A 126,824-nucleotide genomic window follows, 5' to 3' on the forward strand; every position below is an offset into this window, starting at 1 on the left:
TAAAATAACTGAATACTGAAACATTTTCCTGTATTTTTCCAGTTTTTTTCCTCAGTTTTATCCATGTGACAGAGATCTCTCTGATTAGTTTTTTATTCTGTCTTTTTACTGTGTTTTGATGCATTTTTATATAGATAAGATGAATAAAAATAGGAAGACTTTTCATAAAACCATAAAAGGGCTAGGTGACTAACAGCTGTTAAGCTGTATTAGAATTCAAGCTTTTAGTGCCCATTTAATCTGAAGAAGAGACTGTATATGGAGGCTATAAACAAAACAGGGCTTTTAACCGTGCTGTTTTCTCAAACTGTCTATGGAATGATATCCCTAAGGCTGCATGACAGGGTGGTACAGACTAGTGTGGTGTCTCTGACGTCTCTATTTCGGTTACTAGAGCCTCCGCTGTAAACAAGCTTGAAGCCAGGTTGCTGGGCTTTCTAAAGGTGCTTAGTTTCAGAGGCAAACAAGGATGTTGAAATGATGCCAGATTTTAAAGGCAAACAAGAATGTTTTCCTTGGAGCAGTTGGGCGAATAAAAAGTCAATATTTTTTAGGCTGTCAGGTATTCTAATGGAGTTTCCAACCATGGAGTTGGAGAGCAAACCAAACAAAATTTTATAAAAGGAAGTGGAAGACCACAAATAAAAGGGCTTTGAAACATCCAAATCAGGAATAATTGCTTAGGCCCTGCAGCAAGTAAAGCAGGTTTTCAAACATCTGTTGACAGTGATTACTAAAAGTTGTTGATATCATGACAGTTGAGTGTCCTGTGCAAAATAATTTTCTATTGTTTGTCTAGTTCCCAGTGGAGAAGTGTCTGTCTTCTGCAGAGTCAAATTTACTGATGTGTTGGCTTTAAATATGCCATGTATGGAGTCAGTAGCAAAGCGACATCTCAGTAAAGGTGAATCTCCGTTATTACAGTGGAATCCTGAATTCATGAACCAGCCCGTCAAGACTGCAGAACCCAGGTCGGTGTTAGATCAGTAACAAATGGATTTCTGGAGGCACTGACACTTTTATGAAGTGATGTGATGATCAAAGTCTTCCACCAAACTACTGTCTTCTGAAATGGTTTTTCTGTGTGTTTTGTTTTCCTTACTACATCTTAAATGGAATACCGAAACTGCTATGGCTGCGCGTGTCAGCTGTTAATATGAAACTGAGCTGAAGCATATGTTTCAGAACATGAACTAACTCCATATGCACACATACAACGCAGATAAAATTGTGAGCATCCCTCTGCAACTTCTTGTCCTTCATAAGGTAGCACTTCACAGCAGCACCGTTCCAGTGATCTTCTTGGGTGTTCAAAGGTCACCATCCAAAGGCTGGAGCAGAACAGGGCCGTACTGAACAGTCTTGTTCCTCCTTCTCGCCAAATCATTCCCATTTTGAAAAATTGTGGTGAACTGCAGATGCTCGTACCTCTAAAAAGTGCTGTTCCTGTTCCTATTATGCAGGTCTGTGAGTGTTAATGGCTGTAGGAATAACTGGGTAGAGGAACCTGAGTGTCTCATTCTTGTAGAGAGCACAGAGGCAAAATAGAAAAGTACTTTACACGGAGACTTCCTAAAAGATCTGAATGCGGGATAAAGGTCTTCCTCATGTTGTTTAGTGCAAGATCGGCAGTGAATAGAGCATTACTGTTAATGAACTGTGAAGAGATGAGGCGCTGCTAACTCTATAAGTAAAGGCTAAGGCTGGAAACGATGCAAGAAAGTTTGTTTGCAGTTGATTGCGTCCAGGTATTTAGTGCAGTCAGGCATGAAAACAGTGGTATGATTTTATCGCAACTCCCCTGTAATATGTCTGTAAACCATCAACAGTCTTTCTCCCAGAGCCCACGGTGTAGTTTTGATAATGTTGCAAAGTTTTGGAAATGTTTGAGCTTTACAAAGAAAAAAAAGTTATTTTTGTAAAACCAGCATCCTGAATGGCCAGGAACATTCATGATTTTTGCATTGAGTGCTCTTAAGTGCAAACGAAGGACCTGAGTCTATGGGATGCTAAGATCCCTCAGTTTCTACTGACGGAATAAATGTATACCAGCATTCAGTTCCAGGTTCAGCTGTTTCCAAGAACTCCGAGTGTTTTAACTATTCAATTTTGCTTCTCTTACGGCTAGAAAAAGATACTTTAGAGAGAGCAACTGAAGGACCTCAATTTGCTTAGATTATGAAGAAAAGATTTACAGGCTCTTTGCTTAAAGCATGCAAGTGTCTTCATGGAGAACAAATAAAACTGAAGGACTCTTTAATTAATTAAAGCACTAAAATCATAGCAATAACCAACCTCCTGAGAAATTCCAATAGAAACAGGTTGCTATTTCTAAACAGGGCTATTAACTACTGAAGCTTCTTGTGGCACTGATGGACGAGTTGAAGTTTCCAATACTATAGAATGGCTGGAAGACATGCAAATTGCTAGCTTTAATAAAGGAGTACCAAAGTAAAAGTCTTATTGTATTGGGAATCTGAATTAAATAGTGTAATGTGGCTTTTTGCCTTTAATTATTAATTTCTGAGAAGATACGAGGTATGCTATTTAGGTTTCTGACATTCTTGTTACTCTTCCTTCTTTCCATCCTTCCCTTCCGCTCTGGAGGTGAGGGATAACTGACTCTAGTAATGCAGGAATTTCTTTACAAGCCGGTCTTCTGCTTGACATTTTAAAATAGGTCAAAGCTGGAGGTGCTAATTTCTGTTAGGGCTACAGGGTGAACAGATGCAATTTCAGTAGTAGCTTCAATGGTCTGATTTTAACATACTATTCTAAGCATTTCAGGGCCCTTGCTATATTTGCTGTCCTTCACATAAAATCAAGTTGGTCTAAGCAAACACCTTAATTACCAGTAAATGTCTGTGTGTGTGTCTGGGCTACTGAACTGAGCTCTGTGTTATCTCTGTAGAGTAAACCAGGCAATTATCTAGGTTCCTAGTTTGAGTTTTGGTGCCCATTTGTAGCCTTCTAAATGTAGGTGTATTCCAACCTTGCTGTCTAAAAATACACCTATTTTAGGGAGCTCAGGTGACTGAGTTTTGCAGTAATAAAGACCATCTCCAGAACATACTTAGTCTCCTTCTGACATAATACTTTTCACCTCTTTTTATCACGTATTCTGAGATGCCCATCGCTGTCCATTGAACTGTAGAAAGAATCAGTGATTAGCATAATCTAAGTGCTGAACAATAGACAGCTAAACTTAGTGTAAACAAAGTTTCTAAAAATGAGACCTGAGAGATCTTGCTGGTTGACTGTAACTTGTTTTATGTGTACTGACTGGAGTTATGGTCATGTTAATTCTGCTATTTTTTGCTTTAAAAAGAATAAGGTTAGGGTAAAAACAGAAATTCAGTCATGAAGTAAAAAATAAAGCTTGAAAACAAGTTCTGTTGCTCACATTTTTTGTCTTTATATGAATTTTGCTGCTTATGGTTTATGTGGTTATTTGTATTTCTGCAAAGCAAGTAACCAGTGTTACTGGATGGCTCACATGGGTGCGGGTGGTACATGCAATGGTTAATGACACAACTTGAATTACAGAACTAACGGTAGAAAGTATTGCTATTATTAACTACCGCATTAATTCAACACCTCCTAGATTTGGAAGTAGAGGAATTTAGGGAATGGATGAAGTTGGTGGTCTCTTTTTTTGTAATCTTCCGTTCTTGTGGCTGTGGGGCTGGGACTGTTACTCAGAGGGCTTCATTTTCCAATAGAGAATGGAGCGCAAAGTGGTGCCGAGACTTTTTTCTGCTCTCCTGCCTCATACAACCACTTTCCTCTCACTTCTCTGCAGAAGAGAAGTCCCATTTCACTGGATGAATGTGCACACAGCTGCTCTGCCCCGTTCCTTTGCTGGAGCAGAGCATTTTTGGCTGGGGAATAAGGAGGGAGCAGCACAGGACGCAGGGGGACAGGCCAGGACACTGGTGTCCTACGTCACAATGTGGATGTCTCAGTTTTCATCTGTTTATCACATAACTTTTGAATTGTGGCACGAAAATTATTTCTGTCTTCCCTGAAGATGAAATGTAAGGGTTGTAAACCAGCGGTGGGTTCACATAATGTGATTTGAAACGCACCCAGTTTTCACCTGGATAAATTCTTAAGTGCAGTCAGGTTTACTCTGGGGCTTTTATCAATCTTGTCACAAGAGGAAGTCTGGATCTTGGAGCTGAATGGTACTTTTCTTGGCTCTTGGAGGAGGGCAGAGGAAAGGAGAACTTGGGTAACTCACATTTCTGACTAATGAAATCCACATCAATCCACGTTTGTTTACTGTTAAACAATACTCGTATGTTACACTCTTATTCCTTATTTTACCTGTGGTATTTTATACCCTCCAGCAGGTGCTGCTGTATCCTGCTAATGTCTTCTTCATGGAGGAAAAAAAAACCCAACAGTCATTTGATTTAATATTATGCAACTGGACTTTGCTCTTTGTTTTGCATCATGAATGTGTCTGGGTGCTCTTCTCTTCCTCAAGTTATTTGCCAGCAGAGGGACTAAGGAGGGAATTTTTATGATCCCAGCATATTTAATCCTGCAAGTGCTCTTTGTAAGAAGGGGTTGAAGATCAGTGGGAGTGGGCCATGCTGAGTGCAAGCTGAACAGGTGCAGGTAGAAATACATTTGTATTCCTACAAAATGTGAAGAATCACAGAATCACAGAATGGTAGAGGTTGGAAGGCACCTCTGGAGATCATCTAGTCCAACCCCCTGCCACAGCAGGGTCACCCAGAGCAGGTGGCACAGGAACGTGTCCAGGCGGGTTTGGAATGTCTCCAGAGACGGAGACTCCACCACCTCTCTGGGCAGCCTGTGCCAGGGCTCTGCCGCCCTCACAGCAAAGAAGTTCCTCCTCATGTTTAGGTGGAACTTCCTATGCTCAAGTTTGTGCCCGTTTCCTCTTGTCCTGTCCCCAGGGACCACTGAAAAGAGCCTGGCCCCATCCTCCTGACACCCACCCTTTAAGTACTGATAAGCGTTGATAAGGTCCCCCCTCAGTCTTCTTTCTTCCAGACTAAGAAGACCCAACTCCCTCAGCCTTTCTTCATAAGAGAGATGTTCTAGTCCTCTAATGATGCAAGATTAAGAAATGCAAGTGTTTTCTTTAAAGTAAAAAATATTAAATAAAAAAGTAAAGTTATAAACATTTCTAGTTGGCTCCCTGGTTTTCCCAAACTAAAGTTTCTTGAACTTTAGTAATTTAAGCTTGTGATTTTAAATCAGCCTTATTGTTAGCCTAATAGCTGATCTTGAATGCTGGAAGTTTGCAATAGAGGTTACACAGCACGCACTTCAGAATCGCTTATTTAGGATTTCCATGTGAAGAATTGTGGCTGAGTTACACACAGAAAATGTAAAGAGGAGATGTGCTTCCTTCTGTTTGCTGAGGGACCACTTGTACCAGGCAGGATTTTTTTGTGGGTAATAATAGCTGAAATTAGGCCTCGATATGGGTTACACATCCTTAAAGTCCTTGAGTTGCATCAGGCCAGAAATGCGCTCACGAGCTAAGAGATGTCATTGATCTCTGGTACTTACCTGTGTCTTTGTACTGTATTGCAGGCTGTACTGTATTGTAGGGAATTGAAATTCTGCTGTGGTGGTTTTCCCCACTGTTACAGTGATTAAACCTGGTTGTGACTATAATTTTGGCACTTCTGTGGTTATCTGGGAGACTTAGAAGGTGAATCCAAGTTTCATAAGCTGAATTATTGGTTTGCTTTTGATATTTTAACTTTATTAGTAGTCTAAAATGTTCAGTACAAGAATAATGACAGTAAACTACAATCATAAATCTCAGGCAGGCAGCACCTGCTACTCTACCATGTGAAACATCATGTGAATCCTTCTCTCTAACCTTTCTTCTGTGTTTCTTTTAGAAACCCAACCTGTCTGTGGCGGTTAACTCTTGGGAAGCTACAAGGATGGGTCGGGAGGAAAACTCTTCCTTTTTTCCTTTTGCCTCAAACCCAAACGCTTAGATATAATTAGATTGCAAGAATTCTGATAATCTACATAATCCAGATGCAGTAAACATATAGATAAAAAGTCTTTAGTCAGTAAGGTCTGAAGTTCTCATAACTTTGATAAATTAAGATTTTGATCTTTAATGAGTTTCAGCTTCGCTGATTTCTGGAATGTCTCTCAGTGCTAAAGAGGGCAGTTCATTTTATGCTAAAGCTGGAAGTATTAATCTGTTTTAGATTCTGTGTAATTTTGTGTGACTCTCCATTCTTTAGAGAAAAGGAACTGTGTAGACAAGGTGGCTAATGAGGTTGCTGAAGTCAAGGGGCATTAACCCAAATTTGGAAATGGGTCTATGTCTTATGACATGGAGATATGTAACCTAAATGTAATTATAAGTAATTGATATATTAAGTGTATGTAATAATAGTTAACGCTTATTCAGTGATTTCTTTTTTTAGACTCCAAGGCAGCTCACAAGACTTTTTACAGTTTTGGCCCCCGTTTATAGATGAGAGGATGAAGTTGCTAAATGTGAAGCGACTTCCTCCTAAAGAGTGTTTCCCTGTCAACATCTCACTTTAGTTGTAGTCTTTTAAGGTACCAGAAGGCAGGCAAAACTCACCAGCCAGCAGTGGCAAAACTGGGAAGTGTTCAAGTCTGATGCCTTTTTCTTGTGGATGTGTCACTTCATAACATTTTTTTTGGTAGTTTTTTATAAATGATCATCATTTGTTGATGATGTTGTAAGTAACCACAGAAACATTGCTGATTGCTTGTACTGTTGAGGCAGTTTTGCCTTGCTTTCCCTTGAAGCTAGGCTTTCGTGTGTTGAAAATATGAGTAAATGGGTGAAGTCTGCATTTCTACCTCTTTACACAAAATGTACATTAGACTTCCAGTAAAACTATTTTTTGCCTCCTAGGAAAGAATGCATATTTTTTACCACAGCTTTCTAGTACTGATAGGTGCTTCAGCTGTTTTTCGCTATGCTTGGCCAGGATATATCTGGAAGAACAAAACGTGATTACAGCTCCTAAGATATGGTTACCAGCAGTCAGATCGACAAAGGGGTTAAAAGTGAGACAGCCCTATCTTTTACTTCAGTGGAAGTGTAGTTAGTGATTTAAAGCTCTCCGTAAATGATTGTTGGAGATCTGCCACGGGTAGCAGAGCATTCAGAAAGCATACCACAGACTCTGCTTCCTCCTACAGAGCGTTTGCCTGTCAACATCTCACTTTAATTGTAGTCTTTTAAGGTACCAGAAGGCAGGCAAAACTCACCAGCCAGCAGTCATGGAAGATCAGGTCTTTACCAATGTTTATCAAAATGTTAATGACACCACTGAATATAAGATTACAGACTTTGAGGAAGACAAAGGGGATAATCTTTCTGATCCTGTCCATGAAGATCCAGCATCTCCTTCTTCCATCACTGCTACCCCAGAGAGCGTGGATAGTAGTCAAGAGAGCTCAGAAGATAGCCGTAGGAATTCTGTGGCCTCTCAGCATGGGGCTGATGGGGAGGATGGTTCCCCTTTATCTCACTGTGGTGCTGAAGAAGACCACCCATACCAGGAGATGGATCCGATAAGCCCAGCTCTGGAAGATAAACACGTAGAGGGCATGGTGTTTGAGAGCAACATGTATTTTCCTCCGGATATCCAATTGCATCGGAGCCAGAGCATTTCTTCCAACTCTTCAGCTTCCCTCAAGTTCCCCCCTAACAATAACTTCGGAGAAACTGACAACTTTCAGGAAGATTATGAGATTTTCATGTTTGTAAAGGTAAGAGCTTGGGTGCTTCTAAGAATACGGTGGTTTTAAAGCCCAAATCAATGTATGTGTCCTCCAAATCAGTAAAATTCAGCTACCTGCTGCTTTGTTCCCAACTCTGCTGCCCGGGTGCTGCAGGACGCCAATCCATTCACATACCTGTTACATCTTAAGGCGCAGAAAGAGAAGAGTTGTGTTGTGCGGAGATGCCTGGGATTTCTTCACTTCAAGTGGAAGTATGAGTATGGTGGAAGTATTCTGATTTTGCTGCAATTCATATATTCTGCGAATCTCCCTGCTGTTACAGCTAGACTACTTGAACTGGTTTAGTTAAGCTAGTTCAGCTATCCCTGCATTTCACTATCTATCGAGTAGCTAACAGCTCAAAAGTGATAGTTATTAATGCTATGAAGAAAACTAAATATATATTTTCAATAATGGCAATAAATTTTCCATAAATGCTCATCCCTGAAAGAGGTATTTCTTTTATTTCTTTCAATTTTTACATTAATATAGTTCTGTGACAGTTTCTGTGACAGTATTTTTCATTGATTTCAAGTTAGGTATAAATTATGGAGGGGACTTTCACATTTTCACTAACCTTATGAAATACTACTTAAATTTCTGAACCATAAACACCTGTGTTCTTAAATAAACACTATAGTTCCCTTCATGAAAGCTCCTGTATTCAACCTTTCTCAATATTTATTAGGCTGTAGCACAGACCTGACAGTTCCTCCTTTTTGACTACCTAAGAAATAAATTTTCAAGTTCTTGTTTCCCTTGAATAGGACCATACACCATGAGTGTAATACTCTGTAATTTCCACAGAAGTCTTGTGAAGTTTTTCACTTTTCAACATAAATAAGGTTATCAGAATCTGTTCCTCAGTTCCACAGGGGCTTTGAAAGCAGAAAGAGAGATTTTGTTACCACACATAGTGAGAAGTGTTTTCATGGATGTCTGTATTTGGTTAATTTAGTTTATTTGAGCAAGAACACACTATAACCTTTGCGTTGGTGTGAGACGCTGATTATCTTGTATGAGCTAGGGGAGGTCAAATGGCTTGACGGAGTCTCCTAGTACTTCATTTGGTTTCTGTTGTAAATCTTGGAAAATGGAATTAGTTAAAAAATTATCCTACATTTATTTGTAGGATAAAGGAGAACACTTCCGTAAAGGGTCAACATAATCCTGAGATTCTTTTGAATTCATTAAGAGAATTATGATTTAAATATTTTTCCCTTGTTTCATGTCTTCCTGTAGATGAAAAGTTGATGTTATTCCCCCTTCATGTCTCCTTTCTCTATGTGACAATCCTTTGGTATTTTTTGCGTAAATGTAGATCGTTTATAAATTAGTGATAAATTAAAAACAAACAAACAAACCAGAAATGGCTATCAGGTTACTTAGTCTCATTCTGCATAAGACAAACCATAAAACTTCAGCTGTTTCTCTTGAATTTCAGTATAACTGCAGCCACTCTTGTAAAAAGGCAGGTATTGTTCAGGGAAGGGAGTATCTGCCAATTGCGGGGTCATGAATCGTTCCGGGTCCATGCGTACTCAGGGGTTTTTGCCATGGATTTCTGTAGAAGTGGGTTATGAGAGCCATGTGTGAGGGCACTTGGCCTTTTTGTTGTTTTCATAGGACTTAACACTGTATGACTCTTTGAAGCGGCGTCTCTCCTGTTTCTGTGACCGGATCATGGCCATTGCTAACAATATGTTAATTATATGGGCAAAGTAAGATCTATGGTGGTGTTTCCAGTTCATATCTTTGCTTGTAGTCCTGCATACATGTTTTAAAAATTGCAGCAATTGAGTATATTTTGTTTGTTAGCAACCTCATGGTGTCAGCAATGCGAGTGTTGTATTTTTGCTTTAAAATCATCTCTCTATATCCCTTATTAGTTCACTTTCCTCCTGTTTCAAAATAATGCTGTCCTCTCTTTCTATGCATGAAAAGAGAAAATGCATGCAGATGCTCCCATTCAAGGAGAGATGAGGGGGTTAATTTGAATTTCTGAAAAGTGGGAAGAGGGGCATTTTGAAAAGAACTGTCATAGAGAAGGACTGAGGAAGTCCTTTTCCTTGTTTTTGTTGTGCAGAGTAGCCAGTATCCCATAAAGGGGCTTATCAGCTAGAGAGAAGCACAAATTTTGGACTCTATTCACTTGCCGAAACGTAAGTGCCTACTGCCTTTGAGATGTCCTTGAGCCCCAGGACATCCTACCTGGCTGGAAGATGAGAGGTGAGGCTTTCGGGTGATCCATGCTGGGATCCTTCTCCAGCAGGAGCTGGAGGCCTGATGGGCAGAGCACTGGATCCTTCTGTGTGGGTGGCTGAACTGAACTCCTGTGACCGCGTTTTATTGCTTGAGAAATTGATGACATTTCATTTTTGTTTTGTTTTGTTTTTTTTTCCTTTTCTTTCTGGTATTGAGGTAATAAAGCACTAACTCCATGAAGTGCAGAGCCAGCTTTCCTATCTTTAATTATATAGATAGCAAAAGTCAGACTATAAAATCGAAGGTCATAGAGTAATATATAACAAGAATTGTGAAATACCTGAGGGCTATCACTTCTTGCGCATAGGAACCAAATCTCTCAGCTGTGTCAGTGGCTATTATTTATAGACGATTCCCCTCTCGTATGGTCTCTAGTCCACCTGAGGCCAGTGTTGCTCTGAAATTGGCTTAATCTTCTGTATTTGCTCTTTTCTGCCGGCATTAACAGTGACAGACCTTTGCTGTGGGACGACAGTGGTAACGACAATTCTGCCACTATTTATTCCTACCTTTGTTTGTAGCACTAATGAATCTCTGTCAGTGGCTGGAAACGTGAGTGTCAGACAGAGGTCGCTGCTGACTGAAAACCAGAGAAAGTGGGAAGACTAAATGGTATCTAACTTACGGTCTTAGCCAGAGTGCACAGCCTAGAACAGAAATTTAACTTCATCAGAATACTCTAAGTGCTGTCGCGTTGTGACCATAGTTTCAGTCAGACTGGATAATCTTTTCTGTAGTCCATTCTGTGTTACCGGACACCAAAAAAATGTTTAAATCACGTTAACCCATCTTTCACTGATTATCAGTACGTGGTAACTAAGTCATTGTCAGCGGACTATTTGAGAACATGCTGTAAGGTAAAAAATTTTGGCTTTCATCAAGGATTTCCCTGTACCTTTAGTAGCAGAATACAGCATGTACCAACATGGAGATGTCTGTGTGAATTTAGCAAGTCCAGGCTTGTCACAGCCACCTTAATGCCCTCTCAGTCACCTTGTAATTTCTTCAAACAAAAGCCTTTGAAATTTGAACAGAAATATGACTGGCGCACAGGCTGTGTTCCTGCGTGCATGGGACAGCTTGATGTAATTGTAGCTTGTTGCTCAGAGGCCCAACCTTTTCACTTGCCTACTGTATTTCCCTGTTCAGCAGCGTGTTTGTTCTGAAGGTTGAGTTTCTTTGAAAATTTAAACTTTTTGTTTTCTGAAGCTTGAGTTGTGATTTAAAGAATAATCCCTCTATTTTCTTTTCAGAAGAAAATTATTGCCCTTCTGTTTTATTGATGACCTGAGACAGGCTACAGATTATACCCTCTCTATACTCAGTTGTGCCATAGGAACACAGTTCCCAAAAGAAGGAAGGTAATTCTTTACCCCGAGCAATAAACACCTTGTGTTGTGCAAACAATACAAATTTAACACACTGGTTTAGCATGGTGAACACACATGTTGGATCGCTGCACTGGGGTAACAGAGTTATGGATGCTGGAAAGCACCTCTGGAGATCATCCAGTCCAACCCCCTTACCCAGAGCGGGATCACCTATAACAGGTTGCTCAGGGCCATGTCTGGTCAGGTTTTGAATATTTCCAAAGATGAAGAATCCAGAGCTTCTCTGTTCAACAATTCCAGTGTCCTACACTCATGCTAAAAATGTGTTTTCGTATGTTTAAATCAGAATTCATATATCTCAATTTGTGCCTGTTGTCTCCTGTCCTTTCACTGGATACCAATGCTTATATTTAAGAATGCTGTTTTAAGAAAGATACTGCTTTTAACTTATCTGCACATGAGAACTTAAACTTTTAGCTGTTTCCATTGGGATTATTGCATCCTTTAGTAAAATTTCTTTAAATCAGTAGCTGGGAAATAAAGGACATTTCTGTTTTTCCTGCAAGATGCTTCCCACTCTCTTGTTTCCAAGTCAGGAAGGTCTGAGGGCTCTAACTTGGTGGCACAACCCTGTGACTCACGAAGTTGAGCTGAACTCCCATGAATGACAGACCATGTTCCTAACAGGGACAGTGAGATTAATTGCTTGTATCACTGCAAAAATCATGCTCCTTCCCATTGAGTTAGTTTTTCTGTTGCTGTATGGAGCATATTGGTATCTGTTGAGAAAGTTTTGTTTAAAAATGTGTATTAATGGTTTAGAACACGACGTTACAGGACGTGGCCAATTTTTAGCATGTAGTATTTGAAAAGAGCAGAACCACATGGATGCCCAGTCTTAAATTAGTGGTTATGCCGGTGCATTGCTGAGCAAAACTGAGCATTTTGTAGAAGCAGATGAAACGTGAAAGAGCACCCAGCACAGCTAAACATTTGTAGCTTTCAGTAGGAACTCCTGCAGGGGCTTCAAATAAAGAGATGGATGTCGACGTTAATGAGATCTTATCAGCTTTTCAAATTTTCAGCCACTTATTTCTTACTGCACTCATAGTCTACAGAGTAGAACAACTGTACTTGCAATTTTGGTGGTAGATGCTTGCAAGCGTAATTGGGTGTCCAGAGAGCTTTTAGCAATGCAAGCCAGGTAGTCTTTTAATGGACTCCAATCCAGCACGTAAGACTGGTGTTAAACCCTATCTTTTCCACCGAGGTTTGCAGGTAATAAAAGGAGTTCTGGCTGAAGCCAGGTGGCAGGTGTAACTCTCTATATGTACATAAAATTACAGTAATTTGGCTTTTTATGACATTTTAGCTTTTAAAAATATTTTTTAGAATAAATCTAATGGAAGTTAGCAAATATTATTTTGGTTTTATGAATAAGATTAGAAAAAGGTTAAATGATTCATAATCCACCTTTAAATAGTGTTAACTGAGCAACTTGAGCAGGGAAAAGATCCAAGAACTATTTTCAGAGTTCTCCGGTCATGGCAGATTTACAGACCAAGATGCAACACGCTGAAGTTAACATATGCCCGTCAAGAAATGACTAATGGTCATCATAAAGTATCCTAACGTGATACTTTTTTGATAATTTAAATGTAATTAATGGATGTTTTTCACTGCAAATAGCCTTACTTAAGTTAGTTTACAAGTACGATGATGTATAGAAAGACAAGTCTGGAATATCACGTGATAAGATGTGTCCTCCTGCTCTCAGTCATATCTAGACTATCCCTAACAGGTGCTTCTTTGAAAACATTCAGCGATGTTTTCATCAAGAAGATTTTCCGATTCAGCACTGCTACCAATTTGTCTCTGTCAGTGCTTAATTACTTTCCCGAGACAAATATTTTTCTTTATTAAAACGCCATTGCTCTGAATTGTGCTATTTTTCTTTATAATAAATAGGTCCTTTATGTATTAGAAGACAGATACCAAATTTCCTTCAGTCTTTGATTCCCTAGACTTGAAGAACTTCAGTTCCTGCAGCCTGTCTTCAAGCTTGAGTCATCATTTCTAAACTTTGAGTGGTTTGGTGTGTTGTGGGTTTGGTTTGGTTTGGTTTGGTTTGGTTTTTTTTTTTTTTTTTTTTAGGGTTTTTTTTTGACCTTTTCCAGTTTTTCTCTCGTTAATTTCTAGATTTCTTAAGCTCCAGTTTCCATGTACAGGTAGTGTATTTAGCAGAATACTAAGTAGCCGAATATTAAGAATTACTACAGCAAGTGCCTCTTTAATTCATCATCTGTCCAACTCTCTCGTTGGGATGCTTTATCCGCTGTATTTTTGTTTAGGATTGCAAACTTCATCTTCTAGCCCTGGTATTTTCCCGATAGATGTTCCGGTAAGGGTCTGAACCATTTATTACCCGCCTGTTTGCAAGCAGCTGTACTGCAGTTCTGTCGCACGGTTCGCGCCTGCCGTTTGACTTCAGGTGCATTAGGTTTCTCCGAGCAATGTGGTCAGACTCTGATCACCCCTTACTGAAAACAGTATGGTTTGGAAGTCAGAAAATCGCTCTGATATAAATCCGATGTGGAGCATACTAAAACCAATGCTTTTGCTCTACTAACTCAGAAAACAGAGATACGCCTGTAATATCCCCGCACCATAGTATGCAGATGCAACATGGCTTTATGGCCACCTCCTACACCCTGTTATACATAGAAGACTGGTGATCTCTTAAGTCTCAACATATAAACCCAGGAGCTATACAGCCCTTATTTCTGAGGAGGAAAACTGTGTTGTGGGTCTCTTCATAGCTTGATTTATGCTTATCTGAATTACTCTGTGTGCTTGTGTGAAAAGATTAGCGAATGGCAGTTCTCTTACAGATAACATCCAGTTCCTCGACTATCAGTCATGAACAGAACATGTGCTTTAGCAGCAGGGCATAAACAGTTTGCTTAATCTTTTGGATACAAAGGGTAAAAGGTCTTGCTTCTGACCTCTGCTGAGTCTGTGCCTTGCTTGTGCACCTTTTCTGCCTCCGGAAAGGTCTATGAATCAATTTGCAGCTGACACTCCCGTGCCACCTTCAGCTTCGGGCTCCAGCAGCGACTGTGGCTGGGTATAGCACAGTAGCGTAGCAACAGCTTCAAAATACGGACCCGTATTGTCTAGGAAATTGTTACTGCACAGTGATTGCGGCAATAGCAAATACAATGTAAATATGTAGGTCATACTGAGGGAAAATTAAGATGGAATTTATTTACTCGTTTCTTTTCCGTGCGATTTTCTTTTTGTGACTCCCTCTTTGATGTTCCGGAAAGAAGACTGTTATCCTAGCCTGGTTTGTTGTTTTCTTTTGAAACGTATCAGTTCCTTTTGTTACATTTTAAGAGAGGAAGATGTTTGGATTTGTGGATTGATTACTCTTTTGCTGTCCCTGACAACGTATCTATGTAGCAGTACTGTCAGCTGTTAAATGGTTTCTGTCCAATATAGAGGGGTTTGTATTATTTTTAATTGTTTATTGCAGAAGTACCTAACGAGCAGCTCTGCTGAGACTGATATTTTACATCTGTCTCACAAAATACAAACACAAAGTAATAGATAGTCCCTGCAAAGGAACTGGTAATGATATATGTAAATTATTTTGGAATCTGCAAGAGGAAAGCTGCTTTTCCGCTCTGCTCTTTATTTTCTTAGATGTCAAGGGTTGGATTTGGCTCACCTGACTGTGTCTGTACGTTATTAACTACATCTCTGCAGGCTATCATCTAGGCTACTTTTGCAGCAAAAAAGGCTATCAGAAATAGTGCAGTGGGATGCTAATTCACATGGCCAAGTGAGCCTCAGCTGCAGGGTGAGGTCAGTTCTTCTGTAGACTCCATTCGTTGAATCAAGGAGGGACCTGCTTCAGTTTTCCAACCATAGGCACCCAGTGCTGGTTTAGATGCCCTAAGTCTCCCCTCCTGGCCTCCAGCTGCCTCTGCAGAAGGCCACGGGTCTCCCATAGGTCCTTTCTCATATATGTTTAAAGATTTCCTCAGCTATCCTAGGGCCTCTCCAGTGCTTCAGGATATCTAGGTTTACGCAACTGAATCAAGCCATAAACTTTCACTGCATACAATGGCACGGTCACCTGAAGTTAAATAAACTGAATGCCACCAGTGACAGTTTAAATACAAAGCCTGGATTACTAGATTAGACTAGGAGCTAATTCTGATAATGGGTATCTGGAAGCAAACTCCAGACTGATGTGTTTTCTTCCCCAAACTATTTAATTTTCCTTTTTCTTTCAGTGTCCACACTCAGCAACAGTTGAAGTGCAACAGTGAGCAAACATTGCGATGTTGATCCGTTCCGTTGAGTGGACAGTCTAATTTAATCAGATAAAATCATCCAATAAATCTTAGTATCTTTCCAAGACTGAGAACCAGCACTTTCTTTAACTTCAGTCACCCTTTATCCTTTTCTAAACCGCCATGTGTGGTTCTTTCAACTATGTTAATTTTGTAGTTACTTTTTATTTCAGACATCGTAGTATCTAAAAAGCCAACTGAATTTGCTAGGTTTGGATTCCTAGGTACCAGTTCAAACACAGATGAAGTTTTTAATTGTGGCCAACCGTAACCTAGCCAACAACAAGCGTGGCCGGCAGGTCGAGGAAGATGATTCTGCCCCTCTACTCTGCTGTGGTGAGACCCCACCTGGAGTCCTGCGTTCAGCTCTGGAGCCCTCAGCACAAGAAGGTTGTGGACCTGTTGGAACGAGCCCAGAGGAGGCCATGAAGATGCTCAGAGGGCTGGAGCCCCTCTGCTGTGAGGACAGGCTGAGAGACCTGGGGGGGTTCAGCCTGGAGAAGAGAAGGCTCTGCGGAGACCTTATAGCCACCTTTCAGTAACCTAAAGGGGGCCTACAGGAAAGCTGGAGAGGGACTTTTTACAAGGGCATGTGGTGATAGGTGATAGCTTCAAACTAGAAGAGGGGAGATTTAGATTAGATATCACGAAGAAATTTTTCACTTGGAGGGTGGTGAGCCCCTGTCCCAGGTTGCCCAGAGAAGCTGTGGCTGCCCCATCCCTGGAGGGGTTCAAGGACAGGTTGGATGGGGCTTGGAGCAGCCTGGTCTAGTGGGAGGTGTCCCCGCCCAGGGCAGGGGGGTTGGAACTGGGTGATCTTTAAGGTCCCTTCCAACTCTAACCATTCAGTGATTCTATAAAAGAAAATCTGCTTTGTTTCTTTGGGTCATAAGACCCTGTATTGGAGGGAAAATTTCTACTGTTCTGCAACTGCGTTTATTGGTCTATTAGAAATATTTTCAGCGTTCTCTCATACGCTTTGTGATTGTGGCTGAAAAGGAACACCTGAATATTTTTCCATATCAGTAGCAATTTTTAAATACTCACAACTGCTTCATGGCGAATGTTATGAACCTGTATGAAACCTCCTTCTGTGGGAAAAAAAAACAAGATGGCATAGCAATCTAAAATGAGTCATTGGTTTGTTATCTGCAAGTATGATTTTTATATTTAGACCTCTAGTTGATCCTTTTCATATCAATTAGTGATACAATTATTGTTGACTTTTTACTGTTGGTACATCGGTGATAATGTTGTAAGACATCAGCGGCTTTCATGAAGTGATAATGATACAGCTAGGAACAGATGAGAAGTGAATTGGTTAGCGCACAGGTCTGGTTGCAGTACAGGCAAGCAGTGTTTGAAACCAGGATTTGGACTTGCAAGTTAATTGATTGCAAGTTAAGTTGCAGCCTCCCTGTAGTTACCTCAAAGTAGTCTACAAGTGTTAAAATAAAACTCGAGAACACATCTTCTGAGAGAAAAATGGTATTTTCCTGCTTATATGTTCCTAAAAAATGAGGCACAGAAAGGTAGAAATCTTTCCACACTCACCAAGATGATTTTTTTTTTTTTTTTTGGTTCCTGGTAATGTGAAAAAAAATTCATGAGACTGGAGGTGACCTTTTGGGACATGTCACAGATGGCCACATCATATAATACGTAATTCCTGAACTGGTCAAGGTCAGTCTAAAAACTAAGTGGCCATTATTATTCATTTTGGAAATCTGCTTCAGAGCGTCACTGCTCTGATGGTTCGACGCCTTACTCTAATTTCCAAATGACATTTATTCATGTGCAGCTAATAAATCCTTGTTCTTGGGCCAGCACGTTCCATTAGCATTCATTCTTTTCATTTAGCGCTTTTTAAAATCAGTTTAGGCTTAGACATCCTCAGATGGTTTTGGGGTAAACCAGGCGATCCTTTTTGTTTCCATTTCTGCCAGTCGTCACAGTAATTCCCTTTGGCACATACCTTCTTTCCGCAAAGGTGCCTTTTTTTTTTTTTTCTTCACTGCTGTATCCTGTCTCAGGTTGGTTCTACTTTTTAGCTAGACTAAACAAGCAGCAAAAAAGATTCTTTTAATAACCTCCCGGTTGAAGATACCTAGGATTGTCTAAGTAAACACATCATTCTATTTGAGGTGAAATGTCCTGATGTAAACACGTTTGACACAGTCAGAAAAAGCTTCCTTAATTTCTTGGTGCCTTTCACAGTTTCTCGCTTATCCTGACACTTGTTTTCCTTTCAGCAGCAATAACGTTTTATCTAACACCCTTGTAAGGTTCCCTAGTCTAGTCCCTAGTAAGGTTCCTGCTGTCCCATTGATGTTGAGTGCTCACGGGCACCGGTCCTGAATCTCAAATTCAACAGCTTCAAAGGGCTTCTCTCTGGATCTCAATTGACATTTAGATGGGGTTGTTCACTTGTCTACTTTACTGCCCTTTGGGAAATTTTAGCATCTGAACCTCAACACTGTATCCCTGCAGCTTAAGGACTGGTTGAGAAGTGAATGGAAGGACTGGAACCTTTGCATCTGAATATATAGGTATTTCGTCTCTCTTCTGACCTCTGCTCACATGTATTTGTACCATTGTTGGATTTATTTTAAAATGTATTTGATTAAAAATCTGGCCAGCAGAAGTGTTTTATACTTGCCCCACATTTATACTTGCTCCATAAATATGCGCATCTTTGTCTGTAACACTGATACTTTGGTGGCCCCTCATTGCAAGAGGGTCTCTCTTAGCCAAAAATGGCATGTGGCTGGTCAGTGGGGTGGCTAAATAACATTCGTAAGTCCTCATTAAACAGGAATAAACAGGAGAAATAATTTAAACTCTTAATTTTTTTTTTTTCTTAATGTCATTAGAAATTCTTACTAATTTGAACAGAAATTTCCACATAAGTACTAGGCAAAATGATTCAGGAATCCTGAATTTCATAGAGTAGACCTGTTGACCCGAGTTTTTTTTTTACTGTCATACTATGATTCAGGCATGGAACGTAACCTTTCTTGTACGTATCATGGGCTTTTTCACAGGCCATCAAGAATGGTTACCCGTTAAGAATGAAGGCCCATTAAGAATGAAGACTTCACTCATATCGCAGTTGTTTAAAAGAAAAAAGTTATCCAAGAGCTCAGTGCTGCAGCGTCCCGAATGCTCTGATGCTTAACCGTAAAAAGTGTAAAACGCATCCCTAGTGTTTTAGCATATACAAACGTTAATTCATATTTTTCTCAATCATTTGAAATTAATAAAATTATGTTTCTACCTAAATACTTCAGTGGTTTGGGAAAAGGAAGAACAGAAAGTGGGACTTTTTTTAAAAAGCTGATGAACTTTTAGAGAAGAATCGTAGTGTTTAAGTAAGAGGAAGTTCAGCGGAAAACTCTAAAATGCCATCCTTTTGCTTTATGAAGGTAGAGAGCTTAACTAATTTAAATTATCATATAGAGAAATCAGGAATAAATTTAGATGTAAGGTACGAAATTATAAGAAACTAATTGCTATATTTTAATTTCATTATCTAATGTTTTGGTCTCTGTCGTTTTGGGGACTAAAGAAAATTAAACTTGTCAGTTCAGATGAATATGATAAAGGGCTATGGGGCAACTATTTTTAATCGAGCGATTTAATGTGGATGACGGTCAATATGCTGCCTGCTCAGTGGGCCTCGGTGAGATTTCAGGGATATTTCTAAGCAGTAGCATGCTTAGGCTGAAAATGTAAGCTGTGCTGAAATTAATAAGAGTATTGCACTGATTCAGTGCAGACAGGATATTACTCAAGGTACTTTGATGCATACTCTGTACATGCAGTTTGAATCACAGAATCACAGAATGGTAGAGGTTGGAAGGCACCTCTGGAGATCATCTAGTCCAACCCCCTGCCACAGCAGGGTCACCCAGAGCAGGTGGCACAGGAACGCGTCCAGGCGGGTTTGGAATGTCTCCAGAGACGGAGACTCCACGGCCTCTCTGGGCAGCCTGTGCCAGGGCTCTGCCGCCCTCAAAGGAAAGAAGTTCCTCCTCATGTTTAGGTGGAACTCCCTATGCTCAAGTTTGTGCCCGTTACCTCTCTTGTCCTGTCACTGGGCACCACTGAAAAGAGCCTGGCCCCATCCTCCTGACACCCACCCTTTAAGTACTGATTAGCATTTATAAGATCCCCCCTCAGTCGTCTTTTTTTCAGACTGAAGAGACCCAAGTCCCTCAGCCTTTCTTCATAAGAGAGGTGTTCCAGTCCCCTCGTCATCTTTGTAGCCCTTTGCTGCACCGTCTCCAGCAGTTCCCTGTCCTTCTTGAACTGGGGAGCCCAGAACTGGACACAGCACTCCAGGTGAGGCCTCACCAAGGCAGAGTAGAAGGGGAGGATGACCTCGCTCCACCTGCTGGCCACGCAATATTGGATTTAGGGATCCATCTGTGTAAAATTTATGAAATCTGTTTAAATGTTTGTCTGCCAGAACATTTCTTGAACATTGGTCTGAGCTGCTTGCTTTTCTCTTTTGTTTCCGTGGTGGAACAGAAGCTGAATATGGAGGAGTAATTCTTACTTTGGCTATGAATGGCGGTTCACCGACCTCAGAGACATTCTAGTTTAATTAAATCCCCCAGGACCCAAGATAGACTATCTTAAGGAATTTGCCAAGTCTAAATTTCTTGGAAGTCAGTCATTAAGTTGTAAATGAACTAATGGGGAAATCTGATCACCTGATAAATCTGAGCAGGTACCATCTGAGAAAATGCAGTTTTCTCAGCTGGGGAAGTGATTCAGCCACTGCAACGTGTAACAGGTCTGATGCCGTGAAAAGCAACTGCTGGAGGTTGGGCAGGATACCCCAGGGCATCTGATGTGGTCCTGGAGGTCTATGTCTGAGCAGCCTAACCCCACCTCAAAGCCTAAAGTTACTACAAGGTTATATTTCTGTAAAAAGATACTAAACCAAATGTACTGGACAAAGTTCCAGTACAAAGCATTTGTTATACACCACGTGGCCTATTTTTGAAGAGGCACCAGTCGTTCTTCCCTTTCTGTGGTGAGCACGTGGATATGGAAATAATCAGCAATAAGTAGTTTCTAGTCACATAGTGCATAGTTGCAAGGTGACATAAAAAGGAACACCTTTGTAAAACCCACACAGATTGGTTTTTTTTTTTTAATAGTTATATATATACACATCATACAGCAGGATTGCATAGTTTATTAATCTTTACGAGGCACCTTAAATTTACATATTTTCACCAAATGCAGGCAGGGTGCTTATCTGTTGCATCAGTAACTTCATCGTGGTCTTAACTATTCATGCACTTTGCTGTGCTAGTGCCTTGCCGTGTGTTAATGAGCCCATATAACGAACAGAAGTTCAGAGCAACAAATTCACAGTCATTTGGCTCCTCCCTGTGAGATTGCGGGGAATGAAGTTTGGACCGGAGCGGAGTTTCTTGCAGGCAGCGGGCGCGGATTGGCCCTGCGCACCGCAGCTGATAACAGCTAAAAATAGCAGGGGTATAAAAGCCCAGCGAGAAGCACAGCTGCCCTGGCATTCCCTCCTCCAGCGCCAGCGAGGGAGGAGACGGTCTTCTCCGAGTCCCTGCAAATATGTGGCCAAAGAACATTCTGCTGCTTAATTCCACTTAACAATTAACTTGTCAAATAAAGACACACGCTGGACTGTGTGACTCAAGGGGAAGTAACCAAGCTGTACTTTAAAAGAGAAAAATAAAAGACACAAACTGAAGGCCAGATTTTGGAAGCAGGTTTTCCGAGCAGAGCGTGACAGGTGGACTGGTGGAATGTCTTTGGAAGCACGCCTGCGAGAATACCTGTATTTTTGTGCACAAAAATGTTCTACTTGTGTGTATACTCACCCCATCACCTGCAGAGGGAGGACGCTCTGCGACGATGGAATTCAGAACGCTTGGAAAAACAAATGTGTTTTTATTTGACAATGGTTTGACTAAGCTGGCGCTGAGTAGTTCGGGAGTCTATTCTTAGCCCTGCTGTTGGTTCTGGGCAAACCGTATCACTTCCTTGCGTTCCTGTTCCTTTTCAAGCTCTGCCTCTCCTCTGTTTTAAACTGCAGACTTTTGGGGGAACAGTGACCTCAGTGGCTGAGTGCATTGGAAGATACGCCTTTGGATGTCTGAAGCACTGTGGATGAATAAAGAAGGCAGACACCTGTGTTGAAGAGCTCCTCTCTTAAAGTCTGGCAAAAGTTAAATTGAATTGAAAATAGGGTGTGATCAGGGAAAGCATTAGGAAGTCTTGAAAATAGGTGGCAGTATCAGCCCTATCAGTAGTAAACTATTCCCTCGTTTATTAATTCCAGTTGTTCTGAGTCCTCCTCTTTGGTTTTATGAAGCTTTGCACTACAAAATTTGTACAGCTGGATTTCCTTTCAGTTTAGCTATATTTTTTTTTCTTGTTTATAATAATGTACTGCAAGGCTTATAATATCCTGCAAGACTGCCAGATGACCTCGCTAACTTGCCTCCAGTTTTGATTCCCTATACTTAATTTTCTGAAAAGGTCACTTACAACAGCTTAGCCATTTTCCCTTTCCTAAGAACATTCAATTACCTTTCAATTTATTTTTTAATTCACACATCTCTCATGGCAAATGAGACGATTGCAGAGGATGTTGGTTTGGTAGTTCTGTAGACCAGAGTTGTCTTTTTCTGGTCAAAAGACCCAGCGTCAGCAGTGGTGGTAGAAACTCCCACGCGGTGGCTTCCACCTAGTCGAGACGCAGAGCTGAGGGGAGTCAATCCTTACAGTGCACCTCACTTCACCCTTCAGAACTCTTCGCCTTTCCTCTCTGAAAGTCCACTTTCTGTGTTAACAGAGATAACCTGAGAGGCTGTTATTGACGCCATAGTCCGCAGGGAGATTTAGGCTTTCTCTCAACATCATGAGATACCTTTACATGTATTTATGACTTAGTTTGGCATCAACTCTCACTTGCTGCTTGGCTAGGAATGGGTAGAAATTGCTAATAATGAGTATCTCTGTATCTCATTAGCACTTTTCTAACTGTTGTAGGTCTCCCCGGAAAACCTAGTCCATTTTCCAGAGTTGTATCACAGTTGTCACCAAGGTCAGAGCAGCAAGATTGCAAAGACGATTCTGGGCTTTGACATTTCGGTGATCTATGAGGTTGCTTCCAGGTGTTGCAGCTGGTGACTAAGGGCCCACACCTTCCTCATAAAAGTGATGCCTGCTGCATGCTCTGTGAAAATTTTGTTTTCGGGATAAGATGTGAAATTTTTGGAAAATCGTCCATTTAAGAGGAAAAAAAGATCTTACATCTTTCTAGTTGGACTAGTCAGTACTCCCAATTCAGACAGACTTAAACAAGACCCCATCACCATTCAGACTGTGCTCAGAGCTGAATTTCACGCTAAGATTTACTTTCAGTCTTAAGCTAAGCTCTTCTTTAAGAATTGCCACCACCGACTTTCACTTAAGGATGTGGTATGTGGTCCCCGAAGTCCTGAAAATCTGTGCACCCGCAAAAATCTATTAACTTGAAAGTGTAGTTGCAGCAGAGGAGTTCACATCAGTGCTTAACTAACCACATTGCTCTGGTTCATCCTGGTTGTCTGCATTAACTCTACAGTGAACAGGGTCCTCAAGCAAAGAAAAACTAAAATGAGGTATCACCAGGTCAACGTCAGGTGCTTCAAGATGTTGAACTCTTACGTTGGAGAAAGAAGGGAAAAAACCCCACCAAACAAGCCACCATTCATTTAATAAAAGCTTGAGGTGATGCACTAAGGAAAGCGAGCTCTTTCACTGGCAAACTTTGCGGAAACTTTATCACAGAAGTACCAAAAGGTGAAATGAAAAATGAATGAGGGCAATTTTCTAAGGAGACTTGAAGAGTTCTATAGTTCACTGTAAGGCTCGAGGTCAGCCAGCTGCGTCAACCCAGGCGTACGGCGCTGCCATTGAGGAGGCGGACCATGATGTGTGCGGAGGTTAAACTTTGCTGCCATAAAGAGAGATGTAAAGACATCGATCCCTGCTATTTCACACTGAACAAGTGTGGGTTTATCAGGGAGCCAGAAGCCAGAGACCCTCTTCTTAAGCCAAAGAGTACGATGTACGCCGCAGAGGATCCTGTAACCCGCTGTGCGGATCCATGCACGGAACCTGCTGTGCAGGTACTTTATGGCTTCATCTGGCCCAGCTAAATGTCACTGATGCCAGCATTGAAACCCAAGGGAACTAGTCTGAGTCACGAGTAATTTCAAACTGAGATGTTGAGGGCTTCATCTTCTAGAAATAATGTGCATCAGAATATAGAAGGTAATTTCTGCTTTCAGCCAAATTGTTTGCTAAACGACAGAGCGAAACACAAATGTATCCAATGAAATCAGCAGCAGCCGTGCATTCTTTGGGCCTTATTTACTGGGGGGAACTGAAACCTTGCCTGACATCTGCATGAGTTGTACATGCCATTTTGAACACTTTCTGTAAATAATAATTCATACATTGGGACTGGAGCAGTGTGTTGTCTGCTGGTCTTTCGCTTGTGGGATTTCGCCCTAGTTTGCATGCACATGCTTCAAATCATAATTAATTTAGACTTCATCTATGACAAGAAGCATACCAAGAAATGAACAGAAATAATCTAAACAGGGACTTGCGCTAAGAACACTTGTAAATTACGACAGGGATATGCGTTGTTCTGCTGCAACCTTGTAAGTAAAATCATGTAATTTTCGTTCTGTGACAGCAGTGAGTCAACAACGAGGGGTACCTCACGCTTACCTGGTGGTGGCGTTCTGCATAACACGTAACAGTAGGGAGGATTTATTTTGGAAAGCAAGGGCCGAGGAGATCCACATTCCTCCTTTCATCAGCTGCATTACCCACACGGCCCCCAGTTCGGGACAATCTGTAATGCTCTCCATTGTATCCCCTACAATACCACTTTCCAGAGCAGTCTCAGTCCTCTTTAGAAGTATCTATTGTTTTTAATCGAAATGACAGTTTTGGAATGATAGTAAAATATAGGAATAAACCTCTGCCCTCTAGAAGCCTGTCTACTGAATGCAGCATTAGGAGATGATTTTGTGCCTTTTGAGTGCCGCTTCCCTGTGAATGGTTAGCTGTGACTGTCTCCACGCGAGCGCCGAGGTAATTATCCATAATGAAATCCCTCTTCACACTGAACAGCAGCAGGTTTTTCTCCTGAAGTTGTTAATGCTTATTAGTGTTACAGCAAAGTTTGATATTGCGTCCATGTGAAAACATAATTAAATCTAAAAATAATGTCATGCTTTTTGGACAAGAACTTATTTTGCAAAACTCCTGTCTGGGCTGATTCTAGTGATCTACCATTCTGTTAAACAGCTGAGTTTCATCCGGAGACCTTCAGAGCCAAAATAATGCATTTTCATAATAAGGCAAAGGAGAGCTGCTGTAGCTCCTGGCTGCGTAATGGCTTACAGTGTCTGGGGGATGGATGTAGAGCAATGTGTCTAAAATTTTCCAGTTAAGGGGAGCGCAAAGTTTTCTGACCAAGGTTTTGCCAATCCTATCCCCTTTTTTGGGACGTTCAGGCTGTACACCTTGGTGTCTTCTGTTCCATGCTCTTGTGTGGGACAATTTATAAGGAACAAAATCACAGTTCCTCCATCAAACCAACAGGTTTTGAGGCACTGGACGTCTCTGGAGTCGAGGGAGAAGATCTGCTCACCCAACCTTGGCATGAGCCTCATGAGACGAGCTTTGGACATCCTTGGGTGTCTGGTACATCTGGGGAGGGAAACGTGCAGTCTGACCCCAAATATTTGAGACAAATCCCTTTTGATTTTTCTGAAGATCAAACAAGAACTTGATACTGACATGTTGTAATTCAAAAGGAAATGAAAATTATTGGATTGGTGGTGGAGTCTCCAACTCTGGAGACATTCCAAACCAGCCTGGACGCGTTCCTGTGCCACCTGCTCTGGGTGACCCTGCTGTGGCAGGGGGTGGGACTAGATGATCTCCAGAGGTCCCTATGATTCTATGATTGATCCCTTGCATCTGTGGCCTTGTTAAATAAATAGCATGTTGAAGCTACTGGCATGCAATGAATGCAGTTCGCAAATTACCAGTAATTCAGAACTGTCCCTAGAAGATGTATTTTCATAACCGATTCAACCATGCTAATTTAGTACCTGGTTACTACTTAGTTGGGTTCTTTTTAGGCAACTAAGCAGTTAAATAATTCCCATGTGAAGTTAGAGCCCTAAATACCATTTACTGCAGCTGCAGCAGGATTTTATTTCTTCTTTTCTTCCATAACGGAAGCTTGTTCACAACATGAAAAACGTTACCTGTGTCGTATCAGACCCGTAATGCCCCCTCTCACAGAATGAGCTGGGTGGCAGCACCAAGTGAGCGCCGGGGGACGGATGCACTCCGTGCCCTCATCCTTCTTGGTGACGTGGCGGTCTGCTGGAGAACTCCACGATAGAATTACATTCTGGATGCTTGGCCTCTGCTTCACCCCCTCGGGACAAATCTTTGCTGGAAGCGAAGCTTGGTTGAGGCTTGTGAAAGCTGATAGTGCGTCAGAGTTCACCTACAATAGAGGTCTTCTGTGGAGATGCGGCGGTTCCTTTTCTGAAGCTGTCCTCTTCTTTTATTAATGGGATGACGTGCTCATGTTCATTTATATATCTCATAAACCTCGAACTATAATGACTTGGCTTATGAAGAGTTCATAATTCAGTGTCTAATGTCCTTGTACGTAACTCAAAGCCTCTGCTACCTCTGACTTGTGAGAAAATGATAGGCCAAAGTAGGCGACTCATTCTTTGCCGTAAAATGAGAGTGTACTAATTATTTATCAGTATCTTACCCTTAATTTGGCTGAAGAAAGAGCTGATTTCATAACACGAAACAGAGCTGTGTAGACAATAATAACCATTGTAGGCAAAAAGGTTCCACCCAGATGTAAGTGATAAGTCAGTTTTATATGACAGCAAAGCAGTAAATGCATGAATAGATTCCTGAAGTAGTGCACACACACACACACACATATATATATATATATTTTTCCTGTTATTCACTGCCTCCTACAATGTTTATCTTAAATCCAGCTTTCAGAATATATTTTAAACCCCACAGCATTTAAATGAACAAGGACTCTATTTCACTTGGTCTCTTCTAAGGGTTCCATAGGTAGATTGTGGAAAATGGGAGTTTTTTTGAGGCGGGCTGGGTTATTCTCTCTGTGGATACCTACAAGCACAGCTGGAATACCAGATGTGTGGTATCCACACTACAGCTTCTGCAGCCTCTGAGCACCCTATAGCAAGTCCCGGGGCAGGAAAGAGTGCAAGGTGGTACCTCATGGGTGAAAGCGGATGGGGAAGGGACCTCCCAGGGGCACTGCTGCCCAGAAGCATCCTGAACAAGATGGGATCTGGCCCCTTCCTACCGTAGTTTATATCTGGGTCAGGATGGAAATGGCTTCAGGGCATCGTAGCTCCCTTCCTCTGTGTTGCACAGCTTCCCTTCTGCTTTGCTGAGCCTCGGCACGATAATCTTCGTCTTGCAAGCTAATTATAATACACCACCAAACACAGACAGTAATCGGGAAGGAAGGATTTAAATGTTTTGACGCGTTGAGTCTCTACCGAAATGGCTACATCTAGAGTTTAACTTTCAGAAGCGCAAGGCTCCCACTCCTGAAGTGGGAGATGACACGTGCATAAAAATCAGGCGCTAAAGCCGCAGATTTCTATTACTTGATAATTACGGCAGGATTTGTCTGACCATTAAAATGTCTTTATCTGAGCTTGTTACCCTGGGCTCCCTTTATTACCAGTGGAAAAAAGTAGGCACTTCTAGGGCACATTTTTTCTTTCTAAAATAGACATCTAAATAGGTCACGTGCATCACACCTTGTAAGTACCAATTATCTCGAATGCTGATTTTATTTCAACATTTTGGTTTTGCGTTAGCGGTGGTACCTCCTTACTGTGCTCATCGCTGGCAGAATTTTCTCCTTCCAGAGCTGGTACCTACGCTCCTGCCATAGAAACGACGCAAAGCGCTTGCCTGTATCAAAACAGCGTTTTCAACGAGGCTGGAGCAACAGGTAACTTCAGTCCAGACGACCCAACTTCCCGTTGTTTCCAGGAGCCCTCAGTAAAGGGAAATTACATCGTTGCGTGGTGTTCTCAAGCAAAACAATTTTTCAGCGAAACCAAAAGCTTACAGTCATGTAGTTGATAATGTATTATTTAGGGATGCATTTTAGAGATACGGTGACTACACTTCGGTTTTGGCCGACTTTTATAACTGTAATATATAATTACGATGCAATGATTCTTTTTCTGCATGTAAGCACGCTTAGCCCATGTCCTTGGAAGTTTGCCTGTAGGCCTAAGAATAACTACACTATAAATGTTTGGTAATTAATGTACCTAGTCCAAAAATTACATGTAAAAATTTGAAATCAAAGGAGTAATAACACTTAATTCTCTTATAGTTAACTTTCCAGTTATTTGAATGAGTGCTAATTAGATCTAAAAACCATAAGCACACTTTTACACTAATTATAATGTTGATTATGTTGTAATTACAGTTGCAACAGCATAATGAGATTTACTCGTTAACCATTTCAGTGCTTCGTGGAGTGCACGGCAACCAACTGATGAGGGAAATTCCTGTAGAGCGTACCCAAAGAGCCACGGAGGTGTTGGCTGCCGCTGCCCTGGACCCGTGTCAAATGCCTACGGGTCACGGGAGGGAATTAAAGATCATCACGAAAGCACACAGCTAAGAGCGCTTTCAGGAAAGGCGAGTGTTTGATCATGTCAAAACTCTACCAGAAAGGCCTCTCCCTGTCAGAAGGGGAAGGTAAAACTGCTCGTGCCTGGCGGGGCGAGCTGCGGCGGTCCCGAAACAGGAGGAGACGGCGGGGGGGCAGAGGTGAAGGAAGGGACTTTCCAAGGGCAGGAGGGCACGAAGGTAGCCAGTCCCTCCAGGCAATGATGGCGATGAGGAGGAAGTCCCACCAGACTCCTTTGCCTTTGTCCTCTCCGGCGTCAGCACGCCCTTCCTCCATGCCTTTTAGCTGTGTCAGGCCTTTCTGTCCTGTGCCACCTCTTGCTTAGGGTTGCCTTGTGGTGACCTCTGAGTCACGCAAGGAATGCAGGGCGAAGGAGGGGAGTATAGATGACGACAGTACATCAATAGCAGGCTGAGGCCCTTGGAAGTTTTCTTCCATGCTCCACCCCAGCGTATCGTCTCTTTCTCTGGTCTGCCCTCCACAACCAGCACCCCGAGGGACACGCTGAGAAATTGTGACGGGACCCAAATATTTTATTTTCCCAGGGCCCCGAAGCTCTTGGTTCTCCTGCGTAACCCCGTTCCCCTTCCTCTGCCCCTGAACGCCATCAGGAGTGGTGGCACCATGGGTGCTTTTCTCACCTGAGAGTTTCGGTTTTGGCTTCTGTACCTCCTTGTACCACACGGAGGGGTTTTCGCTGAGTAAGAACTCTGCTTTTCGGCACGCTCCTTGCGCCGATGCAACAGCCGATGCACAGGGTGAAGAAATGAGGCTCTTTTTTCCTTACCATTCTTAGCAAGAACAGTTATTAGGGTTTTGAACAGCTAGAAGCAGGACAAACACCCTTCGGAAAAGAGGGAAAAAACATCACTGTTGCTTAAAGCAATGAAACCGGCCCGACGTGGACCTTCCCTCTTCCCCTGTCAGTGATGCTCCCAGCCGTAGAATAAGGGAGGGAACAACAGGAACGCTGAAAACGGGGAAGAGCAGAATTATTTGCTCAGAGGCTGATCCTGCCGTAGGTACCAGGAGCTTGTCTCCTCCCCTGTGAGTTAACCCCACCCTCTTTTTTTATGCTCTGGGCTATTTTGGGCAGGCAGCGAGAACTGCGGCTCTGACAGATGAGGATACTGTACCAGAGCACGGCAGCACTTGTTGCTCTGAAGAACCACCCAGCCGTAACCGGGACTGCTGCTCCGCTGCCTGCCTTTATTTTTAAAAGATCATTATTTCTTTATTAAGCTGCAAACTTGTTTTCTCCGCTGGTTTCAAGCTTTATCATTACAAATGATGTTTTAAAAGCCCTGTGAGAGCTCTTCGGAAGGGAAACTTACCTGCTGTGCAGCTGAAACCACCTTTTGCCATTTAATAGCGGGAGATCGGCCGGTAGCCTTGGGGGTGAAAAATGACAGACTCCGTTCCTCCTAACGGGGAAGGAAGGGACCCTGAAATCGAGCTCTTTGTGAAGGTAAGTGGAGACTGGTGCGACTCTCGGATCAGATCAGCTTCTATTGAATAATCAAACTTTAATTTTCTGGCGCTGAGCGGAAGCGGGGCTTTGACAGCCTTTTATCTCTTGCACACACGTTCACGCTGCTTTCTTCTTCGTGACATTAGAATTAGGTAATGTTGCAGAGGGAGAGTCAGAGTTCCTGTATTTTATTGTTATTTCTCTCCTCGTGAGTTTGTCCTGTTATTCTTAGCCTGCTGCCTGCAACGTGCTGGGTCCTAACTTTAGACTGCCAGGTTTTTCACTAAGAATCCTGACTTCCTTCTCCATTTTTGGGAAGAGAGCATGAAGAGCTGAGGGGTACCATGATTTGGTACCTCAGCAGAGGCTGGCAGGTCTGAAACAGTAACGGATTATAAAACAAAAAGGATTGAGATAAGCTGACAGTCTTCTGATTATTTCCTGCAATACTTTTTTTTTTTTTTTTCCTAAAAAAATGAAAACTAAATCAGTTTTTACTCTCAGTTTCCTCAGTCCGAAGCCCATTCTGATTTTATACAAGGGTAACTGAGAACAGAAACTGAAAATATAGAAAGCTAAGTACACCTGCTGTATGGTAGGATTTCAGAATGTTTCAAATTGGGTATGTCTGTTGGTCTTGGGCTGTGATAATCTTGCCATTAAAACCAGCGGCGCAGTTCAAACCCCTTACACGTATAACCTTATTAATAGCAAACTTCGTGCAAACTCTGTCCCAGTGAGGAGCTCAGATTTTTTGATGTTCAGAGTGTGTTGCAAAGCCTCTATGTACATCGGGGCTGGAATCCACTACGGCCATATAAAATGCAGGTGTTTGGTCTGTCTGAGCCTAAACCATCCCCGTAAATCAACAGGATTATTATTAACATGCGGGAGTTACATCGGGGCCTTTGCAAACACAGCACTGAATGATTGGGGAAGCAAATTCCAGCCCCTCCCTTCTGTCAAGTTGAGGGTATATAATTGCTTAGTACTCCCTGGTGGATATTTTGGGCTGTAAGCTGAAATGTCAGCCACATCCACGATGTGTACACATGGCCTCTTCACGCATCTTCCGAAACCAGTCAGTTCAGCTGCAGCCTTTGTGACGGAGCCAGCACCGAGGTCCTTCTCCGTCGCAACCTGATTTTACAAGAATTCCTGGTTCGTAACTGCTCAGTAGAGCTTAATGCATTAAAAGGAACCCGTGTGGGTCCATACATCCCGATACCTTTCCTCTACAAGTTGTTTCTACCAAAGTGAGTTTAATGGAGATGTTCGTGGGCTAAAAAACAGCTTAGTGGGATTTTTTGGTGCTCTGTCATCACAAACGCATTCTGGAATGCAAACCTTTAACTACTGATATGTTGTAGTGCCCACATTATTTTAATGAGGCTGATATGGATGTTTGTGATACATGGTTCTTTGACTGCATCAGCTGCTAAAGTGAAGGTCACTGCCCAGATTCAGGGTGTGAAGTTCTGGATCCGTAAGTTACTGGAAAAAATTTGCACTGCATTCAATTGAGCCATGCCATCACCTGAAGATTTATAACTCCAGAAAGAACATTTTTAGTAATGTGACTTCCTGCATAATGCACGTTACAGAATTGTGTAGAGACTCTCACATAAAACTCATAATTTGCAGAGCCGGAGCGAAAGAATTAATCGGTATCTTCCTGGAGACTTCCCATTTAGGTTGAAAAATTACAATTCTTGATGTTTTGGCAAGGTGCCATTAATATAACTTAAAGTCTAAAAAGTCGTCCAGTAAAGCGTGTAACCAGAGTGTTAAATTACACAGCTCAGAAGTTGGAAAATAAATACGAGAAGAACATGAAAAAAGATAGGAGTTAAAAGTTGAAAAATAGGAGCATATAAGAGAAATACGACCAGGTGAAAACTTTGCTGGAGCATGACATTTAGAAGAATAGCGTATGAGTAAGGAGAGATGAAGAGAAAGGGTGATCTAGGAGAGAGTCTGCGAAGGACAAGGCACTTGTTTTGTTGTGAGACTGGAAAGGAGGACTGAAAGGTGGCACCTTCTGGTTGAGTATGAGATGCTGGGCCAAGTGGCACATCTCAATATACTGGTCTACGCTTGAGGAAGGTTCTAATAACAGGTGATGGTGGGGTCAATGAGCGCGTCATCGTTTGATTTTGGTGGCGCTAGTATTTCACCAGAGGGAAAAAGTTCTGCTCTGCATCCTCGAATGAACACACGGCCAGAAAACGCAGAGATCAGTGAGAAAAATGTAGGGCAGTAGAGGGGGCCTGGCGAAAACTGTATCTTCCACAGGCACAAATAAACCAGCAAGGGCTGTTTTTCACCAGCCATAGAGTCTCTAATAAAAGCAGTTTCTGTCTCAGGTTAAAAAAAGAAAGGTGTTACACAATTGCTCTATTTCCTTTTTCTATTTAACAACCAGGAGAGCAGGAGCCTTGGAAAGACAAGTCGAGAGATGATTGTAAACAAAAGGGCTGTGCTGTAACCCAAAGCAGGTCAGATATCTCCTGTGCTGTGCGGACGGGCTGGGCACCACCACCAGGACACAGCTCGCTCGGCTGCGATGGCACGGGCAGGTTAAGCGGTTATTGCACCTCCTCGTTACCATCCCCATCAATCTTACTCTTTTTCTAACGGTGCTGTAAACTGCATCTGTGAGGTATTGTTTTTTTTTTTTTTGGTGAGCGAGCGTTTGTTCTTGCAAGGTGCTTGATTGAGAGTAAACACACACACACACACAGACACCCCCCACCCCTGAAATCTGAGGCAGGACACGAGCGGACTGATGGTGAGAACGGGCAGGGATGAAGAGCGGGGAGGTCCGCCGGGGAGGTGGTGCCACCTTAATCACATCTGCAGTTTGTGTAAGCAGGCCTTTTGTGAACGCTGAGACTCTCCGGCAGCAATTCCCTCTCCAAACTTGTTTGACAAGGAATTGGAAGAGGCTGCCGGAGAAAAAGGCTTGACACGCGGTAGCGTGAGACGCTGGCGACAGCTTCGGGGGAGCGAGCATCGGGAGGTAGCGCTTGCTCTGTGTTTAACCCAGCGTGTTGTAACTCAGGTTCGTGTCAATTCTTTGCGTCCTGGGGAAGCGAAGTGCTTCCGTATAAACGACACCCTGATGGAAGGTATATTTAGCTTTTTCTGGCAGTTTTGCACCTGTATCCTTGAACATAATGACTAAACCGAAATGGTGCTCGTTTTATGTCCAGACTATTAAAATCCGTATGGGAGGATCACAGAACTTTTATGGGTTCTTTCTGTTTGCAGTGGAAACAGGTGTTTGGATGTACATTCCTTGCATCTCGACGTTAGAGTGGCGCATAATAGCTAAAAAGTTAATTTGAGGGAGATATATTGTACACATGGAAAACAAAGCATGAGACAAACAAAAACTGAGAGCGCAACTGTGTATGTGCATTGCTCAGGATAAGTGCGGTCTAGAAAGCAAGCAAACCACACAAATGCTCCAATGTATATTTGATTTAAAAAATCGTCCTCCTTTAGAAATACTCTGTAACAAGATATATAATAATCCATGTTTGTGACAATCAAAAGACAGTAGTAGGTAGCAGTAGTGGAGTGGCAGTAGGAGAATTGGTGGTAGGGGAATGAGTAGCGAGCTGGCAGACTGCTGTTCCTTCAAGGAGTCATTGTGCTATTGAGTGATTAATATTCTGGACTTGTTCATCAGCTCAGGTGTGCAAGAGCTTTTGCCTAAAAAGTGTAAGGCTTTTACTTCACCAGGCGTTCAACCACAGTCGCACCAAACACCCATCTAGAGGAAAAGTGAAGGTGCTTGCAAATGCAAGAAACAAGAGGGACTTCTGAAAGGCCTCGATCTTCCGCACTCACTGACCCTACCTGGCTCGTGTTCCCGTCTGCCGGCCGAAGGCATCAAGGCATAAGATGCACCGCACGCTCTCAGCCCCTTCCGTCCATTAGGAGCTGAGTGTCGTGCACGACCAGGGACAGTGAGGGTGCGTTTGCAATCTCTCAGGGATATGGTACCAGCCAAGGTGAGGTTCAAGGACTGACAGCACCGAGGTAGTTGCAGGACCCCTTGCGGTCAAGTCTCGTTAGAGGATTATCACAAAGAAAAGAGGTTAGTCCTGGTATGCTTGGTCTCCTGGGGCAGCAAGCAAATCTGGAAGGAACCTGTGAGCCCTTTGTCAATGGTTTTATTTCAGAGAGTTTTAGGTGTCTGTTAGGAGTATGTTTAAAAGCTATGGCAAGATTTGGCACCAAACTTACTGTCCCAGAATGAATTGGTCAGTCAGAGAGCCCGGCTGTCCAGGACAAGGCAGCCATCCTGCTGATTCGGTGTACTCCATCAAAAACCCAGGAGTCGCCGCTCTCGGGAGGGTGTAGTTGCCCTTATCCTCACCTTTGGACAGAATTATCCTGGCAATTATCCCAGGGAGGTGCAGGATTTTTATGCCCTCTGGGATTTCTTTTTGTGCATTTTCTGGATTATTTTTTTTAAAAAAGTTATTTCTGCCGAAGGGTGATTTCAAACTAACCCTGGTTTGGATTTGGTGAACTGCTGCAATTCTAGCCTTAAAGGAAGATATAAATAGAAATGTTACTCTAGGTACAAACAATCATTCCCCACTATTAAAGCTTTTGTGGGAGAGTCGCTCTGATAAGAAAACTGATTTCACTTTCAGAACTTCAGGGTTATCAAAACCAATAATGGCTTTACAAACCGGGAGAGAGAACTCGACAGGAACCTTTTAACCCATTATAACAATACAGTCTCTGTAATTTATGTGTTTCGTAGACTGCCCTCGAGAATTACTATGATGATGAGTAGAAATCACCATCAGATCTGGAAGGTACAAAGTCCATTTCTGTTTCTTGAGTCATAATAATTTTACTGGGTATCATGAACTCAGCTTTTGGTTTCTGTATAAAGTCACTCCTCTGTTGAGCGAAACTTTCTAGGCAAAGAAGAAATAATAAAGAGAGAAAAGCACAAGGAAGAATAATGGTACTGAAATATCTGGTTCAACCCGTCTGGTGGTCCAAGACTCACAATGACATTTTTTTGGATCCTCGCTCATGAGGTTGGCCAAGCCATTCACATTTCAAGAGACACTTAGACACCCTACAAAGCAGACACGTACAGTGCGTGCAGTCCCTGATACTTTTCAGCTGTCACCCTGGGCCTTGTCTTTATTATGGATCTTGCATTTTTCCATCCATGCGTAGCTGTTGAGCAGATGATGGGCACCACGGTTCACGTCTCTTCCAAACTTATTTTGGTGAGGCAGTGCACGATCAGCAGCCTAAGTAAGTCTCCTCTTCTAGTGTACTGGCTTTGTGCATCGGTATGAAAGTTACCAAACTTACAAGGTTTACTGGTAGTCAGAACACCAGCATATATTTACTGGGAGGAAAATAGTTTTACAAGGTTTGTTTAAACAACTATAAACCCATTTCATAAGCTCCGTGCAGGGGGACTCAGGTGTTTCATTGTCATTCTGGCTCAGTTCCTGTCTTGCTCAGTTCTTTTCAAATCAGGAGGGACTCCGTTGAACCCTATACAGTTTATATGTATATAAACTGGGCAGAAGAACGGAGTCAGGCCTCATAAATTTGAATCACACTGTTTAAATAAGAAAATTAATAGTAACCCACTACAGACCCAGTAAAATCAAGGAGATGCTACCTGGACTGACAGTTGCTTCTCTGGACTTATAAAGTATTTTCAATAAAATAATAAAAAAAATAGTTGAGGGGAAAACATCCATCTTGGCAAGATCTAATTTGCTTTAATCTTATCTTGTTAAAAGAAAAGAATTCAATAAATTAACAAATAACTGCCCAGCAAATGTTTTAAATTTACCAGTTGCTTGTTGTAACTTGCGACGAAGCGAGACAGTGCTTCAGAAGACGCGTTAGCCTGAGTTATACAACCCGGAGTCTCCATGTCTCCAGGTCCGTTTTCTCTCTGAGCATTTGCAGATTTTGTTTTGCGTCAAGACAAGCGCCTCATTGGTGAGACTGTTAGAGATGGGCAGCGAATAGTTTAAGGCGGCCAAATGTATAAAAAGACTTGGCAGGGATATAATTACTAGCCCTGCCACCTTGCACCTAATCTGGAATGCTTTTAGGATTGATTGGGAAACTGGATCGCAAATTAGGGAGGGATTTTTCATCTGCGTCTCCTCCTACCTAAGTTCATGATCTAATCATGAGTTTGTGGCTAAAGGTGAGTGACACCCCTGTCTGCCGTGGTTTGGTTTTTTCCCCTCATATCAATGGCTGTGATTACTTCCATGTTATTGAACTCGATGGCGTCAATATATATATGTTAATTGTGATCATCAGATTAAAAGGAAACATATTCAAATGCTTTGTTGAATGTGCATAATTTTATTTCTTTAAATGCTTTTTGGATCCGAAAGACTTCAGAAACATTCAGGATGGGCCATTCCCATGGCCATAAAGGCCCGTCGGGCTTGTCCTGCTGAGTTCAGTGGCCGCAGAGTTAGACTGGCTTAAGTGTATTTGAGATCTTGTTTAAACTCCACCTGCTAATTCCTTCCTTTATTCCAGCTTTTCTAAGCCACGCAGTCAAATCAGGTAAATACAGTGTTTTAATTCTACCATGAAGGACTGGCGATATTCATAATTATTATTGCTTGTACTTAGAAATAGCCGCCGCCGTGCTGTGGGTGCCCTGTGTTTAGCTGCAGATAGCTCTTTTTCCGTCTCTGGCAGCACACGTCTCGTCAGGCTCCAGGTCGTTGTGTCATGGTTCAGCGATGACAGCGAAGCTCCAGTAAGTGTCCCTGGGAAATTTTTATCGGCAATATATGGCTCTGCTGCGGCTATTCCAGAACAGCAAATGTCACGGAGATCGTTTGACACAGCATCCCAAAAATATACAGGGATCCTTTCCAAGAGAGCCAGTAGGAAGTACGTCTGCCTCTGCTCCAAAGTTAAATGTTGGTATCAGTTCACCGGGCTACGTCAGATATATTTTGATGGAAGGCTGTGTAAAGATTGTTTAGGATAACATATTGATCATTACAGCAACAATATTCCTTAGTTCTTGTGTGACACATAATTCTTCAAAATTTGGCAGATACCAGCAAAATAATCCTGGCAATGCTACGAAGGGGTAACGTAAACACTAGAATTCCCATTTTGCAGCTAAGAGCTCTGGTAGTAGATTTTTTCAAAGTACTATTTTTTTAACGTTAAAGGGCTGTGAGTTTGTGTGTTAGTTTTATACGTGAATAAAAGAAGGTCTCAATGATACTTTTATTTTTCCAGCAAAGGCTGAGCCAAAGTCATGGGGAGAGTCAATTGGCTTAAGGGAAGGCTTGGTTCTGTGCTGGAATCATACTCTATTCATATCAGTAAATTTTACTTGAAGGAGGAAATCAGAGCAGGTACCTGAAGTGCTATAGAAGGTACTTTGAAAATAGCTTCAAGTGGTTTATTTGACACAGTGAAGTTTAACGCTGACAAAGTCCAAAGTAGATCCTTATTCCCTTTCCTTCCTTGCCCTTTGCTCTCCTCATTTGCGTGCAGCTCTGTATTGCTGCCATGCAATAAAACTCATCTAGCTGCCATAACAGCGATATATGTGTTCATCTGGAGCTATTTTTGTTGGTCTGATTTTTGTAGGTCTGATGAGTTGAATCGGCATCATGTATTCCCGGTGTGATTTTTTTATATTAGACTTAGGAGTTGGAAGTTATTACAGTGGAACAAAAGCAATTCAAAATGCATTCAGCTGTGTTTTGACGATCCAAAGCCGGCAATTTTATCTGATAATACATAAGGGTAGAACTTTCTGTAACCGATGACATTGACAGCATGTCGTTGCTGTTTGCTACGCAACTTGATTGCAAAGTTCACACACAAATGTAGAACAGGTCCACTGGATGTTTTCTCTGATTGTGTTAAATTAAATGATTTCTTGTAAATGAATATTATTCTGTCCCTCTCGATAATAATTTCATAACTTATCTTTTAGAGTGTTTATGATTTTACCCTTCTGTGTATATCCTTTTTAACGGCGGTGTTTGCTGGCTGAAGTGGGACTTCCATGATGTGACACAGATCCCTCTTCAATTAGCGACCCCGGTGTACCGCAGAAATTGGGTGGCGCGGTATCTTAAGAGAAGTGGTAGAAAAGAGACTGGGAGACGAAGCGCCTGAGACGCAGTTCTGTGACGCACCGTAGCAAAGTCTGTGCCACGTTAAAATGCCCCCAGGTGTCGTCAAAATCCAAATCAACACATTTTCTACTCTACCTGCTCTCAGGTAAAGGCTGTTGGGTGCTTTATTAAGTGTCTGGAGAGGAGGCAGCTCTAGCGCAGAGTTTGTGCGGCCGTGTCGGCACCGCGCTGTGCCCAGCCAGGTAGCAGAGCAGTGGGGGACTCCGTTTGAGCTGCCTCCCACGGCAGCTGAGCCCAAATTCCTTTGTGCTGGCACCCTGTCCACTCTTTCCTTTTTCCTTCTCAGGGTCTTGCATCTTCTGTAGTGCCTTCTGTTTCAACTTCTCTGGGTTTTCTGCTTCTTCTCACAGGCCTCCAGACTCATAAATTTATACCGGTGTCCTAATCTCCATGATTTCTATGTTGGTCCCCAGGGTACCCTGGTTCAAATTTTGCCTAAGAGGTATTGTATATCTGGAGCTCGGGTGCTTCTCCAGTTTTTTTCCCGTGTGTCTGATTGATTGCCAGAAGACGTTGAAATAGCTCCTTTATATATATTTCTGGCAACTCTGCAAAAAACTCAGATAAAGCCCTAATTGAAATGTTTTTCAGGAGAGTTACGTTGTGATAACTTATTTATGCACCTGTGGGACAGTAGGAGTTGAACTTCTTCCTGCTATAGCTACTTTGCTTAAATGACAAATTAAGGATGAAGTTGCCCAGATAGCGATAGTTTGCTTGTCTAAATCTTCATTCTTGATAGTCACTAACTTTGTGTGCAGAGCAGATGACAGAAGCCCATGGCGTTCACCTGTATGCGCTTGACGTAAAATGTAATGTTCAAGAACATTCAAAGCCTAATATCAAAGTCAGAAGCCGATTTTCATTTACTTTAAATTCTATAAAACTTGAAATTCGCACATTTAAAACTTGAAAAGATTATATGTGAGAATATATATATTTCTTCCCTTCTTTCATAAGCCAGGCTGTAAAAAAGCCATTTCTTGACTACATTTGTTGCTTCTCTTGCATTTGTTGGCTTCCTTTGGACTAAGAAAAAAATATGACTCAGTTCACCATTCACCAATGTTTCAGGTTCACGATACTGGGAATGGAGTTTACACACAGAGGAAGTTTGCTTGATTTATGTATGGCTTTAGTCTCCCTTTCTGTTACCCATGAAGATGCCAAAGCAGATAGACAATTTTTTAACTTCTTCTGCTAATAGACATAGAAGTATAATGCTCTACTGTTTGGAAGCCACAAAGATGCTCCGAGGGCTGGAGCCCCTCTGCTGTAAGGACAGGCTGAGAGACCTGGGGGGGTGCAGCCTGGAGAAGAGAAGGCTCCGGGGACACCTTAGAGACCTTTCCAGTATCTGAAGAGGGGCTACAAGAAAGCTGGCAAGGGACTTTTTACAAGGGCATGTAGTGACAAGATGAGGGGTAATGGCTTCAAACTGGAAGACGGTAGATTTAGATTAGATATCAGGAAGAAATTTTTCACTCTGAAGGTGGTGAGACACTGGAACAGGTTGCCCAGAGAAGCTGTGGCTGCCCCATCCCTGGAGGTGTTCAAGGCCAGGCTGGATGGGGCTTGGAGCAACCTGGGCTGGTGGGAGGTGTCCCTCCCCAGAGCAGGGAGGTGGAACTGGGTGATCTTTAAGGTCCCTTCCAACCCGAACTGTTCTGTGATTCTGTGGTTCTATGAAAAGGGCTTATCACCTCCAAAGAGAGCGTGCTGCTGAAAGCTAGCAGAGGAGTTCAAGGTATGATGAACTAATCCATGTAGGTGTTTGCTTCATCTCAAAAAACATTTGACTGGTAAGCTCCACAACTGTCTGCAATTCAGAAAAGATAGTTTAGCGTAGCTTTTAAATGTTCAGCAGTTGCTCTTTTCTTAAAAAAAACCCACCTTAGTAATAAACCACAGAAGATTGTTACGGTTTGAAGAATCCACAACAATTTTATTGTTGTTTAGACAATTATTCTATCACCCAGTGACCCCTCCCCACCCAGGAAGGGGAATCAAAAAAACAAGGAAACTCAAGGGTTGAAATATAAACACATTTAATAGAATAAGACCAAATAATTAACATTAAGAATACTAGAGAACCAAAGTTGATCCTGATACCAATATAAAATATCCAAGGATTATACGCAGCCCATTGTATCAGCAGGAAGCTGTGCACTCCCAGCAGGGGACAGCAAACGTGTCCCAGCTCGGACACCTCGAGCGCTGTGGCTTTGGGAGGAAGGGTCCGGCACCGGGGCAAGGAGTTCTCAGGATTGCAGCCATCATGAATGAGAAAGAAAAAACTCCTCGGCAAACTTTCTAATTTATATTGAATGTGACGTTCATGGTATGGAATAATGCTGTTGGCCAGACGGGGTCAAGTGCCCAGGTCTCGCTCCTCCTCATCCCTGCGCCTGGCGAGCTCGAAAACACAGAGACCTTGATACTCTGGCTGTAAAGTATCCTTGATACTCTGCTGTGTACTCAGCACTGGTGAGGCCACACCTTGAGTATTGTGTCCAGTTCTGGGCACCTCAATACGAGAGGGATATCGAGGTGCTGGAGCGAGTGCAGAGGAGGGCAACGAAGCTGGTGAAGGGCCTGTGGAATAAATCTGATGAGGAGCGATTGAAGGAGCTGGGACTGTTTAGTTGGAGGAAGAGGAGGCTGAGGGGAGACCTCATCGCTCTCTACATCTACTTGAAAGGACATGGCAGAGAGGTTGGTGCTGGTCTCTTCTCACAGGTAATTAGCGATAGAACAAGAGGGAATGGCTTCAAGCTGCAGCAGGGTAGGTTTAGACTGGACAGTAGGAAAAAATTCTTCCCAGAAAGAGTGGTCAGACACTGGAATAGGCTGCCCAGGGAGGTGGTGGAGTCACCATCCCTGGATGTGTTTAAGAGTTGTTTAGATGAGGTGTTAGGGGATATGGTGTAGGGGAGAACTTTGTAGAGTGGGGTTGATGGTTGGACTCGATGATCCCAAGGGTCTTTTCCAACCTAAATGATTCTGTGATTCTATGATTCTAAAGTAGCTGGCTATAAAGTAAATATTTTCACAAATTCAGATACTCGAGTCTTCTAAAAATGCAGTTTTCCCTAGCATTAGAAGAGAACTTACTACAAAATAAAATTACTGAAAGAGAAATGACTCCTGTGTCGCTCAAACCAGGACAGAGCTCTCTAACGTTCCTGGATGCTGACGCCTATTACGTGTCCTTAGAGCCCAGCTCTGCGCAGGAGGCGGTGCAGGCTGCTCCACGCTTTGGCAGCCCCCTACGAACACGATTCTCTTTGCAAAACCCAGTGCCTGAGATAAAAAATACAGAGGCCTTTTTAAAAACAGTTCTGAAGCACTCTACAGTCGTGGTCAGCACTCTACAGGTGTAGAGGCTGAGAAGCGGTGGCCTTGTGTCAGGAGGTCCAGCAAGGACACCACCCCGGTCCTGTGCTCCCTCCTTTAGCTGTAGCTCTAGTGTTTTATTTTGCTTTTTGTACAGCACTTAGCACCACTGATTCAGCGTTCATGTGCCACACCTGCTTAGTAATTCACAGTAAATATTCCAATAATTAAAACAAAAATTGCGTTAGTCACAACTTTGCTTTTTAATTTTTTTTCCTGTTGCTAGTACTAGGGAGGAGTCAAGGTTTAGATTATCTTTTGGCTGACTATTTCAAATGCACACAGAGCTAACGTGTTATGACACTGGAAAAGATAAAGAGAAGTATATTTTTAAGGCTTAAAATGTACTTAAGACTGCCAGTCTTTCTCATTTACGTAAAAGACCAAATGTCACTTGACCGTAATATTAAATGTATCTGTAGGGGGCTTTTTAATATAGCGGTGACGAGTATAACAAGAAATATTAACAGTTAAGGTCAGATATTGTCAAGTGAGAAATAAGCGTAATAGTAAGTGTAAAGGTGATTAACCATTGGAATGAACCACCAAAGAGGTCATGCCCTTTCTTCTTCTGCTTCAGGTCACGAGTAGATATGCTTTAATGAAACACGTATAGTTAGACTCAATAAAGGAATAAACAAGCCATAAAATCTACAAAGCAGGAAGGCATTGCAACGGAGAATATCTTGGCAAACCAGAACAGGGCTTGGTTCAAGCACAGAGGAAATCCTGGATTTCCATGTCTCTCAAAGATAGCACAAATGTGATCAGAGCCAGTCTGATGGAAATTATATTCAGAGGTTTCTTGCACGTCTTAACATAGTCCTTGGTGTCCTCGGTGTGATAATGGGGTGGGATTAGTTCAGGTAAAATATGTGATTGCTTATCTTTGTCTGGATATGCAAGGGCCAGACTTTGGAAGGGGCTCCAAAGGCTGAAGCAGATGGTGGCTCAGCCGCGGCTCTGAGTGCTGTGTCAGTACGGGTCAGACCTTGAGGCTGAGGTGAAGGAAGAGCTAAATTAGGAGATACAAAGAGCTGAATTCCCTTTGTGTCTGTCGTGGAACCATTGCCTAAGTCATGCCGCATCCCTGTGCCGTGTCTTCGTTTCCTGCGAAACATCTGCACCAAGGCTCATTTTCATCTCTGTGCAGCCCGGTTGCTTCTCCAGCTAAAATTGCATTCTTTCTTTCCTCGTCACATAGACGGATGGCTGCAAAAACTACTCAGGCATTGTGGTTTGACTCCTCACAAAATCCTGAGTTAATTCTCAGGTTGGGCAGCTGCTTCTCTGTATCAGTCGCCAGACTTGTCCTCCCTATAACATTTCAACACCCAAATAAACATCCTGAACCTCGCCGCCTGCCGCATTTGCCCGTTGTTGTTTGGGGTGCTGGTGCGTGCCTGTACCTGTGTATTGTCCGAAACGAGTGGAAATCAGAGAAACCGGCCCCGATGGATCGTCGCTATTGTGGCCGGTGTTTTTCTAGATTGTGATTCAATTTGTGTGGGTCAACAGGCACGTTGTGTTACCGCGTTCCTTTTACTTTGCGCTGCTGAATGGGCAACTTCAAACAGATACGAATGGGTATCATGGGAGGAAATGATGTTCTTTCACTGCCCCGTGTTTTGTGATGAGCTATTGCTGCTGATTCAGTGTGCAACTGCAGACCGGTTTCGTTTGTTTATTTTATTTATAGTATTTTTTAAAAAGCTGTTCCTGGATGAAGAGGGGTTGAATCACAGAATATTCTTGCAGGTTATAGGATCTCTCAGAATAGCAGTTCTAGTTGTTTTTCGGTGCCCAGTTCTTTTAAATGTTCAGGACATGCCAAGAGGATCCAGTGCTCCAAACCCCTTCATTTTTATGGCTTTTTTTTCAGACTTCCACAAACATTTGCATGATTTTAATTTTATTTTCTTCTCTGACTGTTGAGTCACACATGCAGTTTGGCAAGGAATGGTAGTTTTGCCTTGATTTACCGAGTTGCCCTTTCTCGCTCTGAGATGCTCTAACTTCAGATTTTTGGTTTTGTTTTCTTCTTAATGTTCAGTAACTCTGAGTGCTCTTGTTAAGCTCTAGATTCTGTTCTACGTCTGGGTCTTGCATGAGGTTCAAAAATGATCTGTTGCTTCCTCTGCATTAAGTACTCACCCTGCTAGAAGATGGAGCCACCAGGATCTCCTCAGAGTGCATGAATGAAATCTGTGGTGGCTTGGTTCACCTCCAAGTACATATTTCTGTAAACACCCCAGAAGTCTTACTTCTCACTGTTCGCTCTGTAAAAAAGGCAGTCGAACATGCACGCGGGAAGATTTGTTTCAGATTGGGAAGTATCTACCTGCCATCCTGGTACGCTGAAACCAGCAGCCCGGTGGTAAGTGTCTATGGTGGGAACACTATTCTCTTACTGGGCTGAGCAGGACCTCTGCCTGGTGGCCTGATAGTTCAATGTTTATCTCAAAAGAGACGATTCTGCAAGAATTAATAATAATAATAATAATAATTTTAAAAAGTGCTGATTGTAGCCAGCTACTCAGGTCCAACCTTGGAGAGCCTGGGAAGGATGTGACCAGGAGGGGAACTTAGAGGAAGCGTTGTCCCACTCCCCTGACAAAGAGACAAACCTTGAAACAGTGATTTTCTTCTCTGGGGGAAGGAAAAGCCTCTCCTCCCCGACCTTGGCCACCGCTCCCAGCCTTGTCCGCACATGTGGCAGCGCCTTCCAGCAGCTCCCACGGGCCAGAGGGGTTTTTTGTAATTAGCCCCTCCACAACTCTTCCACACTGGGCACCATGGATTTTGTGTTTTGTTTTTTTTTTTTTAAATAATTTATTTAAAATTTTATTTAAATATTTTATTTATTTAAATTTATTTATTTAAATATTTATTTAAAATTTATTTAAAGCCGTACCCGGGACCTTTGAGAGTGAATGCAGTTCGTAGCAATCCTGTTGTGCCGTGCTGTCAGTCTGAGGGTTTTTGTGTTGACTGATGTTTGGCTATTCATTGGAAGTGTGAATTTATAGGATTTCTCTATATTTCTTAATTTTCAAGAGCCACCTGTGCACTTGGCACTTGACAGCAATAAAAACAATCTGTTTCACAGAACCGTAGAATCATAGAATGTGTTGGGTTGGAAGGTGCCTTTAAAGGTCATCTAGTCCAACCCCCTTTCAGAGAGAATTATAAGTAAACGTAAAAAAATAGCTAATTCTTCAGAGTTTATTCGGGTACTTGAGGGAATTTGGCCTAGCTGTACACAAATCTATATGAAATGTTCAGAAATTCTCTTGCCAAATGCTAATTTCTCAATTACCTCATTAACCTGGATGTTCCAATAAGCTTTTCTCACTGGGTGTCTGCCGTATGGAGTTCCAACGGGATTCTGCAGATGGCAGTTGTTCAGGCTTGCGGCTCTCCGTCAGCCTGCAGAATGGAAACTGCTGCCTTCTCTGGGCAGGAGCACAGGGTCAAACAAAAAGCCACCAGAGAAACTCCTCGAACGAAGCAGAGTGAGATTCAGCCTTTCCCTAGATGCGATGGTTACGCCCAGTTACCCGACTAAGAGTGTAGCACCAGAAGGTGTGAATTATAACTGATTAACCGTGCTGGGAAATAGATTAACCATCCCTGTTAACACATCGCACAACAAACTGTAAATACGAAATAGAATAGAAATAATACAGCAATCATATATAATAGAAAAGATACCAGATAATATATAATAAATATAAACATAACCCAAATATATATTATGTAATAATTTAATATAAAACACAAATCTGTAAATATCAAATACATAGAAGTGGTATAGAAGACTAGAAGGATTGTAGACTGATATCACGAACTCTCTGTCTAATCCATCTGGAATGAAGTCTAGGTCAGAAGCACAAGCAAAGCACAGGAAGTACGGAGTCCCACTTGCCCTGCTTTAAATATCCAGCTCTGTCAGCCCAAACCTGAGTGTCCAGGTTAAACTGGAGCAAAAAATTTTAGTGAATGTTTTGCTGTAGAACTGACAATAGGAAGAAGGCGCAGATGAGATTTTGTGCCTATTTTGTTGAGCTTGAGAGAGGAAAAAAGGTGTGAGAAAGAATTTGTTTGAAGAGTGCCAACCAGTATTTGTAAGACGTTGCAGCTCAGGAAAGGGTTGTGAAAATGAGGCAACCAGAGGAAAACAGAATAAAGAGCTGACTTACTGAGTAGGGTTGGAGACCGCCTTCAGAGGAGGAGAAGGTGGCACCGGGTTATGAACTTAGAATTAGAGAAACATGGAATGGTTTAGGTTGGAAGGGACCTTAAAGATCCTTCAAGATCACGGGCAGGGACACCTCCCACCAGCCCAGGTTGCTCCAAGCCCTGTCCAACCTGGCCTTGAACCCCTCCAGGGATGGGGCAGCCACAGCTTCTCTGGGCAACCTGTTCCAGTGTCTCACCACCCTCAGAGTGAAAAACTTAATGATAAATGGGTGAGGGGGCTTACAGGGCATGACCCCCGTGTCGCGCTCCATTTCCGCCATGTCAAACGGGATTTGTTTAATTTGAATAAGGCAGCTGGGTGACAACATCAGGGAAATAGAGGGGACAGGCAGGGGAAGGGACGGGAGGTGGCGGCGGATTTTGGAGCTGCTGTCACCAACTTGGTTGGTGAAGCCGGTGAACAGAGTATGTGGCTGAAATGGTGAGGGGCATAATACAAAAAAAAAAATAATCAAGAAAGTGATTTTTTTTGTGAGGGTAAGAAACCAAAAGAGATTTGGGGAGGAGGAGGAGGAGGTTACTGATTGCTTCTGAGACAGGCCTGATAGGAAAGGACGGGGTGGAGAAGGGTTTTGATGCACAGCCACGACTGCTGGCCTTCTTGGAGAGTGGTCCCCTTGGAGCGTGAGGGGCCTGGGTGAGAGAGGGACTCCGGAGTGATGAGAATGAAAAAAAAAAAAAGATGATATTGGGAATAAAGAGCATGGTCAAGGACCTGAGAAGCAAGAGGACAGTAAAAGGTGGAGAGGTGCTAGAGCACAATTAAGTAAGATTTTGTATAAAGTGAAGAAAAGTAAGAATTATTTTAACAAATAGCAGTGAATTAAATAATTAATTTTTTTTTTTTTGGATGCTGGATAACAGGATAAAATGAAATTAGAGGAAATTCAGTCTGAGCATCAAGTCAAAATGTGTTTCGAGAAAATTGTCCAAAAATGTTTCCTGCGGGAAGTTTGTGAAGCGGCGTCACTGGAGCATTGCAAACTCACCCAAGCTGTGTAGACACGGAGATTTAAGAATCATCCTGCCCTGAGACGGCAAGTAGGCAAGAAGTGTGATCCAAACTCCACTCACCGATCCAAGTATTTTATTCTATTTACAACATTTATCATACGTTAGCTGCAGAAGTCTGTACTGTAAAATACTTCTAAACTGTGCTTCTACTAGTACACCCACTTACTCACACTTTCCCGGCAGTTTTTGGAAAGCATCACTTTTTTTTTTTTTTTCTTGAGCGTTTCATATTGAAAGCAGAAATTGTTTTGCTTTTAGATGAGTCACGAGGAATGTTTGCTTGCTGTTTGCGTGTATGTCTTAGAGTCTTGCTTCTGTTGCAGGTATTTACATTTACGAACTCAGAACTTGCTCTCTGCTTCTTTAATGAAATATTCAGAGAGAGTCGCGTTCCCCTCCTTTGTAGATGGCTATCAGCAAAGACCACCTTGTAGCGTAACACCCCCTTTAAGGGCTAAATTTGACTGTATGTCCGCGTCAATGATCAGATGCACAAATACAGCAGTTTTGGCAGGTAAGAAAATATTGAAGGTGAAAAAATACCCCCTAAACTCTGTAATGATTTCTCTGTGAGTAGCTGGGAACCAGAAAATTTGTTTTTCTTGCATTTATATTCGCACGGCAGTCCAAATGCTGGTAATATTCTATCAAGTAAGTAATTATTTTACCGAAGTTATTGTGGGTTACATTGGGAAGTCGTACGGAGGGGCAAAAGTCAACCCAAAGACTAGTTTGAGCGCGGGGATGTACCGCTCCTTTGCAATGCCGCTCGATCCGCTGTCGGTGGAAGCCATAAACGTTCACCGCATCCCGGGAAGAAGCATCTCCCGCAGCCTCCGCAGCGCCGTCAACTTTGGAGACGCAAAAAGAGGTAGAAAGACCAAGTCGTGCCCACTGCAGGACCACCCCCCCTCCCCCTCCGCCCCGAGAGTTATTTTCACCTTAAATCAATAAAAGTCCCCGGTGAACGGTATTTGTGTGATGTTAAATAAGGTACAAAATGAGGCCACGGAGGGCAGATTATGGCCTGCGCGGGGGTCAGCTGGTGCGGTGGTAAATGCCCTTATCAGCAACACCCCCCCGCCCCCCCCCCCCCCCTTCAGACCTTTATTTGCAGTGCCTGCAAGTGACTCCTCTCTCTTCTAATAGTGCAAATAAAGTCATGGAATTTCAATAAATAATTCATCCCCGGATCTGATTTCAGGTCCAGCATTAACTTTCAGCACCTGGCCGCAGTTATGATTTGTTAGTCCGATACGCTGCTTAGAGGCATGGAAATTTGGCTGTAATTCCTCAGCATTTGCAGAATATACTGTATGACCAGATTACTCTCCCTGGCTCAGAGGTTTTTAACAGACGTTCAAATTCCAGATGTGCACAGATTTAATTCTTACAAAAAAAAACAACACCTGCCTTCAGGATTCTGTAATGGGAACCGGAGCTCCGCACAGAGCTCGCTTTGGAGAAGCGACTCCTTTATTTGCACCTGATCTCTACTAGAAACAGTAATAATTTGACTGTAATTTACATTGCCCATGACACCTTTTGACAGTGATCTCTCTCTCATTTTATTTTCTGCAGCTTCCCTGGGGGAATGAATTTTTTACATATCTAATCGGCTCTCAGGATATAGAATCATCAATATTTGAAGCGATTGTAATTGGTGCTTTGTGAATAGCTAAACCAGATTCGTCCCCAGATTCTTTCTCCAGAGCCCAAAAAACCACTTGTGGTTTTAATCACTTATTAGAAAGAAACCAGTGAATCCAAAATATGACGCTGCTCTCACTGAAGTCGGTGGAATATTTGTCATTAGTGGGAATATTTCATACGAATATTGACTGTTATGGAATTAGATCAAGTGTATTAGAGTATAATCCATGAATAGCTGTGGCACCAAAAGGCCAAAGCCAGAATATGACCCTACAGGCATAGGCTTCCGAAACGTAGGAGCTGCATTCTGTATGTGCAGAGCACGAACAGCCATCCAGTATGAATATGTTGCGGGACAAGTTTATTTATCTTGAAAAAGGATTTGTGGCTTTCTTGTTCAACATCTTTACCTTTTCCTATGAGGTGCACCTCTGTAGCCAAGATGCCCAAGCAGTAGCTGATGCTTGAGCATCTTTATTGACTTTTACTAAAATTGTGATGATTCTCTGAGTACTGCTGTGGCCTGACTCCCCAAATCTTGCGACTAAGGTTTCTTCCAGCATTTAAATCCACATGCAGCAATGCAACTGACAGATAAGAAAAAAAAAAATAAATTACATGTGTAAGTGATGGGACAAATTAGCTACCTTTAGCAAAATCCTACAAATGGGATGTTTGTGGTCGACTTCCATGGGAGAACTTCAGCCCGCAATGCAAACGCGTACCACTAGAGGGGATTTTACTACCACTCTAGCCTACGTCTCTCCTGAAAAACCTTTCAAAGCATACGTTCTAGCTCAACCACGAGATGTTTGGCGACGGGCTGAGTGAAATCTATGGTTTGTATTATGCAAAAGGTCAGGAAAGATTATTCTAATTGTCCCTTCTGGCCATTAAACCTATAAGTGAATTCTGGTCCCGTCAAAAGTCACGGGCAAAATTCCCATTGCCTTCGCCGAGGCCAGGCTTCCTCCTGTGCAGGTCATAGGAAAACAATCGTCTGTGCCACCGAGCGGCTAGCACTGAGGGCAAGAACGGCTTTGTTCTCAGAGTCACTAATACATACTGTTAGGAAGGATTTTAAAACATCCTCTGCAGCCTCTCCGCTCTGCAGCAGGATGAAATAAATCGAGACCAGTTTTACCAACTGTTTTTTTTTTCTTTTGATTTCTTCAAAGCCTCCACCAATGCAGATTACACAACCTCCTTAGAAAGCCTGCTTTGTGTTTCATTAGTCCTATAATTACACGGGATTTTTTTTCCCCTAAAGCTTTATTGTTGCAGATTTAGCAAAATGCTTAATCCTATCCTCTGCGGGCATGAACAACAATGGGTCATCATCCTCTTTGTAGAACAGTCTTCTACATGCTGGAGGACTGTTATGTCGTGGTAGAACATCGCATGTACATCGCATTATCTTGTTGCTGTTGCTTGTAGCTGTGTATGCTGATGATTCATATTGTTTGTGATTTACGTAAAACCTCCTTCGCTTCCTCCTCGCAGCCTCACCAGCTGTTCCCCATCCTACATTTGTACATTAGATTTTGTTCTTCTTACATCTTATACCTTGAGCTTTAATTCCCTAAATTCCATTTAAGTGATTTCAGACACTTTTCTCCAACTTCTTCGCATCACTTTGGAGTCTGCTCCTCTCCTGGCAAATACCAATAACGTCTCCATGCTTGTTGCTGTCAGGAGATTTTGTAAGGTTCTGTCTATGCCTTCCTCCATTTTGCTAATGGAAACATTAAATATGACTCATCTCGTTGTAGACCTTAATGGTACCTCTACTTGTTACGTTTTTCTAGACTAACAGAAGACTTGATCATTACTACTCCCAAAGTATTTTTTCAACCACTTATACAAGCACATTGCAGAGATTTCATACAGGTCCTTCTTTGTTTATGAATATACAGTCTGGAGTTTGTGTTGGAAACCCTACAGAAGTCAGCATCTAGATACCCACCGCTGTGATGGGTAACCTGTCAGAGAAGAAAAATTGATTGATTTAATGTCGTTTCCTCCTGATAAGTGTTTATTGTCTTTTGCTATCAACTTTACATGTCCACATGTGCTTGTGAGCTTACCGCTTAATCATTTATTCCAGTATCTTTCTATATGTTAGGTTTATATATCTGTCATTTCTTGAGTTCTTGTCTCGTTTCTGGGAAGTCTCGTTAGTAAGGAATCATTGAAGATGGGTCCCCAAAAAGCAAAGCTTTTAAAAGCTGTTTGCTGTGGTTACATCCTGTGGCTCATGTGAGTACGCAGGATCCTGTGCCATGATGCTGGGGAGTGACGGGACCACAATTCCTTTATTAGGTTGGAAGAGGCTCAGGAAGAAGTGTAAAGGATGATTGCTAATTTGTCCATCAAGCCAAGAAAGCATCATATATATTTCCAGTCCACTGTGCCCTGAAGCACACAAGCTTCCCGCATAATCTGCTAACGAGAGCTGTGATGAGAATGGCAGTTTGGGGTTTTGAAGAATTTCAAGATTTTTGCTCTAAATTGCTCTAAAAAACACATTTTAAAACATCCACAGCATTATTGAACAGAAGCTGTGGGTTTTCTGCGAGGAGGGAAACTGAAATAAGTCTCAGTAATTTTGAAAGGAAATTTTGGCTGGTGGGTGGGCTGCCGGGCAGCCAGGGGCCCTGTGAATCCTGGTCGAGCTGCACGTTGGGACCTTGTACTGTTACGGCTTTGCGTGGTCCCAGCACCCTGCCCACCCTCCAGCTGGACTGCAGTGGGGCAGCCGAAGACCAGGACTCCAGGGGTGTTTCCCAGGTGGTATGGCCAAAGCGATTCCAGGTATTTGTCAAATTCCAAGCGCGCTCCTCAAAAGAATATTGTTCCGGTGGAGATTTTTTTTTTTTTTTAAAGACTTTCATATTAATTTTTAGCCTAGTTGCTCAAGAAGCTCACAGTCGGGGGTACTCCCAAAGCAGATCTAGAAAATTCTTCCTAAGACTTTTGAAAACGGCTATTTTGTCTGGGTGGCTCCTGGCCTGATTTTCCGAGTGTGGAGGGTTGATACTTGTGAAAAGTCAGACGCCTTAGAATTGTCTCACAGGATCTAAAACTGCTATCCACTTAAAAAATGTCAGCCTACGTGTACCAGCCATCCTTTAGCCGGTATTTTGCTGACAGTAAAAGAATCCTTAGAAATCAAAGTCCTGCTACATGTGGTTTGTCTCTGCGATTCTGCTGACGTTACTTAATGACTCTCGCTCTTCTGGGGGCTTTTCCCTTACACATCATCATGTGAAAGTCAGATTTGGTTTGCAGATATTCTTCACAGCAAAACTTGCTGGAACACGGACTCCTAGAAAAAAAGTGTTTTGTTCCCATCCTTAATTCAGGAATTACTGTATATCTTTTGGTGCAGAAAGTTTCATTATATTTCCTACTTCCTTTGATTATTAAGTTATTAAGTTGAATGCATGCAATGATAACTAAGGGATCTACAAATATAAATGAGAACAAAATCATTTCTCGGTCCAGGGTGTTGGACCGGTCTGTGATTTTCTACTCTGTTGATATTTGTAAAGTCATGGGCCTTTAGGTCTTTAAAGGAAGCTGAAGAGGTGATGAAATAACATGAATCATTTTCACGTGCTGAGTCTATCTACCTGTGACTAGTCTGTCGTTCCCTAAATCCCGACTGTACGTGACCGACTGGAGTTCTCGGGCATCTCGAAGTTTATTTCAAAGCGAAATGTGTTTCCTGCAGAACACATGCAGGGGCCAGTGGCTCTGACAAAGCCCTTGAGGAAAACCAAGACTTATTTGTACGGGCTGATCACTGTGCAAGTAGCTATTCTGCCACCCAGACCGCAGCTGATGTGGCAGATGAATCTGCTCTGCACCAGGGGCATGGACCAGCTTGAGTCAAGTGATCTTTAACTGGAACCATGCCATCATGAAAGGATCCCTAGGAAGAAGCTGATCTACATGACCGATCCCTTCCTGCCCATTCTGCCATCCGTGTGAATATAAAAGTTGGAAAATAACGATTTACCAAACCTAAAGAGAAGATTTGTCATGTCTTAACTACTGATGTCAACCTGCAGTTCTGTCTCCTGAAAATCCTGGATGTCTCAAGAGCAGAAACGCATCTCTCCCCAAACTGCAGAGATCCGAGAAGCGCAACGGCAGCTCCTCGGAGCTCCTCAACGCTACTGATGTGCTGCTCGGCCGGTGTGAACCGAGTCTTACAAGCCAGCTCCCTGCAAATTGGCCGGCAGCGCAGACCAAGTTAAGCTTATGTGCATCTATTATATACGTCTGTGTGCGTGCCAAACCTGGACAACATTTTGGCTGGCTTTTGCGGAGCTGGCTAAAGAATTTCACCACTTCCTTTTTTGTTTTGTTACTGCCCTGACAGTCTTTCTAGCAAATGCTCTATTTTTATTTGACATATATGCACATGCTCCATTTCCGTGTGTGTGTGCTTAGGAATATATTCCCGCTCCGCCTTGCCCTGCCTTGGAAGGCTGCTGCTGAGGGTTCCTCCTAGCAAAATGCAATCTCGGAAGAAGTCCAATGAAGTTTAAAATGCTGCACAGCAAATTTATTACTGTTGTTATAGGCCCCCATTCAGGAAAGTATTTAAGTATGTGCTTAAGTCCCATTGAAATTGTCAGGACTTAAGAACACGCTTAAAGTCAAGCATGTACTTCCCCTGAACTGGGATGTATTTCAGCACATGCTTAAATGCTTTCCTGAACCAGAGCCACAGTCAACAAGAGTGTCCTGTGATACACAGGACTTGGGCTACAAGATTTACTTCTTACTTGAGACCTACCAGCGCTGCTCGATGAATATACGCCTCACAGCTTGCCTCTCCGTTGGTGGCACTCCAAATAGCTTACTGGCTTTTACATTTGGACAAGAAGTTGTGAAAGAAACTGGAAAAAAAATGATCCTTACGAAAGCAATACCTTGGCATGTCTGATCTCATGTTGCAGCCAATGATTTTTCCCTACAATGGAGATTTGTGCTATTGTGTGTGTGGTATAATTACTAAGACAGATTTTTTTTTTTTTTTTAATGGCACAATAAATAGGATATTTCCTGGCCTGCTTTGCGTTTTGAATAGGATTTTCACTTCCCCTTTGGGTCCTGAGCGTAAGGAGAGTAAGTGTCAAAAGGCAGGCGCTTTCCCAATTTTAAAACAGAGAGGGTGTAACCATGTGTAATGTGAGTCTCGATTTTGATTGTAGGGATGATGAAATCAAATCCCTCCTTAATCCTTACTGGGAAACATCGAGGTGAGTTAGCCTGCCTGCTTTTGCTGACTTGTTAAAGTCTTTCCGAAAAAGAAATGTGTTTTGGTGTCATCAAAAATATCTTCCTACTTTACCCCAGAGATTAGGAGGCCACGGGACCATTGTGCTCAATACAATGAAAAATGAAAGGAGAAGGAGAATAGATAAAACCAAATATATTATTTTCCTGGAAAAAACACAGTGCTTTCTGATATGCGACTCCTTCCAGCGCTGCCGTTTTTAAGCTGGATGCTTAGTCATCATTAAAGACAGTATATTTCTTTAAACCCGCTATATTTTGGGAATAACTGGAAATGAAATTTGCTTTTACTTCCTCCCTTAAGGTTAGTTAAAATAACGTACAGTTGTCTGTGTGCATTGCAGTCACTGTGCGTGTACCAGTTGGAGTCTTTTTGGAACAAGTGAGGAAATTTATTCCAGAGTTATTTCATTTACAGCAAAGTAGTAGCTTGAACTTGAGAAGCGCTCCCTGTTCGTGTCGTTCAGCTGTGCTGTGCAGTGGTTGGAGGCTCTCGACACTGCTGCTGCTTTACAAAAATATTTGGCACAAGGTCATAAAGTCATTGAGACTTTTTTTTTTTTTCTTCTACCCCCCTGAAACCCTCCTAATATTGTTCCTTGGTTAATGTGGCAGTACATCCCCCCACTTGTGCACACAAATATCTTTAAGGTTTAATTAATTCCTTAAAAAGAGCTGAAGTATTTAAGGAGGAGCACCTTATAAATAATAAAGGAGAACATCTTGTTCATTCTTGCCATTGCTCAGATAGAGGCAAGCAGCTGGTATGATGGTGGGGTTTTCCTGATGTGATGATACCGAGTTCCAGGTCAGGACCTTGCATCAGTTAGTGTGAAGGACCTAAATGGCTGGAGGTTAAGTAGAAAAGCGTCTTTTTTTAGTAGCTAAACTAATAAGGGTAGGTTTGTGTGAATCAACAGGAGCAGAAGGTGATGGTTCCAGGATGGAGCAAAATAATTCTCTAGCAATTAGGCCTCCACGGACTCCAGGCTTTTCTATTGCTGGGATCCGCATTCGTCCCACCTAAATTTAGACACTCATCGGATTCAGTCAAAGTAAAAGGTGGCCAGATTCATCTTTTGGGAGTGCATCCCTCCCTCGTCCGCAGAGGAGACCTTCCCTTAGGCATCTCAGTTACACTTCAGTGAGACGAGCATTGCCCGGGGAGTCTCACCCAGCAAAGCCTTGAATCTGTTTTACTCTTCCACAGTCACTCTGGGAATTTGCCTTTTCAGGTGAGGTCCTTCTCCATAGGGAACAGGAGGGACTGCTCATCTACAGGGAGAAGGTGGCTCTGAAACCCTTTCACAGCTTTGGGACTTCAAAAACTCTGTTTCCTTCATCCTAGTGCCCACAGAGCCTCAGGTCTATCCCTAGTTGCAATCATTAAATCAGAAATATTCGCTGTTACTGGCAGGGAGAGTGCATATATCATCAACTTGCTCCTTTTTAAAAGTGATCGATGATTTTTGCTGTGCTTCAGGGAAGCTACGTGAGAAAGCTTTTGTGCTCATTTGTGAATAACAGCAGGGATAAATGGTATTTCTCCGGCTTGTCAATTATTTGTTCTTTTCTTGCCATCCACTGTTTGAGTTCTTGATCTTGATGAAGGTATTATTGAATTCCTGCATTTCCGAGCCCTTAACCTTGGACAGATAGATAATAGGCTTGTATTTAGACACTACTGGGGTGCTTTAAGCAAGCTGTTTTTCTTTGAAGCTTAGAGTGACTAAGCCTGGGAAGTTCTCTGTTCTTCCTCATCTCCTCCTGGTAGTTAATAGACTTCACAAGGGATCTCGAGACACTCTGATAAGCCTTTGAAGTTATTACCTACTAAGGTTTTGCTCTTTCCAAGTGCTGAACATTGAATTACTGACTGCTGTTAGAAGCGAAGAGAAAGGATTCACAAAACCGACAAAGCCTTGCCTATAATTTCTGCAGAAAAAGAGCTGAATTTAACGGATAAATTGTGTTGCTGGGGTGATTTTGATTCTGTTCCCTCCTCTGTCACCAGTTTGCCTTGTGATTTGTGGTAGCGTTTTCAGTTATGCCAGTCACATGAGATCAAAACCCATGAGTCAGACTCCACCCAAATCATGAGCCTGGCTTCCAGATCCAGGAGCTTTGAACAGAGATCATGCTGTACTTTTTCTTTAGTTTATCTTTCATTTCTGGAATTTCCTCTGTCTATTCCCAATGTGTCTCTGGCAATTAATGTTTGCCACTCTTTTGAAAGTGTTGGGAAGATATTTTGACGTTTTAGGGCAGTTGGAGGCCTTGTTTGACCTCCACAATTAACTTTATTTTTAATGTCTAAGTGAATCTCATTTCTTTCAGACTGCACATCTTTCTCCCGTCTCCAATGACTTCTGCATCCCTTTTAACCTCACATGACCCGTCACTTCTGTGTCTTCATTGCCATTCATCTGCTTTGTTGCCCCAATAATCCTCTCTGGCCTTGAGAGGCTTTTTCACCATTGCCTTGCAGGATGGAGACCGTGTAAAAAGATGCAGAACCGGGTAACCCTTAACCTTTGGATGAGAATATATAAGGAAATGGTCTCCCTGAGTCTCTCTCACGAAAAAGGTGAAATTCTTACCTGCAGCACAAGAAGTGGGCGATGAGGACAGGCGGGAGACGGAGACCTGCAGGAGGGCTGGAGCTTTGCATGTTATTGTGAGACAAGACACCTTTGCTAGCAAGGTATTGGCAGGACTTGGAAAATCAGGGTTTTACACTCACTTCGAAGGGAGTCAGGTGAAGAGTGAATCAGACTCGATGGAGTTATAAGCCACAGTAAATCCAGAGGGGGTAAAGATGAGAATCAGCTCTTCTGTGTGCACGCTTTTGCCCTCTAATTCAGTCGTTGGTCTGGTTTTCTTCAAATTTTGGGTTTGTAATATATTGTTTGTAGAACTTAGGTAGCCAGCTCCGTTATGAAGGATATGGTTATGATTGAGATGGTGAAAAAGCCGAGGGGAAATTTGGTGTCATATGGCCGTTTTCTCCTATAGCATTTGCCTCTTTTCAGGCAGCGTAAGAACCCTTTTCAGGAAGGGTAAGAAGTTAAAAGCTCTTGGCAGTGGTTTAACAAGCCAAAGCCAAAGCAATAAATATGACTTTGCAGTAATTATTGCATTCAACACGGTGGTGCCTGGTATTCCCATGGTAACATTGTCATTGATTTGCCATTAAATTTGCAGAACAGAGCGAAATATTTAATTAATAAAACTAGTTTTGCAAAACTAGGCTATTCGCACCTCAGGCAGACAGAAAAATGCATCTTCTCTGGCTCGTCCTTGTGCCACGCCACTCTTTCACCCATTGTTTGCTGGTTCTTGCATACGCCACGTGCCAGACATACTGCAGACCTGTCATTTCAGGTAAAGGTGCAGCCAAACTGTACCCCCGCTTTCAAATACTTCTAGAGTCTGAGTGTTTGAAACTGAATCTGAACCCAGAGAAAAACTCTTTACATAGCCCTAAACTTTACGATAGGTTGTCTCCAAGCCTGGCATCCACACTCTCTCCATATTTTGGTGGATGGGAAATCTGGAATTTGTTTTTAAACCCAGAATCGTCAAAAGCTGCGTTCAAGGCATGAGAAGGATTCATGACGCCTACCGGAAAATCTTTCAGCTAAACATTTCCCGTGCGAGGCCTGAACGCGTAGCAACTGGACACATCTCAGAATGTTTCTAGTTGTGCTGTGAATGTTTCACAGAACTGCAATAATTAGGAGCGATTCCTTCTTTAAGACAGAGAAATGCTACCTCACAGCTTGAATATCGATGATAAAATTTATGAGAGCAAACAGAGTAATATAATATTTTCTCCAAAGGAAAAGGGCATGTATTTGCTTAGCTCTTTCATCAGCCGTTTTCGGACACACACTGTGTGCATAAAATACAGTTATGCAACCCATGTGGGTCAACAACAGAAGGCTGGTTGCTTCACCAGGATTATAAGAATCCTTTAAACACAATGGTACCACAAATTAAAATGGAAATCTATCAAAGCCATTATCGTCCTGAAAGCTTTGGCCACAAGGATAATTATTGTGGAGGGATGTTGTCCTTGGACACAGCTTTGGCTCAGTTCTGCTAGTGTTATTTGTATTCCTCCGTGGCTCAAAGTCAGAATTTGCATGGCTAAGGACCATAAATTTTTAGAGGAAAAAATAGGCTGTTTCCTCAATGCTAACACTAGCAGTTTTTTATTGTTTTGTAGTGGTTTGTAGGCAACTCATTAGGTACTAGAGATAGGAACAGACTGAGTGCGGTGGCTGAAATCTGCCGTGAACCTTGGAAGGATTCTGACGGAGATTTCTGTCTGGATCTGGTTGTTTGTGTCTGAGGTTGTTGCTTTACTGGATGTGAACAAGAACGAGTGAATGTCTGGAGTGCTTGGGTTTAAATCTAGATCTGAAAGTCCACATTTTGGATGGTAAAACAGTGAAGCAGATCTTGAGCTGATAGAAGCTGCAGTCCACAGATTTAAATAGAGCAGAAAACCTGTCCTGAGTTTTGTAGCATGTCCTTGAAGCAGGCAGTCCTGTAGGGACGAGGGTCACGGAAAGAATACACAGTCTCCTGGATGTTGCTTGCCATCGGTGAGGGACACGTCTCCTTTACCCAGAGCTGCCCTCAGGAAAGGCACAAGGTTGCCTTCTCAAGCTCCTGACGAAGGCTGAGCACTGGGCCAACTCCATTCTTGTGTTGATGATAAACTATATTAAATAGCAGGCACTGTCGGTTATTTTTAAACTGGTTATTTTTCTTTCAAAATCCGATTTTCGGTCTTGAGGGAGGTAAGTCACTAACAAGGCTGAAATGTATTTCTCTTCTCTTCCCGTCCTTCAGGCTGGTATAGATGGAGAAAGCATTGGGAACTGCCCCTTCTCCCAGCGGCTCTTCATGATCCTGTGGCTCAAAGGGGTTGTGTTCAACGTCACCACTGTTGACCTGAAAAGGTACAAATTGTTCAGTTTGATTGAAAATAGTTACATGATCCAGTGTTTTCCCTATGGGAAGGCCCCACTGAAGTTCAATCAGATTTGTATCTGGCCTAGAGAGTCTGTGGTGCACAACAAAATTGTTAGGATTCAGGTTTGGGTTTGGGTTTTTGTTTTTGTTTTTTTTTTCACTTGTGGAATGTTTTTATATTAAACAGCGTGCTTGGGGTAGTTTCAAAGTTTTCTAACCACAAACTACAGAAAAAAAGAGCAGGGCAAACAACTGATTTTGTAGGAACTATAAATATCTGTGCAACTACCTGACCATAAAGATTAGGGATTTCATGACTTTTTCTCTCTCTGCAGAAAGCCAGCTGACCTACACAACCTGGCCCCTGGGACCCACCCACCTTTCCTGACTTTTAATGGAGAAGTCAAGACAGATGTTAACAAGATTGAGGAATTTTTGGAAGAGACTCTTGCACCTCCAAAGTAAGAACTTGGGATTTTTTTCAGTCAATATTCCATTTCCTGGGAATGAAAGATGTCCTAAGAGGAGTTCCTAAAAAGCACTCCCTCCTACGATCTTTACTTACAGGAGTAGTATTTATTTATGAAACTTGCTGGCTTCAGTGAGATGACTTCCATGTGTGAAGGTTACTTGTATGACTAATAACTGCAGAATGTTTTCTCTGTACACATTTCAGGATGCCCTTGTATGCAGAATTAAGGAGACCAATACTAGAAAATTTTTGTAGGGGTCTGGTGTCCACATTTTACAAAGCTAAAAATAACTTGGAAGAGATGCCCAGAATTGCCACACGGAATATCTGTGCCAGGAAAAGCATTTTACAGCGAGGTTTCTGAACTGTATGGTATATTAGAAAGGTTGGAAGGGGAACTGATTACAGAGAGGCTCTGGAGGCAGAAGAGTGCTCACTATTCTCGTCAAGAAATGACAAGAGCCCACGACTGGAAGTTATAACCAAACTAATTCAGATGAGAAATAAGGCACAGATTTTTTTCAGTATTGAATGATTAACCATTGGAACAAGCTGCCAAGGAAAGGTTTAGATTCACCAGATATGCCTTAGTTAGTCAAATGTTTTGGACTCAGTACAAGGATAATGGGGGAAAAAAAAAAATTGTTGGCTTCTGATTTGGACCTTAAAATCTACGAATCAATGAAAATTGGCTTGGTTCCTTATGGAGCGTTTTCCCTCCAAGTGAATCAGCAGCTACAGGCCAGTCCTGAGGCAAGGGATCAGATATTTAAATTTTCTATACTCTGGTCCAAGACCACTGAAGTCAGTAGGAGTCGTTAGTTTGTGTTGGTCTTTCAAATCGATGTATTCCTTTGCACCAGATGTCTATAAAAAACAATTCAGAGACTGAAAACTTTATGTTCCTTCAGCTGGGTAATACTAACATGCCTTGCTGTTACATCCTGGAGCGCATTTTCAGCCTAGGGAGTTAGACACGACTGCCATTCATAATAGAGCGAGCTGGCTGCCAGGCTCCCCTGCACCTTCCTGGAAATTTATGCTTCCTTCTGATTTAAGGCCGCTGTATCTTGGATCGTGGTAACATAAAGCATCAGTGCAATTGCCTTTGTCGTGGAGCCATCCCTGTGTAACTATGCAAACGCCTGCCTTGACAGACACAGATATTATTAAGAGGGACATGCCAAGCTGTCGTTTTGAGATAAATGACAGCGTTAATTGCGGTTCCTCGTACAGGGCTTTTTTCTTTCCTCTTGTAAATTGTATTTGTAATCATCGCTATGTTGCTGGTAACAAGATGTTGCTCTCCACACTGCCCCTCCCTTTCCAGGTACCCCAAGCTGGCTGCTAAGCACCGGGAATCAAACACTGCTGGAATTGATATCTTTTCCAAATTTTCTGCGTACATCAAAAATACCAAGCAGCAGGATAATGCTGGTGAGTAAGATCGTTACCGAATGCGCCAGGGAGTTTGTGTGCTTAGAAGTGGAATAATTTTGCCATTCTCCCACCGTTTCATTGTAAACTCTGTCCGTACGATATCAGGTACTGCCGCTGATCAGCTTGAGATGGGTGGTTCAGTGGGCTCGATTCACATGGGCACAGCTGGATTAACTACGTCTACGCTAATAAATAAAACAGGCCACAGAGTGTTTAGTAGCCCCTCTACCAACTGCCGTGACGCGGCTCGTGTCCATACAGACCAGCTTCCTCACCAGAAGAGCATTCCATGCTGCTTGCTGGAAGTGGCTGGTGGCCCGCGCTACCCCCTCTACTCTGCTCAGGCACTGCCTAGAGGAGCGCGTGTTGACTGGACCCAAAACTGTGCTAGTACTAAAAATTTAGCAGTGAATGAGTAGGTGAGAGCAACCCATGCCCTGACCCTTCGTAATTTGTAAGATGTGGCCATCAGACTCTTGGCCCGCTTATCCCATGTTATAGCTGATTTGCTCATATAAACTGGGTTACATCAAGACATTAAACATAAAGTAACGAGCTGAAAGAAGTGGCTTTAAGAAACGTAATTGCACTCTGTAAGCTCCGGACTTTCCCTCACACGTTTGTGTGTCAAAAAAAATCCTGCCGCCAGAAGCTGGATGCCGTGCATATTTACACGCATCCTACACCGTCTTCCTGATGAAATTGCTTTTCTTCTCCACATTCCTTTCCCCTCAGAGAGGCAAGATTTCAGCTGGCCTAAGCTCCTGCTGCTCCATGAAAGCTAATGGATTTACACTGCCATATCCCTTGAGACGACCTAGTAGAATATTTGCAGTCACTCACTGATGTACATCTTACCTTACATTACCAGTTTCACAGGCAGAGACCTAAGGCGTGTTAAACACCGTGCGCTCATATCGTATCATTCAGAGAAGACTAGATTTTTTTCAAGTTCCAGCTCTGCCACAGATTTCATCTGTGCGATTACATTTCATCGCCTGGGGCTGACCCGTGAGATGAGAATGGGTAAATGATGATTTATATGTCAGATAAAAATCTGCTCCTTAATATTTTTGCATTGTTAACAGAAGGAAATAATTACAGTGCTTCACTTCTCAGGGATAGTAAAAAGTAATTTTTTTTTGTCTACCGCTAATGGGATGCTCAGCTACCCTCTGTAGGAAATTGTAAAAGGAAGATAAATTAAGAGTTAGACTAAATAGATGTTACAGTGAAAATAAAATGTCTTGGCCATTTACAAGGAATTTTTACGGTCTGCTCCGCAACTGTAAATCATAAATTCAGCTGTGCTGCCCCTTGTGTTCTGAAACAGCCGCGGGTGTGCGTCCACATCCATAATCCCAACACGTCGCCGCTCGGTGACTCTGCAATATGCAAATCCCTGGACTCATAAGAGCTGGCAGCTCCAGGCAGTAATAAATGGCTGTCCTAAAGGTGTCTGCATCTGGCCGTAACCAGAGCTGGAATTGAAGGTCTGATATCCGCTACTGTGAGACAAGGAACCTAACCCCGCGTAGTGCTCGTGATCAAGTCTCCGCATTTTTGCCGGCGGCGGTGCGATTAACGGGAGCTTTCCCTAGTTCGGCCTAGCAAACTCTTGGTTTAGGGACTCTGGAAAATAAAAGGAAAATGCTTCCCGATGGCAATTAAGTACACCAAGGTTATAAAGAAAATATATGGTGAGCTGCGGGACAGCAACAATCTTTGTTGCCTGTCCTCGCTCCGTTTTGTTAGCTGGCTCGTGCTCCTGTGATATCCAGACACGTTGCGATCTCTGAACGCACGGATGCTCAACTTTCCTCTTTGAAGTAGAGAAAAGCTTTTAGCTGAATTTTTTCCAGCTGGAGTGCTGCAGTGCAAGGAGAATAAAGCAGTGATGAGCAGAGTATAAGTAGTACCTACATGTTCTTTCTGTCACCGGAGTAAAGTACCTGAGGACCTCGGAGTGCTTGGGACTCTCAGTGCAGGCTAACGCCATGCGGGAAGCAGACCTCAATTTCAGCAGAGTAATTGACTTTCAGTTTCCAAGGGCGAAGCAAGAAGAGCTTTTCCCTTATCCCTGGGGACATTTAACCTACTTTCCTATCCAGTTCATCTGAACCTACAGCGGTTATTCTGAAGGCTGCTTTGGGTGGCAGATAATGAGTTAATTAAAAGGTAGCGGTGTTAGTTCTCTTGAGCAGTGGGAAGACTGTGTGCAGAAAGGAAAGGACAGCACCACTGTGTACATGTTTCCTAACGAACCTATTTCTTTTTGATTGGTATTTTTTAAAATGGCGGCACCAATCAAAAAGGGACCTGGGGCTCTATCCCTGATCTGATATTTGTCATTTTGCGGCAGATTCTGATGCGTTATCTTTCCTATATAACAGCAGAAGTAGTTGTATATAGCTCTGTAATAGCAAAAGCATTTTATAAATATAAAATGTAATTACTTAGGAGAAAGTCCCTTTCCCTGTCTCCATACGAGCAGCTGAGATGCAAAAAGAACAGAGGCTGCTGCTTGTGGTTATCTTCAATGGTTCCTGTACACCCCAGCTCTCAGATAAAGGTAACACATGTCTCGTGGTCATCCTCTATATCGGCTCCTAGCTCCAGCTGGCTGAAGTGCTGGGATTAATCTGGAAAGCCACACCAGTGACCGGGGACATCAGTTGCACACGATCAACATACCCAAATAGAAAACGACTTGTTAATAAATCCAAAATAGAACGGAGAACGCAGACTGTTATATAAAAAACAATTTTAGTTTAGTTTAGTTGGGAACAGGGGAGTGCTGAATACCAAGTAAGCTAAAGCACCGAACGTCAGGTTGTTTAAATTATGTTCTCTTAACCTGGGAGTCAGGGAGGTGAATTCGTTAATGCGTGGGATATCAGGGTGGGAGTTTGTAGCATCAGCCTATCTCTAGCTGTGAGAAGTGTGGGCTAGGTGTAATTATGTCTGATGATTCTTCATAGCGCACTGGTTTAGCAGACGTCCTGAGGTCTACGTAACGTGAGCTCTCACTACAGCCTGCGGCTGTTACATCTTTGCGGAAAAGTGGCGTGAAGCGGTTGGGATAATGAATGAGATTTACGCAGTGTGAGGATACGGGATGTGAGAAATAATAAGAAACTAAAGCACGCCAAAGATAAGCCCAAGCTGGTCTTCCTCCCAGGAGGGTTTACAGCCAGGGTCACGCGACAATTTCAGACTTCAAGGGATGCCAGCAGTTGGCCGTGTCGTTGCAACATTCCCTATCCCAAGAGAGGTGGTGGGGTGGCACTGACAACAAGAGTTTGTAGCCTTTTAAGTAGCTAAATGATTTTTATTTTTTTTTCCTGGTAGTGGAAAAATCACTGAAGAAAACAAGATCTGCAATTTCTTGGTTTAGTGTGTGTCCGAATTCTTGCATGTAAATGAATAGACACAACGCTACGTATGTCTGTTTGTTTCTAAGATTGTGATACCCTCTGCTGGCAAATATGTGAACGTATAAAGCAAGCAGCTTTACAATCAGGGCTGAAACATCCCCTTAACAAAATACGTTTCTTTCTATCAAGACAGTTTCCTCTTACAAATGCAACATTGTCAAAAGAGAAGTGTTTCGTAGTAACCTATCGATTTTGACAAAGTTTTCATGGAAAAAAGTCATGTTTTTTCTGGATGAGTTAAAGTTACTTTGAAGTAGAATGCTTTGACATTACAGAGAAAAATAGTATTTTTTTCTGGATTCATGCAGTACTTCATTAGCCACACGCCGTTATGTTTTGTGCCTGGCACAGAAGCAGGTGATAACCTTCTTCTGTAAGTCTGGATGGCAATATGTTATTGATCAGGACTCATTTACTTACCAAAGGTATTTGGCAGCTGGGCTGCCCTGATTTAATAGTTCCCTGAATTTCTGATTCTTTTTTTCCATCTTTGTTTTCCTAACTTTTCTGTCTTATAATATAAAAACGTTGAAAGGTTTGGAACGGGCTGGTGAGGGCTGTAAGCCCAGAAGCAAACATGCTCATGCCATATCAAAGTCCCACCACTTTTAAGCTTCTTGAAAGGGAAGGAATTGATTCCAGATTCCCAGGATGTGGCAAGCTGTGTTTAAAGAAAGTGTGTGCATTTATTATTTCAAGTCAGTTCAATTACAACGGCCTTGATTCCTTCCACCCCCCGTGTCACTCGATAATTTTATAACAGGCCTCTCTGAAGGAGTCATCTCCTCATCACGGGATTAGGTTCGCGTCGGGCCTCGGTAGGACAACTGGGTTATTCGGTCACTGGCCATTGCCACCGGGCTCCACCGCCTGTCCTTGAAGTGACAAGTGCTCATTCACACATGAGCAGGGGTCCTTGGGAGAGTGCAGTGGCAGTAGCCTTAAAAATGGTTTCCTGGATGCCTTTGCTCACGTTTTCATGGCCAATTTGAGAGGTTTTGGTTGCTTAGTGATCGTTTGACATCTAGAAGGAGGTCTTGTCTGAGCACAGGGAAGTAAACCAAGATCCTGTGAGTTTACTTTGGTTCCTTTGGTTGATGCTGAGCAAGTCACTCAAACGCTGTGCAGTAACCAGGGTAGCAACAATTTATGTATTCATTGGAGGAGGATGAAAGGTAATTAGCTGGAATGCTGTGTACATATTCCGTATCCTGCTTATTATTTTTTCTTGTGAGACTGTACACTGCAAACCAAGGGGACAACCTATAGTAACCACCCATTAACCGTCCCGCCTAAACCTGTAAGTTCTTTGGCTCATAGAATGAGCCCTTTGATTTCATTTATGAGTTTAAAAAGTTGTTCTTGAATTGAGTTCTTCGGGGGCACCAGCTCCAGTGTGGGTGGGCGCATTTATTAGTAGTACGGAAGGATATTTCACTGTACGGCTCTTCAGAAGGCGCTGAGCCGGGAGACCACCAACATGATTTCATGCAGAGGAATTTCCAGCCGTCTGACCAGAGGACTCCGCTTGTCTGGTTTGGATTTACATCAAGAGGCCAAAAATAAAAGCGCATTTAAATCATTAGCTTACATGTGATTAAATGCCGTTCACCTCTTTCAGTAGCTACATCACACTTTGCGGTTAAATGCGTGAGGTGGGAAACGTCTCTCTTCATGCGCCGTGTGTGTGAGTATACAGAAGATATGCACACACGCGTATAGGGCTGGAATTAAAACCGGCCTCCATCAGTTTTACGCTGTGGAGTTACTCCTGCTGCGACGAGAGTCAGACCCAGACTGTGGGTACGTGCACGGGCTGGATGGCGAGCTCTGATCCATTCTGGAAGCCACTGCATACCTCCTTAAATAAGCGGAACACCAGTTCGCTCTAAAAACTTAAGTGGAATATTTATAGTAATAACAGCTCTGCCGTGCAGACCCTTCGTGGCACCTGAGCCGATGTGCGCAGCCGGGGTAGGAGCTTCTCGATGCTGGGGGTCGGCTCCCCTTGACTGCAGCAGAGCAAGTTAAAAACGCCGTTTGAGTGCCCTTGAGTCGATGGGGACTTTCCTGTGACAGGGACCTTGGATCAGGCTCTAATGGAGGATCAATATTAGTGCTTTACGCTTTCTGCACAGATTTTCGAGGTGCCGTATAAATCTATAGGTATATATATATGTGCGTGTGTGCGCACACGCGCACGCATGTGTCTGTGTATCAACTTGCCATTAAAATTTTTCCTTCTTCCTCTTGAGTTGCAGAATTTCCCTTTCCCACTGCAAAACCCCACACCTGTCCACGGCCCAGCACCAGCCGCAATTTGTCCTGCGCGGTGACAATAGTAAGTTTTCTCTGTCATGCAACCAGGAAGGACTAGAAATAGCTGTTAAATTGTTTTAGGGAAAAGGATTTGCTGTGTGATGGAACATATCAGGATGACAGATCTTTAACTTTGGCATTTTGAAGCACACACACAAAAAAAAGCTATTTCAGAACATTTTAAACAAGTTTTTATGGCTCCCTCTAAGCTGAGTACTGTTGGGCTCGTGGTAGCTAAAGGGCCTGGCAGCTTTACAAAACCAGCCCTAATATAAAAAATACCCGGTCTTTAAAACATATGTAAAATAGCTTTTCTGCAACATTTGTGGCACATAAAGTACCAAATACATGTTGGTGAGTGTGATATAAAGCTTTTATTGCCATTCATTTGGGATGACCCATATAACTCACTCATGATATGTTAATAAAACCGTTCTCCACTCTGTCTCTTTATAAAAACACACATATAAAGACCACTAAAGCAGTGGTGATAGCTGCGTGCTAACTTGTTAAGTCATACTGCAAGTTACATTTATCATCTGTCCTAAATTGCTTTATCTGCTTTCTGCCCGGCAATCAAAGACTGATTCTAAAATACTCAGAAACAGCAGTTTGCAAAATAAGTTTGCCTGAGAAATAACTTTTTGAAACTTCTGCTCAAAATCGTGCTGGCCGGAGGCCCAGGGCCATCAATATTCTCTCTGCTACCAGTGACAGCTTTAAGGACCAATATCTTTTGACCTGCCAAAACTAAGAACTGAAATTTTAGGCCATTGGAAGGAAGGGGTTTTCAGTTTTCTAAAATGATAACAAACCATCATCTGCATCTCGGAAATATGTACCTTTCTAGAGAATGCTTCTGAACTTTCCTATCATTTTGGGGCTTTTGTTCTTTTAAAACGTTGCTAATTAAGGTATGAAGATTGCCTGATAGAAATGTGAAAAATACCATTTGAAAGCAATACAAAACTAAAACGAAAACTCTGTGTAAGTCCAAATGTGATCAGATTGCAAGCCCTCCAAGGCAGGGACTTGGTATGCCTGATTAGCACGATTAGATGCAACCATTCTGGGAACAGTTAATATTTACAATTAATGCCTTAGCAAGCATCATTTTCTGACACATTTTCTGAGGTAGCTTTGAAACCATGACACCATAGGGAGGGAGAGAAAAAATGAAGGAATATATATATATATTTATGTATGTTCAAAACAGAGAATAGGCAAAGCCCTAAAAACCAGTTGACAATATATACTGAAGTCAACAAAGTTGAAGATACGCTCAAATTAAGGCATGTTCTCAAGCTTTTGCTGAATCGGGGCCTATATGCACAGGCCTGGCCTAGACTAAAATACTTGCAAAGGGAACAGTAGTTGGCAGACGCTCTTCTTTAAGAGGGAATTATTTCCCCTGTGTGTTTGAATATTCCTCCAAGTGCTGCTGGCTTTACTGGGATGCTTTGTTCTGCTTCCCAGCCGAGCTCCCATGCTCGCACACAGGAGCAGTAGCACAGCTGGAAGTGGATTAGAGCAATCTGGCGGCAGCAGTCCTGGGAGGAATTAAGCGCCTCGCTGCTGGAATGGGAGGCCTAAATTACATTATTATTTAGAATTGAGTTTTAACTTCATTGCTCTATGGTTTCGCGCTGGTGGGTAACTCCTCTCATTGGAATATACTTCATGCATCTTAAGTATGTTCCCCACAGCAAAGACTTAGATGAAGTTATGGCCTTATTCAGTAAAGTGTCCAAATCTTATATGAGCAAATGTCCAGATTTAAGCACCCAACTGGTCTTATTGTCCCGATTGTTCACAGGCTTATATTTAGCAATTGTAGACGAAGCTATCACATGATAGAGAGCCCAGTGACTGGCTCCTGGAACTCAGTTTGCAAAACTGTTGATGACTTCAAAGGGAGAAGGATTGGCCTGGAATCTGTTTTTCCCAAAACAGATTTTTTTTTTTGTTTTATGCATGCAAATGTTCTTCATAAAATAACAGAAGAGAAGAATGAGACATAAATGGAAATCAGAGTTGCTAATTTTCTTTATTAGATCAGATCCCAAATCATTGACCTTTAGCTTGAAAACAGTGCTGGGAATAAGGTGACTAAATGGGAATTGGAGACATAATTCTTTTCTAAATATCCCGATTCTTCTGATGGCAGAAAACATTTCAGAATTTCACGGAGTCTGAGGCTAGACGGAACTTCGGGTTATTTACTGTGATCTGCAAATCACGTCCCAGTCAATTTTGCTCATTGGGCAAGCATGTTAACATTTCACCCTTTAGAGTATCAGTTTTTTTTGTATCAGAGCAGAGAATAAGAGAAACTGAAGGGTCTTTGATGCACAATGCCCCTCTAAGGGGGGAGTTTACTGGATGAGAGACACCCAGCTGATGGCAATAGCTGGTCCATATTCTGCACTGCAGAGGAAGGGGAATCCTGGTGATTCAGCCAGTCAAAGCTGAAAAAAAAAAAATTTCCTGGACCTTAACCTGGAATCAGGATGACTCTGAACACGTGAGGAAGGCATCTACTCAACAAGACTTTCTGCACCACTCCAAAGCATTGGTCCAGCTGTTCCTCTCTGTAGCAGAGAATGAGCAGATGGCCATGGATAAGCCCCGTAACACAGCTGATTAATGGCATATTGGGAGAGAAGATACTGTGATCTTTGCAAGCATCATGAGTCTTGAAGCACGAGATTTTATTACAGTCGTTGTCTTAAAGTTCAGTAGCAAATTCTCTGTGACACTGAGGATGGTACAGTCAACCTACCTTGGTCCTTGTGCCAAGACCTAAAAGATGATATTAGGGATTCCAACTGCCATGACCTGCCCACGCGACTCTATCCCGCTCCAGCCCAGTTTCTCCCATTTCTGCCAGAACTGGATTAAGGCCTGCATTTTCTTAGTCTCATTATAAACACCCCAAGAAGTAAGTCCACCTCCACTCTATCCTTGTTTGTTCCTGAAACGGTTCATTGATTTGGCAACATGGAAAGTGAATTTGTCCAACTTCTATTAGACCTTTTCACACCTTTGTCGGCAAGGCTGAAGAGCTCCCTCACACTTCCCAGATGTTTTGTCCATGAGTGAGCATCGGTGCACTCAGCCTTCTTTCCAATAAGCTGAATAAACAGACTCCTCAAACCTGACATTTTGGGGCTTGTTTCCAGTCCTTTAGCACCGTATTATTGTTCTCCTTCAACCTCTTGCTCGAATTTTCAAAGCCTTTTTTAACTGGAGACACCAGAACTGGGAAAAATGTTCTTAAGAGTTGTTGCAACAGGGCTGTTGCAACAGAGGGAATATGACCTCCCTACTGGTGCTTGAAAAATTTTCATACATCCAGTCATAATTATAACTTTATTTTTGCTTCTGCTTCTTTCAGAGAGGTTAGGTTGAGGCATAATCACGATGATCCCTAAGTCATTTCATGGAGCTTGAAACAAAAAATTTCAAAAGCAGAGAAACAATGGAAAAGAATTAAGATGTGAGTCATTTGTAAATCTCATCGTCTCATGGTTTTTTTGTATGTGAGTAACGATTTTTGAACACAAAGGGCAGAAAATACTGGAAACATAAAAATGAAACTATTTGAGACTGAGATTTTCTAAGTGAACTGGGAGATTTGGGAACTCAATAAGCTTTAAAATTTCATTCTCAGGTGCTGCTAGCTAGGCATCACTGCCTTTCCCTCTCCTGTGTCTTCACTCCACCACTGCTGAAGTGGAATTACTTAGTTGAAATCGATGGAGTGCAATTGGGATTATCCTGGTGTAAACAAAAGCAGACTTTATTCCTCTACATGCCTGTGACTGAAAGAAATCAGTATTAAAGATGCAAGTGCCGACGGCCTGTAGAGGAACAATCTTCTTTGCTTAAATATTAGAACACAAGGGGTCCCCACAGCACTGTCACTAAAGCCCAGCTGCGCTCTACCAGAGCTAACTTTATCCTTATTTTAATGCAGAAACATGTAGTTAGTTTTTCTTTGTTAGTCCGAGAATCATCTTGTTTGCTCTTTGCTAGTAAAAGAAAATTTTACAATTTGAGTTAAACACACAGCATCTTAAAAATCAAGATAGAGGCACGATAATCTCATGCTATAAATATGTGGGTTTATGATCTACAGGGCTTGATGGTGGATTTCTTTCAGGTTTCTGATGCAAATCAGCTGCCGCTTGTCTGCAGTTGGTTTAGGGACACCTGCACAAGACTAGCATCGCGGAGGTCAGGATTAGGCCCTTGGGGACGCGCTCTAGAAATGATGCTTGTCGCTTACGTGCTACAGAGTTACGATGATTTGTGAAATGCAAGTTAGGTACTGTTCTTCCTGGGGCACTTGTAGGCCAGTAGTTTTACATTCACCTGTTTCCTGCCCTCAGGGTCACTTGGACTCCTAAGGGACTCGGAAATGAACCCTTCTTTTGGTGTCTTTCTAACACCTGGGTTTTCTTCTTAAAAAAGCAGCATTTGAAGGTTCTCCAACTGCGTTCTTCATGGTAACATTACAAGTATTACATTTATTTCTTGCCTCCACTCTAAAACCAAATAAGAAAAGGGAAGGAAGAAACCTGAGTTTTTAGTCTAAAACAAAGTCAAAAAAACCCAAGTCAAAACAAATTTCCGAGATGCTTGAAAAACATGTGTTTAATTTTCTTTTTAAAGACATTATGGAATCACCTGTTTCTCTAGGTTTAATTTGAGAGTAGGACAGATGGTATCACAAAAAAGGATGATACCTCTCTTTTTGCTATATTTACAGTTTTTCCCCCTCAACCTGAAACATACGTCCATGGCTGGTGCGTTATTGCTTTTACCAATGTAAAGTTTGTGGCTGAAGTGTGCTATTATTCCTTTTTTGTATATGGGAAGTTGGAAAGCAGAGAACTTAACTAAGTTGATGTAGTCAACCGTGAGAAGAAGAGACTCAGGTCTCCTAAATCCAGGTAACCTCTTTAACCCTTGGGTCATCGTGCTCTGGCTTAGGAGAGGGTACCAGAGTAATCAAGGTCTCAGTCTCTCTGAGACTGAGACATACTTTCTGTGGAATTTTTGAGACAGGTCTGTCAAAATGTCCCAGACTTTTGGGATGAAGCTCTAATTGATCAATCCACATCATCAAGGGTTTGTAGATGGGGTGGGGAAGGAAGGGAAGGGATGAGGGATGATAAGGGAGGGATCATCTCACCTAAGTCTAAAAGTTATACAGTAGTCTTTCAATAATCCTGGCTTCTTTTATGATCAATGTAGAGGGATATAAATCCATTTCTAAAGGGCAGTTTGATTTATCTGCAAATATGGATCTAAAGCTGGGAGGTGCCTTTCTTTCCTTGCTATCTATAAGGGAGACCTGGACAACTAGGTTTGACTAATTACCTAACACTTAGATGGTTAAAGTTAGACAAGGTGAATCTTATCCATAAGTAAATCAATAGATTTTTTTATGTGTCTGGGTTCCTAAGGTTGCTTTGAGTATTTAAGGACTATATTTCATCTCCGTGTTCCTCTGAGCCCTGGCTGAAGTGCTCCTGGGGTCTAGCACCTCCATTTCTCTCACTGGACATACACAGAATATATGTGCCAACACGTATGGAAAATACGTACCTATTTATGCCTGGTTCAGACCATGTCTGAAAGGCAGATTATGACCAAAGTTGTGTCGTTGTTTTCACGTGTGCACCTGTGTCCGTGTGACCTGCCCCACTGCTGGTGTACGCTCACCTGAACGCTGACCGGGAGTAAAAATCCCATTTCAGGTCCCATCTCTGAATGATCTGGAGGGTGAATATGAACCCCGGTCCCCTAGGAGAAACCCCTAACCGGGAAGGTAGCGTTAAGGAATAAGAGGCGCTGTGTACTATATATCTTTTGTGTACACGACTAGGTGTTTGTTGATTCATTAAGTGAGTAGCAACAGACAGATCACAACTTTTCAGCACGGTTGAATGGGCATTTACCTTTATTGTGGGAACATGCTGAAGTCTCTGTTCCAGTGAATATGGAATTATTTATCTAGAGCGAAACATCTTTAATAGGAGAGGTGACTCAGCCCAGAAACTCCCTTTGGCCCAGAGTTAGGCATCTAAATGCCTTGGATGCATGGGAGCACGCAACCTCCGTCCTTCTGCTCTGCATTTCCAATGGCTCTCTTCGTGACTGCCCGCTCATTTGCCTCTCAGTATAGACGCTGCTCAGAGCTGGGGATTTTACAAGGCAGAAACATGCCTGGAGAGGATGTTGCAATGCTCAAGTTGGCAGTGGACTTGCCCTTTGGGGAGTAAGCCCTAATATTTAAGTAACTCTAAAAAAATGGGAGGTGTTATCCTACATGACTTAGGTGAACTGTGAAATTATATTCAAAGGGTAAGATTTATCTCGCCTAACCTCACCTCCCTGAAAGTCAGGTGTCTAGTCTGAGCTAGTCCTTTAGGCTTCGTCTGTAATCCAGGCAGCGAGAAGGGCATGTGTGGGGTGAGTCACAGCAGTTTAAATCAGGCATCTCAGGTGGTTGGGAGGAATTGCCCTCTGGAGACGCTTGGTACCTCTGAGCGGAGAGGGAACCTACATAACCAGCTTAGACAAGACACCTGACTCTTAGACGGCTAAACAGAAGAAACCAAGGCAGCGCTCAAATCTCAAGGGTTTTATTGAAGTCACGGGGAGGAAGATAAACTGTTCAGTATGTAATACAGCGGCACGCATATTGCAGTCACAGCTCCTCCATGTGAGAAGGATTAATCCACACAGATTAAAGTTACAATACTCTGTTGAGCCTGCCTGAAAAAAAATGAGCAGGATTGGAGAAAAAAGAGGGTGAAAATATGTATCCTTGGTCTTTAATCGGACTGTCAGACTAGTAGAATGATATTATTTTCTTACCTTAAATTGCTGTTTCTTAGCTGGTTTCCCTCTCCTACCAGAAAACAGTATTGGGTCTCATATAATATCAAACTCTGTGAATCTGGAAGTGATCAGGAAAGGTGGTTTGTTTTTTTAAAGGCAAAATAAATCTCAGATTGTTTGTGTGAGACTGTGAATATTTATGTACTGTTCCCCCTTTTCCCTCATTGCGTATTTCACCAAGTTCATTTGTGTGTGTTACCGGATAAATCTTACAGGAGGGCAGTGGAAGAAAGCAGTAAAAAGGAAAAGCATCAATCAGTGATCCAGGGTAGCAGCAGGAATCGTTCGTTTTTGTATGTGGATCGTTGTTTGTTGAACTTGCCTGGGCTTGCCAATTAAGAAACTTGCAGTTCTGCCGAGGTCAGTCTCAGGTGGTTTCAGACGATGGCTACAAAAGCCATTACGGTGCTGAGCTCTCGATGACTTCGAAGCCTTGCTGTCGCTGGGCTTTCAGTGGTGTTCACTCGCGAAGAGGGCCACGTATATTTTGCTTTGGCTTGGAGAAAATATTTTGTGACAAAATGTTTATTTCACAAAAACTGCCGTGGGTGGTGTGAGTAAACGGAATTTTGGCAAAATTAGTAAACTAATTATTGGCAAAGGTGGGTTGAATTTGGTGAGTAATGACCTGTTCTGAAAAGTAAAAGTATTTTCTCTTAAACTTTTTGGAACAAAAGGTTATTATCTTTTTAATGTGGAAATGATATGCTAATTTTGAAGACTACCAGCATTTTAGCAGTGATATAAAAATGATTGAATGTCTCAGCATGACTTACTTAACCAACCATCCCAAAACATGGCTTTCTTTTTGTGTTCATGATTGTTTGGAAATCTTATGTTATCTTGCTTTAAGTCTGTTTAAAAGATTGAACGGGTTTTGCTCTTTTTTAACGTAAATCAAATAGGTTTTGTGCGCAATTTGGCCAAAGAATCAATTGTTCTTATTGCTTTTTTTGTGCCCTCTGTGCTTTGCATCGCTTCCCATAACAACTATCAAGTAAAATCCTCATCGTGCAAATGGTTCCACTCAGACACATAAACTAGGAGTCATCTCACCTAATTTTAGCTATTTTAAATTTAGGTAGCCAGTCTGCCTATTCTCAAAAGAGAAAGAGAGAGAGGCTCCTCTGCTGGTAATTCAGCTTTTCCTAGGCTACTATTTTAGGATGGAATGATTTGCCTTCCAGTGGCTCCTTCAGGCCACAGAGATCGGCATTTATGTGCTTTGTCTGCTTTGCTATTTCTCCTCATCCCGGCATTAAACAAGGAAGGAAATATTTGGAGTTCAAGGAAGGGGAAGAAGAGTCCTCGTCTGACCTCGGCAAATGCTGTGGGTGTGGGCAGCCTGAATCGGTTTTACTTTTTCCGAACCATTTTTCTTTTACTACTTTCTAGTTACTTTCCATTTTGCTTCAGCCTTATTTGACCCACAGAAAATAGAGATGGAAATGACCGATGCGGCTGGAAGTTTTATGGCTGGTATTATTTAGGAGGTCGGATTAACTGATGATAATAGTGCCTTTCGGCTTTAAAAGCTGCTGAAGAAATCCTAACCCCGCTGAAGTCAAGAGCAAAACTTCCCCGGGCTTCGGTAGGGCCAAAATTTCACCCTGAGTACCTAGTAATGACTCTTTGTCATCTGGCCCTCCCCTTGACTTGCAGGATTGCTCCACGCGTTACATTTTCCAATGTTTTGTTCAGTTGTGGTGTAAGTGCTTCAAGACACAAGGATTTCTCTTTGTCCCCTGGAAATAGTTGCACAGGCTAATAGTTTAAGGAAGTTCTTGCCTGAAGAGTTGAGTAACAGAGCCAAAGTCTGTTCTTGGTTGAACTGGAGTAAATATGGAATAGCTTGTTGACAATGCGGAGTTACTCCTCTTTTATGTCAGCGTAACCGAGAGCACAGTTTTGCCAATTGTTAACTTTTGTTACATTATTTGTGTTTCTGTGCATGTCAGGATTTGTTAATCTCACTCTTCAACATCAAGTAACCTTTTGCTGAAAACAGAGCGTCATTGTGAATTAGGTATCATCAGCTAAATTGAACCTCACCCTGTATATTTGACAGATGGTAATACATTCATTAAGTGTTCTGTGGTTGCTTTGAGGTTGAAAAGTGCTATTTTTCTGGCTTCTAACTCAGGATTCTTAAGTAAAGTTGTATAAAAGCATAGTTTTGAAGGGAGAAGGAAAATCACAGAAAGCTCGGGAGGACTTTCTGTCCGTATCGTTGTTTACTATTGGTGGGATGACACAGCAGGACCGTGATTGCTATAAGTTGTCTTCTAGGTAGCCCAGAGCGGAGTAAGTGAAGGGGGAGAGAGACGGTTCCACCACGGATTTTGTATATATACAGGTAGGACTTCTTGGAATTTGAAGTTGTATTACATACAGCACTGTGGAAGCGACACGATGCTGTTGCCTTTGTGCTGTCCAGAAAGACGGTTTCCAGGAGTTCAGGCATTGCAGCTGCTGCACAGCCCTGCAGCTGATGACAGGGCTCCTCTCCCAGAACTGCTCACATTCGGGATCTCTAAATTCATGCTGAAAGTCTGCAGGGTGGGGAAGCAATTGGAGGTAGAAATTTCAAAAGCAGCACAGAGACACATTCTCAGGCGTAGTTCCACTTGGTGTTGTAATATTGAATCCTCCACCCTGCCATTAGCGAGACAATCATAGAATCACAGAATCACAGAATCATTCATGTTGGAAGGGACCTTAAAGATCATCTAGTTCCAACCCCCCTGCCATGGGCAGGGACACCTCCCACTAGACCAGGCTGCTCCAAGCCCCATCCAACCTGGCCTTGGCAAGGCTGAGATTAGACATTTCGGGAAAAGTTCTCCACACGGCGGATTTAGGGGTCACCTAAACCAATTGTAGAAGAGAGGACTCCACTGACTACAGAGGAGGCTCAGGGTGTTTAATTCAAACCTAGTCATTTAATGTACTCACTTCAGGGAAGATTAATCCCACTCACTGACTTGCAGTGGAGCCTCAGCTGTTATCAGCAAACACATTGAGTTATTTAATGATGTTTCCAAGAGGATAAGTTGCCGAGGGAATTAGCTGCTTAGCCACTTCTGAAATTCATTGTGGGTAGTACGTTCGCAAATGGGGCATTAGTCACTTTTCAGTTAGTCACATCTTTTCAAATGTCTTCATTCAGTCTAGTGCTGTGACTGCTATTCACAAGACCCCTGCCCTGGTGAGTGCTTGCTGTCCCCTATGTTTTCAGTGGAGACAGTATATAAAGTCATCCAAATTTTCCCAAAAAAGCCACAGCATGGGAGGTTTAGAATTAAATCTTTCTTCTACTGGGTTTGCTCGGTAATACGAACCCAGACAGACTTAGCAAGAGTCCCAAAACCTTCAGAGCTGTAGGATATTCTGAGGAGGTTATTTCTGGGTCTCTGGTCACGTTTTTTCACCTTTCACGTAATGTTCAAATATCAACCAGATAAGAGAGAAATGAGAGAGTTAGTTTTCCTGACATTTACCTGTGGTGTTAGCCTTCAGCTGTGATCCGCTGAATGTTGAGTCATTTATAGAAAGTGAAACAGTTCAACCGGAGATCTGTGCAGATTACCTGACACCCCACTGGTGGGGGTCTCATCTGGTGGACCTGGGCTAACATCACATTGAAAAGGCATTTCACTTTCCGGGAAAATGCTCTCCCCATGCCACTGGTAAAGTCACAGCACTTCTCCCAGAATTTTTTGTAAGAAATTAAAGACTGACCTGCTTTTGATACCTCTCTCTTCTGGGGGGTCACAGGTGAATTCAAACATAAATTGGGTTTCCTATCCGTGCCAGCATTATATACTTGGCTCTCTCTGCGATGTTGGGGCTAGAAGCCTCTTGCTTCAATATTTTTTAGGTTCTTTCATGCATCCTCCTTCTTTGAGTGGGGATTTCCCTGGGGGCCTTCTCAAGGAATCTAAGACTTCAAATCATATAGATAAATCTGAATGTGTCAGGGCACCTAGAAAGTAGGATTTGCAACATGGGGATTTGCCTACGGATTTCAAAAAATGCCTTGAAAACAATCAACAGGCTTTAAAAAATCTGATCCTGTGCACCTACACTCCATTTAGATGGCAATTTTAGGATCTTAATTCTCTTCGCTTTTCAAAATTCTGTCACGGTTCAGTGGGAAGAAAGGCAGTTCTCCCTTTTTCATTACTCTTCTATTTTCATGGCTTTTCTCAGAGATTTAGTAGGATCAGAGGAGTTTCGATTAAACGGGGTCATTGGAGTCACAAGTAGCAGTCCAGTTCTTGATTATCAGGATATGACGTGGTCCTGACCGTGTGGTGATTTCACTGCGAGATGTCAGGATCCTGTGGGTTCCAGCAGAGCCTGTGAATTGGGTCACAGATGCGTTGAACCCTGAACATACGCTTATTTCTGGCCTAAAGCTGCTGTATGCAAGTGCCAAGTATGAATCCAGATAGATGTTTTTCCCACTGTCACAAATAGGCTTCACTCCAGGCATTGTTTTTGAGACAGCCATGACGCACTTTGATATATCAGTAAAAGCAAAAAAAAAAATCAACCCAACCCTAATAAGTTCCAGAAAAGTTACATAAACACGTCCCACCTGATGCTCCTGTCTTCGTCCACACACCTAACCGACCCCATGGGCTAGCACGAAGCATCTAACGTAGTACTGATACTGGAAATATTGCACAGATGACTCCGAGAACTACAGATCCTACTGGGTGAAGGGGACACTGGAAAACGCTCAGCGTTAAGCCAGTTCTCTAAAATCTGAATGTGCAAAATTGAATTAAATCACAGTAATTCGATTCCATTGTCTCTAAATGAATTCATTGTAAGGGGACATAGTCTGAGGCTGCTCAAGAGAAGGAGGACTGTCTGTTCAACAGGTGTTATGGGTCAAACCAAAAAGAGATTGCTAAATCTTCTGAGTGTTGCCACATGGGGGTATATTACATGCTATACAGTTATTACCCTTCAGCAGAAGTTGTGCGGCGGAGCACAGCTGCAGACGATTAAAGTCACCACTGCCAGCATCTGACAGCAGAATGTCAGTGTCAAAATTCAATTTGAATTGATTAAATAAGGGATGGCAACACTTTTTGTTTTATGGATGGCAGCACTTCAGTCGCTTTAGATGCTCTGCTTTCAGAAATAAAATTCTTTCCCTCCCTGCTATGTTTGTTGGGGTGTTTTCAGTTGGATCGCAGTCATTTCTCCAGTCAATCAATTAAGCCAGGATTTGCCACTGTGTCTAAGAGTCAGCCACAAAAGGGCTGGTATGGTTCCCTGGTGCTTGGCCAAGAGGCTTCAGTGGGAGCAAGACATCAGGCAGCTTAATCTGACTTCCTCCACTGGCACAAGGTTTAATGGATGTTAGGGCAGCAGAGAAATCATGTTCTGTGGTGTTCAGCTCCCGCTCTCTCCGCGGCCCCGTACGCGCCGCCTTTCTCCCCGTGCCAAGAACACAGGGGCGGCTGACAGCAGAGCCAGCCGAGCTACCTGTGCCAGCAAGCTGCTCTACGCGGGGTGATCGCTGCGGCCTTCTGAAGCCTACGTTGTGCTCCATAAATATATTTATCTCCATAGGCCCTGTAGTGCTACACTGCCTGAGTAACTTGACTCATTGAGTAGTCTCCCCTAAGTTAAATGGCAGTAAGTTACTCAGAGATACAAGATTTTACAGGATTAGGCCTTCAGTGCTGACTCCAGGCCAGATCTGCAGCAGGTATAAATCACTGCAGGTAATTTTCACCAGCTGAAATTCTGGCCCCGAGCCCATGAGTCATGTTGTTATTTTTTCACATTGTAAATTCTTGCTGTTTCTTATTTATATTGCTTTAGCACTTTGGGGCGCTTGTTGGGGGCCAGAACCCCATCGTGCTTGTCACCCTTCAAACAGAGATGCCAAAGATCCTTCTTGCTCCAGAGTGTTTGCAGTTTAAACAATATGCAAACCTCCGTACAGTCATTCAGCTTTCTCTAAGTACGTTATTACAATCAAGTTTTTCTATTACCCTGCTGGTAAAGCAAAAGAACACAAATTCTGTGCCTGGGGTTGATATTTTTAAGTAAAAAAAATTACATTCTGCTGTATATTATGTCTAAGTGGCATTTTAAGCCTGGAATTCATTGGAGCCAGCAGCAGTGTGGGACATGGTCTTCAGTAATTGAAGTGAGAGCTCCGAGGTCTCTTCTCCAATGTGATACCTGATTTGAGACATATCAAAAAGAGAATTTGCACCAAAGTTGAACCTGAAGTGAGGAGAATCTTAACAGTGGCTGAATATCTCATCTCTTTTGTGTAGTGTTGTATTTAATTATTGTTATATTACTTCGTTTCTGTTTTGGTGTATCTTCCATCTCCATAGAGCTCTGGTTAGCATCTCTGAAATTATTGCTATTGCCTTTAATTACTCTGGAAGGGGTTTAAAAGTTGTAAACCTACAACTTTTTAGTGCTGAAGTAATGCTAGAAAATTCCTCTTCATTACAGTCCTACCTGACTGCTTAGAAGAATAACGTAGCGGCGTACAGGGCTCCAATTTACTGTGCGATGACCTCAACAGAGGCCAGAAAAATATCATAGGGTGAATGTGGTTTATTGGTGTATCATACTGTCAAGCTCTTCTTTCCTTCCATGATCCCTTTCACTCAGGGTTTTTTTTGGCTAGTTTACTGTGTGCCCTATTTCTATGGCAGGATGAGCCTTACCCTCAGGCAGGCCTTACTGGACTAGTTTGTCATCAGATTGTGTAGGCATTGAAGCACAAATTAAAAAGAAAGAAATGGTTCTTGGCTATTTTTTTCTAGATACTACCATAACCATTTACAAGGAGTGTTTCTAAATAATTCTTACTCTGCCCTAATCACTTATTCATTGCTTTTTGGCAAAGCCCTTGAAAGAGGCTTGGTGAAGGCTCTGAAGAAGCTGGATGACTATCTGAGAACCCCTCTGCCGGAGGAGATTGATGCAGACAGCACTGAAGAGGAGAAAGTGTCTAAACGCAAGTTTCTGGATGGAGATGACCTGACTCTTGCTGACTGCAACCTTTTGCCCAAACTCCATGTTGTCAAGGTAAAAGATGTCGTGCGATGGTCAAAGAAGACTTATAGAATCACCAAATGGTTTAGGTTGGAAGGGACCTTAAAGATCATCTAGTTCCAACCCCGTGCCATGAGCACGGACACCTCCCACTAGATCAGGATGCTCAAAGAGACCAGGTTGCTCAAATCAGACAATGAAGTGTCCTGCTCTGAGAGCCGTGAGCTAGAGCCAACATGTATTTCAGCAGAGGCATCTTAAGTCCTAGAAGAGCAGAGTTTGAAACACACTTTTGCTCTTCGGTATTCCTATAGTTTGACTTAAACAACTTTGTATTTAGTACATGGGCAAATTATCCCATCTCTAATTAGTGGCAAAGACAATATTAGGATCTAGGTATCACAATCTCTTTATTTTTACCCTGCTGCAAGTGGCAGTGTATTTCATTTTAATTTGTTCCCATTATTCTTAAGAGAGATGTCAAAACTTTATTCAGTTCCCACTCATTTGTAACTTAAGAGCAACAGTCCATCTTTTTGGGGAATATTTGTTCCAGCTGGTATTTCACACAGAGAAGTTAACAAATCAAAGTCACTGCCGAGGTCCAGGATTTAAGGTGTACAATGGTCGCTGGTATAGTGCAAATGGTGTACATCATCTTGACTTCTTAATGTTGCATTTATTTAATTTATCAGGTTACATGTTTCTTTAGAATAAAGCAAGTACCTGGCAGACCTTGGCAGGCAAGAAGGCCAGGAATTAAGGCCAAGTCATGCATCTAATTTGGTTCTGTGAGCCAAAACATAGACTGAACCTGGAAGCTGACTGCACACATGCAAAAAATAGAAAAAAATAATAATAAAAAAAGTGCATATGTCACCAGGTAAGAAATGTGATAATATCCTCACAGGTCTAGCTCTTTTTTTGGCTCATCTTCATTGGTGACGTTGGAGTCAGACAATGCAGAATGAATGTGTGGCCCCTTACTGGTTCCTGTCTCCCTGGATGAAATGAAAGATGTCAGAAGTGAATTAAAATCTTTCTCAGACAATCATAGCCATAGGATATTGCCTGAAAAGCATTTTACAGATGCAAGAAAGGGGTAAATTATTAAGACTTTTTCATTTGATGCAAGATGTGTGCTGGAAATTGTGAAAACCTTGACTTAAGTTGCCCAGCAGGTTTTATCTTCCCCATGTGTGTGTGAAGCATCACTGAAGGCAAGAATGCTTAATTGAATGCAGTTTAGGACAGGATTTGGACTTGCATATACCAAGTGGATCCTGGTAATAAAAACAAATCACAGTCATTTCTGAGAACATGACTGTCCTAAGAAATCTGAGATGGAAAACGGCTCGCCCATGTGCTTTGAAAATAAAGGGGAACTCTGTGGCACATATGTATGTAATTTATGCCCAGGAACAATTTTATACTGTCAGAAAAATTAGAGATTGGAAGCACCCATTAAATCAGCTAATCCGTCCCTTCCTATCAGCTAGTTCATTCTGTCACCACAGGATTATTCTGTATGGTATATTCTTACAGGAAAACTGAAATATCCCAATCCAGCAAGCTACTTAACCAGCCACCTAGCTTTAAGCACAGATTAGTCCTATTGACTTCAATGGGACTATACAGGTGCTTAAAATTAAGTATGCACTTAACTGTTTTCCTGAATAAGGGCCTAAGTGTTTTTAGAAAACGAAAATTTCCCTTGATAGACAATTTCCTAGCCTAACAAGTCTTGAAATAACCATTTTCTCCCCCAGTTTATCCTAATACTCCTGTTTCTAATGTCTGCTAAATCATCTTGGTTTCTCAGTCACGGTCCCCATACCGCCCTGAATTTTGCCTTTGCGTGAATACGGATACAGCCTTCCAACAGCTGTGGGTGGTTATATGCTCTGACACCATTGGCCAGGGAAAATGTCTTACATATATTAAGAACAGAAATACAGTATATAAAATATATAACATAATGGTAAATATAAATATTATAAGTAATATGAAAATACGTTTTATGTAATTGTTACTAATGCCTTTCTCTTAAATCTGTCTTGCTTTTTATGATTCAGCTAATCAGCTCTTCCTTAGGTGGCATCTCAGCTTTAAATGGGGTACTTAAGACTGGTAAAACCCACCAAAAAATAATATGGTAAAATTAATGAACTTCATGTACCAGAAAAGTCATAATTTGGTGACAGTAGCCAGGCCATTGATTCAGAGTGTCCTTAGGCCAAGTAGCATCCTTGCAAGATAGGGGACAACCAGCAGTCACTTTTCAGGCTTTTCTATTCTAAGTCCCTGAGTGTCCAAACATTTCTCTCCTCCGCTATTAATTATATGACAAGAAAGTGTAAGAAGCTCTCTAAAAAGGAATGTGGAACGATATATCACCAGCGAGATTTTTCCCTCTTTTATCTTTGGTTTAGATCGTGGCAAAGAAATACCGCAACTTTGAGTTCCCGACAGAGATGACGGGGCTGTGGCGGTACCTGAAGAACGCGTATGCCAGGGATGAATTCACCAACACCTGTGCGGCAGACAAAGAAATTGAGCAAGCCTACGCGGACGTGGCCAAGCGGCTCAGCAAGTCCTAACTGACCTCAGCGGCGGCTCAGTATCCCCTTTTGCAGACTCTTCTCCCTGTTGCCTTAAGACATACTTTGTCATTACGCTATCTGGTTGGCATCCCTATGACTTCACCTTTTCAAGTGTATCGGTCAGGGACAAATCTGCTTCTCCCTGGAGAAAAGAGAAGGCAGCTCCGGTGTGGGGGGTGGAGACCCTTTGAAATCCGAACTTAAGATCTGGCTCAACTAGTATCATTCGCAATCAGTATTGGAAATGAATCCACTTCACTAATTTCTTGTTTCATGTTCGGGGTATATCGCCACCTGTATTCTTTGCAGTTTTAAAAATAGAAACCTAGTTGAAATTTCAAGTAAGAGAGTTGGGAACACCCAGACCTGAGTCTTCTGTAGGTTATTTCAAGGACGCTTTTTCCCCCGGTGCTGTTGAGATCCTTGAGGCAGAGCAAAATATGTGAGAGAGAGAGGGGAAAAAAAAGGAGTTTGACCCAAAAGGAGAAATGCTTTTAGCAGTTATATTTTAAAAAAACTCTCTGAATGCATATTCTGTCTTAGCAGGCCCAAGAGTTTATAGGGTATTTATTTTTAACTTGGCGCAAGAGGGGGAAGCCTGAGTGAATATGTCAGACTTGCAGATGCTACTTTGCATAAAATTTGCATGATGCTGTTGGATATGAATGTTTAAAGTGCAAGAGAGTGAATGAGCAATTGAGCGGGCAGCCCTTGGAAGAGCGAGGCTAGTGCCAAAATGGCCAGTGGGTCTGCGGGTTGGTAGAGACACACAGGCGTAGCAATAACGGGGGGCAGCACATTGACTCCGGTGACTAGAGAAGGAACTGGCACAGCCAACCAAACCGCATCGGATATTGTTGTCTTGACTGTGGGGTTGCCAGTTCCTTTACATTTGCTATCTCGGGAAACTGGGCTAGGCAGGAGAAAGGTGTCGCTGCACACGAATTCCAGGCAGGGGAAGCGCTTTCTTCACGTTGGGCTCCAGGTGGGTCGCTTTCAAGCCCTCATCGTCTCACCCCAGGAGAAGTTTGCTCTGAGAGCCTCAAAGAGGGAAGGTTAAAACGGAGAGAGGCACATTTCCATCCAGAAATTCGGCAAATATGCTAGCAGAAATCCACGCATGACGCCTTAGTCCCGCTCATCCAGGGTTTACCGATCCAGGTTACGTGATTCTGAATTAGGATTGTTTTCTAAAACTGATTATTTTGGTCTATCTGTAGCATCTGCCTGCCACAGTCTGCTTTATGCTAGTGATTATTTGCACGTTACGGTAGCAAAGTCAGAATGACAGCTTTTTTGCATGAAAATCACATGCCCCGATATGTACAACAGCGCACATGGCTCTTGATTTTCACTTTGGGGGGGGGGGTGTGGGGATTTATCCTTGTTTTCAAAGATAAAATAAAGCTGAGCTGTAACCCGATGTGGCTCCCCTTCTGACCGGAGCGGCTAGAGCTGCACTGATTTGAGGGGAACCCCAAGCTGCTGAGCTGTGACCGAGGGGACCCTCGTGGCAGGCTCGTTTGCAGCCAGAGAGCTGGAGAACTGGAGACCACATCAACAGCCGGCCTCTGCCGTGTGATGCCGATGACAATCTGAAGCCATCTTGTTGCTTTGGTGGGGTTATTCCGCTTTTCACACTAACGCAGCTGGGAGCAGAACGTTGCTCGTCGACTGTGAAGACGGTTTGTGGTGGGCTATTGTTTTGCATGCAATGGTCAATTTGTTCTGAACTTTCCCAAACCTTGGAAGGAAATCCGTGAACTCCCAAGCCTTCCCCTAGAACGGGCTATTTTAACAACGGCTAGACTGGAGGGCAGAGGCTCACACTCTTTAAAATATTGCTGAGAAATCAGCTGGCTCCGAGAACGCTAATAGCAGCCAGAAAAATCTAATGAGATTAGAAGTGTCTGCGCAAGCACATGTGGCTTGTTAAAAACATTTCTTCATGACATTGGAATTATTTGTGATTATTCTTTTTTTTTTTTTAAATTAAGGCATTTATTTATTTATTTATTTTAATTGACTCGGTCCTTTCCGTCTGTCTTTCTGGTTTTGTTTTCACTCAGCGCGATGGCCAAGATGGCTCTGTCTGTTTACGAAAGTGTTATTAGCGATGCTCTGCAAATCCGTTTCTAGTGAAAAAATCTATCTGATGAATGGTCACTGGGATTTTTTTTTTTACTTTCAGTATGATTTGTCTGGGAGCACGCCAATCAACAGAATCTACATTTTCTCAGTTGCCTTTTTCCAGATTTGTACCTCAATTAGTGGCTTTGCTTCGTCACAGCCGCAGTGAATCTTTGAATAAAGACGCAGGGGCAGATGCAGATTCTTGCTCTGTGCTTCTTGTGTTTAGCTCCTCAAAGAAGATTGTCCAAATGTTCAGCAGATCTCAGGCAGGGTGAGTGAAAACCAGTTCAGGGTCTGTCCTGGTTTCTTCTGTCGCTGTGAATCTTCACCAATTTGCTGGATCCCGTGGTTCTGAAATGTTCTCGTATGTCTTACTTTAGTTTTGCTAGAAGAGGGCCAAAACACAGCTGATCTCAGCGCCTTCAAAGTGCATCTGTTTTTAAAAAATGATGTTTAAAAATGGTTGGGCTTATACCAAAAAGAAAACGAGCTTTTTGCGAGATAATTTGCCTGTTTTTAGAGTGTTTTTAGGATTTCGTTAGAAAACCTGAAAATCCCCAAGCTACCTTACTTTTAATTAATAATAAAAAAAAACCCTTAAATATCTTCATTTTTCTGATAATGCCTCCAAAAAATCTAGATGCGATGTATTGATGGATATGAGAAAGACGATGTGGAAAATTAAATAGTTTTCAGTTATCGTGCCTGTTCTGTGTGAATTCAAATCTCGCTCTGCATCCTAACTTGGCGTCTTACTCATAGCCCTATTATAGGCTGATCCAAGATTATGGACAGGTTCAGGCATTCCCTGACCTTTGTTTGGGTTTGAAATCCAAGCTCGTGTTTTCAGCTCTGTAACTTTCGCTCACCTTTGTGCTTTTTGGCTTTAGCCGTAGTCAGAAGCAGGAAATACTGGAAATCCTACGTAGAAAAGTGTTTTGCTAAGATTTTGAGCTCAGTTCTCCAGACTCAGGATCCATCACCAGTGAGATTTTAAAGGGCTCCAGACTCCTTTAGGCAGGGTATTTTTGGTGACCTTCCATTGTATTTAGAATTATAAGTAATAAATATTAATCATACAGGATTGTATATCTACATTGGCAAGGCAGCATTTCTGAAAAAAATCTAAGTGACAAGACAGACATTGCAGATTTACAATAACTTTGTTCATAAATTTTTTGCAAGATGTAAAGAAAGACGTAGTGCAGAGGGGGAAGAAGCCAACAATGTGGATTTAATCATCTACATTTCAGAAATGCAGACCAAATGTCTGTAAAGATGTCCATTTCATCCAAACATTTCTTAGATATTTATTTCAAAGCTCCCTGTTTGGTCAATCCAACACTCCATTCATATTGGAGCTAATATTGATTTTTCTTCTATTAGCAGTGGTATGGGAGTGCTAGAGGATCCCAAATATTCGTTTCTCGTATTTTCTCTTAGACTATTTGAATTGCCAAGAGGTCATCTTGCTGTACAGGTAGGACTAAGGAAGTGTCTGTTTGAAGACTATTTAAAAGAGAGCTTCTAACGAACATTAATTTATTTTTTTTTTCCAATAAAAAGAATCATGTAGTGATAGTGCTTTATCAGGACTAGTGCGGAATAGAGAGCTACAGGTTACCAGCTCTTCCATATTTGCATCAGCTGAAAAGCCACTGCCACGGAGGAACGACAGCCGATATCACAGAGAAACCAGACGTCTTTGTTTCCTACGGGAAATCTCGGCTGAATTGCACATAGCGTTTATTTTGAATATGTTTTTATTTTATTTGAACCCCTAGCCACCTTGCCTCCTCTCCCGCCCCTGCTCCAAGTCGCCTCCAAGTTAGCCGTACCCGTTCTGCCGTTTTCCTCGGCGCTAAGTAGCAGGGTGCTCGTGGATGGGCGCACGGGGAAGCGCGTTGTAGCGTAACCCGTCCGTCTGGTGGGGTGGAGCTAAGAAGGCCCCCTGTCTGCGTCGACTGACTTCGGCTAATTATCCGAGGTTAAAGTATTGCAAAAATTTAGGCAGTGGAAATCCCACTTACGCAAAGCCCCGGAAACACATGGAAACATTCACTTTTTAAAATGAGTTGTTTTAAAGAAAAAAGTAGCCCCGACGTCATGTGTCCTCCTTCATGTGTATTCTTTTAAGCATCAGGAAGTTTGCATTTGTTTATTGTTCTGGTAGATGTACTCATTCTGCTTGGATTGCTTTTGATATTAAGAAACATATTTCCAGTCAGATTGTGCCTTTCTGCTGCATCTTTCATCTCTTCATTAATTTTGATGTCTGCAATGACCAGCAGTTCCAGAGGAGGCGGGAAAGCTGCGAGGCTCGTACTTGTTGAGAAGTTGAAGGAGGTAATGATTTTTTTGGAGAAAACAGTATTAAAAGCATTTTTTAAAAAAAACACGTGTCTTTTCATCTGGGATGCTTTAACCAAGAGTGATAGACTGTTTAGTCTGGACTGTGATTTTCAGCCCAGACCTGAGCAAGCCACCGCGCGTAAGGCGGCTCTGCCTAGGGATTTCCCCAGGAATACGTAGAGGTGTTCCCTCTGAGACACAAAATTTCCCATTTCCATGGTCAGAAGGGATCCGCTGGGTTGTATTGGCTCTGAACTATGCGAGCCCAGTAGCTCAGCCCTAGGCAGTGAAAATAGGGGTCATGTTCCCTTCTCTGCCCTTCTAGTCACGTGCAGGGAAAACAGAAAGCATTCCTCTGTTTTGTTTCCTTGCCTCACATCCCAAACAACACTCCGGCCCTAGGAAAGCACAGAAACCCCGTCCAATGCTAGTTTTCAAAGCTTGATCGGTCTGTGCTTTAATGTTTGACCTAAAGGTCTGAAGAGCCCCGTGTACCTCCTCAGGCACTCACCACGCAGCGTTACGGGATCTCAGAGACCGCGGCAATCACGTTATTCCCCTGTTGCCTCAAATCATTCCCCTTTCACCATTTATTGGAGAGCTGCTAAAGCTGCAAATCCTCCCAAGGCTGCTCTTGAATGTGGTGTGTTTTGAGCCGTGCTCATCAGCTAACCGGCTCTGAAGGATGCCATTGTCGCAGCTCAGCGGGTCGTGCCTCCGCTGCCAAAGGGACGACCCAGCGCCCGTCGCAGTGGCAGCGCCGGGGTGGGAAAGGCTGAAGCTGCTCAGCCGGCGATGGTGCAACCACGATGAAAGGTTTCAGTGCCACCTTTTCTGCAGCCCGTCTCTCTAGCTGAAGTGTGTTAGCAGCTCAGCTGGGGCCGTGATCCAGCGCTAATGAGCGTTTCTAGCTTGCAGCATGCGAATAGAGACTACTCATGTGTTTAATGTTAAACATGTGCTCGCCTGCTTGCCTGGATAGGGGCCTAAAAGTCATGACAGAAAAGCCTATATTAATGAAGAGTATTATTATTCTCTTTCCTTTGAAATCTGGTGGCAGAATTCCCAGCAGGGGAATTCCCAATAGGAATTCCCAGTAGAGCCCAAGGCTGCATAAGCACGAAGACGTTTCAGGCGTGAAGATGTCCTGAGAGAACAGAAAATGCTCGAGGAGAAAAGGAAGCAGCGGTTGATATATGGGGTCTTATTACAGAAGGAGGACACCAGTTCTGTCCCGGTGGCAACTGGAGGGACACCACCAGTGCTGCCGGGCTCCGTCCTGGTTTATCACGGGGAGGTTCAGAGCTGGGACCAGGCCACGCTGGCGGTGTAATGCTAAGGCATGTTCTGCTCTACCTCCAGCCACACTCCCTATGGTGGTATCCCGCAGTACAGCGATGCCTCCATTGCGTCTGCCTCACTCTTATTATGAAGTGGCTTGTCTGAAGAAAACGAAGAAGGGTGGGGGAATTTTTATTATTATTATTTTTTTTTATATATGTATACATGGAGTAAAAACCATCCAACTATGCTTTAGTGGTTCTCAACATGATACTGTCAATTCTCACCACAGGGTGGAATTTGTTGGTGGAAATTAAATTAAATTAAATTAAACCAGAAAAGCTTGTCTGTTGCTAATGGGTACTACTGGGAGCCCTAAAAGCAGTTTGCAGTGTAGAACCATAGTAGGAGTGAACATCCCTTAATTCCCAGCATCACTTGGGTTGCACAGGGTCATTTCAGCCTATTCTGCTGCACTGCTGAGAAGTTGCTCTTTCCCTGTCTCCCTAGGTCTATAAACTCTGAAGAATTTGGGAAATGGCTACAGGCACCACATTAATCTTTTTCACTCCCCCCCCCTTCATTAAATTAACTACTTTGGTTTGGAAGTAAGCAATAAGTAAATAGAATTTGCAAACAGCAGATTTCTCTACTTCTTCATTAAGGAAGTTTTTAAGAGCTTTCAGGAAATGAGACGTTATCCCCAGCTTTGGGAATAAACTATAGTATAAAATATATATATAGAAGTGTGATTTTAAGCAAGAAGACTACAGTTTGTTTTAAGGAGCGTGCTTAGGACTAAACAAACAGGGTACTCCAGAAATTGCAATAGGGATTTAAGATTAAGTTCCAATCTCTGTTTTGTTTGGTTTGGTTTTTTTTAATTACTGATTGTATAGCATAGAAACTATATATATATATATATTCACTTTATTTAACTGCATTATTTAATTCAATAATGCTGTAAAGCATGTTGGGGTGGAAGGTGGCGTAAAGAAGAAAACTTTTCCTCTTGAAACGGCATTATTATTTCTGTACCTTTGATTTTGTTCCCACTGGAATAAACAAGAGCCGCTCCGTTTTGTTGCGTAGAAGCAGGATCTCAACTTCACAGGCCCAGATAGTTTGGCAGTCTCTTTGGAGGATGGGCTAATTTGCTGTTTAGCAATCCGACTCTTGCAATGGGCATTTCGGAAGGCATCCAGGACCGTCGTTGCCGGGTGAAGGGATAGCGTCGCTTGCGAAGGACCACAGCGAATCCCCTGCTGTTGTACAATGAGATTAAGCCATCATGGGATGCGGACTGGCTAACCCCGAAACAGACACATTTGCCTGCAGCGCAGCCGCTAAATTGGTCTGACATCAGGAACCGCAGCGTAAGAGCTTGGCCTCAGAAGTGAGCCAAAGCAGCAGCATCTTTGTCACCAGTCATTTTCTATTTATAACGACACAGATCTATTTTATAATCACGGGGAGGCACAACAGGAGTGGGCTTTGTTCTGCCTAAATCGCGTTTCTCGTGCGGGTGCATTTAAACACAGCCCTTGGCCCCTCGCCGCACACCACACACACCCAAGGCCGGCAATTCTGGCACAACAATGCACACCCTGTCGTGCTTGAATGCTCAAAGGCTCCTGCGCTGAAGCAATAAACTCCTGCTAAATGGCTTAAAAATGTTGCCTTAAGTGTGCTGAGCTGCCACCCTGCCTCACTTCTCGTTTCCAATGCCATTTTTGCGTCTACGCCTGGGGTTTCAAATAAACCAGGAGTATATTGCATTGTTTAGTGCTGGAAATTACTGGGCATAATTAACCACAATAAATTGGGGTGAAAAACCCCAAACTCCCACCCAACCTTCTTTCCTAGCGCAAAACTGACTGCTCGTGCACATGACTGCGTTTTCAGAGGCTGCGAATCCGTTCCCAACAGCTGCTTGGTTTGGTGTCCGGAGAACAAGTCCTCACCTGGGCAAATCCTCACAGCTATTATGGTAACCCCCTTTTTTTTTTCTTTAAGAAAAAAAAAAAATAATTGAAGGGTCCCGCTCTGTATCACCTAGAAATTTGTGATCTAGCAATCGCCAGATTTATTTTTGTAGCCTGACTGTTTTCAGTTCTAAAGCCTGAAGATCAAAACCAAGTTGCAGAGTGAGATTTGGGGGTGAATGGAAATGCTTTTGTTTCCTAAAAACCCTCTGCTTTTCAAATCCTAACTCATCTGGGGCACAGTCCTGGTTACTTTGAGGGGAGTCTGAGGTTGAAAGATGGAAGGGGAGCGCGTTGTACGTGCTGCTGTCCTTCCACCGAGAGAGGGTAGTGGGAACCGATCAGGAAGCCCAAAGAGGTATATGGACATGTTTTCCATCTTCAGTGTGAAAGCAACCTGTACGGAGACCTGAATGTCCCTGCGCTTACCTCCACTCGCTTAAAACTTGCAATGACATTAAAAAGCAAAATTTGGGATGCGAACAATGACATGACGATCAGGCACGGTACCTCTTCAGGGCATTACGCAGGCAAAAAATAACTCCTTTGAAAGGACGCTCAAATTTTTAGGTTGCTGGCCCAGACCTGAGTTCAGGACTGGATTTTCTCCTCCAGTATGTCATTAAGCTCGGAAACACCTAATGGCTGTTGGGCTTGTCACCACCTGATCTGCTGGGGCAGAAGCAAAATCAGGAACTCATAAGGAGAGAGCAGGACTGATCTTTAAACACAGACCTGGCAAGCTTCAAAGAAAAGTCATTTGTTTGTAAACAACTATTTTATAGTAGTTGACAGTGAAAGGTAACTGCGCATCTCGGGGTCTCCATCAGATAAGAAAGAAAGACAGGATAAATCCCTTCGCATACTGGTGATTTTCAGTTGAGGCACATACTCTGTTAACTGTAACCTTTTTGGGGTAGGAACGATGTATTTCTTCTCCATATGTGCAGCTCCTACCACAACAGGAGCCTGATTAGAGCCTTTGTGTACTGCTCTAACCCTCGTAATATATAATAATAGGAATAATATAAATAAAAACTCATTGCAGTTCACCTTTAATATTATGATTGTGTGGCTATACTCTGGCAAACTGTGAATAAAATCAATGTCCTTGTTGTATTATAGGTAGCATATTTTATTACTGAAGAAAGAGTTAAATTTAATTTTTAAAAGCAAAAAAAGTATCTGATCATTGTTTGATTTTAAGCTTTTGGATAAATAAGCGAACATTTATTTCGTATCCTTCAAATGAGTATGTGTTAAACGAACAAATCCACCTTCCTGAATTGGAGCTGTTTATAATCTTATATTCCAAGAGTGATTAACATCTGATAATTGGAATAAAAGTGGTTTATTTTCTCATTAGGTTATTCCTGAACTTCTGTTTAATTTGTTATTTTCTTTTTTTTAAAACAGGCAACATTCCCCTGGCTGTAAGAAAAAACGTGCGCTCACAGCTTGAGTGCAGCCATACTCATCACTGGATCTAAAAGGTGATTTAATGGGAAAAAAGGCAAAGACAGCAAGGACAAGTAAGCTACGTCTGTGGTAGAAGAAGAAACGTGGCCAGGGTATAACTCACGCACCGTCCCCCAGGCGTTGGTGCCGTATGGTTAGCGCAGCTGGCGGCACCGTGTTGGCCAGGACTAGAGAACGCTCTCCAAGGGCAGTGTCCAAGCGCAGCACGCAGGGTTGTAATACGGGTCTATTAAATAATGGATGGGGTGAAATGGGGAATGATTATTCAGTATTTCTCAGGTCACGGGTTACTTGTTCCTAATGAAGTAATCAAGCAGCAAGTTTAAAGCCAACAGAAAGAAGTACCTTTTTACACAATGTATAATTAAACTTTGGAGCCCTTTACTGGAGGATGCTGTGCAGATCAAAATTAATATAGAGTTCAAATATGAAGATGGTAACTTCACGAAGAACAGATCCATTACAGTTGTTAAATATGAAAGTCTGGATGCAATTTCCATGTCAAGAGGTCCCTAAATACGAGGGCTGGGAGAGGGTCCAGAGAGAAGTAGGTTTCCAGTTGCCTTGTTTCTTATGTTGCTTCTGCTGCAAGAGCTGAGACACAGCTGAGGTAGGGCCAGGTGGCTTGGCTTCAGGATGGCCTTTCTGATACTGTGATACACAAATATGAAGTATTGTAAATTTTATTCCAGCACAAAACTTTGAATTTAACTTCTCCAAAGCAAACCACTTCCAGAGAGGCATTCGAGACAGAGGCTCTGAGCCCTTCTCACAGCAAACGTCAGGGAATCACCATCCATCTGAAATAACAAGAGTTCATCCTTGTCCAACAGCTGCAACCGGAGAGGTATGAGTAAGATTTCTCCCACTTTCCATGTCAACTTTTTTTCTGGTCACCAAAGACCTTGCCTTTAGGGTCTAGTACCATGTCTCTCTTGATGTGATGTGTGATATAAAACTGAGAATTTGTTTCAAGTTTTTCAAACCCAAGCTGGTAAGTGTCAACCTAGGTGTCAGTTCTGCTTTAACTAATGCTGAAATATTCAGTTGTGCAAAACTGTATGAGTCCAGGGCCTTGGCTCGCTGCTTTTGGACTAAGCCCTTAATGTGCAAGCACCGAGGCACGCCTTCATAGCAGACGTGGTCTTTGCCTTTCTCTTTGATCGTGACAGCATGGAGGAAAACCAAGGCAAAACTCACCATCAAGCATATCAAAGAATGAGTAAATAAGGTAGTGCAATCCCATTTTCCCCTAATTTGTAACCAGTCCTGAACAGAAGCATAGCTTTGCTGTTTGGTCACTCAACTGCATGAGGGCTGACCGTGGCCAGCACTGCGATGGGTGGTTGGTACCACTGCTGTGCTTTTTCTCGTAGGAACCCAACACCTTGCTCGGGTCCGTCATGTCACCGCGTTGCCAGAACCACATGCACGAGACTGCGCCATCCCGATGAGCGCCTCTGAATGCGGCCAGCACTGAGTGCTTCAAAGGATGGTGCCAGGAGCTCCGGCACTTGGGGTTTGTCATACTGACCAGACACAAATCGTGTTCCACCCCGGTGGTGGTTTTTCAGTGTTTATTTCATTAAAAATAGTTAGCTGTAGCTCTGGCTTCTCATTATACAGACAAACCTGCCACTGGTCTCAGGCTCTCCGGACGCTGGTCTAGGTGATGTTTTACGGAGTGATTGCATCAGATCCATGAGGCACTGTGTAAAATAAAAGATTTCTGTGCGTGAGTGGGTGTGATTGCAGACCTGAATGATGAAAAATGGGGTGAGTAACAACCTGTATCACTCATCATTTTTCCTGTCTTTATTTTATCATTCCTTATGCATCTGCTCTGAACAAGGCAAAGCTTTTCCCCTTCCACAGCCCTGTCTCTACGCTGCTGGTCCTTTTTTTGGTCATTCGGTCTCTGAAGGATCTCTTCTACCCAGCTAATCGCTCTATCTGACGGGGATTTGTACTGCTGTCTCTCCCTGCTTGCCACGTGAAAAATAGAGTCCTTAGCGGGCTCCACGGAGCTGCTGGCACCTCTTCCTTCAGGGATGGGGTTGGGGGGGAGCTTTGTCAAGGAGGGTTTAGTTTGGGTTTTCTTTTTTATCTCAGTACCTGCTGTAACACTCTACACATCCTGCTAGACACGCTGCAATCAGCCCAGTCTGCGCCAGGCAAGAGTTTAGACATTTCAGGTGTCATCCATCCTTCATATCTCGTGCATGCCCTTCCTTTCATGAGCCCGGCAGATGCCTTTAATTGCCAGGCACTGCTCTTGGCTTTCCAAGAAGTAGCGGAGGAACTATGGAGTCCCTCTGGCGAAGGATGAAACAAAGGGGCCCAGCAGTGTTATGACATTTTCTTGCACTGAATTGGCTTTGGGAAGAATGGGCTCTTTCCTCCCGTTAGATAAGCACAGAAATGTTAAGCAGATGCTTGCAAAACATCAAACAAATATATACTTTAAAAAAAAAAAAATAAATATAGGCTATACCCACATGCCCCATAATCTGGCCAATATTCAGCCACCGCTAACGGCGTCTAGCCTTTCTCTGGTGAAGCCTGGAGGAAAAGGGGAAAGCCGCAGTCTAGTCAGGACTGCAACTGGCTCCACCAGCGCCATCGTCCCAGGGCTGGACGTGGCCACGCCAGGGGCTGGTGGCCAGTCTCCAATCCGCCCGGTTCTTCAGCAACTAGAGGGAAACACAGCCCTTCTCTCCCCTGTGTTGTGTGTACACTCCAGGGGCTTTAATCTCTTTAAGTTTCTCCTTAAATCAGCATTGCGGAATGCGAAGGGGAATTTCATGCCATGGGGAAGAAGGTGCAGCAGTCTGGAAAGCCTAAATTACCAAAAACAAAAAGAAAAGGTGTTTTCTCTAGTGCTTAAGTAACCCTTATGCTCCTGATTCCTAGAGCAGAGATAATAGGGGGATTTCTTCTAGTTCCCTGGCATACGAGAGCCACAGGTTTTGGGAAAAGCTGGATGGAAGTATATTCATTGAGAAACCTGAGGAAAAATTTACTGCAAGTCCCCCTTCCTTCAACCCTTTGTTGAAACAATGTTAACGAACGTTACTGGTGCCAAAGGGAAGGACTTTTAAAAACCTGCTGGAGTTCAGGTCACCCATGCAATCCTCATTCACCTCCTCGTCGGGGTGGGCTGTGATACCAGCTGTCATCGGCTCGTGGACCACATCCTGCCCCGATCCTGCCCCGTTCGGTGCCCTGAGCAGGTGATGCGATGTGTGGTGCTGGGCCTTCTTTATTCCTTCTTACTCAGCCTGTTAGGAAGCTCTTTAAAATAGCCGTGGTGGTATCATCCGCTTCCTACAGCAGGGTTGTTTGCGACTGCTGCACAAACATTCGTTACATCACTCCCTGTATCCTTACGGAGGTCAGGATGATGTCTCACAGCGTGGGAACCCAGACCGAGAACTTCAGATAAGAGTTTTCTCTTCACTTCGGATGCTCGGTTTCACCTATTTAAGACATGATTTTCCACAGTACGCTGCACTGCACAGCAATTCCAGGGTACCAATAAAGCCGGTGTGCTGGGAAAACTCCCAGTCTCTGGGACTGGCACAAAATGGCTCTTGTCCGTGCTGCTTTTACCCTCCTAAACTGGATGGCTGCCTGAAATCTGCTTATTAGAAACAGGCTCTGGACAAATGAACTTCCAAATGATGCTGGGGACAGATTAGTTTGGGAGGGTGCTAGGTGGCCTGAGCCAAGAGGGATCTCACAGTCCAGACGTACTTACATATATATATATGGTGTATATATATGTATACACATTAAGTAGTAAAGGCAGGTCTTTGGGGTACTTCCCTACTGCTTTCACGTGCAGCTGGGAGTGCTCAGAGCTCCTGCGCCTCATCCGTTGCCACCTTGGGTTCCAGTGCCACCATAAAAAGCAGCAAATTTGTCTCAGTTGAAGAGTATTTGGTCTTTCCTAAGTTCGGAGTGTTTGACTTTGCAAGTATCGTAGTGTCTCAGTGCAGTTTTCCTTTGTATTTGTTTTGTGTGTGTGTATATAGAATCATAGAATCATCGAATGTGTTGGGCTGGAAGGGACCTTTAAAGGTCATCTGGTCCAACCCCCCCGCAGTCAGCAGGGACATCTTCAACTAGAACCGATTGCTCAGAGCCTCATCCAGCCTGGCCTTGAATGTATGTATGTATGCACACATACGTACATCTATTTATACACATGTATGTGTACAGCTGCGGTAGCATCCTTCCCTCCCAGCAGCGTTTTGGTTCCGGGTATCTGCAGTGATCAAGGAAAATCAGTGCAGCTGGTATTTGAGCTGTATCAGGTGACTGGCTGGCTTTTGCACCGCGTCTCCGCTGAAGCCCGAGTCAAACCCGAGTCCTCGGAAGGTTATTTATCTCATGGCAGCCAGAGTCGTGCTGCCATGCCCCTTCGGCCGGGAAAATTCGCTAGCCCTTGCCACAGGGCGTGATTCCCCAGGGAGAGCCCCGTGGGTGTCAGAGCCCGTCGGGTGCCGTGCTCTGCATCCAGCTGGAGCAGCACTCATATTTATGGTGTATGGGCTTAAATCTTTATTCATAAAGCAGCAGCTTTAGCTTTTCATTGTCAACGTGGATGTTGAACTAATCAGAAAGGGGAGCAGGGGAAGGGTGGGGACCGGAAAAGAGGAGTTTGTGGGAACATAACAATGTTAAAGAAAAAACTCTGCTTGCTGTCAGTTAAGTCTCTCCATTAGTTACCTCTACCATTATGGATTCACTTTAAGATCCAGACTTCAATATACATAACTTTAAATCACTAACATCCTTCATGGCTCTGTGATTTGCTGGTTCCATATGTAGCCTCTTGGCCCATCGCGTTGGCACAGGTTCAACTCCTGTTCTTCCTTTGGGTTACGGTTTCCTTGCTTTGATGGGGGGATCGGGAGGGGAAGAAGAAGAGGAAAAGAGCAAGAAAGGGATGATGAGATAGAAGGACAAGCGATGGGGGGGGAAGGAAAGTATGGGAGGACAAGAACGGAGCAGAAGAAAAACTAGAATTAATATCAATGGAAAGAAACAGCTTAAAATGAATAGGAAGACGCAAAGAAACAGTGTGGGAAAAGCGGAAAGGGGAAACCAATGAGAGATGCCGTCATGAGCAGCCGTCCTCATCCCGCTGCTTGTGGCAGCGCTGAGATACTGAGGAGCGGGAGGAGAGGGCTGATACAGCCTCTCCCGAGCGCCTGAAATGGCAGCGCCATGCTGCTGCTCGTCCCCACGCCAACAGGCTCAGTCCCCGCCTGAACTTTATAATTAAGCTCACTGAGATTTTTGCTTGGGGTCTGGGCTGACAGCTGTATTGAATTTTGGTTTATTGTGTGATTTATCAGGGCCGTCGATGGGCGTTTAGATGATTTAGTGCTGCAAAAATACCTTGGAATGCAACGCGCAGCAATATCTGCATTATTAATAACAATAATAATAAAGATAAATGTCCCTCCCCAGAGCTTTCGATGGCCGTGCCACTCAATTTAACATTTTAACAGTGGCATGTGGCCTCTCCATGGCACCTGGTAACGTCTGATGGATTCGAGCAGGCAAAGAAAAGGTTATTTGTCAAACGCTCAGCCTCAACTGTACGGTATTTTGAAAGCTCCAGGTCAGAGCAGCCTGAGCCGCATTCCTGTCCCTGACATCCAGCGAGGCTGAACTTTGTCATGTTATTAAGCTGTCAGCAGCGCTGGGGCGTTATTTAGATTTCTGGTGGGAACTCCTTGCACATGCTTGGGGTGCTCTAGTGGGATTATATCAACACCATTGTAAAACACACACAAATGAGCTGTGCTGTAATTACCACATGAAGACCTCGCTTGGCTGGGTTAATCAGCAGAGAATGGAAATACCAGATAAACACAAATGGGCCACCAGGACGTTTATTCCAGTGGCAACAATGCCATTGTTCCCTACTAGACCAGCCTGATTCTTGGGCTCCTCTGGCAGCCAAACCACCGGCTGCTGAGCATCTGTGCCATGCACCGAGGAGCAACGTGGGGCTCTGCTTCCTCCCCTGCGCCGGGGTCCCACAGGCATGACCAGCAGGACCGGGGCTGGGAAGATGCAGAGGGACCACGGGATTTAGGTGATGTGATGTTGGCTGATGTATTAAAAAAAAAAAAAATCAAAAAGAAAAATGTTTTCTCTACATCCTTGCACTAGTTCCACTCAAAGATTTGCTTTGCAGGAGACGCTTGTGCCCCCCCAGGTAGGACAGAGGCTGGTTTCTGTGCCCCCCTCCCCGTGATGCTCTCTGAAGGGGCAATTATGGCTTTATCAGTTCCAGCTGCCTGTTGGAAAGGGAACGCTTGGGAAAAGCGGCTGTCTGGGGAGCTTTGTTCTGTTGGTTGCCATTCATGAAATCCCATTTTAACGTGCTTTTACTGTTCGCTTTTCGGGGACAGACACAACCCGATTTAGGTGATTTAAATTGACTGCACTGCCGCATAGCCACAAGCCGCTGTGACCAAGGGGGACCATGGTGGCACCAACCACCCTGGGCAGTGCAGGGGGCTGAGATCCTCCTTCGCAAATCCTCCTTTCTCTGCCCAGTACCTCAGGCTTGTTTTATCTCCATAGCACCTGGGGACCATAACTAACGCCACGGACGGTGGTTTGCTAAGCAAACTACTGAGCCGCTGGAAAATGTCCTTGTCTCAGGTGTTTGCTACAACCTCCACAACTCTGTCCATGGGCAAGGGGTTGCCTGAGCACTCCTTAAGTCAACGATGGCGTCTACCTCAAGCAGTTGGGATGAGCAGTGAGGATGGTTGTGCGCAAGCCTGCCTAGCTCTGCCAGGGGGAGACGGCAGAGCACTTGGTTAATTCCATCCTTGCAAAACTACAGGGAGCCATAAGGGATGGTGATAAATAGTGAATGGGTGACACCAGCATCGTTTGGCACAGCAAGCTTTGAAAGAAGTTTTCCACACTGACATCCTATTAGAGTAATGTAGCAGTATAACAATGAAAACATGTAACAATCTATGTCAATAATACAATAAGTGCTTGAAGTGACTGTGCTACTCCCACGAATTTGCACTCCAAATGGGACAAAGATGTCTTGCTGGAGACTCCATTTGCAGACATAGGATTGTCCAAAGGTGTTCAGTCATCACTCAGATGGCCAGGTTAGTAGTTCAGTCCTCATCTCCTGGACAGTAATGGAGGAGGAGAGAGGGTCGACTAGATGATCTTTAAAGATCCTTTCCAACCCAAATTGTTCTATGATTCTGTGAAGCACCAGACCATGAGTGCCTTCCCATTCCTGGCATAAACAGAGGAGCTCGCAGGAAGGTTTCCTCATCTGTGGAAAGGAAGGGGAGAGGAAAAGGATGGTGCTGAGTTGCAAGAGAAACCTAGAGACAGTGGTCTGGGGAGAAAAAGCCAGAGCCAAAAAAAAAAATGGTGTTTGCTCAGGGCCTTTTTTCCATCTGCTGGGTCTATGGAAAAGTATAGCCAGACCATGCTCTGAAAATCTCCTCTCTGAGTCACCAGGTGTCTCTGTCTTCCCTCTTTTTGTGACAATGTAGGACACCAGAAACTGAATAACCATGATAATTTCATTGCTATTTCTTCCTCCCTGCTCTGTTTGCAACATCTATCCGTGCCGTGCCCCATGTTAGCTCTTGACTTCCCATCTCATGTTGTAGGAGGTTGAGGTCCACCATGCTCAACATTAGGGCTAAAAATGGAATTGATAAATAATACTGACCAACAAACCCTTATCTCCTCATTGCCACCACCACTACAGCAGACAAAGGAATGGACATCACAGATCTGCTCCTCTCCTGCCTTTATCCACTCCTTAGTGAGACCCATGAAATCCTGATGTCTCTCAGGAGCCCGCTGAGAGCTGTGAGGGTGGCTCATCACCCGCAGGGACCCGGTCAGGAACCTCTTGCAGTGCTTGGGGTCCCAGGGGCACAATTAATTTTTACCATCAGTTTTGGAAAATTTGAATGCACAGCTCATATCTTCAGCGTGTGACTCCTCCGTTAGGGGCTCTTTTGAGCAATGTCTATCCCAGATGAAAAACATTTTTCAGCCAAAAGGAAATTCTCATTAAAAAATGTAATCTAGTAAAAATTTTCCATATAAAATTGCTGGTTTGGACACTCACTCAAAAACCCCACCAAAGCAATTAATCTTCATTAAGTAACCAGGATACCGAAGTTAAATAACTCATCTAAAGTCAGTATTTGGAAATGGAATTATATTTTTAAGTAACATGGCAGCTCGAGAGGAGTCGTTCATTCCAGTGCACTGAAATGGGCAACTTTTGGCTGACAGTCGCTGTGACCTCGTGTTCCCCCGGCCTGCTTTACTCATTTACTGTCCTCTGACACGTGGGCTGGGTGAACACCTTCGTTCGTGTGTGCTGTGGCACATAAAACAGGGGAGCCACAACTTTACGACCGATGAAATACAAATGGTGAGAAGGAATAAATGTGTTATGCCTCAGTCTCCAGGGTGGGTGCAGGCAGCCCCCGGCTTCTTTTCTGGCCAGATACAGCTTGGATGGGATCTTTTGTTTCTTTGACTCCCACTTGAAAAAATCCATAGTCACATACTTATCCTTAAATCCAGGGTTGAAGTCAAGGGGATTATATGGTCTGTTGATCTGGGATAGAGTTTAGCGTGTGCTTGAAGACATGCTCATTGGCTCTACAGAACGGGAGCATTGCCACAGAGTTTAAAGAGAGAGGGGTTGATTCAAAAAAAAAAAGAAAGCTAAGAAAAGGGAGAAGGTCAATGTCACCGGATGGGGGTGACACAGCAAGAGAAGCACCTTCACATGGCTCCGTCCTCTGAACAGCACTGATCAGCACCTCTAAAAGTCAGTTCTTCTTTAAAGTGTCTGCATCCAGGCGCTAAAAACGAGTGAGGAATCAATCATTAGGGATACCTGGAACATAAAGATACGTAGGCACTATGGAATAATGAAGACTTATGCAGCGACGAATTGTTCGCTATGTAACCCACGCTTTCCTTGTGGTTTTATGAAATGTCCAAACCACAGCATGTCTTAAGCAGGAAAATAAGAAAATAAACACCTTTGCTGCCACTAGGTTTGGGCATTGCATGTTTCGTATTCTGCAGTACCAAGATTTCTTGCCGTGGTACTTGCTTTCTCTTTGCCATCAGCCAGGATCTTCTGCAGGTTCCGAAGAAAAGGCATTGTATATTATTTTCCTGATAGCTGCGAAACCAGGGTAGTTCAGAGAAAACGTGGCGCTCACTTGAAAAAGAGGGTTAAAAGTGTTCCCCTGCAAAGGGGAAAGTGTTGTGACATTTGAAAGATTACTCTTCCTGGGACTCAAGGTTTTTACCAGTGATCTGCATCTGTAGCCTTTCCCAAAACACTCTATCATCAAATGATTCAATGTCATCATCAAAGAATTTTTGGCTACTGACTTTCCTTTAATAATAGTTGAGAAGTTTAATGAAAGGAAAGATCTGCATAGATTTCTTCCTAAATTGGATGAAATCCTGCCTTTTTTCCTTTTTTTTTTCTTTTTTCTTTTTTGGTAATATTTCTGCTCAGAGAAAATTACAGCCTCTGGTGCCAGCGATGTGCTCTGTATGTTTTGTTTGTTACAGTGGTTTTAACTGGAACCACGGGTGAGGGAGTATCATTATAAAATTCTTGATACCCCTGATATATTTGTGCAAACATAGTTGTGGGCACCAAAGGCAGCGGTGGAGATGACATTTTCAAAGTGTTTTCTCCTTATTTTAAGCATCTGCTCAGCCACTCAAGCGCGGTACATGCCCACATGCTCTCTAGGCAGCGAGAAACCAAGGTCCTGGTTCAGACTGGACATCTGACCTCGGGTCTCCAGCCCCAGCTGAGCTGAAGCTGGGTTTCTGCAGCTGCTTCTCCAGCTGAGCCATGGCTTGGTGGTGGTACCCGGGCAGTCAGCCCCTTCCCGGTGTTTGCCATCGCTGCGTCAGAAGCATCGTGAGGAGCTGTGTGGCTTCTCACAGGAGGACAGCCTGGAGTTGTACAAACCAGGATTGACTGCAGTTTGTAGTGAAAAACTCCCAGGCACGTAGGTTACACACGTGCGGTGGCTGAGGGGAACAAGTGGTTGCCCCAGCTTTGTGAAGTGCAAGTGTTGGGTCCCAGAGAGCTACGAATTCATGCCGTGCCTGCAGTATACATGAAGATGAGCTCTGGAAATCAGGCCTGCTGGTGTTCTCTTTGCAGTTCTCTGTATTTCTTTATTTACTATTTTCTAGCACTGGATTGCTTCTGACTCCTTGTAGGACTGCAAGAGTTGACAGCTGTGGGGGAGATAAACAAGGAACCATTTAAAATGCAAGGGGACAGGTTTTCTAAAGAGCCAGGAGCTGGATTTCTTCCATTTGGTGTCTAGAGGCTGGGCCAGATTTTCCAATGAATTCAGCCACTGGGTGTCTCCTACCGGGACTCTGGTACCCCATTCTCCAAAAATCTTCACTGAAAAAGACATTAAACCCTCTTAGAAACCTGGCTGCTGCGAAACACAGATCTGCTTGTTTATCTATATTACTTTCAACCTCGAGGATCTATTGGCTGATGGCGATGCAGAGGAGGAGGGAGCTGAGGTTTTTATTTATCTTCAGGAAGTGCTGTATCGGTAAGGGCTGCGTGTTGCCTCTGCAGAGCCCAGAGGATCTCAGTGTGACCCTGCAAAGTCAGGGGCTCACACCAAACCCTTCAGGTGGGCTTGTCCTCATCTAACTTTGGCCACCTCAGACCAAGGTGTCTCTGCCACCAGTGATGTGAGATGAGCACCTCCACAAAGCTGTTTACCTTGCTGGTTGTAGACAAGTCTCTTAGGTTGGGAGGAAACACCTTCTTTTCCGGGGGACCATCTCAGACTACACATTCAGCTTTAGAATGGGTGAAGTGAGAATAATCTCATGTGGAGATGAACAGGGCTACAGGTGGCCTGAACTGAAGCACTGGTCTTGCATGCTTTGCTGGACTGGGCGATCAGCAGCTGCTATAACCAGCCCCCAAGATTATCTGCAGTTACATTCACTGAACCACTCCTCTGAAAAGGACAAACTCTGTTCCAGCCCCGGAAAGGCTCCTCTCCTTGCAGTGCCACAGGTCAGCGGTTAGGAGATCTATAATTGAGAACACACTCATCCCTCCAACAGTAGAGGTAGCTGCCAGCAAAATGTGATGAGCAAGAAGCAAACCGGGCAAGATCTGCAGACATCCCCCACTGGAGCCAGGGTAAAAGCTCATATTGACATCTCAGCACATCAGGGCTGAGCCAGACGAGGGCTGTGAAGAGACAGCCCGTGCGCCGTAAGGTTGTGTTGGTCTACAACCGAGGAGGGGAATATTCTGTAGCCTACAAGATCCCTGCTGGGCAGCACAAAGACAAATTTCTCTTTCATCAACACAACTGGAATTAATCTGGATTTGTTCTAGTGCAAAGCCAGAAACAAATTCACTCTGTATGTTTTCCCTTCCCTCTGCTTCCCCCACTCCCTTAAAAGTGAGTTCTGAAGAAGTGACAACTTGAGGTCCAGGTGCTGGGAGTGTTTGTGGAACATTTATATGACAGGGTCATCATCTGAGACAGAGAAGAGGAGACGGGAGGAAGGAACAAATCTCTGAAGAAAGGAAGGAAATCAATAAAAGACCAGTTACTCGACCCTGGCATGAATTTAGAATAAATAAGGAAGTAAATACCTTGTTGACTCGAGGCTTCTTGTTAGGAGGGGCTCTGAAAGCAAAATGGGAATGGAGAATGCAGTGTTTGGTTTTGACTACTTCAGTTGATCCATGTCTTTATGTTGCTGCCGCTGCTATTGAGTTTTTTCGACCAGAGACACCGTGTCTTCACCTATGCTGATAGATTATACAGTGCCAAGGAGCATTTTCAGGTGCAGCCCCTCAGTTGTCTCTGCTGTTGAATTGCCTGAATTTTCCCCAGCATGCTTCTGGCCTGGTCCCAACAGGGCCCAGCTGTGAGCTGGGAGCTAGCAGAGAATGGGGACCTTTCCCGGTATCACTTCAGGTGCAGCTGCCCAATTTTGGGAGAGTATTTAGCAGTATGGACATGGACATCCAGCGAAGAGTTGCTCCCATGTTTAATGTACTGGTGTAGGTGCAGTCTGTGTGTTTATGGTCAAAATAAAGTAAAATATCTAAATATATAGCCATCATAAACAACCAGAGGCATATTTCTGGAAGGTGTTAGGGTAGGAATTCATTGAACACCTGAGCACCAGGGTCCTGCCCCTCCACTGGGCTGGCTCTACTGCGTGTCCGACCCCAGTGTGAGCTCAGTCACTTCAGTAAAATGGCAGGAAATGGCACGCTTTCACCCTTTTTGTTATTGGATACATCTTTTGTCCCTTTAACATGCTGGATTAGCTCAGCAAAGGGTCAAGGAAGAAGGCCTGGGGCAAGAGCTGCAAGGTTGGGGCAGGAGAGGGATTGGGGATCCAGCACCAACGTAATGGGAGGGATCTCCAAGGGTCTCAGTGAGACCTGAGCCCGGACCATGAATATCCCACTGATGCTGGTGAGATCACGCACACAGGCTTACATACCTTCCTCACCTGGGACTCCCCACTCGGCAGGTTCATTTTGTTGTGTGTTGCCTTTTCTCTTTCCTCTCACGGCCTATAAAGTATTCCCATCTCCCCTTTCTCTTCTCTGTTGCATCTTGGCTCATGTTTTCATAGGGAACACATGTATTTCATGAATGTGCAGTCTTTCACATATGTTGCTTATGCCAAGTATGAGCCCATTCTGTATCAGAAGCAGTCATTTATAGGGTGGGGAGTAGTCAAAAGCTTACTATTAATAGTAACTCCTGGCACTTGGCAGTGAGCGTTCAAAATCTTTGAATGCTGAGAACATATAATTCATTGCAACAGCCTCAGACTAGCCCTCATGAAGAAATCAAGTTATAGTACAAGACAAAAGACCTATTCTGAGGTTGCATCTTATTTATTTTAAATGATTTTCTCTTCCAAAAGTCCAATTATGAAAAAAAGATAGGAAAAATGCCTGTTTTAAGTAGTCTCGTATCTGTTCCTTATCACAATGAGGGTAGGGAAAGATCAGCGCTTCCCATCAGAAGGGACCAATTCAACAAAATAATATGAGAGGGGGAAAAACAAAAAACAAAACATAACAAAATGAGTCAACCCAACATGTAGGCATTGTTCAACAGAAAAACATAGGAATGAACAAAGCCAGGAAAATCACTAGAAAGTTAAAAAAGGCTGGGAAAAGATGGTTAAAAATCAAAGGAAAAACAAGAAAATAGTTTTCCTTTTCGAGCAACCCTCAGTCAATGATTTTGTGGACCTTTACTCATTCGGGGCATTCTTGAAGACTAAAATTGGACTTACATGCATATTTACTAATATGGTGTATTACTTCTGGTTTAGAATTTCCTGAATAAACAGGACTGGTTAGTTTTACTGTACTACCTTGGATGAGTAACACTTCAGGACATATTAATGCTCTTTTAAGGGCAAGGCAACTGAGGCACAGAGAGACATTAATAACACAAGTACTAGAACACAGAATATTTAGAGTTTATCTCCAGCTTCTTCACTACTGAGTTATCCATGGGACAATACCACCTACTTAAATTTAGGCTGTGTTTAAAGACACATCCTGTAAATGGAAGTAGATCAAAAATCACTGGTCTCCTGTTGTGCACAGGTGTTAAGGATTTGACTACTGGCAGAAGCCGAACAAGTTTACTTAAACTAGTACAACTGCGCACAGTGGGAACAGCAAAACAGTTGCTTCCATAATCCATTCAGTTGGAAAAGAGGTATTTTTCTTTGCCTGAGATTTAACGGAAAATGAATATTCTTCTAGATTGTTTTTTTTTTTTTTTAAATGGAAATGCGAACAACATCAAAGGTGTCAGCCAGTCCAAATGTGGAGAAAAAGCTTAGGGGTCTTGGTGGCTTAGGAAGCCCAAAATATCATTCAGAGTCTTTCGCTGTCACTTGGTAGATCTTACTCTACCCAGGTTAACAGTTCCTACCACACCAGGTATGTTTGCCTGTTTTTTATGAAATAAATTCATTTAATTAACTTAGTGCATTTACACGATGGACCCTCCAAAGGAATGCTGCGCATTTTGATTTTCTCTGTGTGTTTTGAGAGAAACAAGAACCATAAACTGATGTTTTTGCTGGGAACAAATGCCCTGGCCCCATACACTACCTCATGTCCCCCCTCTCTGCTTCTGCTGTTCCCACGTGTGGTCACTTACTTTGGCAGGTACGATAATGCTCCATGTACTAGTTTGGGTACAATAAGCTCTCATTTTGAATGGCCCTTTAGAAGCCCGTTCCTGATATACAATTGCAAGGGCTTTCCGGTTTCCTCTGTGTGTTGTATCTGTAAAAGTTTCTCTTCAGGGTACATCTTTGCTGGAAGCAGTTCTTTCAAAGACTGCTTTCTTCTTGTAGAAAAGAAGCATTTCCTTGGCAAGATTTGAGTTAAAAGGGATTTTTTTTTTTGCCCTGCTGGTACCGGGGAGTTGATTGGAATAAACCTGTTCTGCCTTCAAAGCCAAATCGTGTGGTAAAGAGAGCAGCACGGGGAGGCAGGAGTTTGACAAACAGCATTGGTGGAATTGGCAGTGAAGGGTCCAGGCGCAGTTGTTCCCAGGTGCCCACGCTGCCTCTCTGTTGGGGGTCACCACCCTGCTTTTCTGCTCACGATCTGGTGTCCTCACACAAGCCCACCTCCACCAGCAGCATCAGTTCATACATGGGGATGCAGCAGAGCTGAGGAGGTAGAAAGATCATTACACACTAGCTGTTAGGTGGAGGCTAAGGTGGAGGTGATACAGACCACAGGAGGTGGCATTGCCACTGGCATATCTCTTGGAGCCCTAGTTTTCAAGCTCTTTCTACGTGCCTTTACAACTTGTAGCAGTGACAAGGGTCAACACATGCATGAATCGTTCATTCAGGTCAGGAGGACATAGCCGTACTCCATGAAAGCATGCTGATTGCCTCTTGGCCATTAAGTCACAGAATCATAGAATGTGTTGGGTTGGAAGGGACCTTTAAAAGCCATCTAGCCCAACCCCCCTGCAGTCAGCAGGGACATCTTCAACTAGATCCGGTTGCTCAGAGCCTCATCAAGCCTGGCCTTGAATGTCTCCAGGGATGGGGCCTCCACCACCTCTCTGGGCAACCTGGGCCAGTGTCTCACCACCCTCAGTGTAAAGAACTTCTTCCTAATGTCTCATCTAAACCCACCCTGCTCTAGTTTAAAACCATTGCCCCTCGTCCTATCGCTACATGCCCTTGCAAACAGCCCCTCCCCAGCTTTCCTGTAGGCCCCCTTCAGGTACTGGAAGGGGCTCTAAGGTCTCCCCGGAGCCTTCTCTTCTCCAGGCTGAACAGCACCAACTCTCTCAGCCTGTCTTCATAGCAGAGGTGCTCCAGCCCTCGGATCATCCTCGTGGCCCTCAAAATGGGGCAGTAAAGCTATCTATGAATGTCCTAACAATTTGTCTGAGATCTTTGATGGATCCGGAGCAGCAGAGATTCATACAGTCCACGCCCACCCACTCTCCTCTCAGCAACTCCATATTCATACCCCTCAAAAAAGTGGGGAATTGAAAAATTAGGGAGGTGTGTTGCCTCCAGAGAGAACGCGCGATGTTCTAGCAATGCCTAGCGCCTGTGGTTCTGGCACCAGCAGAGCTGACTGCTGCACTTTCGCCAGCGGATCACTCAAGGCAACGGAGAATTCAATTCAGGGAGAATTCAGGGAAATTGCTGTTTTAATGACAGGGCAGGAGTTTTCACCCACCTCTTTCACCCTAGCCTGAACGCTACAGAGAGTAGTTATCTGTATGAACTGGCTTCCTCAGCCAGTCTGAGTCATTTTTCTGTGTCTTAAGTTTTAAGGGATTTTTTGTGGCTACACATTGACTCTGGTTTTGTCCCTGGCATCCCTACAGGAAATTCAGCTCCGCAGTTTTGGTGTCAGACTCAGCAAAACAGCCCTAGACCGAGTGGGAAGAGTTAGACCCTCTGGGAGAACAGAGACAGCGTGCAGAGGCAGGGTGAGGAGAGGTTGCCCCGTTGCCCTTGTTATTCTAGTTTTGTGGATAACCAGAAGGTTACAGCCTTCAGCACTTCTGCCAGTCAGAGCTATTTTTAATTAAAAATAAAGCCAGGAAGTTTTTAATATGGGCAAACCAATAACGGGTTGTGTCACTGGCAAGTTCTAAAAATTATACTGCTGAGTCTTAAAAGACAAAACTATTTTGCCTACTTTCTTTTTCTTTTTTTAATTTTTTTTAGGTTTCTTAAATTTCTTTTTTAGTTTCAGCCCTGGGCCCAAAGATTAAAAAGTGCTTTTCTTGCTAGAGACATCTACCTATGTGCTTGTGCAGAAGCTGACAGCGCAATGTGGGACACTGGTACAACACAGACTTTCACGTATAACCTGAGAAGGGTAAGGTCAGCAATATGTTCTACACTAAGTGACATTGCCCTGTGATTATAGCGCATTTGTATCTTGCTTTGCCCTCCAAAAGCCGATATCACAATATAAACAATTATATCCAATATATCCAATATATCAATAAACAATTAGAAACAATATACCACAATATAAAACAAGATGTCACACAATGTATGTCGTAGCCCATCAGTGATCAAATATGAATTAACTGGAAGAAGCGTAAGGAATCAGCTCAATAGAAAGCAAAAATGCGTGTGATGAAAGAAATGATGTATTTGGCTGGAAGGAGGTTACTAGATCGGTTTTTTTCAAGAATTATGCTTGTCATTAACCATTTCTTAAGAATGAGCATATTTAATATGGTCATTAGTCACTCTAGCACAAAAGGCTGTTGAGATGTGCTGATGGCACAAAGAGAAGGACTTGGGTATCATGCAGGGAGAACTGGTGTCCTGAGGGTGAGAAAAGCAGAAATAGGATGATATTAAATAGAGCAAAACAGAAGGATTTCACTTTAGAATTAATAATGGCAATTTTTGTTGGAATATCAGAGCCATCAACTGGAAGCAACTGAGATGGGAAAGGCATTAGTTTATTAACTGCTAACACATTTATTTGGAGCCACCAATGTAATGGAACCAGAATAACACAAAAGTCTTCCCAGGATGGAAGATGTTCCCAGCCAGGAAGATGTTTTAACACTGTCGCAAAAGATCTGCAATATTGCCTCCTTGCTGGGTACCCATTGACGCGTGGACAAGCCTGAGGAAGTCGACCCTGTGAGAGCAGACAAAGGGGTAACACCAAGTGGGCTGGGCTGGGGTGCAGAAACAGCCTTACCACAGTGGCAGCAAACTTTCCTCAGGCCAAATTCTCTTTCGGCTGGCATGTGACAGGATCTGAAGTGCCCCCCGCAGAGCTGTGAAAACAACTCTCCTTGTAGGCTCCTCTCCATTAACACCTTTTACTGGAAATGCAGCAGCACCTTGCCAGTGCCGCTGCCCTACAGTTGTCCACTCCGATGTGCCAGCAACCTCCTCTGAAACATCTGACACCACTCACGCTCAGAGACGTGACCGTGGTAAGATGAGCAGTTATTTCCAGTTTGGCAGCCTGGCAATTTTTGTTTCCCTGGGAACTGGCAACTGCCCACATACACTCAGCCACTGTGTAGGAATCCATAATTAATGTCACATTTGCTCTACCATCAGTCTAGACACATTTGTCTAAACTATTGTTTTTAAAAAAGAAATAAAAATATAAAAAATGTCAATCCCCAACAGACAGGGAGTAGAGAGCAAATAAAGCCTGGCAGGCTCTTTTGCCTTTGATCACTTTTGCTACATTCCTAGTTGTCTTCTGAAAGGGCCTGGCTCAGATTTGCAAAAAAATTATTTCGTTTATCTGTTTATGCAGTTGTCCTGCATTAGTTGGCATTGCACAAAAGAAATGCTGTTAGAGTTAAATAAAGTAGCTGCCGTGTTTAGGGCTTAGCAGAGCTATGTTGTATGTTACTTGGGCACCTTTTGCTGTTGTGTTGTTCGGATATAATTTTCCTGCAAATGTCCAGCAGCGTTCAGAAATAGTTTCACTTATTTCTGAAGTTTAGTCATTTGGGAAGTGCCATGCTGAAGGAATAACATTACAGAGGCTTTTGGATACGAAGTATATCATTAAACACTCAGAAGAAAGCACAGGGAAAATTTCAATTCGTAGGATCCTGATTTGATATCTTGCTAAAGTTAGGATTTGTTCTTTAAAAATGCCATTAAAGATGACCGTATATACATATATACATATATATACCATATATACATTGTTTTATAACAAAAAAGAGAAATCACTTTTCTTTCTCTTTCCTTCTTTCCTTCGTTCCTTCTTTCCTTCGTTCCTTCATTCCTTCTTACCTTCGTTCCTTCATTCCTTCTTACCTTCATTCCTTCTTTTTATTTCTTTCTCTCTCTTGCCTCCCCTTCTTCTCTCTCTTTCTCATTCTCTTTCTCCCGTCTCATTGAATTTCAGTCCTCTAAATCTATGTGAGTAGCTTAAATCACTCATCTAGGGTTCCTTAGAACTTAACACAGTATGCCATCCCACCCATTATTTTACAGTTGTCTCTTAGGGTGGAATAAGGAACACTGTGAGGTTCCCACTCCCCTCCATCATTTATACAGGGAATCCAGGCAAGTAACTTAGATGTCACCTTAATTCATAACTTCAGGTGTTTATAGATGTAGATATCTACCTGTGAACTAGTTGCCTTGTCTCCCATTATAGTTAAAATCTTATTGGTACGGTTAGTGGAACCTTGGACAAAGATCCTCTGACCAGATGTAGGTGTCTACAGCAAGATGAACCTCAGTCTAGATGTCACTGGCTACTGGGAATAAACCTCCACTGACTAAAACAGGGGGCTGGATGCCCAGCACCCATGTAAACGCCTCCTGAAAGCACTTTGGGCATGATTCATCCCAGCCTTCATGTCTAACTTATAAATAAAACGTTTAGGTGAGGGATCCCTACTGTAATACTCATCTGTAAGCTACCAAGTCGCTCTGGAGAAATGACCAACTCTCACTGTTGTAACTGTCTACCAAACTTTACCTAATCTGCAGAAGTTGCCTGCAGTGAATTTTTTCTTGAGATGGATGAGATAGAATGACCTCAGACACATTCTTTAGAGATCATATCTACCTATTTATAACATTTCAAAGTTCTTATCAACATGATATCACCACAAAAGCCTTTTAACTGGAGACAGAGAAGAGCTGGCTTTTGGTTTTAATGCATCCAAGCATTTATGCCCACCCTCATTCCCATAGTTTCTGAGCATTTAACAAAGGATGCCAACAGTGTACTGTGATAGTCTGTGTATTTACTTTCTCCAATTTTTAGTTTCTCTGATAAGAAATGTAGCTCTGGAAAGCTCTCCACACAGCTCTCCTAACTATACTCGTGCACATACGTGGTAAAATTATTGGATTCAAGGAGAAAAATACACCAACATCAAGTTCCTTGCAAAAACCCATCTTGAAGTGCAAATCATGTAAAATTAGGGTGAAATCTATCATAAGCAAAGCTTGTGCACACTTTCTCTGACCAATTTTTTTTTTTTTTAATTTTGTGGTTTGGTGGCAGCCTTTCTGTAATTCTGTCTGGGTGCATGGGATTTTACAAAATTAGTGATTGTAAGAGAAATTTTAATGAATGGGGAGGTGAAGGAAGAAAAGTCAGAAAAGAGAGTTAACGGCAAGAAGCACAGTGTGCAGAGAGAATGATTTCCTGATGCGAGTAGCCTAGACCACACCAAAAAATGAGGCTCAGGTGGACTCAATTAAGTTTTCCCTGTTAAAGTGGACATTTTAACGAGAACAGTGATTCACTTCTGTTCAAAATTTATATTTTGACTCAAGAGCTCAGAAGATTTCTTTAAGGACTCTTTGTAGACTTCAGGGGAATTTGGGGGGAAAAATCACCCTTCGTGTGGGCTCAGTTTTGTGTAACTGTCGCAAGCAAGTGTTCGACATCCCTTTCATACCATCTCTCCAAGAACAAAGCTTGGGGAGCGTGCTGGAAGGCCAGGGTGTATCTTCTAAAGCTCAGTACTGGCCTACAAATGCACACAACTTTCATCCTGGCATTTAAACATCTCCCCACTCTTCTACCTCGTGCACACACGTGTGCGCTGGGCGCCCCTTCCCTTCCCCTGAGTGAACAACAGCAAGGAAACAATGACCTGCAAGTCGGTCGAGGAATGAGACGTACAATTAGCAGTGAAATAAAAAACAGCTGGTGCAATTGAATAGCTGTTATTCTGAGCACATGAACCTGAAAAGATACTGTTTATTTTATAAGACAAACAAAATTTCCCTCCTGTTTGATCTAGCAGAGCATCTGCCATCGGGAGCCGTCCATTTTCATTTCGTCTTTCTGGTGCCAGGGCCAACTGTGTAGAGTTATAAACAAAGAGCAGAAAGTATCACTTTCCTTGTTAATTTGACAGTAAACAGTACTAATTTGACTGTGCAGCCGTTTATTGATACCACCTCCCCAACAATTTAATATACAAAACAGTAGCCAGTGTGCTGGGACTGCACTGTTTATAGAATTCAAGGAGCCAGAGTGGCCACAATCTCTTGTTGTAAAGCGGACATCAGGAGGTACTGAGATTTGTGTCTTTTGCCTTGCGCCGGGGCAAGTTATGGAAATGCGTTACTGACATCAAGATGAGCAGTTTTTTCTTCACTGGTGTCTTCAAGATGCTGTTTCCAGAACCATTTCTGATTAGTCTTTCTCTGATTTCTGTGAGGTCAATGAGAGCATTACCATCTACTTCTGTAGCGTCTGCTCAACTAGCTTGCAGAATCTTGATGCTGAAAATAGGTCTTATGTGTTTAATTACACGACATGCTTAGTACTAAAATAGATGAAATGCTGTATTGTGTAAAATAGTGACTGGCAATATCTGTGCTGAAGAAAATGAAGCTGGCTTTGAAGTTGCTCCAATGTTGTTGTGAGATAAAAATGGAGGAGAGGGATCATGCAGAGGCACATTGATTTGCTTATATAAACATATACATCTGGGTTGGTAGGAGCCAGACTGCAGTCTTTGCCATCAGCTCCTAGGATGAATGCCCTTAGGCCATCCATCATTAAGGGACCATGAAGACAACCCCTTCCATCATGGGTTGTTTCCTTTCTAAATGCCTTCTGTTTAATAATGTCCTTTTGGCAGGATTTTAATCTTGTGTTGAGGTGCTGAATCTTCTGCTCCATACTGTATTCACGGGTTTCTCATCTGAAATCTAATAAAATAGTGGCATTAGGCTTGCAATAAGCAAATGCCTTCTCTTAGTTTTTCAACATTACTCCAAGGATTTATTACTTTACATTTCACACCTGCCGGGTTCAAAGGGTTGTCTCAAAGCTGCTGAGAGGTCAATTTAGGAGCCAGCGCTATCCTAGCTACTACTACTCCATGGTACTTTATCTGCATTACCGTACCACGTTCCTGAGCCTAGCAACTCATAATCCACTCGACATGCTCTTACGTACTAGTAAAAGCTGAGTGCTCTTTGCAGCTTCTCTTCTGTTTTTTTTTTTTTAAGGGTAAAAATAAGAGAATCACAGAAAGATTTGTAGTTCCACAGAGGACAAATAATGGTGAATGATTGCACTTTCTCCCCTTGGTCCAGTCTGGTGAGGGACATTAGTCATTACTCCCAGTTATGCTTGTAATCTCTGGACTTGGGCGGAAGATATGGATCATGTAGGAGAATAAGTCGTTACTCCCATGAGATTTCACAAGGTCAAGCTCTGCAGGTTTCGTTCAGATGACAGGGATAGTGAATGGGGCAGAGGTGTCCGAAAGCAGCAGTTGGCTTCTAATTCTGTGCCTTACCTACTGGTTTTGAAGATATGAATGGATCAAACTGGATTAAGAGGGCAGTCTTGGGTATAACGTTTTGGTTCCAGTCATCGACAGCAATGATTCTGGGGCTCGTAGTTCTCTCCGGCCATCTCTCTTCCCTAGTAAAGTAAGCAAGATATTTATGTGCATAAACCCGCAAAAACTTTTCTTTTGATATGTAGGTGAGCTTTTGCCATTGGTTTATTGGCAACCTTTCCAGGGCAGAAATCCTCCAACAAGTTGTGTTGTTATAATATCTTCTTGATAATGGGTGTTTTGGTCCTTGAAGACTGTGGAGAGAGGACAGGGGGATCACAGTGGATTGTGCCAGGGCTGGACTGTCATGACAGGCTGGCAGGGCAGAAGAAGTGTGTCTTGGAGAAAGCAAGGAAGCTGCAAGTGGCCATTTGTGTTCTAGGAGAAGACCCAGGCTGCTGGCTCTGCTTGGGATGTGTGGGTAGGTCAAGGCTCACTTTTCTGTCAGCAGCAGTGGCCATATTAACCACAGGGCCAAGGTGCCACCAAAGGGCATGCTGGGAAGGTGGCTGGTCTTGCAGAAAGGCATGTTGGGAGGGTGGGACTGACACCGAGGATGCCTTTCCATCGTAGTGGTGGAGGCTGAAGAAGTTCTCTCCAGCCAAGGGTAACTTCCACCTTTTTTTGTTTATGCTTGTGGCTTTAGCCTGGAACTACCAGATGCTGGCAGAGATCTTCAGCCTCCCTGGGGCAGTAAGGGAGAAATTCTACAGAGGTGCCGTCTTGCTGGTTTTAGTTCCCCAAGAATAACGTAGACATGGCCTTTTTTTGTGTGTCACATAGCCCTGTGACACACAGCCAGGATGTAAAGTGTTCTGCAGAAAAGCTGATGTCCCCATCCAAAGAATACTCAACCTACACTGATGACATGCAAAAGAAGGCAACATGGGCTGCCATATTGGAGAAGTGAGCATGATAAAAACAAAGTTAAGACTTTCTTTGCCCAATTTGTATGCATTTTAATAAGAGCTTTTTGCTTTTTCTTTTCTCTTCTCTTACCTATTTTGTAAATGCTTCCTTGGAGTGATGACTGATGCTGTATCAGCCTTTTGGATGAAGGATTGTTTTAAAGATTGTAATGAATGCTTGGAAGAATTCATACCACTTGATTATGCCAAGTTTTGATTGGATCACTCTAACTTGGCAGACATGGTGATATCAACTTTGATATTTTTTTAAATCACTGTTGCCCAATTTTCAAAGTCAACAGTTTGATAATTAAAAATATATGTATGGTTTTCATTGGGCTGAAAGGGAATTTAAGTGTATGCACAATGCATAGTGTGCGTCGATGTTTTAAGGTGTAGCAGAGAGAGCGAGCTGAAAACTGCTTGCCACTAAATACACAGAACTCAGAAGAACAGTATGGGTGTACCAGCAGAAATACTGTGACTCCATTTGCTTTGAGATTTTTTGAAGAAATTGAAAGAAAAAGAAAAAAGTATTCAGTGTCCGTATTTTCCACCCAAAATATAAATAAAGAGCCAAGTATTTGAAATAACATCCTGACACTTTTCTTGATTCTCACTGCGTGCAAAATCAAGAACTGCACAAATCTGATCTGTGGTGGTCATGGATGCCTCATGACAGCTGGGATGTTCCTGAGTTCTGTTGGGTCAGGATATTAAAATATCACCCCTTGTGATACAGCTGAAGAACGCTGCCAGTTCTCAGGATGGTGGCATGTTTGCAAACAAGTAGGGATGTACCTCATATTAGATACACCCTGAACATGATTGAAATAGCAATTTAAAATCTACAAGCTCTGCTGAGAATGGTTCTTCCAAGTGAGCCTGAAAGATGTCTTCTCCTCACTGAATTCAGCCATGCATATCTTAGCTGGAAAACGTACTTCTCTCCTCTTCTGGGTTTGTACTTCAGTGGCACCGATTGTAGCTGTGCCCAGTGATGGATCCTGTGTCTGACTGGATCCTGAAGTGGCATCATTGAGTTAATTTTGTGGTTTTTTTTTTTTGTTTTCCCTACATGATACCACAACTTCAACAAGGAAGCTTATGTCTGAAAGGCAGAAAGTCGTCTACAGCCAGACGCTTGCTCCATACTGCTTACTCGCTCTTTCGTACCACTTTGCATATTGTTTCGTACCTGCAGGGCTGAGGTGAGGGGCAGTAGCAGGAAAGCTAAGGAGTGGTTGTAGCAGTGGTCTGGTAGTGCATCTGACTAAATCAGTTGTGGAGCCCAATTAATAATAGCAAGCCTAAAAGAGTGGTCTAGCACTTCTCTTAAGCAGTTGCAGAGCAGCCCTTGCACGTCCCTTTCCACTCGTTTTTTCTTCTGTGTACATTGGCCTGTCTGTTGGCTCCAGATATGAAGACCAGAGCTTGGACTTGGTGAACCTGCCTTGGGTTTGGGTCTCTCTCCAAGCTTTCATAGGAGCCAAGGCCTGTTGAGCATTTACATGACCAAGGTCTTAAAGATCTTTGCAAATGATAAATTACATACTTTTCAATACTTTTCTTTTGTTGTCTTGGCCTCAGAACACAGTTTTCAGGTTTCTTGAGTTCCTGTAGACGGCAACTGCAGGAGAGTTGTCCCTAACTCTAAATTAACATCTAAACTGTGAGATTTAAGCTCAGGGAGCCAGGAACAGGAAGGGTCCTCCGAGTTGAAACTAATTGGATCCATGCTCCGATATCCGTGCCTGTTTCCAAAAGGGTATAATGATTCCAGCCAGACTGTTTGCTCAGTGTCAGTCTGAATTTAACTTCATGCTACTTCGCTTTATTTTAATTTGACATTATTTTCATGTTTATTTTACCTAATAAGTGAATCATTTAACTATAAAAGACTCATTTTGGGGGGTTAAGGGTGGAATCTGGAATGGGTGAAGCTTGGAATAACCACTGACCTGCTCGATTATGCTGGAGTAGGGCATGAGCAATGATGGCACGTCAGGGACGCAAGCCAGACACATAGGGGTGAGCAGGCCTGCCATTCTCCCTTCCCCGTCATTGGAAATGTCAGTAGTCCTGTTTGAAGGACAGATGTGGTTCGGTTTGTGATAAAGACACCCTGAAGTCTCCACCAATCAGAATGTATTGATGTTATTGTTGAATTACACTTTGAAGAATGGATTTTAAGAGAGAGCACCATTCCACTCAATCTGCAATATCTTGATATAAACGAAATATGAGACTTTAAAGGTGGCTACTGATTAAACCTCACCTGAGGGGTACACAGTTGGTGATACAAAAAGTACACTATGAAACTGGGACAAACTCTTTCTGAAAACTGGGCACTTTCATCATTTCTCAGACGATTTTCCAAAGTAAGTTGTCAGTTGAATTTGAGATTCTTTAACAATGAATTGAGTTTTTCCTGATATGAGCTGTTCTGAAGGTATAATTTAGTAAGAGACATGTTAATGTTTCCTGACTTCAAGGGAATTTGCTTCCTTTGTTGTCAGTTGAGGTGGGATTCATCTTGTATAACTTTAGAAAGCCACAGTGAGGATATCTAGGATATCTGAATCTAGAATATCCTGGGATATCCTCATCGAGGATGGTCACCCTGGCGTCTTCTATAAGCAAAGGAAAGAAATAGGATCCCTTGGAGATTGATTCGTCTAGCTTATTTTTGTAATCTATATTTGAAAATATATATCATGACTTTAAAATGCATCTCTCCTTATTGACTATTGAGAGAGCTGGGGTTGTTCAACTGGGAGGAGAGAAGGCTCCAGGGAGACCTTATTGTGACCTTTCAATATATAAAGAGGGCTTATAAGAAATGTGGAGAAAGACATTTTACCAGAGCCTGTAGTGACAGGAGAAGGGTTAACAGTTTTAAACTGAAAGAGTTTAGACTGGACATAAGGAAGAATTTTTTTATGATGCGGGTGGTGAGACACTGGAAGAGGTTGCCCAGGGAAGTTGTGAATGCCCCATCATTGGAAGCGTTCAAGATCAAGCTGGATGGGGCTTTGAGCAATCTAATCTAGTGGAAGATGTCCCAGCCCATGGCAGAGGGGTTGGTCTGGATAATCTTTGAAGGTCCCTTCCAACCTGAACCATTCCATGATTCTATGATTCTGTGACTATAAAGAGAGTCAAGAGTGACTATTTCTACATTTTTTATATATTTTAAGTATATATTTTAGTCTATAGGTCTATATTTTAAGTGTATACGTGTGGTCAGGTGAACTTGGACCTTGTGGACTAAAACTGAAAACTTTGAAATAATGTGGTCTGACCCACTGTACATAACAGACTGTTACAGTTTACTTCATTAACCCTGTCCTGGGTCACATCTTGCCTGGCCAAAGCATAAATTTAACGTATCTACTCATATTTTCCAGAAAAGCATCTGTTGCTGGTCTGAAGGTCTTGTGCACAGTCTGCATTACTTATTTCTAGAGCTGTACTTATGTCTGTATCTGCTAAACCATCTTTGGTTTCACTGGGGTGAGGTTACTGAATGATCCAAATCACTCGGTACTGAGGCTCTGTCTTCATTTATTATTTAGCCACCTGGAAAAGTTTGCCTAATCTGAAAATTTTATGAGCAGCAATTTTTATACTTGTTTTCAGAACAATGATCAAAGCACTGAATGACATGACACATTATACCAATCCCTGTAGGAGCCCAGTGGATGCACCATATTCAGAACTAATTTCCTGTTGACATTCCTATTTCTGAGATCTGTTAGTTAATCATTTCTTAATCCATTTAACACATGTGCTATTGAGACTGTGCAGTGCTCATGGTTGAAGGAGCTTGGCGGCACAGTCAGTTGACCTTACAAAAGCCTATATACCTCATATATCTCAAAAGATATTATTATAGATCAAATGTGTTGTTTCAAAAGAAAATCGGGTTAATTTGAACTTACTGAGTGGCCCCAATTACACCTTATTTCTAAAATCTTTACTTATTGAATCGCTTTTCTGCATTCCTTTAATTTTGCCATGAATTGAAATCACATCAGTCTCAGCTATCTGGTTAGCTATCTGCATCATCTCACTTTTCTGCCTTGAAAACTTGCACATCAGTCTTGATCTTATTTCTGTAATTCTCCTGAATTTCTATGGTTATTAACAATAGGTATCATCTCACCAAAATCTCTTTCAGGTAGTTCTTAGGTGCAAATTACCAAGATTTGTGGAATTAAAAATAGTTCATTCCGCATAGATAGCCGGAGTATGTTTCTTGAGGGCAGTTAGGCTGGAAGCCAGACTCTCTCCAGACCTGCAGACCAGTGTCACCTGAGTTCAAGAACCTCTTTATATGGGCTTCATGCAGGTGTTGGCTGAAACATATGATTACACATGAATTGCTGTTAGCAATAGGCAGCACTTCTTATAGCGAAAAAAGTTGATGCAAGGTTAATATATTTGAGGAATGACTGACCGTAAGATTTTACCATCTGAAAAAAGCCCTGAACAAAAAGACCACTGACCTGCAAAAATCCATACCTTGACCATCCTTCTCCCCTTATCCATACCCCTCAAGCAATGAACACTGAAATCCTTTTGTAGGCCAAATAATAGAAGGGCAAATCCTGCCCTCATTAATAGCAATTCAAAGCCACAGAAGCCGTTAGGATTGGAACAGTCCAGCTAACTGCTACTTTTAGCCCAATGGTGACGCTTTGCTGCTTATGCAAAATCTCATCAGTGGTATTCTGGACAACCAAAACCAAGTGTGACTGAATTAAGGGAAGGATGGTGTTGTGGTCAAGGCACATAGGATACATAAACTCAGTTTATGGTCATCTGATAGTCTTCCTGCTTGACCATGGGTAAGTAGCACTGTAAGGGTAATGTAGTAATGGATGGTACACGGGGGTTTTAGCTAGCTCTGAATCATATTTTAGTTGAGACAATGAGCATACAAATGAGCTCATTTTCATTCTACAAGTATAACAGTTGCGCAAAGTACAGAGATTAAAGAAATAAAGGATAAAAAGCATTAGAGCACAAGCCATGATGTCTTTTCAGTACATGATAGCTGAGTAATAAATAATTGATGAACATTTAGTCATTCATAGAATATCATTCTTACAAAGATTTTATTTTACATTTTACCTTAATATTAATAGAAAATTACTATCTTAAAGGAACAAAATGATTTTGCTCCAAGGTCCATTCTGTTGAGCCATAATACAGCCATATAATTGCCTTTCTGTTAAGCAGCGATACTTTCTTATTGACAGGGAAATAAGGCTTTGTGCAATCAGACAACCTGTAACAAATAAACTGAGTTAGACAGATTTGTCTAAAGTTGTCTTGGACTCTCACCCTCTCTCCACCACAGTAATCTGATCCCGCAAACTTTCACAATGAGTTTTTGGCAGTTGCTCCCCTAGGGTCCATGACTCTTCCGATAAAATCCTAGACACTGATCGGAAAAAAACCTTCAAAGCTAGAGAGAGAGAGCACATTATTACAGTGGTTGACATAATGACATCTCGAGGAAGACATTACCACTCAAAAATTGACCATGGCGGTGTGGTGAGCACTGTGGCTTCTCCTGACTTTAAAGCTCAACATGGTAGTTAACAGATGACAATACCCACTTCCTTAGGCCTTGCTGAATTTACTTACTGGGCTTCTTGAAAGTCATCTTCTCCACCACACAACTGACCAAAAAGAAAACCTCCACAGAAAAAAAGTCATTAGCATCTGTACTATGGAGTCAAATGTGCGCATGTTTATTTCGGCCTTTGATGTGTGTGAAGGAGTGCTGACTCCAGATTTTGTAAATGTAGTATAATGCGTCCCTAGATATTTTTTATGTAGTTCTTGAACACATATGAGATCTGTTATCAAAGAAAAGCGTACCTCTGCTTGTGCCGGTCTACCTATTTAGGAGCGTTTATCTATTTGTCTGTCTGTCTTGCTGTTCTTCAGTCTCTCCATCCAGGGAATCATTAAATGCCCACAAGCATAATTTGACACCAGATGTTTTTCTGCTGTGTGTTGAGCAGCTGTAACTGAGAATGTCTAGGGGAGAAGGATGGGATTAGGTGAAGTGTCAGAAGTAGGAAAGAGACTGGGAAAAGTCAGAGGGGGAGAGGAAGAAGGAATCAGCCCTGGTTTTGTGCCCATTGCAGCCTGGATGGCTCCCAGCATTTCTATTGCTCATTATTCCTTTGAAGTCAGTAAATGTCTGTGAAAATTACTGGTGAAGTTTTCTCACCTTTACCTAGCTCTGGTAGAAGATGACAGTTTACTCCTGTGCTGCTTTCTCTTTTAGCTTTAATAGTGGTTGGTCCATAGTCTGCATCAATAAAGTCCAGCCCTTCCCCTAACCCAGGTGGATGTCAGCATGATGGCACCTGATGAACCGTGGAGAGGGAAGGGACAGTGGGGTTTTTTTTGACACCTAGGCTATTACGTTTAAAAATAAATAAAGAATCCAACCCACCTGAAAAAACATTTTATAGTTGCAGAATCAAGCATTTAAAAGCTGATAAACGCCAGAATTAAGGATGTCAATCAACTTCAAAACATTGCCTTTTGGCATTGTAAATTATGATACAGTCTTCGGTTATCTCATCACATACGTTTTTTTCCTCAAGGCTCCTGTCTATTAATGCACATGTAACAACGAGGAGCAGAAAAAAGAAATGGAAGAGTTGCCTATTAAGTTTGCATCAAATGAAGCAAAGCTGAGTGAAAAAAATGGAACTGCAAAAAAAGGAGCTAATAGCTGCAAAAGGGAAGTTAAACCACTAATTTTGAGATCGTAAATTTTTAACAATTATTGTAGTGCCTTCTTCATCTCTGTATCTGGGGAAGTGTTGACTCAGATTATAACCAGTCATCTAAGCAGTCATCACTTTGATGAAGTGGTTCCTCCGAGGCATTGCAGATTCTACCTGGTTGTGAAACCATAGATTCAACCTTCACCCCCATACAAATTTAGAAAATGTATGGAGAGACGTACTAGGATTGCTATTGCATCTTCATTGTTTTGACTGAAACAATATTGATAAATGATTAAATATTTCCAAGATTTTTCCCAGGAAAATGAAGAGTCCTCTTAGTTTCTGTAATCTCATTCATCCCTCTCTTGCTGGTAGAAAATGCAATTAAAAAGCAAAGCTGTGTGGTTACACATGCAAGTCATGTACATATGCAGTCTTCCTGACCTGTGACAAGGAAAGGACATTCATGGTAGAGCTGATGGTCTTTGTCCAAGCTCTGCAGAAGGGGACTCAAATCAAAGATCACCTCAGCAAAAGTTCTACAGCATCCCTTCAGTCTCTTTGTACCATCATTGAAGGACCTTCAGTCTCACCATTAGCAGCAAGGAGGTGAAACATGATTACGTTTGTATCTACCCCAAACTGGCCTTAAACCCATCCCACCATAAGAGGTATAAGAAGAGGCCTGAGACTGGTGGACAAATTCATCTGTTATGGCAGCAGATATAGACCAGTCATTGACAAAGAGACGTGGTATTTAGCCCCCATGTCTATACACTGTGCTATTGTAATTCCTCCGCTCCTTGTGTGGATCTGAATTTCAGACACCCAAGTATTATCAGTTACAGATAGCTTGGGTACTCTGACCAGATTCTGGGTCCGAATTTGTAGTTCTGTACAGAAAGACTGGGGCTGTGTCCTGCACCAACCTCCTCAGCTCTGAAACTGCCTGATCAGTTCTCCTCTGTGTCAGACACATTGCTGGGCTGGGTGATGCTGGGGTGCCCAAGCAGGCCTGCTTAGGGCATCCAGGAGGATGTCTGAGACCAAAATGTCTGAGACTCTCAGGACAAGGTGAGTCTCTTCTCCTAAGTCATGGAATCATAGAACCATAGAATTGTTAGGGTTGGAAGGGACCTTAAAGATCATCTAGTTCCAACCCCCCTGCCATGGGCAGGGACATCTCCCACTAGATGAGGTTGCTCAGAGCCCCGTCCAGCCTGGCCTTAAAAACTTCCAGGGATGGGGCTTCCACCACCTCTCTGGGCAACCTGTTCCAGTGTCTCACCACCCTCATGGTGAAGAACTTCTTCCTAACGTCCAGTCTGAATCGTCCCATCTCTAGTTTTAATCCATTCCCTCTAGTCCTACCATGACCCAACATCCTAAAAAGTCCCTCACCAACTTTCTTGTAGGCCCCCTTAAGATACTGGTAGGCCGCTATAAGGTGTCCTTGGAGCCTTCTTTTCTCCAGACTGAACAACCCCAACTCTCTCAGTCTGTCCTCATAGGAGAGGTGCTCCAGCCCTCGGATCATCCTCATGGCCCTTCTCTGGACGCGTTCCAGCACGTCCATATCTCTCTTGTAGTAGGAGCTCCAGAACTGGATGCAGTACTCCAGGTGGGGTCTCACCAGAGTGGAGTAGAGTGGGACAATCACCTCCCTCCACCTGCTGGCCACGCTTCTCCTGGTGCAGCCTAGGATACGATTGGCTTTCTGGGCTGCTAGTGCACACTGACGGCTTCATGTTGAGCCTCTCGTCCACCAGCACCCCCAAGTCCTTTTCTTCAGGGCTGCTCTCAAGCCAGTCACTGCCCAGCCTATATCAGTGCTTGGGATTGCCCCGTCCATCTGATGAATATTAGTAGAGGACAGAAAAAAAGAGTTAGGAGTAAAACATCTGGGTACAAACCAGCCCTGATGCTACTGCTACTACTGAAAATGGTAGACAGGCCGTAACGATCCTGGTGGCTGTCTCATCATGCCTGCGTTCAGGGGACGAGAGATAGGAGGAAAATTACACAGAGAAGCATAAAGTCTGTTTTTTATGAACATTTTGATGCCTGCTTGTAATCTTACTGGTGCTTTTCTGATGTAGTTTTATGTGTGTGCATGTGACATCTCAGAATTAGTGGAATATAAGCCTGGAAGTCTGGAAAAGACATTGAAGACAAGGCTGAACATCATCCATGTTGTTCTGGACACATTTGCATGTTCTAAATAACATCTTGCGATGATAAACTCAAATTCCCAAGAGGTACATTGTCTTAGCTTCGAAAAATTTGTCCTCTTACCAAACCTAAGTTCTTCTTGTTGAATTTTAAGCTCATTACTTCTTGTTTCTCTTCCCTTGCTCTTTGTGTGCACCTTGTGTGTGTAAGCCCATAAAAATTCTGAACTATCCAAAGCAGAGTTTTGAGTCCCTCTGTCTCCCAAAGGAAATTTTAACTTCAGTTATCTATTACTGTCTAGGAAGACATGGTTAAAGGAATAGGATTTTCAGTTTGACCTTTGAGTATTTATTTTTTTTAACCCCGGTTTTCTTGGTTTGAGCCAGCTCTAGAGGACGCTCTGGCATTCTGCAGCTCTGGAGGAGCTTGTCCTCTCTGGCGTCTCAAAGAACGGCCACCCACAGCACAGTGAAGAGTTGCTCCTGTGGTGAGGGAACTGTGCTCTAGTCCTCTCCCATTTACCAGGGGTAATTTCTGAACACCCTCTTTCACCAGGGATCTCAACAGGCAAGTCTTTCTCACACAGTGCCCAAAATAAAAGCTTTTGTCTTTGCAATTAGAAAGGACTTCAGACATTAACTACTTCTTGTGGGGAGAGATCCTTGCCCAGAAAACTGCTGTAGTGAAATTCAAAGTGAATATCCAGCACCTACCGCCCTCTGTCACAACTACGTATAATAATTGTGTTCAATATAATGAGAATTTCCATATTCTCTGAGAAATTTCTAATATGTCCATCTCACAGACAGCTGTTTTCAGTTCTGTCTGCTATCTCCATTTCTAAAAATGCTTTTCTATTGCTTGATGGGTTTTCATTTTTTTCATTTTCCATCTAATAACATTACTGAAAAGTGATGTGAAATAGATAAATCCGTCAGTTTCCTCTTTCATTCTCAGACTCACACACATACAAACCAGAGGCTGCGCGTGAGGTGCAGGAGACAGAAAAAAAAATCAGAAAATTCAGGCAAATTCCTTTTTACTTCTGCAGTGAATGAAAACTGAGGGTCCTGAAGTACCAGAGACAAGACTTGCGAAGACAGCATGCTGCCGCCAAGAACAGGCTGTCTTTTGTGGCTCCTTACACTTCCTAGACCACAAGAGAGCCTGGAGACAGGAATCCACCACTAAGGCTTTGAAAAAGCTGCAATAGGTTATTGAGCAACAGGATTCATGAAATTCTCCTTGGTGTCCTGCTTGTGGTGTCTCCCAGCTTTGCAACCCATAGAAAAATGGCAGTTTTGGACTGCATTTTTACCTAGTATATTGTATATTTTCACACTAGACAGTCTGATGTCTGTGTTAACCCAGACACAAATTAGCTGGGAAAAAAATGTATATTCCATACATATGCATGTACACACACCTCTATGCTTCAAGAGCTTTAGGTCACAAAGCCAAACAAGAAATTAAGAAAAGCCACAGTTTAGGTAGCCTTTGCAACCTCAGATTTCTTTCCATGTGCAGAAGGTCCATGGCAACCTCTCAAATGAAATGATCACTCCCTGTCTCATCCAAACAGTCTTGGTCTGAGCTGGTGCTCGTGATCAGTAGCCTTGGGGGTGAACGAGAAGCGTAGGGACCAGGATCTGCCCTGTGGTGGTATCATAACCCATGTGAGGAGGTGGGAAAGTGGAGTAATGGACTACAGGGGGAGAAAAGGGTGGTGTAAGAGGCGCCATCTGCTTTCTTGCTGTGATTTCCACTCTTGGTGCTGCGCACACTTGGGCTTATATCTCCCCTGTAATTAGAATTATTTCTTTTCTTCCAGCTGACAGCACGCAAAGCTTGCACAGAAAGCTCATTTTTCTTTTAAAAACTATATAAATTGCCGACTCCAGTAATAGTGGGAAAAGCCTTAACAGACAACCCCAGCAGCAACAGCAGGGTCAAACCCCATATTTGAGGGGCTGGCTTTTCCCCCGCCCTGCTTATACCCATCTCCCACCTGGCCGCAGGGTTGCCCATCTCCCTCCCCAGCAGCCTCCCTCATGCTGCTCGACTCCAGCAGGAGGAGCAATGGGAGCACAGGAGAGGCATCCCCCATCTCCCAGCTCCCCCAGCATTACCAGCGCCCCTTCCACAGCCAAGAGCAGCAAATTATCTGGAAACTCATATTTGGCTCAAGGCTGGAGGAAACTCCAAAGCTGTTAAACTTGAAAAAAAAAAAAACCAAAAAAACTCTCTGTGGAGTGTGTGCGACCTCAGAGTTCCCAAAGGCTCATTTCGTAAGATAATTTCACCGGGTAATTTCACTGGAGAAGGTTTTCGCAGGAAAAGGCATGTCTCTGACATCAGGGTAAGCCCCTTGCTGAATTCCAAATCTCTGCTCCGGAGAAGACGGATAGTAGAATATTTTAATGAAACACCTATTTGGGTTTTGTTGTGTTTTATACTGTAGAAAAAGTGTTGTGGTTTTTTTTTTTTTTCTTGGGCTCTGTTTTGGAAACAGGTGAACAGCATTTGTAAAATTTCAGCCCAAATGGTTAAATTTACAAAGTTATGAAGAGCTATAAAAAGAGTGTCATAGTGGGAAGAAGTACAGGCTTCCTTTAGTGTAGGCCAGGATATGAAAGTCATGTATATGCTGTAGGAGAGTGTCCTATGAATAATGGTGCAGAGCTAAGGGTTCATGCTGTTCTTCTGCGGGTGAGGGT

The 126,824-nt window shown here is 42.9% G+C and overlaps 1 protein-coding gene across 2 annotated transcripts; it reads left to right on the top strand.

Moving 5' to 3' along the window:
* The first annotated feature begins 7,275 nt into the window (after positions 1 to 7,275).
* CLIC5 (chloride intracellular channel 5) lies at positions 7,276 to 85,913 on the top strand. Of its 2 annotated transcripts, none has more exons than XM_074582043.1 (6): positions 7,276 to 7,767; positions 58,725 to 58,834; positions 59,183 to 59,308; positions 60,650 to 60,756; positions 80,329 to 80,510; positions 82,910 to 85,913. In XM_074582043.1, the coding sequence occupies exons 1-6, from the start codon at positions 7,276 to 7,278 to the stop codon at positions 83,075 to 83,077; spliced, it is 1,185 nt and encodes a 394-aa protein (XP_074438144.1). In that variant the 3' UTR covers positions 83,078 to 85,913. The 2 variants fall into 2 exon arrangements, with proteins under 2 accessions (XP_074438144.1, XP_074438145.1); XM_074582044.1 differs by lacking the exon at positions 7,276 to 7,767 and adding an exon at positions 29,649 to 30,015.
* Positions 85,914 to 126,824: the final 40,911 nt, after the last annotated feature.

The sequence above is a fragment of the Larus michahellis genome, chromosome 3 (assembly GCF_964199755.1).
Source record: "Larus michahellis chromosome 3, bLarMic1.1, whole genome shotgun sequence".
Classification (NCBI taxonomy): domain Eukaryota; kingdom Metazoa; phylum Chordata; class Aves; order Charadriiformes; family Laridae; genus Larus; species Larus michahellis.

Coding starts and splice junctions, on each gene's coding strand:
- CLIC5 (XM_074582043.1), top strand. CDS start 7,276: ATGGAAGATCAGGTCTTTACCAATGTTTATCAAAATGTTAATGACACC. Junction 7,768..58,724: donor AGATTTTCATGTTTGTAAAG/GTAAGAGCTTGG, acceptor CCCGTCCTTCAG/GCTGGTATAGATGGAGAAAG. Junction 80,511..82,909: donor CCAAACTCCATGTTGTCAAG/GTAAAAGATGTC, acceptor TCTTTGGTTTAG/ATCGTGGCAAAGAAATACCG.